The following is a 115,891-nucleotide window of genomic DNA, read 5'->3' as shown; positions in this document are numbered from 1 at the left end:
TATTTTAAAATTTATTTTTGGCTGCATTGGGTCTTCATTGCTGTGCGCGGGTTTTCTCTACTTGAGGCGAGGGGGGGCTACTCTTTGTTGCGGTGCGCGGGCTTCTCATTGCGGTGGCTTCTCTTGTTGTGGAGCACGGACTTTAGGTGCGCAGGCTTCAGTAGTTGTGGCACGCGGGCTCAGTAGTTGTGGCTTGTGGGCTCTAGAGCGCAGGCTCAGTAGTTGTGGCGCACGGGCTTAGTTGCTCTGCGGCATGTGGGATCTTCCTGGACCAGGGCTGGGACCCATGTCCCCTGCATTGGCAGGTGGATTCTTAACCATTGCGCCACCAGGGAAGTCCCTGATCTGACTTCTTAGGTCCCACAGTTCTCTAGTATTTCTACTCTCTTCTGGGACTGCCACTACCTGCAAGGAGGAATGGGGGCTTGGGAGTCAACATGGCCACCAGGGCCCACCAGGAAGGTGGATGTGCTGTGGTTACCAAGGCAACCACCCTTCTGTTAGGCCTTCCCAGAGCTATTCATCCCCAGTGGAGGAGGGTGCGGACTTGACTGTGTTAGCTCCTTCTCCCAATAAATCAAATCTGACTGAGGCCAAAAAGGGTGGGCAGGGAGCACAGGACATCAAGAAGGGTCATTAGACAAAGGGAGAACAATTTATCCTTTCTTCACCTCCAGACCACCATTTGTGTATCAGGGCGCACTGTCCTGAAGGCAGACGTCCAAGCTCTCCATAGCCCACACAGACCTCCAGTCCCACTGGGCGCTGGGCGTGGACTCCAGTAAGAGGCTTGGGGAGGTCGGAGGAGGGGCCTGTCTGCACTTGATGGATGGTACTGAAGAAATGTCTGGCACTTTCTTTCCCCATGGGGGAGGTGAAGCTGCAGCCACCTCTCCCCCGCATTCACATTCCTGCCTGCCTGATCAGGAAGGGGGTGGGGTGGGTGGCTAGAGCAGGGAAAGGAGGGCCCTTAGCCCAGCTGAGAGTCATGTTGTAAACTATCACTCACATTTGTCTACACTGGTATGGGGATGGATGGGCAGGTGGACAATTCCCACATTTCAACTGAGGTAAAAAGGGATCCATATGTTCCCACCTCACCCCTCCTTCTTGGCTCCCAGGCCTCCTGGGGCAGATGCCAGGACTCTCCATTCAGTCCACACTCCTTATATTCCTACTGTATGCTGGGCATTGGGTAATAGAGCAGTTCTCAAAGCGTAGTCCACAGATTCTGTGGGTCTCCAAGATCCTTTCAGGGGATGGATGAGGTCAAAATGATGTTCATGGGAATTCCCAGTGGTTAGGACTTGGTGCTTTCACTGCCAGCGGCCCCGGGTTCAATCCCTGGTCGGGGAACTAAGATCCCTCAAGCCACACACACACACGCACACACACACACACACGCACACACACACACACAAGATTTTCACACTCCTACTAATTATATTATTTGCCTTATTGACTGTGTTGATATTTGCACTGATGGTGCAAAAACAGTGGGGTTAAAACTGCTGGTGTCTTAGCATAAATCAAGGCAGTAGCACCAAACTACTCACTGTAGTCTTCAAAAAAAGCCAGTTTCTCTTAAGACTGTCTTTGATAAAGCTGCAAAAAATGAACATGTGATGGGTTTATTATAGTTATTTTAAATGAGTTAACAAAGACTTCTTTTAATTGCTAATACAGAATATACTGATAGATATGACCCACATAAACAAAAGCTCTTTGGGGCCCTCAGTAGCTTTTAAGGGAGTAAATGGGTCCTGAGACCAACAGCATCAGCACTGTTGGGGTAATTCGTAGGCTGTAACACTGGCTCCTCAAAACGGAAGGGGCACTGCAGCCTTTTTCAGATACTGCATTCCGACTTGAGAAACACCTTATTTGAAGCACAGGATGGAGAATATGGCTGTGTTTTCTGGCAACCCGCTCTCCCTCAAGAAAAGACACTGTCACTGGAATAAAGATTTTAATGGTCTCCACTCACAGGAGAAGCAAGGCATACAAGCCCACAGCCCTCTGTCCTTCCCTTTCTCCCCTGTGCATTGCATCCTAGGTTGGGTGGTGGGGGACAGGGGGGATGTTTGTGGCCCATCTGGGCTAGGCCCAGATGTGGACTCCCCCCAGTCCCTAGATTCACCTATAATCCCTTTTCCTTTTCCTCCTCCCCATAAAAGTCACAGTGTAGCAATGTTGAGGGAAGAGGGCACAGGGACGGGCAGGAGGATCCAGGAATCCATATCCCAGCCTGGCCTGGCCTGAGTCAGGGTGGAGAGCAGGTGCGTGTGCCTACGTGTGTGTGTGTGTGTGTGTGTGTGTGTGTGTGTGTGTGTGTGTGTTTGTGTCCCTGGGCATGGCTGTGAGTTCTGCTCTGGTCCTGTGAGCTCCAAGTTCTCCCTCAATACCAGTCCACTTTCAGAGGTAATGTCTGGTGTCTCCACTGGGGTCTGCACATCTGAGCTGTTCAAACTACTTCTTTGGCAATGGTGGGGATACTGCAGGCGAGGCTGAGGCCTGGCACCTCTCTCTCACCTCTGGCACAGGGAAGGGAGGTGTGGAAGGCCAGGAGGAGAGCCAGGTCAGCCTCGGGTGCTACTCCCCCGCTCCCCCAGTAGCCAGTAGGTCCGAACTTTGCCTTTGCCCTGGAGGGAAAAAGAGGAGTTTGGGGTAGGGAGTGACTCATCCACTTTCCCAAATGTTGGGAGTGGGGTTGGCTGCTTGAGAAGGGGCCTGAGGGAGGGTAAGCCCTTCGGGGACCCTAAGGGGTGGTAAGGGTAGGGACTTCCTTTTCTACCTTCATTTCTACATCCCCTCGAAGCTCCAGCTCGAAACCACCAAACTCCTCCAGGACAGCCTTGGTCTCAGAAGACAAGTGGATCTTCAGGGCTGGGTAGGAGAAGGGAGATGAGAGATGCAAGAGATGGGAGCAGGAGATCAGGGACTGTGGAGCTAGAAAGATGCTCTCCCTCCTTCCTTTGGCCCAGAAAGCCTCCTAATTCAAAGTCCCACCCCCTCCATGTAGTGTCTGACCACACGGGCCTCTCCCTAAGAACTCTAGAACTGTGTTGTCCACCATGAAAGCCACTAGTCACACGTGGCTATTTAAACTGTAATTGAAATATAGTGAAAAATGCAATGCCTCAGAGGCTACCATATTGGACAGCACAGCTTATAGAACATTTCCATTACTGCAGAAAGTTCTATCGGACAGCACGCCAGAGCATCACCAGGCTCTAGACAGACAGTAGAGTGTAGTGGTCAGGAGCTCAGACATTGGAGCCTGCCCTGCCTAGTATGAATCCCAGCTTGGACACTTGCTTGGGGAAGTAGTATAAACTATCTGTGCCTCAGTTTCCTAGTCTACAAAATGCTGATAGCAACAGGACCCATCTCAAAGCCTTCTAGTGAGGATTAAATTTAACATTATTCATTACATATTTTAAAAGAGTCTGGCACTTAGGAGGCACTATACAAGTGTTTGCTATCATCGTTTCTTAACTCAACACCCTTATTTCAGGGCTGAGGGAGCCCAGGCCTCGGGGAGGAGACCTGCCCAAATCTGCTGAGGTCTGCCCAGACTCCTGACTCCTGACTGCTGTTCCCCACAGCCCTTCTTTGACCTCCCTCTGAACTCGCCCCTACCACTCCTGGGGTCTGCATCGCAGAGGCCCTTTTCTGCTGTTAAACGATTTCTGAGAATGTGCTCCTTGAGGACTGAACCTCAGTGAGAAGCTTTCTCCCACTTCGACGGCCTCAACACAGTGTCCAGGGAATATCTGCTGAACCAGAACCCCTCTGGGCTCCCACGTAGCCCTTTGCCCACCACGAGGCTTAGCTGGGGTCCGCGTGGACTCCCTAGCAAACTTTGGTCTGGGTCGTCCTAGTATTCCAGGGCCTGGTACTCAGTAGTTGCTCAATAAATATTTACTGAATTGAATTGTGTTGACTACAGCAGGAGGCAGAAGATCAACAGGAAGCAAGCCCAAGGGAAGAGGTGGGAGCAAGCATTTATCAGGTACCTACTGTGTTCCAGGGGTTGGGCTATGTTTTTTAGAACACTGAGACAGGCATCATTTTAAAGATAAACAGGGACTTCCCTGGTGGCTCAGTGATTAAGAATCTGCCCTCCAGTGCAGGGGACACGGGTTCGAGCCCTGGTCTGGGAAGATCCCACATGCCGCGGAGCAACGAAGCCTGTGTGCCACAACTACTGAGCCTGCCCTCTAGAGGCCGCGAACCACAACTACTGAGCCCGTGTGCCACAACTACTGAAGCCCACACACCTAGAGTCCCTGCTCTGCAACAAGAGAAGCCACCAGAATGAAAAGCCCGCGCAACGCAACAAAGACTAGCCTCCACTCGCCACAACTAGACAAAGCCCGTGCACAGCAACGAAGACCCAACGCAGCCATAAATTAATTAAAAAAAAAAAGATAAACAGCTAAGGCTCAGAAAAGTTGAATGACAATTATCTGCTAGTCGTGTTATATGACTTTCTCACGTAACTCTTCTGAGGTGTGCTTAGATATTTAATTCTCATTTTCCAGGTGAGGAAAACAGAGGCTCAGGGAGGTGTAGCAAACTGACACAGCTGAGTCAGTTGTAGAGCTGAGATTCACACCCAAGAGGGCTGCTCTGGAGCCCTCTTTACCACACCCAAGAGGGCCCTAAAGGTAGTTCCCAGCTGGGAACTGCTGGACATTGGCCTGGAAAGACTTTTCAATCATTTGCCAAGAGGGCGCAGCTGGGACCTGAGTCTCTGATTAGATTCAAGGTGATCTGGCCAGGTTGAACCCTTATGAAAAGGGAGCCTGGGAGGAGAGAGAACATGGTTGGATAGGCACCCGCTGCCAGGAGAGCCTTCCTCAGCCACAGCCACCCTGCCCTCCCTGTCCCGCCTCGGGGACCCAGCATACCTTCCCCGTTAGACTCCATTCTTGAGGCCGTGTTGACTGTGTCCCCAAAAAGACAGTAACGGGGCATCTTCAGCCCTACCACACCTGCACACACGGGTCCTGGAGGGAGCGGAAGCCCATCAGTGAGGGAAGCCCATCAGTTTAGGGAAGTAGGTGGGAGGAACGGAGGGTGGCCATAGGACGGGGCTAGGGCGCTCCAGGAGAGGCAGCAGGTGGGACCTGCGGTCGGTGGGAGCCCAGAGGTGTGGGTGTACGCGCGCACGGGGAGCGGTGGCGACATGACCGGCTCGTCTCTCACCTGCAGCTCCAGCTTTTGGGAGCCCCCTCCCCGCCCCTCTGGCGGCCTCACCTGTGTGGATGCCGATGCGCAAGCGCAGCTGCTCCTGGGGCCGGTGGCGGATGCGGAAGGAGCGCACCGCGTCCAGCAGCGCCAGGGCCATGCGGGCCACCTCGCGGGCGTGCAGCCTCCCGTTCCGCACTGGGAGCCCGGACACCACCATGTAGGCGTCCCCAATGGTCTCCACCTGTGAGGGCCGCGAGAGGGTGCCGGACCTGAGGACTGGAACTTTCTCCTCCCGGTGCGGCCCCCACACTGTGGGCACCGCCTTCCTGTCCCCACCCCCCATCTACCAGCCACTGTTCGCTCATCCCCCGTCCCCCGCGCGGTTTTTCTGCCTGTTCCTGGGTCTCCCTGTGACACTGTCTTTGTCCATGTCTCTTGGTCTTCTCGCTTAAGACTATGTCATTCTGCCCTCCACATCCGTCTGTCTGTCCCCTCCCATCTTTTCTCACCTTGTAGACATCAAAGTTGTCTATGACAGCATCAAAGCAAGTGTACAGGTCGTTGAGCAGGGTCACCACCTGGAAGAAAAGAGAAGCCAAAAGGGGTGGGGAGTAAGGGACCCCACCTGGGCTCGGGTGGGAAAAGCGGAACCAGAAGGCAGGCCTATGGGATGGAGGTGCCAAGCCAAGCACACCCGGCTGCTCTGCCACCTGGGGCTGTGCCTGACTTACCTGCATGGGCGTGCTCTCCGCCGACAGGGCCGTGAAACCCACAATGTCGCTGAAGTAGATAGTGACACTGTCAAAGGCTTCGGCCTGGACCGTCTCCCCGCGCTTCAGCTGCTCAGCCACTGAGCTGGGGGGTCAGGGACAGGTGCAGGATCAGAAGGGGAGGTGGGGCTGGGACAGGGGTGGTGGGAGCACCAAGCACGGGCACTCACTGAGGCAGAATCTGGTAGAGCAGAGCCTCCGCCTTGCGCTTCTCCTCCAGGTAGGCCTGGGTCCGCTCCTCCACCAGCTCTTCCAGGTTGTTGGCGTACTGTTCCATGCGCGACAGCAGGTTATCCAGGATGTTGCTGCTGTTCTCTCTGGGGACAGGGGTGGCGGTGAGAGAGGAGCAGCACGCCCTACCCTGAAGCGCCTCCCCCAGGCTCTCACCCTACCCAGGCTTAATGTCAGCCCACTGCAGTGGGGTCCCTGGCGAGAGTCAGGGTTGGGGGGCACAGCAGGATGGGGGTGGCAGGGGAAAAGGGTCGGAGGAAAGTACAATTCATCCCTGAGACCCCAGGGTCAAGTATCAAGCTTCAGACGTATTGGCTATTTTGAACATCTTTGTTGAACACAAGGGGCTTAGAAGGAGGTAGAAGAGGCAGAAAGGGACAGGGACCAGTTGAGAACAGAGTGAGGGCACACAGGCTGGCAGAGGGGTGTGCCTGGAGGAACCGGCCCCCAGGGGCACACTGGGAAAGGGGATCAAAGGGCCGGGTGGGAGCTCCTACGGAGGGCAGAGAGGTGTAGGGAGGAGGTGGGAGGCCATTTACTCTGCGGCCACTGAAGGCTGATGGAGTAGGGGCCAGTGGAGGAGCAGGGTATGAGAGGTCGGGGACTGTGGGACCAGCTGGGTCCTACAGTATTCACAGAGGGGGCTGCGAGGCTGTGGCGGGCTGGAGCAGCCTGTGTATGGGGGGCTGTGCGTGGCCTCTGCCACCACAGTGATAAGACTTAAGTGTGAGGCACGCGGTCGCTGTGGGGGGTAGAGGAGGCTGGGAGGATCCAGGACTAATGCCAGCGACCTGTTAAATTTGCGCAGCATCAGGCGGATCTGTTGGAAGGGTGGCCGCTCCTGCGGGTCCTCGGCCCAGCAGCGCTGCATCAGCTGCCCCAGTTCCTCCAGGTGACTCTGCAGGGCCAGGGAGGGCCGGAACGGGGGCTGCTCGCCCCGAGTCACACGTTCGATGATCTCTGTGTGGTGGGGGAAGAGAGGCCGAGGGGTAGGTTCAGCCCAGGGCCTGTTGAGAAACGGGGTGGGGAGGTCCAGGACCAGGGCACGGGGCAGGGGAGCCCTGCAGGGAACTGGGCTAGTCATGCTCAGGGTCACTGGCAGCAGTGGAGCAAAGGGCGGTGGCATTTCCAGGGTTCCCTCTCTCTGGAGCTGGGGTTAGTTGAGTGTGGCAGCATTAGGGGAAAGCATGGTCCTCTCACCTTTGGGACTGAGGTCCAAACCTTCCACATGGAAGACACCACTCCTCAGGGCAATCTCCTGAAGGATGATCCCAAAGCTGTACACGTCACCAGCCTGGGAGCCCCGGGCAGGGGGTGAGGCCATTCGCAGGAGCTCAGGGGCTGTCCACAACTTTTCTGCAGGTCAGAGGTCAGGAGTCACAGGGTGAAGGGCCCCAAAGCTAAGGGATGAGGGGAAACAAGGTCCCAGAGGATGTGACTGGGACTGATCTGGAGACATCACAGGAGGTGCTAGGGCTAGAAGGGGCCTTGAGACCATTTTGTCTGACTCTGCTTTCTTTCTTTTTTTTTTTTTTTAAATTAATTAATTAATTTATTTATTTTTGGCTATGCTGGGTCTTTGTTTCTGTGCGAGGGCTTTCTCTAGTTGCGGCAAGCGGGAGCCACTCTTCATCGTGGTGCGCGGGCCTCTCACTGTCGTGGTCTCTCCTGTTGTGGAGCACAGGCTCCAGACGCACAGGCTCAGTCTCAGTCGTTGTGGCTCACGGGCTTAGTTGCTCCGCGGCATGTGGGATCTTCCCAGACCAGGGCTCGAACCCGTGTCCCCTGCATTGGCAGGCAGATTCTTAACCCCTGCGCCACCAGGGAAGCCCTGACTCCGCTTTCTACTGATGATGAATTGAGCAGGGAGTCAGGAAAGGTGGGCCCGAGCCCATCACAGGCAAGGCATCAGCCTCCCCACTGGGCTGTGCTGGGGGTGGTGTTAGGGGTCAGAGTCAGGTCGGGGCTCACTGGCATAGAGGGTGTATCCTTGCTCGGGCTCCGGGTCCCTGAAGCTCTCCAGCCCGTAGTCAGTGATCTTGAGCACGAAGCGCCCGTCTACCACGCAGTTGGATGACTTGAGGTTCCCATGGGAGCAAATGGCCCCATTGTGCAGGAACAGCATACCCTGGGACATTTGGGGAGGCAGGGGTCTTGGGCATGAGTGAGACCTCCAACCAACCACAGCCAGGGGAGAAGACTGCCTGGCCCCTCCCCCCACACCCAGTGGGCCCTTTTGGTCCTACCTTGACGATGTCATGGGTGAGCGAGTACCGGAACATCCAGTCCAGGGTGATGCTCTCATTCTCCAGGATGTCCTGCTGGGCAGTGAGAGTCAGCCCTGTACCCTGCACATGCCCCCAGGAGGAGGAGTGCAGGGATTCCACTGACATAAACTGGCAGAACGGGACAAAGCTTTGGATCTACTCTAGTGCCACCACCCTCCCCCCACTCCCATTTTACAGATGGGGAAAATAAAGGTCAGAAAGAAGGAGAGGCTTGCCCAGGGCCTTATGTTGAGTCAGGGGCAGACCCAGGGCTAGACCTAGTTGTCCTGACACTCCCTTGTCGCCTCACCTGCAAGCTCCCACGGGGACAGTACTCTGTGAGGATACAGATGTTGGGGGGGTCAGTGCAGGCCCCCACAAACCTGGTCAGGTGTTCGTTCTGCACATCCCGCATCTGCAGGTGAGAGCCAGCATCAGAGCCTGACAGAGACCTCACTCCTTGCCAAGTTGCCCTCACCCTTGGGGACCCCTCACTCTCCTTAAGTCCCTATGCATTCTCTGCATTCTAGGACCTTCCCCAGTGATTCCCACTCCTGTTCTAAAGAACCCTTCCCCAGAACCTGCTCCCTACTCCCTCTGCTTCTTAAGCCCATCCAATGGAGCCCCTACAAAATCTCCAGCCCTTCTCCCATCTATGATTCCCCTACTCCTACCCACAATACGCAGGGGCCCATCCCAGGGCTACAGTCCCCATCCCTTCCTAGGATACCCTGCAGTCCCTCCATACCCATTCTGTTGGCCAACCTCCACTGTGTCCCTAGATTCTTCCCCAGGCCATTGCCTCCCTCCCCACATTACATGCTTCAGCTCAAACAGGACTTCCCGCGTCAGCTCAATGCGTTTACGGTTCACACGTTTCACAGCCACGAGGTTACCCTGAGTGAGGAATGGAGATTGTCACTGTAAGGAGATGGCCCAGCCCTGACAGCCCACCCCTGTGCTAAGACCGTCTCCAGTCCTCCATCACAGGAAAGCTCTGCCCCAGTCCTGAGGACCAGTGGTCTTTCCCCAGACCCACCTTATAATACGCTGTCTTGGCAAAGATTTGGAACTGGCCCTCTGTGGTCAGCAGGGAGCCGTAATTGGAGCCTCTCTGAAGGGACGGAATGCAGGAGGGGTGGTCAGCCCATGGACCTGGCTCTCCATCCTGGTTGTTTGAGCTCTGATCTTCACTACCCTGCTTTATCTTTGTGTCGCCCTGCCTCTCATTCCACATCATAAAATCCTTTCCTCATTTATTTACTTTTTAAAAATGTATTTTCAGGGGGGTGGGGCATGGGGGGTGAGATGAACTGGGAGATTGGGATTGACATATATACACTAATATGTATAAAATAGGTAACTAATAAGAACCTGCTGTATAGCACAGGGAACTCTACTACTTCACTGTACAGTAGAAATTAACACAACGTTGTAAAACAACTATACCCCAATTAAAAAAAAATATGCAGAAACTTTCAGATGATTATACAAAAAAATAAACAAATAAAAAAATAAAGTAAAATGTATTTTCACATATGCTATCTCTAACTTTTGAAAGAGCCCTGTGAGGGAGCTCTGTAGATGTAATCATTACCTGCAGTAGTCTCAGAGAGGGAATGTGACTTGCCCAAGGTCATACAGCAAGTGAAGGCAGGGCTGGGACTAGAAGCCTGCTCTCTACCCCACCGATCAGGCACTACCCACACGCCCATTCCCAACTCTGCCCCCTTCCCCCAGTACCGGAGTTCTTACCCCACTCAGGGTCAGCCGGCTGCCTGCACTCCGGAGGTGCCTCTCTAGGCTACTGGGCTGCAGGTCCTCCCAACGCACCCGCCACAGCTCTGAGGCCAGTTCCTTCTCCAGCTGCATCTTCCTGAGGCATGAAATGTGCACCTAAGTCCATGTCTGAGCCCCTGACCCAGGGTTGGGGGGTGCTTCAGCAGCCTCTCCTCAGAGCCCTGGGACCACTGCAGTTGCTAAGAGATGGGTGGGGCAATTACATCCTCTTGGCTGAGAGTCAGGAGGCTTGGGTGAAATTCTGCCTCACTGGGGACCTTGGGGTAGTCACTCCACTTCTCTGAGTCTCAGGTTCATGTCTAAATGTCCTCATTTGGAATTGGGGACCTCGACATTTGTTTCAAAGCATTGTTATAAGAATGAAAAGAAAAACTGTGTGTGGAAGTGCCTGGCACACAGTATATGCTTGACCAGCATTGATTTCCTTCTCTCCCTCCTTGCTTCCCTCTGTCTTTAACTTTTCCTGCATTTTCCTGTCAGCCTCCCACTGGAAGGCAGGAGTGGGGCTTCCTTCTCTCTCTCCTCCACTCTGGGTTCAGCACTTGGTACACAGCAGAGCCTTCATCCCTGCTCAACTAATATAGGCCCAACCCCACAGGTGTTGGACCACTGCTTCCCATCTGGTCTGTACAAGCAGGAAGGGAGGATAAACGAGCCTCAGGCCGGAATCCACACCCTATGATGCCCCCAACAGATCTGCTCCTTCTTGGATCTCCCAGATCCTCGCTGGCCACTCCACCTCTGTCCCCTCCTCCTTCTCTCTTCCAGGTGTCCTGAGGCTTTTTAGTCTCTTTTCTCCCCCATCTCCCTGGGCCTTGCTGTGCTGTCCCTTTACCCCTCCCTCTTCCCTCTGGGTCCCTGCCACCTCCTCTGCTATTGGTTCTTTAGGTCTCCCAGCCTCAATCACCACCCTCATTCCAAGGCTTACCTGTATATGAAGAAGGAGACGATCAGAATGCTGAGGAGGGAGAGGCTGCCCACCAAAGCCAGCACCTCCAGGGTGGAAAAGTGGTCTGTGGGGGAGAGTCCAAGTTGCAGCAAGAGAGATTTGGGTTAGACATTGGACACCAGGAGGAAGAACCTTTATTTTTTTTATTTTTAATTTTTTTTGGCTGTACCGCACAGGCATGTGGGATCTTAGTTCCCCGACCAGGGATTGAACCCAGGCCCCCTGAAGTGGAAGCGTGGAGTCCGAACCACTGGACCACCAGGGAATTCCCTGAAGAACCTTTTAATATTCAATCAGGGACTTCCCTGGTGGCGCAGTGGTTAAGAATCCGCCTGCCAATGCGGGGGACACGGGTTTGATCCCTGGTCCAGGAAGATCCCGCATGCAGTGGAGCAATTAAGCCCGTGGGCCACAACTACTGAAGCCTGCGCTCTAGAGCCTGTGCTCCGCAACAAGAGAAGCCACCGCATATGAGAAGTCCGTGCACCGCAACAAAGAGTAGCCCCCGCTCGCCACAACTAGACAAAGCCCGTGCACAGCAACGAAGACCCAACACAGCCAATAAATAAATAAATAAAATTAATATAGTAATGAAATAAAGTAAAAAGTTTAAAAAAATATTCAATCAGTGAACTGGGATGATGGATGAAGGGAAGAAAAAGGCAGGAGGAGTCTCTCCAGGAACCCCTCAGTGTGGGAGAGGAGCACGTATTTGACTCCCTGAGCAGGAAGGGTGCAGCATCTCCATAATGGAGGCTTGGAAGGCAAGGGACAGTCACCTTGGTTGCAGGCTGGGTCCTCATTGTCAAAACCACATTTGGGGACATCAGGAGGTGGATACCCCAGAGGCCAGTTCAGTTTGCACCCTGACACGGTCACCAGCTCTTGGGAGGTTCCATTGAAGTTCAGAACAACCTATAGGAGGGCAGGAGTGGTGGGTGGGCAAGGGCCCTTGGTGAGGCCTCCTGTCCAAGGGAGAAATCCTGCCCCCCACCTACCCCATCTCTGCTGCCAGGGACTGTGTCTACACTGTCAACTATTCAACGAGTCCCTGCCGTGACTGGATACAGAGAGCCTCATACCTATGCCCCATGTTATCAGAGTGGACAAATTTGAAAATGACTTAAGGGCTTTATAAAGAAAACTGTATGGAATCACAGCCCTACACTCAGGGAGTTTATAATCTTGGATTGAAGCACACAGGAAATAGGAAAATGCAGTGTTCTCAGTCCACATTCCCAGGCCTAATCCAGGTACCCCCTCCTCCAGGAAGCCTTCCCTGGATGATCTGCTCCTTGGTGCCTGTGGTCTCAATCCCTTCCTGTTCCTGTTGCACTTATAGAGCAGTATGACATGCATTCATCTTGGCCCTGAGTCAGTCTGTCTCTGCTGGGAGGGGATCCTGCCTACCTTTGGAGACATGGAGTTTCCTGAGGGCAGGACTGTGCTCCCTCCTCAGACATGGGGTTCCCCAAGGATAACACCTGTGAGTCCCTATCATTCTGGTTGCTCCTCCAGATTGGCTGGATCTCTTTTATCCAGGGCGGTGGGAGGGTGAAATGTCATTCCCAGTTGGCACTGTCTTCTGGGGGCACAGCCTTACCCTGAAGGCGCCAGTGTCAGGATCCATATCCCAGAGGGAGAAGTCGGTCTCCCGATCTCCATTGCTGTCCATTTTCAGGTATCCTGTCACACCTGGGGGTATGGAGGAAGATGGCTGTGTTTTGACAGGGTGGAAATTCATTGGTTCCCACACCTCATCTCTGTCTGTTGATCTTTTGATCTTCTGTCTTGCCTTCCAAATATGTGTATATTTATATATATATATGGAATAAAAGAGACAGACAGACATTTCAGCAGCAGGAATGGTTGGGGTTGGGCACTTAGGAAGACTTCTTGATGGCACTAGGGACACGGGGAAAAGAGCCTAAAGAAGAAGAGAGGCAGAAGAGAGGAAGAGACTGGTGCGGGCAAGTGAGTACCTGCACTGCAGGGCTAGGGGCTTCTCACTGCTTCCTGCCTGGGGCACCCCAAGGTAGCCCATTCCTGCCACCTCCAGTGCCTGACCTTGGAAGCTTCGGTTCCACATCCGCTGAGTGATGCCCTCCCCATCGGTGACAGTTCCCCCATGTGCTAGAGTCTCCGACACTGCCTGGACATAGAGCAGGAGCCCGTCGTGGAAGGACGCTGGGATGGTGTTCACCTGCAGGGGCAGGCAGAGCTGGGCTGGGGTGGGACGTGTGAAGGGTACAGAGTCGGGCACTGTGGGGTGGGGAATGGGAGGCACTGGGAGCTTGGAAGAGGATGGGAGAAAACTCGCTCACAGCACAGAGAGATTTTACTACTTGTAAGACGCCTCCGCGTATATCACTGCTTCTGAATCCTGCTAGGCAGATAGGGCAGGACGTAGCATCCTCATTTTACTGATAAGGATTTGAGTTTCAGAGGTTGAACAACTTGTCAATGCCCCCCTCCATCATCAGGAAAGATACGGGAACAGTGGGAAGGGAAAGAAGGGGAGACCTGGGAATACGGGGATGGCTGAGAGAGCAGGGCGGCGACTGGCAGAGGGCCGTGAACTGGGGGCTGGAGGTCCACGCTGCAGGGTCCCAGGAACCCCTCCTACCAGGCCATCCTCCATGGTGAAGTTGAACTGCTCATGGGCCAAGTGTTTTAGCTTCTGTAGGAATTCCAAGTACTCAGGATTATCCGGCTCTTTATATGTAATGATTTTGGCAGCCTGAGGAAGGGGTCAGTGGAGAGGGGAGAGCTGGGTGCTGACTCCAGTCCTCCCAGTACCCTGGGTGCCCACCTCCCAGAGCTGCATCTCTGCTTGCTCAAGGTCAAATTGGACCCTATGTCCTGCGTGAGGTGCTGCCTGCTTCAAAGCAGGGGATGAACTGGGATGGCTTTTCCAAGTCCAGATGGTCTGTGAGATGTGAACATTATCCCACCTCAAGGGCATTCTCTCATCTTTTTAGCCTCGTGGTTCTGAAGTCCCCTGGCCCTCTATATACCCCTTGCCCCAGCCCCCTGCCCTTTGTCACCTAACTCCCTCTGAGCATCAAGAACCCCTTTTCTGGAATCCTTTCAGACCCTGAGGGACCCAGGACCCAGAAACAATGTGCCACCAGCCCAGAGCCCCACAGCCTGGGCTTCCAAGCTGAACACGCACCTGAAAGGCCTGGTGGGCGCTGACATCCTGCCCATCCCCTCTCTCCCAGGGCCTGTGGGGAGCAAGGCCGTGTGCTCCCTGCAGGCTTTGCCCAAAGAGGTCCAGATGGAAGAAAACATAGTTCTCCCCGCTCAGGCCAGCTTCCAGGGCCAGAAGCATCAGGGTTCTGAAGGTATCTGGGGAGCTGCAGATGTAGACAACTGGGGAGGAAGGGGGGTCAGAGAGAGAGAGAAAAGCCTAAGTGTCAGGGAGTGGAGGGGGAACTGAAGCTGGGGCACCCAGGGGAGGAAATTCAGAGACCCCGAGGTAGTTAAGTGGAACTCCTGGCTCAGTCTGGGCTGTGGCCTGAGGAAGATGAAGGGAGGGAGGAGGCAGTGGGAGGGGGAGGAGGAAGGAGCCCAGATAGGGAGAGAGGGAATAGTGGAGCCAAAGGTGGGCAAGGTGAGGTCAGGAGGGGGTGAGAGCAGAGAAGGGCCAGCTGGAGAGGAGACTGGAAGAGGAGAGGGCGTGTGGGAGCACGGGGAGGAGAAGCTGGAGGAGGGGAGAAGCCTGTTGGGAAGAGAAGGAAAATGGGGGAGAGATGAGGGATAGGAACTAAGCTGGGGCCCTACTAAGTGTCATGGTGGCCGGAGGCATTTTCTCCCTCCGGTTAACTCCGGAGGAACCTGTGGGAAGGAGGTGAGGGAGGGGGGAGGTGAGAAGAGAGGAGAGCCTAGGAACTGGAAGGGGGGCGGGTAATGGAGAAAAGGAGGGAAATAGAAACTCAGAGGTGGAAAGGGCGGAGGAGGCTGAGACAGGAATGAGGAGCCGCGAGGAGGAGAAGTCTGGCGGGGAGGAGAAGTCTGGCCCAGAGAAGAGAGAGGATGTCCCGGAGGCAAAGCGGCCGGACGGGTGTGCCCGTCTCACCTCGGCCTTTGCGTCGCACGGTGCGCAGCAGCATGGTGTAGTGGTCGCGGTCGCCCTCGGCGAACTCCAGGTGGTCCACCGTGATGTTGAGGCGGTCGCGGACCTGCATGTACAGCCCCTCCACCACGAAGAAGCAGGGCTGGTCGTCGCGGGGCTGGTAGGCGTAGAGCACTAGCGCCTGGCGCTCCCAGCCCAGCCGTCGGTGCAGAGCCGCCACGAAGTCGCCCAGCTTGGCATGGCTGGGCCCGGCGCGGGTGGTCAGCGCGTACTCGTCCTTGGCCCCGAACCCCACCGCCGGGGCGCCGGCGGTCAGCAGCGGCACCCGCCAGTGCGCAGTGAAGCGGCCCACGGGGGCGGCTGCGTACACGCAGCCGGGGCCCAGGAACACCGCGGGGTTGTGCTCCCACTTGAGGTCCACGGCGGCCAGGGGCGCGGCGGTGTCGGAGCAGACGCCCAGCGCGCTCTCGCTGCTGCCCAGCACCGTGCGGACTGTCCAGCCCGGCAGCAGGTCCGGCCGCGCCTTCACCCGGGCCAGGGCCAGCTCCACCGCCGGTCCCACGCGCGCCCACGACCACGGGTACGAGGTGTTGGCCAGAGGCAGCACCACGGCCACCGTCAGGTCGCCCGCGTAGCCGCCCGGGAGCAGCAGCAGCGGCGGCAGGAGCAGAAGCAGGCGCAGGCGGGCGCCGGAGGGGCAGCCGGGGCGCGGCATGGCCTCAGCGGGCACCGAGGCGGACAAGCGCTCCCACCATGGCCTCCTGCGTCCCCTCCGGCTCAGCGGCCCGTCCTGGGCACCAGGAGCGCCCCTGTGGGAGGGAGGACGAGCGGGACGGGGGCGCTCACCCCGGGGCACGGTGCCCCCTCTAGCTGTGACAGTCTGCGCCAGGAGCGCCAGGGGCGCGCGACCGAGGGGTGCGCCCAGGGCGCTGCAGAGCAGGTGGGTGCGAGGAGAGCGCGGGGGCCGAGAGGACGCGAGTGTGAGCGAGAGCGTGTGTGTGTGTGTGTGTGTGTGTGTGTGTGTGTGTGTTAGGAGACAGAAAACGAGAGCGCGAGCGAGCGCTCCGTGGAGAAGGATGGGAGAGGGCGCCAGGGAGGGAAAGGGGAGTGTGAGTGTTTGTATGTGTGCGTGAAAGCCTGGCCCAGGGAGTGTGCCAGAAGGGGCGTCCGGCCGGCCCAAGTCTCCGGCAGTCCGGGGGGGACTGGGGAGGACCCAAGCCAAGCTCCGAACCCTCCCTCCCGGCCGCTTCCCCTCCCAGACTCCGTGACCTTAGAACCAATCCTGGATCTTTAACTCCTTCCTCCCCGCCCCGAAGTCGCGGGCTCTTCCGAGCCCCTCAGCCCGCGCACTTTCGCGCTTCTTGGCGGCCAAACTTCTTCCTCCTCCGAGAAGCGGCACCGGTAGAAGGGGCTCCGTTGCGGGGTCGGGAAGGAGAACTGAATAGAGAAGTGTGTGGGAGCAACAGGGGGCCTCTTGCGCCCCACCTTTCCCTCCCCTCCTACCTGGTTCCGTCTGGGGAAGAGAGAAAGAGGTGCTGGTTTGGGATCTTGGCAGGAAAAAGTGTGAGTGTTTGGATGTGTGTTGGGGTGGTGCGGGAGGGTGACGGTTTCTGGAAAAGGCGTTAAAGTAGGTGAATCCAGGGTCCCCGTAACTAGTCCATCTAGGATCTTCCCCCCGCCCCCCCCACGCCCGTTTTCCAGATTGAGCGGATTAGCGGACAAAAAGGACCAGGTAGAAGGGCGGAGTTAACTCTTTAGTTCCCCAAAGGCTGTAGGAACGGGGAGGGAGAGCTTGCGGGTGGCTGGAGGAGCGAAGAGGTGTGTTCTTAGGGTCCCTGCCGGCGTGTGAGTGTGTGTCTTGAGGAGGATGATTAAAATGGGATTTGTCGGGGCGGTGGGAGACAGTGTTGGAAATGACAAGCGGAGGGGTAAATTGGGGAGAGTATTTTGGGGCCCTTGACGGCTGGGCTGGGGGCCGGAGAGCTGTGGAATCAGTCTGCCCTCTAATGGCCAGCAGAAGTCGTTGACCGTATTGCGCTGCCAACCTCTGCAAGCCTGTACCTAGGCAAGACTAAAGATCGGGAAACTTCTTCCGTACTGCAGATTTCCAGAGGACCTAGTACGTGTTAAGCACCGGCTGAAGGCATAAAGATGAAGACTATATATATGTGTGTGTGTGTGTGTGTGTATATATGTATCTCATATATATCATATATATATAGTCCATACCTTTGAGGAGCTCTATTTGGGACAAATACCCATAATGTAATATAGTTAAATACTACAACAGAGAGATAGGTAAATTGCTAAGAGGCCCAGATAAGGGCTATTTTGCTTGCATTAGGGCCAGGAAAATCTCCAACGAGAAATAATTCAACAAGGGTAGGAGGATGAGAAAGGTATTCTGTGCAGAGACGGCAGAATACTGAAGTCTGTTTCCTACATATTTAGGAGAATTTTGAATATTCTTATGGTCTGGGGCAAAAGTAGCCCATGGACCAACTTCAGACGGCAGGCATGTTTTGTCTGGCATGTATTCTCTCTCTCAAATATATATATGTTATATATTATATATGTATATTATATATATATATAAAATTTAATTGCCCATATTTTAAAATCAGCAGATGGCACATGAATATTTGGAATTCTGACTTGTCTTGAAATATTGGAGAGCTGGTAATCTAGGTCCTGCATCTCTCCATGAACAATAATCTGGAACCAAGTATCCATTACTTCTTTGAGATGAGTCTAGCTCATCACGGTCCCTATTCACCCTGTTCACTCATTTGCATTACTGGCTGCATTAGCAGTGCATGTTTTCAACCCTGATCTAGGATGTAAGGTTTATGGGTGTAAGAATGACTGAGGAGGAGAGGCAAGAAAAGGTAGCAGAGGGCAGATCATGCAAGCTTTTGTGGGACAGGCATAATGTCTTTGTTCTATAACGAGGGCTCCAGAGGCTATAGAGGTAGATAGGAGACTGGAAAAAAATTTTTTAAAGTTTTTTTGAGGTATGATTGATATACCATAAGCTGTACATATTTAATGTATACAATTTGATGAGTTTGGACATATGCATATGCCCGTGAAACACATCCCCACAACACCAAGGTAATAAACATTTCCATCACCTCCAAACATTTCCTTGTGTCCTTTTGTGTGTGTGTGTGTGTGTGTGTGTGTGTGTGTGTGTTAAGAACACCTAACATGAGCTCTACCCTCTTAAAAAAATTTTAAATGTATAATACGGTCTTGTTCACTATAGGGAGATGCTTTTTAAGTAGAATCAACTGGAATTCAGGAAAAGCATACAAATAACTGAAGTCTAGGTGACATTGACTCATTAGTTGAGAAGCTAAGAGAAGCTGAAAGGTTTCGGGGGGAAGATAATTTTAGTTTATTGCTTTTGAAGTGCCTGTAGATACCCAAGTGGAGGTGTCCAATAGGCCATTGGATTAGTGGAACTGGAGCTCAGGAGAACTAGACTAGAAATCCAACTTAGTAATTGAGCTTCTCTTTCAACAATGGTGGCTTAAATAATTTGTCCAATCCTCAAGCTGAGCTGCAGACAACTAAAAATGTTAGATGAAATGCTTTTTAAAATAAACGAACTAAGAAGACAGTGAGAGCATGGAAGGACAGGAAAGCAGGAGACCAGCAGTAGGAGAGCTTTTACCCTAGAGTCATTTGCTGATCCAAAATTGGTGGCAGAAAATAAGCTGTGTGGGGCAAGTGAGACAAAATTTGGAGTCCAAATGTCCCCAAAGGTGATTACTTAGGTAAACCACCTTCCTATTTAGGGTTAGGATCCTGAAAGGCTGCACTCCTAGGGGAAACCTAGGAGTAGGATAAACCAGAAGTAAACAGAAAATCCAGACCTGAAATAGTCAAAAGCCAAAATTAAGAACCAATTCATGGGTTTAAGAGCAAGTTAGACTCATCTGAGGAGTAAGTAATGAATTGGAAGAAAGGACAGAAGAAACCACTCAGAATGAAGCATGGATACAAAGGAATGAAAAATATAAAAGAGGGGGTTGGAGATATAAAGGATAACATGAGAAAGTCTGACACACCTTTATTTGGAGGCCGGGGGGGGGGGGAAATAATAGGGTAGAAGCAATATTTAAAGAGATAATGGCTGAGAAACTTATAAAATAAATGAAATACATCAAGCCACAGATTCAAGAAGTTCAACAAATCTCAAGATTAAAAAAAAAAAAAAATCCATACCTGGAGCCATCAGAGTGAAGCTGCAGGAAATTAAACCAAATATAAAATCTTAAAAATAGGCAGAAAAAAGAGGATTGGTTACCTTCAGAGGAGCAACCATTTGATTAACAACTTTTTTTTCACAGCAAAAATGGAAGCCATAAAATAGTAAAATAATATCGTAAATGTGCTGAAAGAAAATGACTTCCAATTTAGAATTACATATCTAGAGAAAATGTCCTTCAAAAACAAAGGTGAAATAAAGATGTATTCAGAAAAACCAAAACCAAGAAAGTTAGCCACCAGCAGAAGGGCACTAATTCTCAAGCGGAAGGAATATTATTCCAGATGAGTGTTGGGGATACAGGAAGGAATAAAGAGCATTAAAAATGGCAAATCTCAATGACCACTGCTTTAATTAATAAGCATTAATGTCTTGTGGGATTGAACATATATACGGAATTTAAATTCTGTAAACGTATACACCTACACTTACCCAAGAGGAACAATTGCATCTCACCCCAAGAACCTTGTACAAAAATGGTCATAGCTGCTTTATACATAATGGCTCCAAACTGGAAACAGCCCAGATGTGCTCACCTGTGTCTCAGCCAGTTGGAGGTCCTGAATTCATCAACAGGAGAGTGGGTAAACAAACTGTGGAATATTTATGCAATGGCATGCTACTCATAAATAAAAAGGAACAAATTGCTGATAAATGCAAAAACATGGAAGAATCTTGAAATGTGTCAAGCAAAAGAAGTTAGGCAAAAAAGAGTACATAGGATGTGAGTCCATTTATGGGAAGAACAGACGAAACTAATCTATGATAATAGAAATTGGAATAGTGATTGTCTCTAAGGGAAGGGCAAAGGGGTATGAGTGAATTTTTTGAGGTGATAAAAATGTTCTTTATGTTAATCTGTGTGATGGGCAGAATACATTACTCAAAATTAATCGATCTGTAGACTTAAGATCTGTGCATTTTGCTGTAGTAAATAATACTACAATTAGTATATTAGTATCAATATAGTACTTTAAAAAGTTACACAACAATATATATAGTTCTGGAGGGAGTGACGGTGGTAAATGGAATTAAATTATTCTTTCATTTTTCACGAGGAGGGTAAAAGTATTACATAAAATTAGAGCTTGCCAGTTCAAGGAGGCACGTCGTAATTTTTAGGGTAACCACTAAAAGAGTAGAAAAAGAGTGTGTAACTTCCAATTGACAGAGGCAGGGAAGGAATAATAAATAGTAATCAATGCAAAACAAGGCAAGAAGGGGGAGAAACAGGATTATAGAAGGACGAAAAGCACATAGTAATATGCTTGATGTAAATGCAACCATAGTATATCCATATTTGTGGCTGTGAAACTTCGTATAAGGGTGAAATCCGCCAGGGAGGTTGTAGAGTGAGGAAAAGAGAAATGAGGGGAAACTGGGCAAATGGCAGGGGGTCTGGTCCTTCTCTCCTGTCACTTCCCTTGCGCTCTTTTTCTGAGCTCTCTTTCCAAAGGCTGTCTCAGTTTCCCTGCTAGTCCCTCACCATAAGTATTTTCCCCCTCTGATTCAATCAATATACATACTCAAATCCGCTTCTCCTGTCTCAAGTTTCTAGCCTCTGTGAACCACACCCAGACGTGTAGTGTTCACAGTCACCTAAAGTCCCTTCCTGTTCCATTTCGCTTGCTGATGGCAAAAACAGCTTCTAAAGCCTGTATTTTTGAGAGAGGAAAAAGTAGGAGTATGGCGGTTACACTTATTGAAGAAATTTAAACTCCTAGGGAGAAAAACATAGCAGAGGATGGTTTCGATCCATCGACCTCTGGGTTATGGGCCCAGCACGCTTCCGCTGCGCCACTCTGCTGCTTCAAAAAACAGTCTTCCATGAAGTGTACAGAAAGTTCTCTGAATGCTACCCATCCTGATTTCTTTACACAGCGCCCCCCTAGCGTCTGCAAAAGTCATTACTGTCAAGTCCGTTCTTATTGGCTAGTTCCTGACACAGTAGGCGCTTTTCATTGGTTCATAAACCGGTTTACCAAAGTAAACCAATAGGCACAAGCGGCGGAGTACGGCGGGAGCCAATCGCACCGGAGTTTGTTGGGACACGCCGGCGGGCTGCCTCTCCAGTTGTCTGCCCCTCGGAGGAAAGGGGCGGTTGGTGTGGCTTCCATTGTTCCGGCTCTAGGACGCCATGAGGTAAGGGCTGTGGGGTGCTCTAGAGAGGTTTCGGGTATTCGACCGAAAACTGTGGGAAGTTGGGCTGAAAGGAGTCGGAGGACTTGAAAGGGCCGTGTTTCTAGGGGCTGCACGGAAACCTGAGAGCTCCTGGGCTGGGAGAGTGGCGGAGGTCGGGGGCCGAGGAGGCGGGGAAACTCGGGCCGGGGATGGGGGTGGGGCCCAGGAGTGGGTAGGCAGGCTCGACACTTCGGTCTCTGGGGTGTTCAGATGAGGGGGTGTCCTCAGGTCCCAGGAGGAGCACTCCCCCCCACCCCGCCATCTAGACTGAGAAGGCTGGAACGTGCCTCATGCATCCTCAGTGCCAAGTGCTTGACATATCGGATATGCCTGATGCTTTTACCACATGAACGAATAAATGAGCAGTCACGTTAGTCTCTGAAGTCTTAGGGTTGAAGTGTCTCAGCAATTATGGGGCATTTCTTGTAGGGTTCACTGAGCCCCATCAGTATTTAATGTGAGGTTTGATGTGATTAATTTATCCAGAAGGCGGAGGTCATGGGGGGTGAGGCTGGGCACTTGGAATTGGGGGGGGAGAAGTGTAAGTGGGAATGGGATCGCTTGGCTTCCAAAGGGAAGTGCAGAGCGATGGAGGTAGGCTAACTCGAAATCTTGTGGCCGGTGTGGTGGAGATTGCTTCAACGAGGTCAAAACAAAGTTAAAATCTATTCTAGGGGTGACAGAGGCCGCGGTCGTGGCGGGCGCTTTGGTTCCAGAGGAGGCCCAGGAGGAGGGTGAGTGCCAGTTTTTAGCATCTCTGCAGCCGTTAGTTTCCATTTCAGTCATCTAAATAGGAGTTTGGAGTGGACTAATCTTACCTGCCTTTGTGAGATCCAGCTGTGGGTTAGAAGCATTCTTTGCATGCTCTCCTGGTAAATGAGTTTGGCCCCATTATGCGAAGTCAGTTTGATTTCTGTGGTGAGTAATTTGAATTGTTTTCCGTATTTTAGGTTCAGGCCCTTTGTGCCACATATCCCATTTGATTTCTATTTGGTGAGTACCTTGGCCACTGTTCACTTGTAGTTGAGCCCAGCATCTCCCTATTAATGAAGTCAGGTGGTAGTTGGAGCAGAAAAAGGGATCAGTGAGTGGAGTTGGGGGTGGGTTTGAGTCAGCCGTGTGTTGCTTTACATACATAAACAGTGTAAGCGGGATGGGGAAGACAGTTCCTCGGCCACAGTGGGCAGTAACATGGTTATAATCTTTGTTCTGAACAGTCAGTGGTATCTCTGGCTTACCTGTTAGTGTAATGGCAGTAAGAGCTTAAATTATGGATATTCCCTCCAGCTTCTATCCTTGTTTGAACATCTTAAGGAGTAAAAATAAGTGCTGTAGAATTTTCTGTTTTCAATTTTTTTGTGTTGTGGCAACAGAAAGAAAATCTATATTGTATATTGTTTTTGGTAAGTAGTATGTAGTTGTTTATTTCTGGTTTAGTGTGAAATGGCCTTTCCCCGGGTCAAGCCAGCGCCTGATGAAACTTCCTTCAGTGAGGCCTTGCTGAAGAGGAATCAGGACCTTGCTCCTAACTCTGCTGAACAGGTATGTTTTGGCTTCCCTCCTGAGATTCCTCAAAGGAAGCTAAAGAAGTAAATAACTACTGATGAGGTTACAGTTATCAGAGCCTAAACTCCACAGAAAGTTTAATCGTTCTCCTTATTTCTCTTTGTGGGTAGAGGGAGAGCGCCAGGTGAATATATAAACAAATTACATGTGCATTCATATTTTTACTGGGGAATCTATCTTTGGGATCAAAAAGTATTCAAGGCTGGAAGGGTCAGGATGTTCTCAGAGCCCGTGCAGGTATTGCTTCATCTCCTATTGAAGGGATTAGGGGGAAATAGTCAAGCTTGATGAGAAGTCGCTTACAGTGTTTCACCTGAGGGTATTTTTGTTTCCTGCTGTCTTTCAGGCCTCTATCCTTTCTCTGGTGACAAAAATTAACAATGTGATTGACAATTTGATTGTGGCTCCAGGGACATTTGAAGTGGTGAGTTTTTGATGACTTAGTCCTAGGAAAGGGGAGCCTTGTGGAACTTTCCTTGGCTTCTGTCTCTTAATTCTTCAGGTGCCTATTCAAAGCCACTCTTAAAATAGGAAAGTACAGTGGAATTCCTTTGTAGTGCTGATCTTGGGGACCAGACTTACATCGTTACTGTCAGCTAACCATGATGAACCAGGCTTTTCACGTGCTTATTTTGGGATATGATTTGAACTGTGCTACTTCCAAATCCGGGTAATAAGCTGTGTTGTAACTGAGTTCTGAGGGGAACTAGACAGTGTTCTCACTTCTGAGTTTTCTTTTTGACATCCCTTTTCCAACAGCAAATTGAAGAAGTCCGACAAGTCGGATCGTATAAAAAGGGAACGATGACTACAGGACACAATGTGGCTGACCTGGTGGTGATCCTAAAGATTTTGCCAACATGTGAGTGTGCCTCTCTCTGGCCTTAGGAGCAGAACATAGCAGTTGGATTTGAGGCATAGGGATCTTTAAAGCCCAAATTTCTTGAGAGAAAGGCTGTTTGGAAGACAAATGGGAAATTTAGTATTTTAATGTGTGTTGTATCTGAAAGAATATGGCCAGTTACTATAGGGCAGTGTTTCTCAACTGGGGGTGATTTTGCTCCCTAGGGGATATTTGGCAGTGTCTGGAGATGTCCTGGGGCTAACGTTTTTGGGTAGAAGCCAGGGTTGCTGCTAAGCATTCTACAGTACACAAGACAGACCCTACCTCCCAACCCCAAACAAAGAATTATCTAGGCCAATATGGCATTAGTCCCACTGACAAGAAACCCTGCGGTGGAAAAAGGTGTGTGTATATAGGAGGAGGTGTCCTGTTCCCTGAGCCTTCCGATTTCTCTGTCCAGGTGTTAGCTTCCCCTTGTAAAAGTGTTCATTCAGCTGCTTGTCCTTGCTCCAGCAGAAATCAAGAGTACAGAGATGTATAGAAAATCTACATAAATAATTGTAATCTTCATTATCTCCTGTTGTCTCAATCTAGTGGAAGCCGTTGCTGCACTAGGGAACAAGGTCGTGGAGAGCCTAAGGGCACAGGATCCTTCTGAAGGTTTGAGTTTGTTGCTGAACATGTAATTTAGTGGTCACAGGAGCCAGGTCTATGATTATAAGTTCATTTCAACAAAGTCAGGTCAGGCTAGAAGGAAGAGCGAATGCAGAGTTTTAGGTTGGGGAAGTTTTGGGCAGAGTTCGCCAGCGTTCAAAATCCAGTTGATGTCCCTTACTTTTAAACTCTGTATTCTCAGTTCTGATTCTGGACTGTTGCTGTTTTTAAAAATCTATCTAGGGGACTTCCCTGGTGGTCTAGTGGTTAAGACACCGAGCTCCCAATGCAAGGGGAATGGGTTCCATCCTTGGTTGGGGAACTAAGATCCCACATGCCGCACGGTGTGGCCAAAAAGATAAATAAGTAAATAAATTTAAAAAACCCTATCTGTTCCCCCACCCTCATCCTGGATTTACCTTTGGTCATCTAATGGAGATATGAGTTACAGCTTTTGATTTTTCTGTTTGCAGTTTTGACCATGCTGACCAATGAAACTGGCTTTGAAATCAGTTCTTCTGATGCTACAGTGAAGATTCTCATTACAACAGTGCCACCCAATCTCCGAAAACTGGACCCAGAACTCCACTGTTAGTTCTTTTATTCCGTTGCTGTTAAATTTGGAGAAATTCAAAATATGGTATAAAGTGCTATTGAGTTTACTTAGGTCCCAAAAGGTCACATGTGGAATAGCAACAAACTAAGTTTACCCCCAAACTTTGCTGTCTTTCTCTGTAATTTGGAAACAGTTTTACCAGCTTCCTAGTGAAATTGTCAGAGCCAGCATGGCCAAGAAAGCAGTTTGAGGATTTAAGAAAAAGGACTGAGGAAATATTTATGGAGGCGGGTAGGCTTTCAGAGAAAATTGGGGCTCTTGCATGCTTCCAGATTTGGTTTGGGGGAGGAATAGTGATTTTTGGACAGATGACTTGCTGATCTGGGGAACACGGGGGTGCTTTAAGGAATTACTATGTTATCCTGTCCTCCTTCCACGTTCTTGGACTATGGCAGTGGGATTGAATTGCTTGCTCAATAATGGGAATGTTTCATCTTGGTGGATGTCATGCTTGTCTTCTAGTGGATATCAAGGTGTTGCAGAGTGCCTTAGCAGCCATCCGACATGCCCGCTGGTTTGAGGAAAATGCTTCTCAGTCCACGTGAGTCCCTCCCTGTTTGAGTGAAGATATATCCTAATCCTTCTAACTACATTGAACAGCAGGATACCACCCCCACCCCCACCCCACCCGCACCAATACTTCCTCTCACAGAACATTTTTGGCTGTGATCTTCTGTCTGGATTTTGATTTTTACCTTAAGTAAGCAAACTTAGGTTGAGGGAAAGAAGGGAATGTATAGTTCTGGAAATAGCTTCATCTCTGTACCTCAGATGTGGAAGTAAGTAATCTTATTACTTTATTTTTTTTTTTAGCTATAGTTGATGTACAGTATTATGTTACAGGTATACGACATAGTAATTCACAATTTTTAAAGGTTATACTTCATCTATAGTTATTATAAAATATTGGCTATATCCCCCATGTTGTACAATATATCCTTGTAGCTTATTTTATGCATAATAGTTTGTACCTCTTAATCCCTTATTCCTATTTTGCCCCTCCCCCCTTCCCTCTCCCCACTGGTAACCACTAGTTTGTTCTCTGTATCTGTGAGTCTCTTTCCTTTTTGTTATATTCACTAGTTTGTTTCATGACCTGTTATTACTTTCAATCCTTGGTCCCTCTTACCTTCAGAGTTAAAGTTCTCATCAGACTGCTGAAGGACCTGAGGATTCGTTTTCCTGGCTTTGAGCCCCTCACTCCCTGGATACTTGACCTACTTGTAAGTAATGAAGGGCAATTGGAATTCCTGATCCTCCCTATGTTACAGTAGTTACTCTGAAACCTACCAGAATATGAAATTTGGTACAGATTAAAAAGAAATGGGGGGGAGGGGCAGAGAAGGGAAAGGAAAAAAAAAGAAATCTCATTAGTGGACAAGTAATCCAATAAAGATTCAATGTTTATTATTTATTTGGGCTTTTGGAGTATTCAGTTAAATGAGTAGTTATTACTGCACCTTTGTTTTTCTCATTACTGCTGTCATTTCATTAATGTGGTAATGGAGAGAAATTACTGAATGAGCAGTCATTTCAGAACTGCTTCTCAACGTTAAAATTTTAGCTAGACATTAACCAGTTTTCTTCATGATGGTTTAAAGTTTTAATTTGTTTGAAGATAAAATTGCCACTTTATGGCGTACCTACCACATTCATTTTCTTCTAGGGGCACTATGCTGTGATGAACAACCCCACCAGACAGCCTTTGGCCCTAAATGTGGCATACAGGTATAGCATGCTGCTTTGGGTTTGGGGCTGGATGTAAGCTGTCTTGTGTGTGCTTCTAATACCTCTCCATGTTTCAGACGATGCTTGCAGATTCTGGCTGCAGGACTCTTCCTGCCAGGGTCGGTGGGTATCACTGACCCCTGTGAGAGTGGCAACTTCAGAGTACACACAGTCATGACTCTGGAACAGCAGGTATTTGGACAGCTCTGAAATGGTCTGCTGTGCCCCACTCTTGAATATCTGGTCAGAAGGCAAAGGGAATGTGGTTTTTAGTGGTCAGGGATTTGGGGGTTCTCACAGACTTTGGTCTTGAAATTAAAAATTGTTTTTTTATCTCACTTTTCATGAGAATGTTAGTCAAATAAGGTATTTTGATTTTCATTGCTAATTTACCCTTTGCTCTCCCTCAGGATATGGTCTGCTACACAGCTCAGACTCTGGTCCGAATCCTCTCACATGGTGGCTTTAGGAAGATCCTTGGCCAGGAGGGTGATGCCAGCTGTGAGTGACCACTGTGGGACAGGGGTTCTTTACGGTACTCTGTGATCTACAAAGAAACTCTACACTACTCATGTCTTACTGTTTCCACTGTGTGGGTCATGACTTGTATGTTGGGCTACTTGTCTGAAGTCACCTTTTTTCTCTTCTAGATCTTGCTTCTGAAATATCTACCTGGGATGGAGTGATAGTGACACCTTCAGAAAAGGCTTATGAGAAGCCACCAGAGAAGAAGGAAGGAGAGGAAGAGGAGGAGAATACAGAAGAGCCACCTCAAGGAGAGGAAGAGGAAAGCATGGAGACTCAGGAATGACCTCCCTGTCTCTTCACCCCCTTTCTTACCCAAGGAGAAGACTGGAGCCTAAGCTAACTGCTGCTGGGCTTTATGTGGTGGCATTTCTGAGGGATAGGGGAGACAGGAAGGAAAATTAAAAAGACACTATAGAAGGAATTGTCATTCCACTGCGTTCTGAAACTGGCTTAGTAGCCAGAAGTCTCCCATTTATGACCTATGCCATCCATCTATAGTGAAGCAGGATACCAACTTTTATTCCTAATACTCTAGAATCCCGAGCTCCTGGAAACCTCTCTCAACCAGTACTTCGTTGCTGAAATGTTGTGAACTGTTAGTGTTTGCAATGTTTTTTTTACTAAGAAAAAAGATTAAAGTACTTCCTAGTAGGGCTCTTGGTCTTGTTTTTCCTTGGCATCTGGCAAGCTGTTTTGCTTCCTTTTGCTTTCTGTACTCTTCATTGAAAATGATACTTGAGTCTTTTCATTGTGAACACTAGATCTCAATTTGAAGCTATATTTGAATTAATGCAGAAGACTCTTGGAACCTTTCCATATACCAGAGTAAACTGGAATACCATTTAAGCATTTATTGAATTAAATGGTTCTAGTAACACTGCTACAGTAGTCAAGCCAGTGCAGTCAACAAAAGAGGGTAGGTGGGTCATTCACCTTGACTTTGCCTGCCCTTTCTAGTGTAAACAAAGGAATATTGGAAGTCACAGGTAGAGGACATTCTGCCCAGGTCCAACAACCTCGCATGTAAAAGAGGAAGCCCCTCCCTTGTTAATGCGGCTCGGAGATGGTAGAGGAGGTGGGCCTTGAGTATGGAGCTTAAAAAAAAAAAAGTAGAGGCCTCAGCTCATTCTTGGAAGCAAGAGCCATAATAAATCCTTTGGGATCCTGAGTCCTGCTCTACATAGGTTTCTTTGGGCCCCACATAAATGGGTAAGACTGAAGTGCTTCAAACAAACCACAGGGCTGCCCTTTTGATGTCCCAACACCTACAGGGAGTCCTGGAGGAAACAGGCAGCCGGGGAATGGTATTTGTGCTATTCTGTGGCCATGGGCCCATCTTCTGGCCTGTTACTTGCTTGGGGAACCAGGGGGGTAAACTCCTGAATCCAGCATTGCCCTCCTTCGGGCTGTTTCCTTGGCAACACTGTGGTTTAGCCGCCTCAGCCGTTCCTACAACAGAAGATTTGGAATCAAATTAACTGCCCTGTGAAAGGATTTAGAGCTTGCTGTCAACTAGGCTGGAAAATGTCTTAGGCTTGCTTCATCTCAACGTTAAGTCTTCTAAGGTATGTAAGAACATAAATGAGAGCAACTGGGGGTTAAGAATAAGAACAGTAAGTTCTATTCTGGCTGGCATTAGTTGACAACTCCCTTTCCCCAAAAAGACTAAAAATTACGGTGACTTTCGTTGTATTGGGGACTTCATGACACCCCTTGAAAATCGGAGAATACCTTAAGGACTTAGAAGAACAAAGAGTTACTGTTGGTAGGAAATTCCTTTACCTGGGCATTCTGTAGGATGTTATTAACCAAGACGACTCGTCGCCGGGCATTAAGGAGCTTCTTCACATAGGGGTCGAGATCCAGGGCCACTTTCTGATCCTCATTGATACGGCACAGTTCTGGGAAATGGAAGGAAGATGCAACTAAACACCTAATGGCCTTCTCATTCTTGGAACAAGTAAGTTAGTAAATGCTATGGAAAGCACTCTTGTTCCACATGGGTACAGTCACTAGAAACTTAAGAAGAGTCCATCGGCAGCCCCGGAAGCAAATGACAGAAGCCCAGCCCCAGAGGTTGGCAAAACATAAGGTCCTGTAGTGACTTGTAGGATCCCGGGTATACGGGGATGCTTACTCACCGGTAGCTAGGTTGTCAATTTGTTCCCGGAGCTCTACTTGGCTCTCTCTGCAAAGAGGTACAAGGCCTACACGGTCAGACAGTTAATGGAACTCAAAAACCTACTCCCCTATGTGTTTCCTAAGTGCTCAGAAACGCCAGCCTCTGCCCCCACCGGCAGGCCCTCCGCTGGTCTGCCCCGCCTCCAATCAGTTTCCCCAAATTCTTAGTCCCATCCGAAAGCCGAACTCGTCTTGTCTCCGCCCTTTCTTGGCCCCGCCCCTACAAAAACCAAATCGAGGAGAGGCCCCGCCCCAACCTTCCCTCTAGGGCACCTGACGGCGTGGACGTGAGAGTCAAGCTGCTGCACAGCCGGTCGCAGGAACTCGAGGAGCCCCTCGGCGAAGAGGTCGCGGCCTGCGGGCCCCGCCACGGGGGTTCCTGCCCCGGACACAGCGGCGGAACCAGCTCCCGCCATCACGAACTGCCCTTACAGCCGGAACCTGCCGCGAGGGCCGCCGGGAACTGAAACCCCGCCGAAGTGCGCCGCCAGGGGGCGCCCGGGGAGTGCCAGCTCTGACCCCGGCCTGGGATTTCTGGGAAACGCAGTCTCTGGAGCCAGCAGGGCGGGGCGAAGGGCCGGGCCCTGGAGCTACCGGGAGTTGTAGTTCTTTGTAGGCCATGAAGTGGCGGGTTTTGAAAGTCTCCAGACTTTAAGAGCTAGAAGGAACCATTTTGGGGATGCGTACGTTTTGTTTTCTCCAAAGGTGAAAAATAAATGCCTATGTCCCCAGTTGTCCATAGCTTTCCCATGTTAATTTTGTGGGAAAGCCAGATGATAGTCATAGTATAGTATATTTCTAAATTTAAGTGTATTTTTTAATGGCGCTAAAATATGTGCAAAACTGCATCTGAATACTGTTCAGCCTTAAGAAGGAATGAAATTCTGGTACATGCTATGCGTTAAACATGACGACGTTATGCTAAGTGAAATAAGCCAGACACAGAAGGACAAATATTTAATGATTCTGCTTGTATGAGGTGCGTAGAGCAGTCAAATTCATGGACATAAAATGTAGTTTTATCTCCTGATCAGAGCAGTGTTGCCAGCGGCTGGGGAGAAGGGGGAATGGGGACTTGTTGCTTAATGGATACAGAGTTTCAGTATGGGATGATTTAAAAGTTCTAGAGACTAGTAATGGTGATAGTTACATAATGTGAGTTTACTTAATGCCACTGAACCGTACACTTAAAAATGGTTAAAGTGGTAAATTTTATGTTATATAGATTTTGCCACAGTAAAAAAAATTGTTTTATTGTTTCCATATTTTAATTTTAATTTTATCTACCCTCAAAAAGTTTCCCTACTTTTGTTTTTCATGGCTTTCCAGAGAGTTTACCTCTCTTGTTGAATTCTCAACAAGAGGCACAGCCCTCTGTCCTTTAAGCCCTAATGTGTTCCAGTGATTCACAATAAATGGGCACCAGAATGTTCAGCCTTGAGCTTTGATGAAATGAAGTTCTTATTTTAAGGCAAACAAGAAAAATTTAAACATGAAAATGTTCTCTGCTTGGGAATTCCCTGCTGGTTTAGTTAAAAAAAAAAAAAAAAAGTTCTTTTCTTTTCTTCCCTCTAGTGTGCAGTGTGCGTCTGCATTATGCATTAACCAGATCTCTCCAATGTCAGAAATACCAGCTCAACCATAAAGATAAATTTTTCTTCTTCTGACGCCAACCATGTAACTCCTTAGAGGATAACATTCCTTTCTTAATCCTGTAAGGCATCAGGCTGACCCACCACTCACCTTGTACTTGCAGATATCTTTGGTAAACTTTATGTACAATACCAATATATCATTGCCCTTAATGACAGCGATTGCTTGCAGAACAGACTAGCTCAGATGACCTGGGGAGATACCTAATGGAATTTCTTAGCTTAAATGTTTACTTATTACCTCATTAATGTTACTAACTATGTTACTTGTATTCTGCCTATTTTACAAGATTATTGTTTCTTGCATTACCAAATGTGTGACTGAGCCTCCAATAAAAATAATGATGACTAGGCAACTTGAAACTATTAACCAAATATATAGTTCTATAAGATCAATGATTGTAATAGCGTAACTCTAGATATAGGAAGAAACAACAAGAGCGAATCATTATCCAGACCGTAACAGACAAGTAAGACAGACAGTCCAGAGGCTTTTGGTTACTGTTAACAGGGCCTAGTCCAGTAATAACACATTGGCCTATCAATGAAATCCTTGCCTTACCTGGGAATGCGCATTCCTAGCACCATGAAACAAGCTGGCCATGAAATGCCTCCCAAACCTTGGTTGAAATAAAGACTGAAAGGTAGAGGATTGTAAAATAAAGAATGTTGCCCACTAGCCAGTTCTATAAGAATCAAGTCATTAGCCACTGCGGTCAATGACCTACAGTACACCCTGAAAGGAATTTAGGATCAGGATGAGGCACTTCATGCTCTGGGAAAACTGGCAGAACTGGCCCTCAGTTATGTGTTTTCAGGAGAAAATTTTATGATCTCTGTTTCTTGCATCTTCCTATTCTTAGAAAAGCACTAAACCATTAACTAAGCTCTCTATTTCTGGAGAATAGCAGTCACCGTCTACCAAGATGTGAGCTTGATTGCACATACCCCTTCGTCAAAATCACGTTAAGTCCTAGCCTCCCACCTTAGCTCTTTGGAACAGTCCTCAGAGTTACTGAAAGACTGTCTTCAGCTTATAATGCTCAGGTTGGAGACTTCCCTGGTGGTCCAGTGGTTAAGACTCCACGGTCCCAATGCAGGGGGCCTGGGTTCAATCCCTGGTCAGGTAACTAGACGCCACATACCGCAACTAAAAGCCTGCGTGCTGCAGCGAAGACCCAGTGCAGCCAAATAAATAAATAAATGTTAAAAAAATATATATATATACATAACCTCAGGTTGGTTTGAATAAAATTTTCCATTTTATTTCTTTTTCCATTTCCATTTCTTAGATTGACTATTGATTAATTTTTTTCATTGACAGTTTTGTCCTCAGGAATAAAGGTGTTTAAATCACTGTGGGAGAGTGGTGGTCAGCAGCTGCAAACCTGAGACCCCAACTGTGGCAACTTTTAAAGCCTTGTACAGTTTTTGTTGTTTACTGTGTTTGTTTCCCTCTATCTTTCCCTCTAGTGATTAGAGGTAAAACTCTCAGGAGAGGCTGGGGGCTTATTTGGGGAGTAAGTGGCAAGGAAGCGGGGTAGCTAGGGCAACGGCGGCCTGCTTCATAATCAGGCTTTCAGAAGAGGAAGCCCGGGACAAAGCGGTGTGAATGTTGAAGAGGAAAGGAAAAAGGGCCAAGTCCTTGAGGCCTGTGCCAGGGACAGAGAACAGGGGCTGGCCTTGGCTGGAAAAGAGGTTTATGATCTGTGTCTAGACAGGAAGCCCCCAAGTTAGGCCACAGCCCTTTCAGGTAACTGTTCGAAGTAGGGTTGCCAGATTTAGAAAACAGAGCAAACAAAAAACTCTGGGACACTAGGTAAATTTGAATTTCAGATAAACAACAAATAATTTTTTAGTATAAGTATATTATCTGGTAATCCTACTTCAAAGGCTGATTCTCTGAAGAAAATCACTCTGTGTTTTGTTTTTATGCTTTCCTTTTCACTCCTTATCACATTGACTTAGCTTTTTTTTTGAGTTAGCTCTTATATCTCAAGAGGGCATTGTATCAGCCTCCTGACTGATCTTCTTGCCTCTAGTCTCTGTACCCTCCAGGTCAGCTTGCACGCTAACGTATCAGTCAGATTACATAATAACCCTGCTCAGAGAAAATAAGTGCTGAAAGGGACTCTAGAATCCATCTTTTCTTGATCCCTTGGACACCTCGGTGAGGGAGACTGGGCAAGGCTCTTCCAGAAACCCTGAAGTTGGATAACAGGTTGAAAGCCAGTGCTGGTTCAATTATTCATTCTCTAAACACTTATCAAATTCCAGGCATCATGGCACAAGGTAGTCAGTGCAAACTCCCCCTCCTCCCTGCTTGTGCCAGTATCACATAGCAGTAGTCCTCTGGTCCTTAGCTTTTCCACAGAGGCTGAAGGAGATGTAAGTCATAAAAACTCCCCCTCTCTTCTGTCTCTGAGCTCCCCAACCCCTGTTTTTTTTTGGCTGCCCTGGGTCTTCATTGCGATGTGCGGGCTTCTCTCTAGTTTCAGCGCAAGGGTTTCTCTAGTTGTGGCACACGGGCTCAGTAGTTGTGGCGTACAGGCTTCTCTCTAGTTGCAGTGCGCGGGCTTAGTTGCCCCGCTGCATGTGGGATCTTTTAGTTCCCTGACCAGGAATCGAACCCGTGTCCCCTGCATCGGAAGGCGGATTCTTAACCACTGGACCACCAGGGAAGTCTACCCCCCCCCTTTTTTTTTGACTGGCAGATATTTTATTCCAGTAGTTTGAATACAGACTGTAGCTACAGAGATATATTCACATACTTGCAATGAAAAGAAACCTTGACTCTGAGAGTCTTAAAAACTTTGAACCATCTGTGTAACACTGGCAAAAGTGCCTTCAAATCTGCACAAGTTTTTATCTTGGGAGAAAAACCAAACAAGAAGATTTTCTTGCTCCACTGCAATTACTGTCCAAACTTTTAAGGAATCGCTTTTACAGTAGGCCCTCCGTATCCACGGGTTCCACATCTGCTGATTCAACCGACTCTAAGTGCTTAGGTTGACTTGCCCCCTCCTTGCTGGCTACCTGAAGGTGGGTCTGGGAGTATGTCCACGAGAAACCTCTGCATTGTGCTGTGCTGAGCGCTGCACTGGCTCAGGCAACACAGCTGTTGTCAAACCCAAGTTTGTGTGCCTGATGCACAGTGAGGCCAAGCAAACTGAAACATCATTGTTTGGAGCGGCGAGAGGTTTATTGCAAGGGCCATGCAAGGAGAACAGGGTGGCTCATGCTCAAAAGACCCGAACTCCCCGAAGGGTCTCAGGGAAAAGTTTTTAAGGGAAAGGTGAGGGAGGGGAGTCACAGGATATGTGATCAGAATGTGCACAGCTCTCTGATTGGTTGATGGTGAGGTAATAGGGTGGTGTCACAGGGGTTAACATTATCAATCCTCAGGCTCCAGCTGGTCTGGGGACTGCATGCTCATGGTCATCAAGTACTTAACTTCTTCTATTTGGTGGGGGTTTTAGCATCTGTAAAACAGCTCAGGAAATGTGCATCAGATACTTTTATCTAGGTACTTCAGGGGGGAACTAAAGATTCTGTGACCAACATATGGCTGATTTACTGTATAAATTCTTACCAGTTCTCCTGGCCCAACTGCTATCTTTGTCCCTACATGTTCACATCCTTTCACTCATTAATTCTTCTTTTTTTTTTTAATGTTTAAAGTTGTACTGTTTATTTATTTATTTATCTTGGCCTTGCCATGTGGCTTGTGGGATCTTAATTCCCCCACCAGGGATTGAACCCATGCCTTCGGCAGTGAAAGCAGAGTCCTAACCACTGGACCTCCAGGGAATTCCCTCACTCATTAATTCTTGAGCTAGGATTTTGTGACCCAGGGGAGGCCTGGGAGACTACAACTTTCATAAAGAAGAGGCAGGGGCTTCCCTGGTGGCGCAGTGGTTAAGAATCTGCCTGCGAAGGCAGGGGACACGGGTTCGAGCCCTGGTCCGGGAAGATCCCACATGAGCCCGTGCACCACAACTACTGAGCCTGTGCTCTAGAGCCCACAAGCCACAACCACTGAGCCTGCGTGCCACAACCACTGAAGTCCACGTGGCTAGTGCCCGCATTCTGCAACAAGAGAAGCCACCGCAACGAGAAGCCCGCGCACCGCAACAAAGAGTAGCCCCCGCTCGCCGCAACTAGAGGAAGCCGGCATGCAGCATGAAGACCCAACCCAGCCAAAAATAAAATAAATAAAAAAAAAAAAACTTAAAAAAAAAAAAAAAGGAGAAGAGGCAGGCAGAGGACGTGGGGGAGGGGTCTGTTGCGGGAAGGCGCACATCCGTTGCACAGCCACACTGTGCCCTCTCCCTGGCAGGCTAGCAGCACCCCGACATCCCCCGTGGAGCCCGAGTGTGGCAGGAGGGTGCTCAGGGTTGTCAGAGGGTCCTTCCTGTTTGGAGTGGGGCACAGAATGGTGTCTGGTGACAGCTTTAACTATGGGGGGGACCTGAGAGTCAGACTTCTTCGGGCCTCTGTCAGGTCCAGGTAAGGGATGGGTATTGCCTGGTCTACCCTGATTTCTGGGAGGTGAGAACTTTGTCTGGGGAGCCCTACAATGCTTCAATGGCAGAGCTGAAGGGGCGGCAGTAGGGGTGGGAGTGGGGAAGGGGTAGGCAGCCAGGAGGCCCAAGATTCCCGCTGTATTTTTTGGTTAATATTTATTTAATTTATTTGGTTGCACTGGGTCTTAGTTTCGGCAGGTGTGCTTCTTCGTTGTTGCTCACGGGCTCCTTAGTTGTGGCATGCAAACTCTTAGTTGCGGCATGCATGTGGGATCTAGTTCCCTAACCAGGGATTGAACCCGTGTCCCCTGCATTGGGAGCGCAGAGTCTTAACCACTGTGCCACCAGAGAAGCCCCCTGCTGTTTTGCTGTTTTATTAACTGGTGCTTGGGATCCACCACCTCCACATCCTCCATCCTCAGACCAGGATCAGGTCAGACCCCAGGACTCCTGCTTATCCCAAAGGGGTCGGAGGGTGGAGGCTGAGGAGGACTGTTCCCCTCTTTTATCTTTCTTGTCTAGCTTTCCGTCGTCTCCTCTCTCTTCTCCATTTGCTGACCTGGTGTCCCCTCTGAAATGAAATTCCCTTAGAGGATGTGCTTTCACACACAAAATCCAAAGGGTAAATCTTCAGAACATTTTGGGGGAACTCATTTCACCCAACACTTCCAGATAAGCTTTTTCACTGTGTGTATCTCTTATCCCCACGTCTTTCGGTTTCTTTGACCCAATGCCAACGTGTGTGTGGGTTTCCCCACACTTTCAACAAGCAATTCTCAGACACCAGCAGGGCGTCCGAGACTTTAACTCAATTCTGACACTAACCGAGATTGCGTCAGATTCCAGTGTCGACTGAAAAAAAAAAAAGCACAACCTAAAAGTTGAGAATTATGTTTTATTTGGGGCATTACTGAGGACTTAAGCCCGAGGTACAGCTTCCTCAGATAGCTCTGAGGGACTGTTCTGAAGACGTAAGGGAGGAACCAGGTTATATAGGAGTTTCTGCAAAAACAAACAAACAAACAAACAAAAAACCCCTACTTAGTGGAACATCAAAAGATTATGGCTAATTAAAGAAACAGACATCTCAGGTTAATGAGTTTAGCGCTTTTCTATCTATGAGAAGATGAAGGAGTCTGGGCTTATTGAAATTATTCCTTTGATATACCCCTTAACTATCAAAGGATAGGGCCAGTATCCTGTTTTTCTCCATCCTGAATCCCCTCAGGGTGCACCCTCGCACAGCTGCAGTGGCTGAGGGCTTGATGGCCTCAACATCCTTTGTTTACTGAAAAGGCAGGACATTCTTTGTCCACAGCAGGTTAAAGATCGTCCTATGACTGCCACCAGTGCTCCTCCACCCCCACCCCCACCCCACTCTTTCCACTTCAGACACCAGTCTCTATCACTAGCCCAGGTTGTTATACGTACTTTTGACAGACTGGATATAAGTCAGAGGTTCCCACGACCCCCTCCTAGTGTTACTGAACTCAGGTTCGGCCGCTTGCCGCTCCAAAGCCAATACCAGAGAGACAAGTGCTGGTAGGAATGGAAAGCTTGCTTTATTTATTTATTTATTCATTTTTGGCTGTGTTGGGTCTTTGTTTCTGTGCGAGGGTTTTCTCTAGTTGTGGCGAGCGGGGGCCACTCTTCATCGCGGTGCGCGGGCCTCTCACTATCTCGGCCTCTCTTGTTGCGGAGCACAGGCTCCAGACGCGCAGGCTCAGTAGTTGTGGCTCACGGGCCTAGTTGCTCCGTGGCATGTGGGGTCTTCCCAGACCAGGGCTCGAACCCGTGACCCCTGCATTAGCAGGCAGATTCTCAACCACTGCGCCACCAGGGAAGCCCGGAAAGCTTGCTTTATTCAGGAGGCCGGCAACCTGGGGAGATGGTGGACTCATGTCCAAAGATTAACTCCGAGGATTCTGCTTTGACCATGAAGTTTTTAAAGGGAGAATCATCTGGGGAGGGGTCCAGAGTCTTTGTTGTCTTCTGCTGTGTGCAGACTCTCTTCTGATTGGTTGGTGGTGAGGTGATAGCGTGGTGCTCCAGGAGTCTTATGCTCAGCCTCAAGTCACCATCCTCCACCTGGGTGGGAGCCTTGTTCCAGCAGAAGAACTCAAAGGTATTTTGTTATGTATATCCCTTGAGGAGGAACCAGAACCCTGCCCTATGGCTGCACTATTGTTTTTTGACTGCTTCTTCTTCATTTCTGCATTCCTGCCCTTCCTTGATAAGCAACTGTTTGAATCTACATTTTGGAACTCAGGGAAGGTCAAGGAGGCTCTGTAAGCTCTCAGTCCTTTTGTTAGGGGAACGACTGACTGAAACCACCCGCCCTGGCCAGGCACTGTAGTAACCACTTGCATGAATTATCTTAAACAGGAGGTCCTGCTAAGGAATGCGGAACTAACAAGCTACCCACCAACCGGAAGAATTCAGGAAAGGTCAAAAGGAGAGAGGAGACTCCAGTTCATATGTCCTACCAACTTCTCAGAATCCTCCTCGCTGGAATCCGTCTTGGCTGGGAGATACGCGCCTCACCAGGAAGGACCCTGAGTCAGAATGATTGGCCGGAGACAATGCGGAAACTAACCCCATTACCATAAAACCTGAGACTGCGAGCCACGTGGCAGAGCAGTTCTCCTGGTTTCCCTTACCCTGCTGCTCTCTGCCCAGGCGCCCTTTCCCAATAAAGTCTCTTGCTTTGTCAGCACCTGTGTCTCCTTGGACAATTCATTTCTCAGTGTAAGACAAGAGCCCACTCTCGGGCCCTGAAAGGGGTCCCCCTTCCTGCAACACTTTTGGGGTTTTGTGAGGTCTTCATTACATAGGCATGCATCATTGGCCATCGATTGAACTCAACCTCCAGCCCCTCTCCCCTCCATGGAGATTGGGGGGTGGGATTGAAAATTCCATCCCTCTAATCACAAGGTTGGTTCTGGCAATCAGCCCCCATCCTTTGGTGAGGTCCAAACCACCTCATTAACATAACTCAGATAGAGTTATGTTAATGAGGAGCCCCTCTGCCCTCCCCAGAGGTCTGGGGGTGGGACTGGAATTTCCAACCCTCTAATCACTTGATTGATTCCCCTGGCAACTATCCCCCTCCCCCCTTAGGTTACCTGGAGCTTTTCAAAAGTCACCTTATTAACATAACAAAAGACACCTTTATTGCTCTTATCACAGGAAATTCTAAGGGTTTTAGGAATTCTGTGCCAGGAACTGGGGCTGACGACCAAATATATATTTCTTTTTTTTTTTTTTTAATTTTTATTTATTTATTTTTGGCTATGCTGGGTCTTTGTTGCTGCGCGTGGGCTTTCTCTAGTTGCAGCGAGCAGGGGCTACTCTTTGTTGTGGTGTGCGGGTGGTGGCTTCTCTTGTTGTGGAGCACGGGCTCTAGACACGTGGGCTTCAGTAGTTGTGGCGCACAGGCTTAGTTGCTCTGCGGCATGTGGGGTCTTCCCGGACCAGGGATCGAACCTGTGTCCCCTTCAATGGCAGGCTGATTCTTATCCACTGCGCCACCAGGGAAGCCCCAAATATATATTTCTTATACCTCATAATATCACACCAAAGATGTGTTTAAATCTTAAATTGATAATCACGTTACACTAAAGGGTAAAGAAATTAAATAAGTCAAGCCTAAATGGAGAATTAAGAGAATCCTTTAAAGAGGGCTCATGAAGCCATAGCTGCCCCAGGTCTACTGGCCTGCCTGCCCTACACAGTAAGAGGCCCTTGTCTGGGGATTAGTGGTGGTAGACTGCTGCCACCATCACCTCAGTCTCCACCCTCGGGGGTCATCCTGCCTGGCCAAGTCACTAGAACTGGTGTGGTAAGGTCAGAGAGCCCACCCAGGCAGGAGAATAGGGCAGCCAGAGGTCACCTGCAACACCTCTCCCACTTGCACTACTGAAACAGATAGGTGGTGTTTCCGGGGGCTCTGAAGAGCTCTGGTCCTTGATGTCTCAATGCAGAAAGAATTCAGTGAGGGGCAAAGTGATAAGAAGTGATTTATTAGAATAGGATGCTTGTGAGGCTAACAAGCAGGCAGGCGAGCGTTGTGCTGCCCCAAGTACTTAGTGGGTTACATTTTTCTAATCAAAGGAAGAGAGGGGAGGGGGAGAAGACCTTCTTTGTCTTTCTTGAGTAGGTGTCACGCTTCCATCATCAGCTCCTCCTCCAGTTTGGGCAGGGGAGTTTTGTCCCTACATGGTCAGGCCAGGACTGTCATGGCACTTTGGAAAAATTATTTCAGGTCTCAGTACAATGAGGGTCTTTCACCTTTCCATAATGATTGTTTTTTTGTGTGCAAAGAGCATGTCCTAGGGGCCAAAGAACATGTCTTGTGGGTCATTAACTTACTGAGCTCACTGGGAAGGATGTGGTCTCATGTCACCATTGTTTAATTGTTTTGGGGCATGTCTCATTCTTCTGTTGTATGCTTTTGTTGCTAATCAAGTTAGCTTGGTTTTGTTGTTAAGCGAGCCAATCTGGCTTTGATGCTAAACGACTTGCTCTGCTTTATGAGTCAAGCAAGCCCACATTGTTGCAGGATTTTCCCATTAATTTCTTGAGTGATCATTAATCTTACTGTGGTCTCCCAAAGCCCCCCTGAAGTTTTCTCTCTATCTACAATCCCCTAATGGGGTTTCTGAGCTAACTGTTTGATTATCCTACTCTAACCCTAACACTACCAGCTAAAAGTTGGAGACAGAACATAAGCAGTCTGGAGATGTGATTTCCTGATAAGAGGCTGGAGGTGGTGCCTGGGGAAGGTTCAGGGTCAGAAACGAGATGATATGCCTGTGGACTTAAAAAATTATTCACAACCTAAAAGTTGAGAGTTATGTTTTATTCAGCGGGAATTTTTAGGACTTCAAGCCCAGGAGGCAGCATCTCAAGTAACCCTGAGAGAACTGCTCAGAGGAGGCGAAGGGGGGAGCCAGGTTCTACAGATATTTTGCAACAAAGGGCAGGTAGCCGGGAACATCAAAAGATTATGGTTAAAGAAAACCAGATAGGGCTTCCCTGGTGGCGCAGTGGTTGAGAATCTGCCTGCCAATGCAGGGGACACGGGTTCGAGCCCTGATCTGGGAAGATCCCACATGCCGCGGAGCAACTGGGCCCGTGAGCCACAACTACTGAGCCTGCGCATCTGGAGCCTGTGCTCCGCAACAAGAGAGGCCGCAACAGTGAGAGGCCTGCGCACCGCGATGAAGAGTGGCCCCTGCTCGCCGCAACTAGAGGAAGCCCTCGCACAGAAATGAAGACCCAACACAGCCAAAAAAAAAAAAAAAAAAATAAATAAATAAATAAATAAATAAATAAATAAAATTAAAAAAAAAAGAAAACCAGATATCCCAAGTTAAGGAGTTTAGTGCTTTTCTATGTATGGGAAGATGCAAGAGTTCTGGGCTCACTGAAATCATTCCTTTGATATGCACCTCAGCTATCTGGGGCCAGTACCCTGTATTTTCACATCCTGAGTTTCCTCTGTGCTCACCGTGGGGAGTGGCTGCAGGCTGATGGCTGCTAGATGGCAGGTATTCTTTCCTTCCCGAGTTCCCTCAAGGCTCACCAGCTCACACTGGAGGGCTGCAAGCTGATGACTGTGACATCCTTTGTTTACTGATATGGCAGGAAATATTCCATTTCTCATGCCTCCACTGTGACAGCTGTGTCTATATGTGTGTTTGTGGGGAGGGAGAGAGCAGGAGGTTAGTCCTTAAAGGTGCCTGGAACCCAGGGAACTGGAGGCTTGGGCACCCTTGCCCTTCTCACATTGAAACCGAGTGGGGCCCTGTGGGGCTCCCAGCCATGGAGGCCCTTTCGTCCCCCATTTCTTGTAGGCAAGACTTCAGCCTCCATGACCTTCCCTGAGCTCCAGATTCGAACAGTTGCTAATCAAGGGAGGGGCCGCCAAGAAACCACCTGAGGCAAGATTAAAGGGACCAGAGAAGCTCATCAAGATTAGGCGACTGACCACCTGAGAGGAGATTAAGGGAGTGCCAGTCCTGCTCACACCCTAATCTTGGCAGAGACCCCCCTCTGAACCATATAAAACCCTCATCAAATCCTCCCGGGTTGGGACACATAGTTTTGTGAGGCAGAAGTCCAGTGTGTCCCCTTTGCCTGGCAAAGTAGTAAAGCTGTCTTTTTTATTTCACCCAAAACTCTGTCTCCGAGATTGGATTTGGCACCGGTGTACAGAGAGGCTGAGCTTTTGGTAACAACATTGCCTGGAGAATCAGCGTGAGAGGTAGTGGGAGGGCTGGGGTTGCAGTGGGATGGACAGGACAGCCCACGGGAAGAGGAGAGGGGACACAGAGGCCAGGCCAGGCCAGGTCTCCTCCCAGGTCCCAGCCTCTCTGGGCCCCTTGCCTCCCTTCTAGGAGCCACCCCCTAGGCCTGTCCCATTTACAGTGCTGGTCTGGGTGCTGTTCACTGCTGGTGGGTGGGTATTAGCTGAAACTACCTGACAAGGCCGCAGGGGGCCTGGAGGAGGGGAGGAAAGTGCTGCCATTTGGACTTATGGGGGCTGGAGGCCTGTCCTCTGCCAGCCCCTCTTGCCTGGAAGCTTAGCTCTTTCCAGGGTATGAGGCCATAGTGAGTGGGTAGCCGTGGTGGAGGCTGGGTTGGGTGGCAGATCAGGCATCATGGGGTCACCACATGGGGACACTAAGGAGACAAACAAGAGCAGGCCAGGGAGAGGCATATGCCATGTGCTTTCTCCACTGTGGTTGCTCAGGCCACCCCTGACTCCTGTCTCTTGTGCTGACAGGCATCCCAGACGTCAGATAGCTAGGAAACTGCTGAGGGTGTGGCCTGCCCAGGTTCAGGCCAGCTCTGTTTTGTTCTAGCCTAACCTAATAGTTTCCCAGTCTCCATGGTCCTCCCTCTAGCCCATTTTCACTTCCTACCACCATTCTGTATAAATTATTCCATGGCACTCTCCTTCTTAAAAGTCCTCAATGACTCCCCACTACCCAGAGCATAAAGGCCAAGGTCTTTAGCAGACAATTAGGCTCCAGGCTACCCAATCTGATCAGTTGTGTCTCCCACCCTACTTTGAAGGACCACTGAACACACTTTCCCTGCACCTTTGTATTTGTTCCCTCTCCTTCGAATATTCTTCCCCCCTTCTCCGTTAAACTTTCCCTTGACTTTCATATTCTGGCTCATCAATCTCTTCTCTGTACTCCCAATGCCTTTCTAACAAACAATGCCTTGTTTGTGTCCGTTTGGCAAGCCCTTGGCAGATGGTGGCTGAATGAGTGAAAGGCTGACCCAGGAGCCAGGCTGACTCTCTTTGTCCCACTCTGCTCTACCCGGGACACTCACGAAGGATCGAGGATGGCAGAAGTGGGCGCAGGCCTCAAGGAGACTCTGGGAACTGCAGTGAGCAGTGAGTGGAGCTGGAGGGTCCATGACTGGTAGGGAAGTTCCTTTGCCCACTGTTGGGGAGGAATTCTTCAAGTGGTAGGAGGGATATAGAGGAGGCAGAAAGGGAAGGGGCCTTAAGCTCTAGTGGTTGCCTCACTGCCCATCTTCACTGGGACCCACAAAGTAACCCCCCCACCCCCGCTCCTCCCCAGGATGCCTCAGGCAGGGTCCCCTGACCACTAGATCTGTTTGACATTTTTGTAGTTAGTAAAGATCACACAGGTGCTAGAAACAGCAGCCCCAACCTGGTCTTAGTTCACTACCCTGCAAGTTGGGCCAGTGCAAGAGATGGGCGTAGAGGACACGGGGCAGGTCTTTTTGGACAGACACCTGTGGGCACTAGGAGCACTGAGTCAGCAGGACGAGGTGGGACTGGAAGCAACCTGGGCAGGGCAATCCTGAGCTGGAAGAGGTTGACCCAGGAGAGTGAGCAGCTAAGGCACACCTGGCACCTCGGGAAGTTCCCGTTTCCTGAAGGACCCAGTATCCTGGCCCCAGCTTCTCTTCCTTAGCCTAGGGGCCGAGGCATCCAGGAGCTCTTTTCTGAAATGGACCTCTCCCTCACAAGGGAATTACATCAGCGGATGGACTGGCGGTGGTGGGAGGCCTCAGACACTTGCTGCCACCCAGTACACCCCTCACCTCTCATTTCCTGACTCCCTCAACACTTTGCTTTTAGCCTGGAACCTTGCCAAAAGTATACGGGGTGATCTCTGGTGTGGGCTCCATGGAACTGGAATTGGGCACTGTGAGACCCAGACTCATACTGCTGGCCCCTCCCCATCTCTCCCTCAGCTAGTTACCCCATCCCTTGAATAAGCTTCAAAACTGGTGCCTCGGGCTTCCCTGGTGGCGCAGTGGTTGAGAATCTGCCTGCCAATGCAGGGGACACGGGTTCGAGCCCTGGTCTGGGAAGATCCCACATGCCGCAGAACAACTAGGCCCGTGAGCCACAATTACTGAGCCTGCGCGTCTGGAGCCTGTGCTCCGCAACGGGAGAGGCCGCGACAGTGAGAGGCCCGCGCATCGCGATGAAGAGTGGCCCCCGCTTGCCGCAACTAGAGAAAGCCCTCGCACAGAAACGAAAACCCAACACAGCCAAAAATAAATAATAAATAAATAATAAACTTAAAACAACAAAAAACCCAGTGCCTCTTTCACTCCTTATTCTTACACAGAGGATCTCAGTGGATTATGGAGGGTGGTGCCAAAAGCCACCAGATTAAAAATATCCTGAGGGCACATATCTGTTAGCTACCTTGAAGGAGGGTCAAAGTATTTGGGAAGGACAGGGTTGGGGAAAAAATCCCAGGGATGGGTCATCCCAAGTTGTGTGGTTGTGGGGTAGAAGGACTCACTCACCCTGCAGCTCCCTCCCTTTCTCCCAAAGGTATTCTGGAGGCCCTGCAAGATGACTGACAAAAGGCTACCAGTGGATGCGAAGTTCGCATGGGGTAGCCTGCCCACGGCCAATCAGTACCTCTCCCACAGAAGAACGTTGGTGGCTGACTGGAGTTTGGGATCTAAGGAACTATCCTTTAAATTGGCCTTGCCCACACAAAAACACCTTTTTCACTCTTTCCGATTAAAGGTTATAAATACTTGTCTGGGCTAAAGACCTCCAGTCTCACAGTCCACTTCTATTAAGAATAAGTAGAGTTCAGACACTTCAAAACTAGGTCTGATTGGTTATGTGAGCGTGGCTCTGTCCTAACCCCACATGGTCTTTTCAAGCTCTCCCTTCTACAACTAAACTTGCTTCACAATCCAGAGGTTAAGTAGCCCAGGTCATACAAATGGGATTCAAGTTCAGGTTGTCCTGGCCAAAATTTCCTTCCCAGTCTACAATAACACACAACCTCCCAACAGTTTAGGGTACCAGGTAGCTCAATGGCAACTGGTTTGATTAGAGGTGGTTAGCTTCTTCTTTTCCCTTAAACAGCACAGGGGAAAAGGGAAACCAGGGCCAGGGTCCTCGACTGCCCCCGAGACCATTATGTTTGAGCTTCCTATGGACCAAATGTGTTGGTACATTACTCTGTGTGGTTAATCTTACCTCGGGGATTATTCAAAAGAGGGCAAATTGTTCACTTTCTGCCCCAAAGTCACATCCCCCTCCCACCCCAAATTTTAATACAACTTTGAAGGACTCTCAACTCTACAAGGGGTATATCAAAATATTGTTATAGTGGCCATATTTCAAAGAACCCAACAAATAAAGAGAAAGTCCTGACTGGATTTCAGAGAACAATTTCTTGTTACAATGAACCAGAAACAATAGACTCTACTGAAACTGGAACAGTTGACAGAATATGGCTGAACTTAATTAAAACTTCAAGGGGAATAAGGGTCAAACAAAGTCAATGAATGAAGCCCAAGATGGGCCTGGTATAAACATAAGGATAATAGTATTTCAGCATGGATATCTTCTGACCCCTCCCACCAGATATCTGCCATCAATTTCCAGCCCTTTCCCTTCTGAAGCATCTGCCAAACCAAACGGCTTTCCCCACTCTTTTGTAGGTGTAAGCCAATCCAAAAGTACCCTCTTTGGGCATGATGCAAAGCCAAGAGGAAAAGTTTATAATTCTCATTCCAGGGTAGAAAGTGCACATACCTGACCTAGTACACTGGTTATGTGGTGTAAATGTACATGGTAATAACTTTAATCAAATCAGAGCTGCTACCGTGTGTAACTTGTTAGGTGGCCCTGTAGCTATGTCAAAGTTCCTAATTTACTTTACTAAAACATCAGCGTGGCAGAATGCATTTTTGAGCTCCAGATTTTCTAAACACTTTTAAGAGGCTCTTTAAAGATGATGCAGAACAGAACTGTAACTCAGAAACCTAGACATTAAGGAGGGACATTGATGGGCTCTTTCTGGTACTTTTTCATGGGAGATGAACAGAGGAAATGTCAGAATGTCAAAGCATATGACAAGTGAGGGAAGGCAGAGCGGGGAAGAGGGTGTACTAGCCACAAGGCCAACAAAGTCATGTTCAAAGAGAAGTCTGGGCAAAGGAAAAAAACCCCAAACAACAACAAAACAAAACCCAAGTCAGAGGAAAAAAGAGTTTCATACAACACAGTATCAAAAAGTAAAAGGAACACACTAAATGCACAAACTGGTGGCAAGTCAGTCCATAGCCTATTATGATAGGTCCTTCCAGCATCAATCAAGTTTCTTCTCATCTGTTATCTCAAGGTTATTTACAGATGTGTGACTTTAACAAGAATCTCACAGGAGGGTGGGCAGGCTTCAATCATTGGTTTCGGGATCTGTCTGAGCCATGTAGGCATCCAACTCCGCATCCAGGTGTCCTTTCGTTTTTGACATGTACGCATCCAGTTGGTTGTCCAGCTGCTCCTTGGTCAGTACAGGGCGAGCAAGGGCACCTCTCCCTCGTCCACGGCCTCGTCCTCTGCCTCCAAAGCCCCCTCTTCCCCGACCTATCATACCCCGACCTGGCCCAAGGGAAAAAAAAGAAAAACAGTTACAAGTAAGTTTAATTGGTGCTATGGTAAATGCCCCTTAGAGCAGTGGGGCCTAGCTGAGAAAGGCTGAAGGGCAGGGCAAAAGAGGAGAAATCTGGAAAAACAGGAAACATACTGGATAGAAAGCAACACATGCAAAGCACACATAATGAATCCCTTATTACATGCTCATCTCTAAATGCTATTTAAAATTTTTTTATTCTATCAACAAAGTAAGGGAATATAGTTAACTGATAATTAAAAATTTCTTTATCTCTCCTAAGACAGAGAAACTAAAATTTGAGACTCGCTACATAAGTTTACAATTAAAATACAAGTACATTAAAGATAATCCCATTTAGTAAGATAGGGAGGAAGTAACAAGGGCACAGAGAAACAGGGGTGTGAAGCTAGACAGTTTTCAAATTAAACTTTACTGGAGATCCTTCTGAAAAATTAGCTCGTCTCCTCAAATTTATCAAACCTAATGAACTGATCCTATGTCAGGAGACTGAGGAGTTATTCTGACATAGGAACAATGAAGGGAATTGGGGAAAAACATTTTGAGTAGTCCCAGCCATTTCTATCTCCCGATTCTATTCACATTTTAACAATTATGGTTATCTGAGAGGTGGTTTCAATTCACTTAACAAAACATACCCAGCTTTCTGAAAAGCTACTTCAGACTCCTCCCCGCCCAATCCCTGTGATGTCTCTCTCAGAAACCAAGTCAAGATAATTTGGAAACATGCTATTTCATCCTGAAATCCAAACTAGCTTGTACTTCACTCAATAAGCCAAGCAACATATAATGCGAGAGAAGAAAACAAGCCCTCGGTTATCAAATTTCTTTTCCCAATAGTTATTATCCCCTGGCAACTTCAAGGTCATAAATTATGGAAGACCCACCACACACTTTAAAAAGACCAAAGCAAATATACCCAGGGGCTACAAGAATATATATTTATTTTTCCTGGACAGGTGTTGCTGGGAGTTTTCCACTAACCTCTAAGCCAGAAAACTCCCATGAGATTTGGCATTAACAGCAACACCATTAAAAACTCTCTTCCAGTCTGGGCCATGAGGTCACAGGACAAATATCACTAAGTCTCAAGGTAAGATTATCAACAAGAGTCAGTTAGTTAACTGACACAATACCATCTTGCTTTTTCTACTTTGATCAAAAAAAAGTCATCTCTGGTTTCGCATGGACACAAACTTTATCTTGAATTTACTTGGTTTCAGAGTCAATACCTAGCTCCAAGCCTCACCATCCTCTTTAACTCTGCTTCATTTCTGTACATCTCCCTCCTTTCTCTTCTTAGACTCAAAGTGGGTTTTGAGCTATGGGGTGGGGTGTGTGGTGGTGGGTCAGGGACAGAAAAAGATAAAACGCCAAACTGACCATTCTGTCATTTTTAACAATACAATTTAAATTTGCAAGAGCCTGAAAGAAGTCTGAATATAATCTGGCTCTGTAACACATACCTGACTGTTCTTGGAAAACCCAGGACATACCTCCACATTACCAGCATGTGAATTTAGAAAATAAGCCAGTTTCATAAAACAAACAAGACAAACAAATAAGCCTGCCTATGACTTAAAGCTGTGCAGAAAGGTGGCTCTGAGTTTTGAAGGGAGAGAAATAAGGGGAAGCTAGTCTCTGAAGTTGGTAGCTGACTAACCTCTACCACCGATTCCGCCACGACCCATAGCTCCACGCCCTAGGCCCCCTCTCCCAGGACCTCCACGACCTCGAACACCACCTCTTCTTAAGCCCATTCGGGGAGCTACGGCTCGTCCACCTCGGAGCAGGTTTTGACCTTGGAGAGGAGGCATACAATGTATATGCAGGTAAATCCAAGAGAGACAAAGTAGATTCTAACCAAAGGAAGGCGGTGAGGGTTAAATGAGAGTTAATTCAGTTAATTTTCAGGTTGGGTGGGGCAAGCTGCACACTGAGTGTGAAAAGATTAAGCTGCTCTTTATTCAATCAATTCAACAAGTCTGACCACAAATCCACTTTTGGAAGAAGCTGGGAGTTAAGTCAATTAGTTAAGTACATACATCTAATGAGTATCTATTGAATAATCACAGGTAGGTGCCTAGCATTATGGCAGATTTAAAAACAAATGATATGGTTCCTGCTCTCAGTACAGTTTTGTAGGGGACAAGAACTATATAGAGAACAGTGTAACGGTGCCTAAAATGTAACATATAGCTAAGTGCTATTGGTCAACTTGTCCTCTTTTTTCCAGATGTAATAGAGTATTTCACTAAAACCAGGAACAGAGATGATTAGTTAAGATATAGGCCAACAGGCCAAGAAGTTTCTTAGATTTGACTTATTTCTAGAACTTGAATGTGCTTCGATTCAAGCAGCAGCAGGGTGTTTTAAAATGGAATGGAGATGACATGAATTACCTGTTGTAACGCAGGTCCTAGCCTCTCACCATTGCACATTATCAGAAAAGGAATGGTATCGATAAAAAACATGCAGCACTATTAAAAATATGTGATTTCAGAAGTTATTAATTATATCAATACAAATTCAGGCTTAAAGATGTTAAACAAATGTGTCCATAAGCAGCCCAAGAGAAAAGGGAAGGGGGTGTGGGCCGACAATTATCAGGTACAGAGCACTGACCTCGGAGCGACATCCCGCCCCTAAGTAGGGTCCTTGTGGCGCGTCCCCCACGAAGTCCTCCTCTGGGCAAGCCTCTCTGGATAATGGGCAGGCCTCGTCCTCCGATTGCTCCCCTGGCCAGGGCCCCTATTGGTCGGCCTAACCGTGCCTGGATGTTACTCTTACCCAGGCGCTGCTTTAAGCTCTTCTGGAAGAAAAGGTGTTAGGGAATTGAGATCAAAAAAGCAATCCAATGGGATTTAGCAACTCAAAGTGCAGAGAAAAAGAAGCAAGTGAGATGTCTGTGTGGCGGGAGATAAACCTGCACGGGGTGTCATAAGGATCCCAAACCAGAAGCAAGCCTTTGCCTCAGAACATGGTAGAAAACAAGCAGAATTCTGATCCAGAGCTTCTAAGAAGCTTGAGTATGGTCCCATGAAATTGGCATCACCACAAATTACCTCACTAGTTTGGCTACAGAAGTCATATACCACTACTTGGAACATAAGTTTTAATAAGAACACTGTATTTCAAATCCTGGATTCTGCTGTTTTTGAACCACCAGTTGACAATGACAGGACTGGATTCATACCTGCCCAAGGACTACCACTGTCTTCAAAGGCTTACTCAAACACCATAGGAAGTTCATCACACTCTGGGCAAAGTTTAAATTACAATTTCATTTGAATTCTTGTGACTTAAGAACAAGTTTGATTTCTCAGTCAAAGAGGCCAGTGTGTTCCATTTTTCCTCTGAGTATCTATCTCCAGACGGTCCACTTTTTACCTTAAGATGTAAATAAACACAAAAAAGTCAAATCTCCTTTCCTTACATATCTTAAATAGCCGTAATTCCATGTCTACCTTTGCAAACAGCTCCATTAATTCAGTATAATGACTTTTAATTCAAAATAAACACATAACTCAAATGTATCTCCATAGAAAGCTAGCCAAACGTGCATTAGAATTAAGACAGTTTAGCTATAATCATAAAACTCAGGGCCACATTTGAGAACAAGGACATACCATAGATAGAAATTTTTCAATAATCTGTCCCTCAAAGAGAAACTACAAAGACCACATCTCAGACAATTAAAATTCCTTCAGAGGAAAGGGTGACCGTGTAGCCTTGAACACCACCAAAGCCCTAGCAAACCTGTTCTCCTATAACGCCATAAGTCAGTATGAACGAAAATAAATTATGCGTCCTCAGGCTTCACCCACAAATGACTACAAATGATTTTCTCTGCAACCATATGCTGCGAGTTATTATTATTAGCTTTCTAGCATGAGATCATAAACTGCTTCTAATCAGAGGGGCAGGCTCTGAACAACATGAGTTCAGGACTTCTTTCTACAAGTCTCTTGTGTTTAGTCATCCTTGGTACATTCTCCCAAGACCTGTGCTTTAAGGGGAGAATGCATAGTACTTAGAAGTTCTTCTCCCTTCCCATCTCTTACTTGCCACCAATACTAGTCTCTAACATTGAAAAGAAGCTGAAGGATGTCAACTGTATCATTCAGTTTCCACTCTAGAGCTGTGCTCTATGCTAAGGTAACCACTAGCCACATGTAGCTAATTTAAATTACAAGTAAAAAAATAAATAAATAAAAATAAAAATTTAAGATCCTCAATGGCACTAGCCACATTTTGAGCGCTCAACAGTCAATGTGGCTAATGGCTACTGTATTGGAGAGCACAGATACAGAACATTTCCAACACCGTGGAAAGTTCTATTGGTGCTCTAGAGGCTACTTTCTTCTGCACAGCCTCTGTTCCAAGCTTCTTGTTAAAAGGTCCTTTGGAATAATATGTCAGAGACCTGTCTTCAACAATTTTTAATATTTACTCTTAGAAAACAGTGGCGCCTTTTACTGCTTTCCTGGGTCTGGGATGAATGCAGCCACTCCAAGGCTTAAGGCAGCTGAAGCAGAAGGCCTTGTTTATTTTTGGTCAGTGAGCCCAGTGGCTCAGGGTGGGGTGGAAGGGTGTTATATTTAACTGCTGACTTTATGCACAGCCATGCAGTGCTACCAGTTAAAGTCCTTACAGTTGCATGGCACCGCCCTCCAGACGCCCAGCCACAGCTTGGACATATCCTTCCACAGCCACTGTCCGGACTTGCACATAAAGTCTATGAATAATAAAGAGCAGGTTTTATTTCAGATCTGAATAGGATTATCTCTTACTGGAAATTTGAAAGAGAACCCGCTAACTCTTAAATTAATTACTCAGTGTTCTCGCTCTACTTTACTGACAAAACTTTAGGTGCCGTGGAGATGAGGGTCACCCCACTCTTTCTACTGTTTAGCATTGAAAACCTTTGACTAAGAGGCCTTTCAGACTCCGTGTATTAGGGAAGAAAGAATAAAATCATTTCCCTAATTTGTAAAGCATTTAATGAGAAATAAAGGATTTTTTGAAGATCATCTAAAAGAGAAACCAAAATTTCTTTGTGGAAAAAGCCAGTGCATCTATTTTAAGGGCAAAGGATCAGAGAACAAAAGAGATTAATACTCATTGATAACACAGAAACAGGCCACCTTGATGGCAAACTCCCTAAAAGAGAAAGACAACAAAAAGTTACTTATTGGTACCTGCCAAAATGAGAATTCTCTGAACTTCTCTTTCCTCCAGAGAAGTTCAGCTTTTGCCCTGAGCCACCTCGTAATTATCCATGGCGTCCTGACAGCCTCAGTGGACTACCTGACAGGGATCACCAGCTGCTTCTGGAGCATTAAGACCCATTCTCTCACCTGCTTAAGTTTTAATGCTGCCTGGACAGAGGGTCTATTCTCCATCTGCTGGGCCAGTCTTCTGTTTCTGGCACTGGCTAGCTGCTGTTGTTGCTGCATCGAAGCCCGAATATTCACTGGCATCGGCTGTTTGTTCTTCAGCATATTAGTAAAGCTTCAAGGTCGAACAAAATGGATGTTTAAATAAACGCTTTATTACAAAACATTTATTGGCATTTTCATGGCTTGCTAGACCAGGAGCTCCAGATCCCACGAACTTTAAGTAAAGTGGTACACTTAGATCAAGGCTGATGTGGGTTAAAGACTCCTCTGCTTCCACAAACTTGCAAGAATCAGAAACTTAGAAATGCAGCTAAGTGTAGCACATTCAATCAAAAGTGATAACAAGGGCTCAGGTAACGGCTTTTAGAGAGGTAGAAAGTATGAAAAGCACGCAATAAGCAGATATGATGACAAGAGACAGAAGATGTAGTTTCAAAGACACACAAAGCAAGCCAAAACCTTTGGGGACCTGAGGGTGCATTTTAAGGGCAAATATAAGGAAGGACTAGAGCACCTTCAAAGCCCATGGAAATGATACACCCACATAAATTATAGGAGCATTATCACATTCTCTCATATATTTGTTCACGCAGTAACATGAATATGGAGAATTAGTGTATCACTAAGGGATAAAGGTAAGTACATATGCTTCAGAAAAGGCAAACAAACATAAGTAAATCTTTTAGTGGTCTAACATCAGCTTAATAAAGTCACTGGTCGAAGGCACTCAATGAACAAAGCTCTCAGAGACAGAAAGTGCCTTTAAATGCCTTAACTTTTCTTAGTGTCAAATGATTACTTTTTCTGACTCTAAGTGATTATTTCTGAAAAAGTTAAGATTAGTTTAATCATTTAAGAGCTTGTGAAGACACTCTTCTATTATTCCTGTCAAGGTAAGTTTAATGGAATGAAAGAGAAGAACATTCAATTGTAAAAGAATTGAAAGCAAAAACAAACTAAAAGCAGAATGGAAAGAAAGTGAAATGGAGCAAAGCAAGTGCCTCTTACAAGGCCCAAGAATGATATTCAAGGGCCTTTGGACATATTCATAGCTTGCTACCCGCCTCTTACAGGCCAGACACAACACTGCTGGCCTTGGACTGGGCAGCAAGCCTACTGCAGCTAGGGTACCATGCTACCGAGCTGCACCACCCCTGTATCAATGTTAAAAAAAAAAAAAAAAAAAAGTGAAGAAAAGGGAGGGTGTGAGGAGTCTTTTTAAAATACATCCCACCAGATAAATATTTCAGACAGCATAACACAAAAATCTACTGATAAGGGGTTTTGAAACAACCGCCCAATTTGTTTTGTGTACCACATACGATGCAACTAAGAACAGAGGTCTGTAGCCTTCTGTTGGTATTTAGTTTAAAACCGGTTTTTGTGCATTGGACCCCAGGGCCAATTTAAGTAATGTTTTCTTATGAACGAGCTGAAGTTGCTGTTGGCTGCCTCACCGCTCATTTAGAGACATCTTGGTGGTGCTTTTTAGCACAACTTTCGGCGCTGACTGTGCAGCCATCTTCAAATCCCGAGAATCTACAAAGGACAATGGACAGAATGAGCAAATGAGAATGACGACCACCTCATTTCAACAAGTGCCAAAGGCCCCAACCAAAAATGAATGAAAAGGCCTGTATCATTGACTACTGACGATCACACCAAAACTCATTTCAGGTGCTTAAACTTCAGAAGCTAGCTACCTCAAACTAATAAACTCCAAGGCCACAGGACAGAAAATATCTGTCCAAGCCTCCAAAATAGCAGACTTAGACCTAGCCAAAGAAAGTGTTAAGAGTCTGGCTTTTCATCTAGAGCGGTCCTTCTCAACCTTGGCTGCAAGAAGTTTTTTCTTAAAAAAACAACAAAACACAGAAGCCTGGGCCCAAACTATTTAAAGCACAATCTCTGACGGTGAGGTCTGGGGATCAGCAATTAGAAGGGGAAAAAACCCCAAAAAGTCTACCTCGAAGAGGGGAAAAAAAAAAAAAAAAAAAGTCTACCTCGGTGCTTCTCTTGTGCAGCCACAACTGAGAACCACTGATCTAGAGAGATGACACAAGCATACCAGTTTCAGAATCAAGTAGGAGCCTTAGCAAGGGCCTGCGGAGCTGGGGGAGGGAGGGAGTAGGCAAGGTTTCCCTAAATGGGCATTCACCTGGGAGTTCGCTCCCGCAGAGCGCTCCACAAAATTTAACCCTGAAGCCGCCATTACTTTCCAACGTTCCCTAAAGTCGTGTGGTCCTCCTTTGATCTCCCTTCCCTCTCAAAGCCCTGTGAGAACCGCCAACGTTGCTCAACCCACCAAACAACATTCTTTTTTAACCCTATCAAATCCCCACCTTTTCCATCAATCCCGCGGCGAGTTTCCAGTTCGGGGTCTCCCCCGCCTCCCTCTCAGGGGCTCCGCCCCCTCCGGGGCCTCCATCTCGGACACCCTGTCTGCCTCCACATCCCGCCAGCTCCCGTTCCGCGTCCGCCGGACCCCCTCCGTTCCCCAGGACTCTTGCGCTCCTCACCACAGACACGTACCGAAGGAAACGGACGCCAGTGCTCCTCCCGGGGCTGCCACCACGGCTGCGGCAGGCGGGCCGGGGGCCGGCCGAATCTAAGTTGACGGTGGAGGGGCTCGGGTTAACTTGGTGGGCGGTTAGTTAGATGTGTTAAGCGGTAGATTGCTAGGTTAGTTCGTTGCTGTTGGCTGGCTGTCCGGTTGGCCCGTTCGCCTGCTAACCGGCCTGCCCTTTCCTGCCTTTCACCACAGCGGCTGCCGTCAACTCCCGCTCGGTGTCGAAAACAAAATGGCCGCCACACCCAGTACGGAGAGGGACCGGCTAAAATGGCGTCGACGCAGTTACGTTATGCGTCAGATCCGCCGCACCACTAAGGGGCCGCAAATTTTGTGCCACGCCTGCGCGGGATTAGGGCGGAGCCCTAGGGAGAAGGCGGGGCTTTAGCAAAGGCCTGGTCTGTATTAAACGCAGCCTCCTCCCCCCGCCCCGCCTAGGAAGGGGCGTGGCCAAGTGGCATAGCTCTGTTTATTTTTGGAAAATGGATTATTTTTTAAAGCTTTTAAAAAATATGTATTTATTTGGCAGCATTGGGTCTTAGTTGCAGCATGTGGGATCTAGTTCCCTGACCAGGGATTGAACCTGGGCCCCCTGCATTGAGAGTGCAGAGTCTTAGCCACTGGACCACCAGGGAAGTCCCTGCTCCCGGGTTTTAAGGGGGCTGCGGGTTAGTAATTTGGGTCGCTGGGGCTGATTCGGTCCCCCCGAAAAAGATGTTCGTATTTCCTGGCGCATCCCTCCACCCCTCAAGCTAAGGCAGACGGACTACAATTCTTTATGCGGATGTTCCTCCGTCTCTCTCTCTCTCTCTTTTTTTTAAAATTAATTACTTTTATTATTTATTTTTGGCTGCGTTGGGTCTTTGTTGCTGCGCGTGGGCTTTCTCTAGCTGTGTCGAACAGAGGCTACTCTTCCTTGCGGTGCGCGGGCTTCTCACTGCAGTGGCTTCTTTTGTTGCAGAGCACGGGCTCTAGGCATATGGGCTTCAGTAGTTGTGGCACGCAGGCTCAGTAGTTGTGGCACGCAGGCTCAGTAGTTGTGGCACACAGGCTTAGTTGCTCCGCAGCATGTGGGATCTTCCTGGACCAGGGATGGAACCCGCGTCCCCTGCATTGGCAGGCGGATTCTTAACTACTGCACCACCAGGGAAGTCCCTCCTCGGTCTCTCTTGTGGACCACTGGGCCCAGGTAATTTGCACTGGCTCTCCCCTCATCATTTGCCTTGGCCCCGGTCGGAGGGTTGCAGATTGCTACAAACGCCCCAGCCAAGGCCTGGGGGCCAGTGCTGGGTGCACACCTCTACTAGATCCTGCACCACTCACCACCACCCGTCCATATTTTCCTCTTCACTTCCCTCCCCAACTTGGCCTGAACATTGTTAAATAGTTATTTGGGGGGGACCTTTGCGTCCCTGCTCCCCCTTCCGTGTCCTCTCTCGCCATCTGCCATCCATGTGGATTTTGATGTAGACCTATGCGGGATTTTCATTATGGCTGGACACACAATAAAAGGCTCGCATGTTTGAAGAATGAGTGTATGAACACGTCTTCAACACCCCCCACCCCAATCACGTGCATCAGATCCTTTCATTTTCCTTCCTAGCATGTATGTGTGTATGTTTTGGCATCCTTACTGGACTTTACCTATGTGATGTTGAGGGTCGTGTTTGTTTTGCTCACTGCTGTGTCCCCAGTTCCCATAGGTTGTCTAGCACACGGTAGGTCTTCAGTACATATTCTTTGAAGGTTGAAGGGAAATTCTTCTGGCTTTATATCTGAGAAGCTGATGTCTCCTCCACTTCCAGCTGGGACATTGAACCCCAACCTTCCTGGGCCTTGAGCATTCCTTAAGTAGGAAGATGTAATGGCCCCTTGACCTCTCTCAAAATAAGATCCCTCCCCAAATAAGGCAAGTTGGGAGTGAGCAGCCTTCACTTCCCCACCCACTTCCATACCCCAAAGGAGACAGACAGCAGCTGGCGGCTGGTGAGAGAGGAGCCTTTAATGAAAGATGAGTTGCAGGCCTGGCCCACTACTCTTGCGCCCTTGTTGGTGGGTAGGGAAAAGTGGGGTGAGGGGGAAGCAGGGTGAAGGGGCAGGTATGGTAGGGTGGAGGCGAAGGGCGCTGCCCACTGGGGCCGTCTGCTCAACTGTTCTCCCAGAAGAAGTTGTTACAGGCCACTGTGAGGGCAGCTACCAGCACCACATACTCCTGGAAGTCCACCTCTCCATCTCCATTCTCATCTAACTCCTTCATCACCTTGTCCACAGCATCCGCATCCTTTTGGGCCTGTGGAGGGAGGAGACGGAGAGGTAGGTGTACAGGGAAATGAACAGCACTGAGTCGGGGGCATGGGGGCTGGTTGATTGGGGAGAAGGAGGCAGAGATGAGCAAGAGGGAGAACTACTTCTAATTATGGGACTCTTGCTGCCCTCCTCAAAACTAACAAAATACTTGTGGCTTCCTGTTGCCTACAGAATCAGCTCCTTAACAAGGCAGAATAATAAAAACAATTACCATATGTCGAGTGCCTACAATGTGAGAAGCACTACACTAGGAGCTTTACAAGCACTGTCTCATTTAATTCTAGCGCAAATAGTGTGAAGTAGCTTTCATTAGTCCCATTCTAGAGAAGAAACAAATTGACAGTCGGTGGTTAAGGAACATGCCCAAAGTCACACAGCTATTAAGTGGCAGTGCCAGAATTTGAACCCAGGTCTCATAAAATCTCAAAGCTGGTACACTTTCTACTGGCTTCTCTTCTGCATCCTTCAGTCCAGTCAAAACTACCGAGCACACTCCATCTTCTTTCTCACATGCTCTTGTTCAGATACTGTACCTCCTCCTAAAATGTCTTCATTTACCCTAATAATCTTCCAGGGGCCTGAGTGCCACCTCTTTGGAGAAGCCGTCCACTTCAGTCAGGTTAATATTCTCCCATAATCCTTTCTGGCACCTCTGTTAAGGCCCCGGGTGCTTCCTGGTGTTCAAGGTTTACTTTCAAGTGTCAGTCCTTCCCTGCTAGACTGTGTGTTTTGTTATTGATGCATCTACACAGGGCCTAGCCCTTAACAGGTGATCAGTAAATCAGGGCATTTTGACTTGAACCCGGAGGAGTAGGGGAGCCTGGGAGAGGAAGGAGATGGTTGGGCTGAGCTGGGGTGGGGTGGGGAGATGGCAGGGAGGTGCCCACTCTGTTCCCCCACCCCTCGCCCACTCCACCCTGTACCCCCACCCTGTGCTCACGTCCAGGAAGCCGGAGAGCTCCGTCTGCAGCAGCTCTTTTAGCTCCTTCTTGCTCAGCTTGTACTTGTCCCCCTCCTTGCCCGAGTGGGCGTGGAACACATTGATGAGAGTCTCCATTGCCGTCTCCAGCTCAGAGCCCATCTCGCAGCTCACCTACCCACGTCCCACCATGGAAGTGAGCTGGGGACCATGCCTGGGGTAGCTGGAGTTGGGGTAGGGGCCCACAGCTCAAAGAGCCATGAGATCGGAGCCCCACCACAACTGTCCAGACCTAAGTCTAGCCTCATTCTCTGCGCCCTTCAATCCACACCCCAGCCAGAGGGAGTCACGGCTTTGGGCATGGAGGTAGAACAGCTGGAGCTGGGCTGGCTCTAGAGGCCTGCAGTGGACTTTGCAGTGCTCCTGGCTGCCTGGATACTGAGGAGGGTGGGGCAGGTAGGTAGGGGTGGTCACAGGACCCGGCCTGGCTTCCTCTGGCTCTATTTTTACCCTGGACTTGCCTGCCCAGCACAGCCAAGATCTGCTGTTGGGGATGGTGGGCTGGGCTCCCCTCTATAGCCTTGACTCTGCTGCCCACCCCGAGCAAGGAGTCAGTCTGGTGCCCTTGGTCGGCCTGGTGGGTAGGGTGGCAGTCCGAGTGGGTGGCCCAAGGTTCATGGGGATGGGGCGTCTCACTGCCTCTGAGTTTCTTGTCAGCAGACTGGGGGCCTCTCTTGGTCCTTCTACACTGTTCTCTCCTGAACATGTCACTTTGGCTTCCCTCCGTTACCTCTAGTTTGGTTCGTCTTGCTTCTCTGCAGATTCAGCCCTTCTACTGTGTGGTGGTGGAAAGGGAAAGAGGAATGTCTGAGCCTTTTCCTTGGAGCCAGGGCTCCCAGGGAGGGGGAGAGGACACTTGTGGGATCTTGTCCCTGCCACTCCCACCCCCAGGCCCAACTTGGGTGATGTGGGGACAGTGGCAGCAGGGAGAATGGGGCTGGTATGTGTTAGGGGAGATAAAGGCTGAGTGCATGAGGTCCTCTGAATCCAAGGGGCTGGGAGAGAGGAGGGGAAAAATGGAGGGGTCTGTTGAGGAGAGGGGACTGCCAAGCCAGGGGGTCTCTTTCCCTTGGCCTTGGGACGTCGGCCCCTCCACAGCCTCAGGGGGCAGCTCAGGTGTCTCAGATCAGGTGTCCCCATCCTTCCCCAGACCTGAGGGGCTGGACAATGGGCCCTGATCGGATGACATCCTAGCTCTTCAATGGGGCCCTTGTGAATGTCACCTGAACTCCGGACGTGAGAAGTGGTTGTCACAGAGACACGGGGGAGATGGAACCCAAGCTGGGGCTGATGGAGGGGATAAGCTGGGGGGCGGCTGGGGGGGCGGAGGGACGGGTGCTGGTGGCTCAGTTATCAGCGCCATCCAGGAGAGGCACATAGAGGTTGCCTGGAGACCTCAAGCAGCCTGTGATTTTGCGTAGGGCCCATTCTGAGAGGACCTTGGCAGGGAGGGGGCAGACAGAAAAACAAAGGGAAAGAATGAGAGGAAAGAGGAGTGGAGAAACTGGGCCAAGAAAGAGGAGGAGGAGAAAGGGGAGGTCACATGAAGGGAGAGTGGGAGTGGGTATAGTACCCTGTACCCTCGTGCCCCCTTCCTGGTATCACATGATTCATGCTCTGCCACCCCCGCCCCCCAACTTCCCTGGGACCTGAGCTCTTGGCAAGGCTGGGTGGGGTGGCAGAGAGACCAAGGCTGACGGGGGGGTGGGTGGGCAGAAGGAGCTGGTCCATCTGCTTTCTTATTCTTACACCGCTGGAAGCAAGGCGAGAGCTGGGTCTCCTCCCCAGCACCTGGGAGATGGAGGGAGCCTTGCGGGGGCACATGAGAGCTCTGCGGTAGGAGGGCCTGGTCTCCTGGAAACTCAGTGGCTGCGTTCCCCACTGGCTTCCTTATTCACTGAGCTCCCGGATCTCCCTCCGTCCTTCACTTGCCTCCCCTCACCACCTTCCAACCACTGTCTCCCCCAAATCCCGAGCTCCTCCCAGACCCTCAGGGCACCACAGTGCCATCCTCCCCAGACTTTTGGAGCCCTGCTGAAGTCCCCTTTCTGCAAGGCTGGCCAGGGCAGGGACCCAGGGCAGATGGGGCAGGATACTCACTGTCAGCCTGGGAGCAGGTTCTGGACAGACAGACGAGGCTGCAAATGTGGCTACCGGAGCTGTGTGGGGAGACCTGTCTTCAGCCGTCCTTCCCCCCCCCCCCCCCCGCCGACACCCCCCACTGGCTCCACCCCTTCACAGACAGACACCCAGTGGGGCAAGGGGCCAGGAGTGGACAGAGGCGCCCTCTGTCTCCCGGGCTGGAACAGGCTGTCCTGTGTCCTCTTCTCCAGCCTCCCCTGCCTCCCCCCACGCTGGGTCCCAAAAGGCAGGGCCCAGGAGAAAGGGAGGTGGGAAAGGTCCTGGGAAGAAGGAACACTCAGAGGCCTTCTCGGCTCCCCCTGCCTCCCACGGTACTGGGTATGCTGCTAGGCCAGGAAGAGGTACACGCACCTGGCTGAGGGGCTCAGCGAGGGAACTTCTCAGTGAATAATTGAGTCTTGGGAGTCTCCCCGAGGGGTTTCAGCCTGAGACCCCACCGCGGGATTTCAATCCAGGGTCTCCTCTATGGGGGGCTTGGCCTGGGTCCCCCTCTGTTTGTGGGGTCTCAGTCTGGATCCTCTGTAGGGGTCTAGAGCTGCAGGGTCCTTGGTGGGATCCCATTCTGAGGGGCCCTCTTGTGGTGTTTCTTAGATGGGACCTCTCAGTGCCGAGCTCCCTCAGTTGATTCTTTGAATTTGCAGTGGCCTCCCCACCCCGCAACATACATACTCCAGATCAGAGGGGGCGGGTGTAGTGGGGCAGCAGCCTCCCCGTGTGGGGAGGGATGGGACCCCAGGATGCCTGCTGAATGGGATCTGGCCAGGCAGCTCCAGGCGGGCCCTCCCCCTCACCAAGTGGAGGCTGCGGTGGGCTGCGTTGGGGGGGGGCAGCGTTCCAGGCCTGATTGCTTGGGGTGGGGAGGGCCGGGCGGGAGGCGTGACCCGGCGCTCCGCTCTCTTCAGAATGCACGACGGAAACTTGACACCTCCGGGCTTGGGAGGGGCTCTTTCCTCCCTCCAGGGACGCTTATAAACCTCAGCCCTAGGGCTCCTGCTCGCTGCATCCCATCTCCTTGCCCCGGTGAGTTGCAACCCTTACCTCTGGAGCGTGCCTGGGGAGCCTTTTTCCGCCCTGGGCTCCCAGGTCCCTACCCTGGAGCCGACTCAGACTGGGATTCAGGAAATGGCTTTGGGAAATCCAGCAGCAGTCCTTGCAGAGGGCAGGGGGTGGGTGGGAAAAGGGAGGATGACTGGGCATGCCCCCTTGCCCCAGCCGTACCTCCCCCCACCCCGGCGCCCCTCCACTCCGGGCGCTGTGAGTGCCAGTACCAAGCCCCTCGTGGGCGTGGGCAGTCAGCGGAGCCCCATCCGGGACCCTGTCGCTGGGAGACGGGGTTGGGGAGGGCTATGGGGTCCTGGGCTCCGCAGTGTGCCCAGCTGCCCCCGAGGGGAGGGGTGAGCGGGACGACAGAGAGGCGGGGTCTGCCCAGACCGAGCCAACCCTGAGCACAGCTGGGCATTTGCCAGACCCCGGCCTCTCTGCTGGGAAGAGCGGCCAGTGTGTGTGTGTGTGTGGGCGGGTGCAATGCAGGCGGGTGGAGACCCAGGTCCTTGCACAAACAAGCTTTGGAGACAAACAACCCCATGACCCTTTGAGGCCAGTTAAGCTCCAAGAAAGGACCCTTGGGACTGAACCCCACAGAGGGGCCACCAGACTGAGAGGACTCCAAAGAACGACCCCCAGACTGAAAGCCTGCTCCCAGACAGAGGGGTCTCCAGACTGAGGGACCACCACACAGGGGTCCCTGAGACACGGCCACTTCAAAAGGACCCCCAGACTGTGAGACCTAGAGAGGAAGGGGTTTCTGGAACTGAACATTTCTTCCCCCACCTACACTGAGGTACCATTGCCTGGTCCCCTGCCCCAATCTCCATCCCTGCATCCCTGTCCCTTCCCTACTTCCCCTTGAGGCCTCCTCCAGGCAGAGGCTTGAGGTGGCAGCGCCAGGGCAGGGGCACTCTGGCCTGTCCTGACTCTCTCTTTCTCTTCCCCCTCCTGCAGGTCAGCCCCGTGAGGACATCAGCTCCAGCCCCAGGGTCCTAATGGCAGCCGAACCACTGACTGAGCTGGAGGCGGCCATTGAGACTGTGGTCACCACCTTCTTCACCTTTGCAGGGCAGGAGGGCCGGAAGGGTAGCCTCAGCATCAATGAGTTTAAGGAACTGGTCACTCAGCAGTTGCCTCACCTGCTCAAGGTAGGTGGGGGTCTCTGGGTGTGAGGTTTTGGGAGCCAGTGGCTGTGGGACACTGTGTATACGAGGAGCTATTACTGAGCATGATAAGGTGACCACAGGTGTACTGTGGAGGAGGGTGTGGTGACTGCACGTGTAAATGGTTCTGGGTGTTCTTGCCTGGTGTGTTTGTGTGTATAGTTAGGTAATATTATGTCTGTGTGAGTGCCGAGTGTTGTACTGGGCTTTGTGCTCCCATCAGATCATGCTGTCGTGTTCTCGTGGTGTCTCTCTGTGCCTCTCTGGTCTCATTTCCCCCAACGCAGGACTGGACCCAGAGCTGGCTTCCAGGAGATTCATAGACCATCAGAGCTAGAAGGAGGCCAAGAGAAAACACGGTCCAAATTCCTCACTTCACGTATACAGAAACCGAGGCCCAGCTATGGGAAAGGGTTTGTCAAAAATAAAAACACAGCCAAATTAATGGAGTCATAGAATCTCAGTATAGGAGGTCCCTGTAAGTGGTCTGTGATTATTCCCCACCCCCTCCGGGAATCCCCTCAATAATGCAACTGACAGGATCATTCTTTCTCTCTTATTCACAGGGTGGAGTAGGGATTTACATTTCATCCGCTCTGGGTTGGCACATCATCCCAGGCTGTAAACAGTTTCTTTTACATCCTTTCTGAAAATTCAAAGGCACATGTGAACAGGGATTAGAAAAAAAAAACACAAACTAGTCTCTGAAATTCATAGTCTATCATTTGCAATATCTCCTACATCCTTAGACTTTTCCCGTCCTCTTCTCACAGGAAACTTCAGGCTCTGCCCTGAAAGTACAGCATTCCCTGTAGCCTTGTCAAATAATGACTGGTTTTTCTTCCAAATCCAACTCCCTCTGGGCCTTGACATGCAGATAGTGACCTGTTTGCTTTTCATTGCAACTTCCAGATCTTAGTTTCTTCTTCTTCTTCTTTTTTTTTTGGCTGCACCCGCGCAGCTTGTGAGATTTTAGTTCCCCGACCAGGGGTTAAAACCCGGGCCCTCAGCAGTGAGAGCACACAGTCCTAACCACTGGACGGCCAGGGAATTCCCTCTTCTCCTTCCTAAGACACCCAGCTCCTTGGAAGCTCATATGTACCACGTGCCACCCTTCTAATTGCACACCTTATAGCTCTTCAGCTTCTGGCTTACTGTTTTTCTTCTCATCACTGCCACTGTCATTATCTTCAATATCCACACAGACAACTTATTCAACACCTGGGCCTTTCAGTTTCTTTTTTTTTGGCCGCGCTGCACGGCATGTGGGATCTTAGTTCCCAGACAAGGGATCGAACCCACGCCCACTGCATTGGGAGCCCGGCATCGTAACCACTGGACCACCATGGAAGTCCCTGGGCCTTTCAATTTCTTCAACTCCTTACTTGCAAAGGTTCTGTCTTCCTGCATCTCAGCATCCCTGCCCCTCCACTCTGCTGCCCTGTCCATTCTTTAGATCTTGTCATTGCCAATGCACCATCTCCATAATCTCAATTTCAGGCCTCTCTTTCTCTGTCTACCACCTCCTGTCATTCCAGTTCTGTTCCTCTATCTAGTTCCTCCACTCCACGACTTCCTGACTCTGCTGGGAACTTCAGTCTCTTGACCCTATCACTTTTTCATCTTCCATCACCATCCCTCGAGCCCTCATTTCCCTTCTTACTCAGCTGGGTTCTAAGGCTCACCACTGTAATCACTCGCTCAACTCCCTTGATTCTCTTTCTCTCTGTCCTAGTTATTTGGCAAAATCCCAGCCCAGGTTAAATCCAACATTTCAGCTTCATTAGCTTGTTGGTGAAACCCACCGTTCTGTGTCTGCGCTTGTACAGCTGAATCTGGCTAGAGAAAAATGCACTGCCATGTTGTTGACTTGTCTCACTTTAAATCTATAACCACAGCCCCCAGTAGGACCCTTAGCAATGCCTGGCAATTCTTCGACATTTCCCTAGTTAATTCATTTACCAGCTCTTTCAGATGATTATTTCACAACTTTTCCTTTCTCCTTAAACTCCAGTACCTCTTTTCATAGTCTCCCTCTCACTGAGAAGTTTTCTCACTGAGAAAAATAAAAGCCATCAGGAAACTTCTATATGCTTCCTCCCCCAAAACTACCAACCGATCAGCACATTTCCTGCCTTCCTTCCTGTTAATATGAATGATCTGTCTCTGCTGCTAAGGCCAGCCGCTCCATTGGTGCACTAAATCCCATCCCTTCTCACCTACTTAAAGACGTTACTCTTTCAATTCTTCCTCCTTTTTTTAATTTTTATTTTTTAATCTTTTTTAAAAAAATTTATTTATTTATTTTTGGCTGTGTTGGGTCTTTGTTTCTGTGCGAGGGCTTTCTCTAGTTGCGGGAAGTGGGGGCCACTCTTCATCGTGGTGCGTGGGCCTCTCACTGTCGTGGCCTCTCTTTTTGCGGAGCACAGGCTCCAGACGCACAGGCTCAGTAGTTGTGGCGCACGGGCTTAGTTGCTCCACGGCATGTGGGATCTTCCCAGACCAGGGCTCGAACCCGTGTCCCCTGCATTGGCAGGCAGATTCTCAACCACTGCGCCACCAGGGAAGCCCCTCCTTTTTTAAAAATTAATTAATTAATTAATTAAATTTATTTTGGCTGCATTGGGTCCTCGTTGCTGCGCACGGGCTTTCTCTAGTTGCGCAGAGCGGGGGCTACTCCTCGTTGCGGTGTGCAGGCATCTCATTGCGGTGACTTCTCTTGTTGTGGAGCACGGGCTCTAGGTGCGTGGGCTTCAGTAGTTGTGGCACGTGGGCTTCGGTAGCTGTGGCATGCAGGCTCAGTAGTTGTGGCTCGCGGCTCTAGAGCGCAGGCTCAGTAGTTGTGGCACACGGGCTTAGTTGCTCCACGGCATGTGGGATCTTCCCAGCCCAGGGCTCAAACCCGTGTCCCCTGCATTGTCAGGCGGATTCTTAACCACTGAGCCAGCAGGAAAGCCCTCAATTCTTCCTCTAATCTCTTGCATCATCAAAATTTCCCTCTCTACTAGATTGTTCTGATCAGTTTACAAATATGCTGTACTGTCTCCCGTCTTAAAATAAAAGAAAACCTCCCTTGACCCTATAATTCCCTCCAGCTGTGCCTTACATCTCTGTTCCCCTTTGTAGTAAAACTCCTCAAAAGCTGTGAGAGTTACTTATACTCTCCACTTTATGCTGTCTCTACTTTTCCTCTCCTGGTTCAGAATGCTCATCCCCCAGGTATCTGCTAGGCTTATTCCTCGTTTGACAGATTTCTGCTCAGATGGCAAATCCTCAGCATGACCTTCCTTCACCAGTGAGTACATAGATTACCTCCTTGTGCTCTGTTCCTTTACCCTGGGCTATTTTCTTTCAGAACACTTCCTTCACAACTTAGCCTCCATTATACAATTTTATGTTACCAAGAAGTAACATATAATTTCCTTCCTTTCCATGTAGGAAACATTCTTATTCCATGAAGGAAAGGAATCTGCTCACTGTTTTATCTCCAGCACTTAGTGTCTGACTCCTAGTTAGGTGCTCAATAAAATACTGAGGGAATAAGTGAGATAGTAAAAAAGTTTAAAAGAAGTAAATGGGCTTCCCTGGTGGCACAGTGGTTGAGAATCTGCCTGCCAATGCAGGGGACACGGGTTCGAGCCCTGGTCTGGGAAGATCCCGCATGCCGCGGAGCGACTAGACCCGTTGAGCCACAACTACTGAGCCTGCGTGTCTGGAGCCTGTGCTCCGCAACAAGAGAGGCCGCGATAGTGAGAGGCCCGCGCATCGCGATGAAGAGTGGCCCCCGCTTGCCACAACTAGAGAAAGCCCTCGCACAGAAACGAAGACCCAACACAGCCAAAAAAAAAAAAAAAAAAAAAAAAAAGAAGTAAAAATTGTTGAGTGAGTGAATGAATAAATGCATCTTACTTACGGTTCTACAAATAGATTTTTAAAAATGTAACAATGCATATAGGCTGTTTTCCCAGTTAAAAAATGGTGTACTGTATTCTAATATGTAGCTTAACACAAATTTATGCAGCCAGTCCTCTATTGATGAACATTTCTCTTGTGTTCACTTTTCCCTTTTGCAAATGTTGTTTATATCGATATATCTTTACATATTCAAGGGAAAATATTTACAGAGTTAATGTCTGGCAGTATAAATATTAGGTCAAAAGGTTTGTTCTTGGGCTTCCCTGGTGGCGCAGTGGTTGGGAGTCTGCCTGCCAGTGCAGGGGACGCGGGTTCGAGCCCTGGCCTGGGAGGATCCCACATGCCGCGGAGCAACTAGGCCCGTGAGCCACAATTACTGAGCCTGCGCGTCTGGAGCCTGTGCTCTGCAACAAGAGAGGCCGCGATAGTGAGAGGCCCGCGCACCGTGATGAAGAGTGGCCCCCGCTTGCCACAAGTAGAGGAAGCCCTCACACAGAAAACGAAGACCCAACATAGCAATCAATCAATAGATCAATAAATAAATCTAAAAATATTAAAAAAAAAAAAGGTTTGTTCTTAATTTTTATGGATATTATTAATTTGCCTCTCGACAAGTTTGTACTTGTTTTCATGGCCACCAGCAGTGCATGTGATTGCCTGTTTCCCACATCCTTGCCCAAAATGGCTCTTACTGAGCTTTTTTTAAATTTTATTTTTATAAATTTATTTATTTATTTTATTTATTTTATTTTTGGCTGCATTGGGTCTTCTTGCTGGGTGCAGGCTTTCTCTAGTTGTGGCGAGCAGGGGCTACTCTTCATTGTGGTGCGCGGGCTTCTCATTGTGGTGGCTTCTCTTGTTGGAGCACGGGCTCTAGGCACGCGGGCTTCAGTAGTTGTGGCACATGGGGTCAGTAGTTGTGGCTCGTGGGCTGTAGAGCGCAGGCTCAGTAGTTGTGGCGCACGTGGCATGTGGAATCTTCCCTGACCAGGGCTCGAACCCACGCCCCCTGCATTGGCAGGAGGATTCTTAACCACTGCACCACCAGGGAAGCCCTTACTGAGCTTTTAAATTTTGCCAATCTAATATGTGGAAATGGTGTCTTGTTCTGATTTACACTTCTTTAATTCTGAGTGAAATAGAACTTCAAAAAATATTTTTGATAGGCATATATATTGCCTTTTCTGTGAACTGCTTGTTTCTTTTATCAAAGAGTTTTTCTTTCCATATTGATTTATTATAGCTCTTTATAAATAAAGAAAATAGCCTTTGTCTATTATGTGCATTGCAAACATTTCCCCCTAATTTGCCCTTTGTCCTTCGAGTTTGTTTTTGGTCGTTTTTGCCATACAGAATATAAAAAATTTTTATGTAGTCAAATCTGTCAAACTTTTCCTGAATGGCTTCTGTGTTTTATGCCATGTTTAGAAAGGTCTTCCCCAGTTTAACTTATTAAAAAACTCCCAGACTTTATTTTATTATTAAAATTTTCTTACTGATGTTAAGTACCCCACTTATTATTTTTTCAATTCACATGTATATTTTGGGGCTCTTTATTCCGTTTCATTGATCTGTTTATTACTTATTTAGAAACATTCTCATTTAATTACTGTGGTTTTAAAATATGCTTTGATAGCCTGTAGGGTTGGTTCTCCCTCATTATTGTTTTTTTTTCAGAATTTTACCAGTAGATCCCACATGTTGATTTTTCAAGAAGAATTTTAGTAACATTTAATCATATTAAAAATAATCCTGTAAATATTTTAATTGGGATTATATAAAAATGTTATTTTAGGGAAAATTGACATCTTTGCACTATTGAATCCTTCTCTGTAAAAAAAGTATGTTTTTCTATTTATTCTTGTTTTCTTTCATATCCTTCAGTTCAGTTTTCTTCACAAAAGCTTAATAGAGTCCTACATTTTTTCCTGAGTGCTTTATTTTATTTTTTACTATTTTAAGTGGGATCTTTCATATTATATTTTCGAACTGGTATTAGTTTTTGTGTATTAATATTGTTACCTGATACTTTATCATTTCTAATAGTTTTTTGGGGGAAGAAATACAGATTAGTGGGTAAGAGCATAAGCTCAGAGTCCGACAGTCTAGGTTCAAATGCAGGGTCTAGCTTGTCATCCCTGGTTAGTTGTTTAATCTTTCTGAGCCTTCATTTCTCATCTGTGAAATGGACTCATAATAATACTGTCCTTGTTGGATTGTTCTTGCATTTATTCAGTCAGTATTTATTGAGTGCCTACTACGTTCTGTTCTGACACTGTCCTAGGCTTTGGGTTATAGTAGTGAACAAGCCTCTGCTATGTGCCAGACATTCTCCCAGGCACTGGCATTATGGTGGTGAACAAGACGGACAAGGTCCCTGTGCTCAGGAGCCTTTCATTCTAGCAGATTATGAAGATGAAATGATGTAAATCATGTAGGGTGTTCAGCATATGCTCAGAACAGTCAGCACTATTAAGTGCTTACACTTGTTGAAATGTTAACCTTTATCACTCTTTTGTTTTTTTCTAGGTATACAATTATATAATTGCTAATATAAGAGGTGAATTTGCGTCTTCTTTCCCAACAATTTTACCTTTTACTTCTTTCTCTTGACTAATTGTATGTTTTCCCCCTCCGTGTGTTACACTGGGTATCTTTGCCTTCCACTGGCAATACTTATAGTATTTTATAAATAAGCATGATTGTAGCTTTAAAAAAAGTCTTGTTTAGCTCTTCTATAAATTAGCTTTGTGCCATCTATAGATTTGGCAAGCCTTCTCTGCCTTCATCCAAATGTTGATTCAAATGTTTAGCATGAGCTCTGCCTGAGGCACCCTTGTCTGGTTTGACATGGATCCATTGTTCAACAGTCAACTTTCTGGTTGTGGTTACTTATCTGGCAACAAATCCTTTGATCATGATGGTCCAACTTAGAATATCCTTAGATTTCACAGTTCTGCTGGGAGAGACTTTGCCAAGGGCCCCCTAGGAAACCACATACCTTGTGTCCTTGCCATTCCTCTGATCTACCAGGCTAGTGACCCAACTGGAAGAATGAGAAGGCATTAGGATTATGCAAATGGGCAGCCAAGTGCTGTGAACTTCTCCAGCTTTCTGTAATGGAGGAGTGTGGCCTGAGAAGGCTCTGTGGGTGGTCAGAGTGAGTCAGTGCCTACAAGGGCTCCCTGAGTGTCTTTGGGCTTATCCCAGGGCTGGCACAGCTGTGTGCTGGAGCCCACCCATACCCGCAGTTGAAGGCCCATTGTGTGCATCTCTTCCTCTCTCTGCGTTCAGTGACATCATGTTTATGGTTCCTAATCCGCCATGGTGGGTATATTTAGACCACAGCAAACACTATAAACAGGCTCCCCACTTCCCTCCTCTGCTTCCCCTTGGAGTTGGGCACCCGGGCAGTCCTGTGTTGGGGCTGCAGCTTCGTCCTGAAGGTTTGGGGCAGATCCTAGTGCTCTCTGAGGGAAGGGAGTGGCGATAGGCAATTCTTCCCTCCCTGTGTCAAAATCCTCGTTTCTAACCCCACTGTTCCCTGTGGTGTCTCCTCAGGATGTGGGCTCCTTAGATGAGAAGATGAAGAGCTTGGATGTGAATCAGGACTCAGAGCTCAAGTTCAACGAGTACTGGAGACTGATTGGGGAGCTGGCCAAGGAGATCAGGAAGGAGAAGGCCCTGGAGATCCGAAAGAAGTAAAGCCGGCTGGCCGGGATGGGGGTGGGCATGGCAGGGCTGGGCAGTATCCCACTCCCCACAAATAAAACTTTCTCCTTGAAACACAGATGTTTCTTACTCACACCCACCCTGATGATTTCTTTTCTTGGGACTAGGGGGTGGGAAAGCTCTGTCCCCACCTGAGGTTGGGTCCAAAAATTATGAGCTCCTTGAGGACCAGGAATGTTATTCATCTTCAGATACTCTGCAGCATCAGATCTTGTACAGGATAGGTGCTCAATAAATACATGGTTGATGAATCTTGGTTCCCACTTTCTTTTTTTTTAAATAAATTTATTTATTTATTTGTTTGTTTTTACTTTTGGCTGCGTTGGGTCTTCGTTGCTGCACGGGCTTTCTCCAGTTGCGGTGAGCGGGGGCTACTCTTTGTTGCAGTGCGTGGGCTTCTCATTGCGGTGGCTTCTCTTGTTGCGGAGCATGGGCTCTAGGCACGCAGGCTTCAGTAATTGTGGCATGTGGGCTCAGTAGTTGTGGCTTGCGGGCTCTTGAGCATAGGCTCAGTAGTTGTGGCGCACGGGCTTAGTTGCTCCGCGGCATGTGGGATCTTCCCGGAGCAGGGCTCGAACCCGTGTCCCTTGCATTGGCAGGCAGATTCTTACCCAGTGCGCCACCAGGGAAGCCCGGTTCCCACTTTCTTATTCCTGGGGTTTGTGTCATTGGATGGTAATGACAGCAGTGAACATGTGTTGAGGGCTTGCTCTGTGCCAGGAACAGGGCTGAACATTTTCTTGTATTATTTTAGTTAATGCTCACAGCCCGTTGAGGTAGGTACTATTTTTAAGTCTTGTATTAAAGATAAGGAAACAGATTTTAGAGAGGTTAAGTCACAAAGACAAGAATAGGTAGAACTGGGTTGAAATTCCAGAGCCTCTGTAATGAACCGGGATCCTCTCTGGACGGGTGCTTGGGAACCCTGGACCCTCCTCTCCTCCCTCCTACCATAGCAGGGGTGAAGCAGAGGGATGAACACAGGGTTCTGGTTCGAGGACTGGGGTGAGGGTGGCGGTCGCGCTGCAGGAAGCAGAACTTTAGGGCACCCAAGCGCTGCTCTCCCCATCCTTCTTGGTTGGAGGGGCATGTGGTTTGAACTGTCTGCCACCAGAGGGAGCAGGGGTGGGGCAGCCCAGCAGGCACTGCCTTCCAAGGACTGTCACTGCCTTCCTGTCAGGTGTCCATCATTTGAGGCAGCTATGAGTCCAGAGGAACATTTAGGCTGAGACAAGCTCCCCATCACACACCATGAAAAGGTCCTAGATTGAGACCTTCCATCTAAGTGCCCCTGGACTGAGAGACCTCAGAGGGACCGCCAGGCTGGGACTCTGAGGGTCCATTTGAGACATTCCAGAGGGGCTCACTCACAGTGAGAGACTCTAAGAGGGACCCCCAGATTGAGACATTAGAGACCTCAGGCTGAGACAGTCTTGGAGAAACCCTGAAATCGAGATAGCCTCAGAAGGGTCCCCAGATTGAGACCCCTCAGAAGAACTCTCAGAATAAGCTACTTTGGAAGGGCCCCCTCATTGAGACACTTACAGACACCCCAGTGGAGGCCAAAAGTACATAGGAGCCCTAGAAGGAGACCCGCAGAGGGGCACTGGGAGGTATGCTTTGATCTCAGAGTTTAGGAAAGGAGTCCAGGAACTCTGGCTCTCAGTACTGCCCCATCCTTTCCTGACCCACACAGACTCCCCTGCCTTCTCCCTTCCTTCTCCTCATCAGGTGGAGAAGGCCGCTGGGGTTGGGCTGAGTTCCCCCCAGACCTACAGTCCAGGATCCCTGGGATGTTATCCCGGGTGCTGGATTGGGGGTGGGGGTGGGGAGGGCGGTTTGCTGTGGAGTCTCTGGGTTAGGGAAGGCATGGGATTCTGAGGGAGGGAGAAGCAGGTAGCCCAACCAGTTTGGAGAGGTTGTTCGCTGACAGATAACCCATCTGGGCCTCCCACACATGCATGCTGGCTTCGGGGAGCTGAAAGGACATCAGGACAACACTCAGTCTGCCCCCTTCACCGGGCTGCCCTTCTCTGGCTCCTTCCTCCTGGCCCAAATTTCTGCCATTAGGACTCGGCAAGGCTGGGCAGGCTTGAGTGTCACTATCTAAATCGGCCTTGCGGGGAGGAATGTGTGTGTGTGACACATTAAAGTACTTCAACCCACGTGTCCCTCATTCCTTCAAGGCCACAAAACCCGCCTTGACCAGCCTCTGCTTCTCCTTTCCTGGTGACTGACTCAGAGCCCCCTCAGAACCCTTTCCTGTCCTACATTTCCTCCAGGCCTTTCCTCCCAGGCTCCATGCCACTGTTTCCAAGTCCTCCCTCTCTCCCCCCACCAGCCTCCCCTCCCTATCTTCCCTGGACTCTGCCTGCTGGTCTGGGGCCAGGGGCATCCCAGACCCAGCTCTCCATGGTTCCCTCCTCGTGGCCGGGGTGCGGGCGGGCTCTCGGAGCTGCGGCCAATGGAGGTGGGGCCCCCGCGGGGCTGGCTCACAGCCCAGGCGGCTGCAGGAGCAGGGCTGGCTTTGGGAGGAGGCCCAGCCCCCTGCCTCCCCTCCCTTCCCCCAGGTATAAGAGCTGAGCTCAGGTGCACTGGCTCTTCCAGTCCTGTCTCAGCGGCTGCCAGCAGGTAAGGAGTCCCAGGGCTTTTCACCCAAAATGGGCTGTTCCCGGTCCAGAGGACATGCTTAACCTATCCTACCCTAGTCTGCCAGGGGAGGGTCTGGGGGACCAGGCCCTGGAGCCTGGTGTGTATGTGTGTGTGTGTGTGTGTGTGTGTGTGTGTGTGGAACAGGGGTGGGGAGTTGGAAGCGGTGGGAGGAAGGAGGCTAAGGTGAGGCTCAAGGGATTCCCTCTAAATAGGTTGGCCTGGGGGCTGTGACCTTAGCTTCGGGAGCCTGGGCAGGGATGGGGCTTGTGTGGAGTTGGCTCTGACCCCCTGGGTGAGGCACAGAATATCTGGGGTGAGCCAAAGGGGATAGTTGAGAAAGAAATGCTGAGTTCTCTCCTTAGCTCAGCCTCCCCCCTCCTCTGAGCAGATCATGAGACATCAGATCCTCTGGGGCCGGCTGTAGGACGACAAAACTCTCAACAAAGGACCAAGTGCATTGAGCACCATGGGACAGTGTGGGTCAGCCAACGTGGAGGTGGGCCCATTCATTCCTGGCCTTTCTGTTCCCACTCTCCTCTCCTTCACCCTGAGGGTCTATGTCCCTCACTGACTTCTGCCCCCTCACCTTGGCCTTGCTCTGCACTCCAGACCCTGCCTGTGAGACCTGAACCCTCTCTGGTGCCCACACAGGGTGATGCAGATGGGCCCTCCCTGGAAGAGGATGCCTGGGTCTCATGCTGGGACCTGCCCTGCCTGGAGGCTGGGGGGAGGTGGGGAGGAAGCTTTGCCCAACACATGGCTCGGGGCAGAGGACAGTGGGGGCAAAGGGGCTGGATGCTGGACTTTGGAGTGGGCAAGGGCCCACGTGCCTGCCAGCTGTCTTGTGCCTGCCAGCTGTCTTCTGCCCTGTTGGCTCTGCCCAGCTCCTGGGGAAGCAGGGTGTCATAGGATGGGTGGGGCCTCTGCAACATGGGTGATGTCTCTTGCCCCCAGGAAGCCCAGGAACTCAGTGACGTGGAGAGGGCCATCGAGACCCTGATCAAGAACTTCCACCAGTATTCGGTGGAGGGTGGGAAGGAGACGCTGACCCCCTCCGAGCTTCGGCACCTGGTCACCCAGCAGCTGCCCCACCTCATGCCGGTACTGAGGGAGTGGACCCCGCCCCAGGCAGTGCCCTGACTTCCCAAGCAAGTACTCCAAGACCCCACCCACACTGCCAAGGCCCCTGGTACTGGCAAACCCCAGCCCTTCCCCTTGTCAGTGCCAGGTAGGCTCAGGACCTGCTTTCTGCCCCTGGGCAGGGTGGAGTGGGAAGATTGGAAGGTGCTGCCTGGCTGAGCTGTGGTGTCTTCCCTCCTTTCAGAACAACTGTGGGCTGGAAGAGAAAATTGCCAACTTGGGCAGCTGTAACGACTCTAAACTGGAGTTCGGGACTTTCTGGGAGCTGATTGGAGAAGCAGCCAAGAGTGTGAAGCTGGAGAGCCCTGTCCCGGGGAGTTGAAAACCTTCCCCTGGAATTCTGCGGTGGGGGGATATTGGGGAAAGGGGGCCTCCAGAGCCTGGGGGGCCTGGAAATAAAACTCCTCTCTCCACCACCCCCGCACTATTCCCCAGCCCCCCCATCTCACCTCTGCAAGGTTCAGGTTCATAATGGCCCTTCCTGGGGCCTCTGTGTACTTCATTCCTGGGAGCTCCATGGAGCTAATGGGTCCAGGGGTCCCCACCTGGGGGAGGCTCAGGGGGTGGTTGGGGCCAGGGATGTATTGGAGGGCTGCTGGAGGGTTGAGGATGCTGTAAGGGCCAAGTCATTTAGTAGTGGGGGAAGGGCAGAGAGGAGCTGAGCTATGGGAACTGATTTGAAGGGGGTGGAAGTAGGAATGGATATTCGGTACTAAAAAGGGTCTCTACGAACCTACCCCTCCTAATCTCTTCCCCAACCCAAACTGTCTGTCCAGTGCTGTCCCTCCCTGCCCCCAGCTCTGCCCCAGCCTCCTCTCAGGACTCTGTCCCCCTGGCTTAGGGCAGGGGAAGAGAGAGAGCAGGGTGGGGGAGAGGCTGAGGAGGGTGACTTTTGGGAGTAAGAGGACCAGCTGGGTGCTTGGGCATTTACAGAATGATGGTTGTTTTGTATCATTTGATTAATAAAGAAGATGGAAAAAATGAAAGACGTTGTCTTGACTGAACCCCACCCCCACCCCAAGGGTCCGTGGGTGAGGAGGAGTTGGGGTGAATGGCAGAGTCATTAGGTGGCACGGTACCTGTGGGGCTGCAGTGGTCGGCAGTGGAGGTGAATAGGGGCCTCACGTTCCCCCGTGGATTTGGGTTGAGGATGGCACAAGGCCTAAAATGTGGGAGACCTGGTTCTCTCTGAGAGACAGGCTGTACTTTGCCAGGGACCCGGCCCTCTGACAGGACAGGAGGGCGTGTGTGCACATGTGGGGAGAAGAATATGAACCCAGGTGTGCCTGGCTGACTGGTAGCAGGGGAAATGTGAGGCCGAGAAACAGGCTGACCAACCTGGGTTTGAATCCCAGCTCTGCCACGTACTGTCTTTGGAACTTGGGGCATATTCTCAGAGTATCAGTTTCCTCATCTGTAAAATGGGGATCGGACACATGATGTAAAGTACTTAGCAGAGAGCCTGACACAGAGTGAGAGCCAGTGAGCGGAAGTCACTGGAGTGGGGGGATGGGTCACTTCTGGCATCAGCTGTTGCCTCTGGGACATCAAACTGGCCTATTTCCTTGGGTATCTTGGAGAAGGGGTAGAGGGGTGTTTCCAGAGGAATCCTCTGCTGCACACAAGAGGTTCTAGGGATGGGTGCACTGGAGGTGGAAGACAAGGAGCCAAGCTCTGGGCCCTTTTGACTGTAGCCCATGGAAATCCGGCATTACTCCTGAAATCCCAACAGCAAGGAAATTTAAGTGGCCAGCCACGCTGGCCTGGAATACTAACTGAATTTGTCTGTTAGGGGGTCCCTGAAATGGGGCTCCCAGTGACCCAGGTGAGAAGGGCAGGTGACAGTCTTTCCCTTCCTTTCTCAAAGTTGTAAATTCTGTTCAGGCCCTGCGGGGTTAGGAGGGTGGGGCTGGGGGAGCGCCAGCTTGCACCACTCCCTCTGGGGTGGGGGGCGGAAGGGTGTTTAAAAAAGGTGTGTATCCCTTTAACATGGGCCCAACCCCAGGGCCAAGTAAGCCAAGAGGGAGCTCAGACCCTACCTCCCCACTGAGCCAGCTCCTCCAGGCAGGGCCGGGAGGGAGTGGGACAGATTCTGGGAGTGCAGCGGGGAGGAGTCCTGGCTGGCTGAGGGCGTAGCTACTTGGCAGTGCCAGAGCCCAGGTTCCAGAGCCCCGCAGGAGAGGAGGTGGACCAAGAAGGTAGGTGAGCACCCCAGGCCCGTCCTGGGAGGTCTGGGGCTGCCGGAGGGGCCCTGCAGGCTTGGGAGGCCCGGACAAGGGGCAGTGAAGGGGGCCTGGGGAGGGGGGCCTGCAGAGACTGAGCAGGAAGGTTTTGTCAATTGTTAACTTTCCCAAAAGGCCAGTTTGGGAATGGAGCGTTCTGGTGGGCTTGGGGGTTGGAGAGGCCTTCAGAGGAGTGGATGGGGTGGCAAGACCCCCTCCCCAGCCCAGCAGCTGACCGGGTTCCTCTCCCAGCGCTGGGCCACCGGGCAGAGTGTTCAGAAGCTTTGCCCTCAGCTGCTCTGATTTTCCCCAACAGAAAAACGGCAGATGTGTTTGGTGGAGGTTGGGGAGTAGCCAGACCCTGGACACAGGCCTCGCTGGGCGCTGGGGGCTGTGTCCGGGAGAGGTAATGGGGTCCAGGAGAAGCCAGGGAGGGCCCAGAGAGCCTGAGAGCAGCCCGAGGAGGGGAGGCAGGGGCCTGGGTTGCTTCTCTCCACCTCTCAACTCAGGCAGGTGCCGGACGCCGGCCCCAAGTGCTCTGGGAGCTGTTCCTTGGGAGGGGCGATGGGGCCCGGGAGGAACCTGGGTGAACTCCAGGAGAGGGGCCCGGAAACTGGGCAGCTTCTCCTCTACCTCAAGACCCAGGCAGGTTCTGGCTTGACTTGCTTTGCTTAGTGGAGCCCCCTGCCCTGTAGAGCATTTCCCCTGCCTGGCCCTGCTCCCTGTCCGGGTCGGAGGGGGTGAGGGCTGGTGTGCTTGGAGACCCATGACGGAGTCCTGGAGTGCTGGTGAGCACGAGCTCAGACTTTCCCCATCGACTAGAAAAGAGCTCTCTGGGTGTTGGTGAGGCCAGGGGCAGCAGTCTGTGTGTGTGTGTGTGTGTGTGTGTGTGTGTGTGTGTGTGTGTGTGTGTGTGTCTGTGTCCGTGTCCACACCAAACTCCTCCAACTTCACTTGTCTGGAAAAAAATTTCTGAGGAACAGTCTTCTTCCTCCAGCTACGTATTCCGAAAGCAGAAGAGTTTGGAAGGTAGGTGGGTCACCCAAGCAGAGGGGATCAGAAATTGCAGAATTCCTTGCTCATTGTGATTGTGTACATTTGTGTGGATTAGATGCAGTGAGTCCTGTGAGGGTGGGGCTGGGGGGTAGGCAGGGACACTTGTGTGAGATACTAGCCTCTGGAACTGGGAAAAGAGCAGGAGAAGAGGGAACACAGAACGGGGCTGGAGAGGCTGGAGAGGTTAATTTGAAACAACCTTGCAAATTGAGTAAAGCATTACTAGCCCAGTGTAGATTGTGCCTTCCCTGTGTATTGCAGGCAGCTGGGGCAAATGAGTGAATTAAGTAGGAAATGAATGAGAGAGTAAGCAAGTGAATGGTGGATAAATGAGTGAACAAATTCAAGGTAGATGAAAGGAATGCAGAGAATGCCAAATTGAGACTTGAGAGTGGCCTAGGCTCTAGAGGAGAGGTGACTAGGAGGGATAGGAGTCCAGGGACATATCCCAACACTTGGGAACAATTTAAGACTCAAGAAGTGTGTGTGGAGGTGGGAAGAGGAGGTGAGTTTTAGAGGGTGTGGTGGATGTTCAGGACTCCACACGGAAAGGGACTGGGGAGTTGAAGAGATGGAGGGTGAAGAGGAGGCACTTGGAGGGGTGGGGCCCAGCACCTGGGGGTGGGAGGGTGGGGCTGGAGTGGCTGAGACCCAGGAGCATGGTGTCAGGGCAATTTGGGCTTTTGGAGAAGTCAGCAAGCTGGGCTGAGGTGGGCGGGGTGGGGGCCTCTTGGTTGCTCAGTGATGAATCAGCCAAGGTGAAGACAATGAGAACATTGCAGGAGGGATGGGGGCCCCAGGTGAGAGGGTCCTTTGGAGGACGAGTCCCTCCATTCTCATTTTTTTGGAAGGCTCCAGTGTACTGTCCACCCCCCCCCCCCCACCCTCAGGCCAGGATCAACCTGTGGCAAAGTCAATGCAGGAGTTACCTCTTGCCCCACCCTTCCCAGGGAGGGGCTGATGGGATGGCCCACCACCTCCCCTCCCCCCAACCACATGCCTGGGGACCCTCTGGCCTGGTTTGGTGGGAGGACTGGGCAGGCAGGAGGGGCAGGTGACCTTGGCATGGGTGTGGTGGCAGAGCCTGTCTCCTGACCCCCAGGGAAGGGAAGGAGAAAGAAGGTAATGACACCTGACTCTTCCCCTCGAACACCTTTCCTTCGGAAAAAGCTTCAGAAAAGCATTTGTCCAAATTGTTAACTCCAGCATTGTCCATTTGGCTAGAAGAAGGTGGGGTGGGGACTACTGGGAGGCCTGGGAGCTGAAGCGCAGCTCTCTGGGGCGACTGTGTACCTGACAGCAGGTGCTGAGATGTCTCCTGGGAGCTCACCTGTGTCTTGCCAGGTAGAGGCTGAGGCATGGTATCAAGGAAGGGCAGGACTGGGCTCCAAGATGGCAGGTGGTGGGAGGGGAGTGCTCGGCCATGGGGAGAGGGACAGAGACACACTGCCCCCCAAACCCATTTCTTATCCTTTCCTCTCCCTGACTATTTCCCACAGGATTCCTCACTTGGGGAACAAGGTCTGGAATGGTGAAAGTGGGGGATTCTCTGAACTTTCTCCCCACTCCCAAGGCTGGTTGGGAGTAGGGCATGACACAATCCTTGCTGACATGGGTGCAGCTTTCGGAATCCCCAGGAATGCTGGTCGTAGGCCTGGGCAACTGCCCACCCAAGGGCAGCAGGGCAGACAGTTCATGGATTGAAACATTTTTGTCATCACTTGTGAATGTTAGAGCATTTGTATGAAAGTCTTACAAAGGTATAAACATTGAACCACACAATTACACACAATAAATAAAGAGTACTGGAAAAAAAAAAAAAAAGGTTTCCTACAGTCCTGGTTCCATACTTCATTCTTTCGGCCACAGACCAGAGCGGTCAGGTGGACGAGGCAGGGGAGAGAAGGGTAGGATTCCTGGTCAGAGTTGCCCTAGCCTGACCCCTCTCCCTCTCAAGTCTCCTTCCTTCCTGCATCCTGCTTAGTCCTTCTGGGTCGCACCCTTCCTCCAGAAGAAGTTTAGTAAAAGAAAAGTCTTCGAAGGTTGGTCAGGGGCCTTGGATACCTGGTATCAGGGCTGGCAGGAGGTGGAATATTTATAGAGCATCTACCTTGAGCAAAGCATTGGGCCAGGCCACGTTGGCGAGAGGAGACGCAGAGATTAAAAGCAGGGAGGTTGTATATCCAGGATTTTAAAAAGTGGTCCCAAAGTCTCCCAGTCCTAACACAATGGCTGTGTATAAGAAACACTATCCTTGTTTCCAGGAAGGTCTGGTGTCTGGGGAGAGATGATCCAGGAAGAGACTGCAGTCACAGCAGCTAGTGGGCCCAGCCAAGGCTGGCTGAGAGTCTGTGGGAGCCAGGGGAGGAGGACCAAAGGGCAAGGGTCAGGGCAGTCTTCCCTGGAGGTGCGGTTTGGGCAGGCTTCAGCTAGGTGGAGAGGGCAGGGCAATGGGCACAGGAGGAGGGATGGATAGCCAAGAGGGGGATTAGAAAGCAGGTGGCAGGGGCAGGGGCTGCGGTGGGGCTCGGAGAAGCAGACTTCCCTTCCATATCGAAACGTGGGATGCCCTGGTGGCGGTGTCCACCTTCCCTTGCCAGGACCCAATGGGCAAGGCAGCTGCAACTCATTCCTGGGCTTGGGGGCGGGAAGGGAGGCTCATTTGCCAGGGTTCACTTGGGGGGGCTCTGGGCATGGGCGGCGACTCACAGAGTAGATCCGCCTGTTCCCCTCATATCCTGTTATTCAGTAGGCTGTATCCGCTTGCAATGTGAGTGCCTTTTGTCCTGGGGCGAGGGGCTGATGTGTGTAGCCTCTGGCTGGCCGTGGAGGCTCCATCTTCAGCTGTCTCCAGCTGGGGCTGAACTGTCGGGCTCCTCCTTAGGTAATGGGGTGGGGAGGGGCCCTTGTATCCTGCTGTATATTTCGGGGTGGGTATGAGGGAGGTTAGCCTAGCCGGGGCTGGCTGGGGGCCTGCACAAAGCCTCACTTGATGGATCAGGACATTGTCCTTTATCAGAGAAGGGCAGCCATGGCCTGAGACCCTGGACGCACTGTCCTGGAGCCTGGCGGGAAGGACTGGGGAGAGCCTAGGTCCCCGCCTCCTGCTTTGTTGCCTGGGGCAGGGGTCTCGGCCAACCCTGGGGGTGGGGGACGTGGCCCATCCTAGCAGTTTCTATCTGTGCTTGTCCCCGGGCCAGGGACTCTGGGTGGGCCAGGTATGGAGAAGGCGGAAGGATGGGCACTGGCTCTCATCCTCTTCCCACGGAGCCTCTTGTTCTCTCTGGGGCTCTGACAAGCTCAGTGCCTGGGGCTGGGGAAGTGCCTGGAAAACCTGTTGAGGCGGTTGAGCTGGGGAGCACCTGGAGGAGAGGAGACACATAGTTGTCATTCCAGGCCCACCCTGGGTTCCCCTTTCCCTGCTTACTTCCTCCTGAGGACCAGCCAGCCTGGGGGGCCAGAGGCCCAGGGGGTGGGGCCAGCGGGAGGACAGGGGCAGAGAGACGAAGGAGCAGGTGTGGCCTGTGGGGTCTCCTCACCTCCCCTCATCCTGGCAGCCAGGCCCTGCGAGGTGTGAGGCGGTGAGATGGCGGACTCCTACACGGAGCTGGAGAAGGCGGTGGTCGTCCTGGTGGAAAACTTCTACAAATACGTGTCCAAGAACAGCCTGGCCAAGAACAAGATCAGCAAGAGCAGCTTCCGGAAGATGCTTCAGAAGGAGCTCAACCATATGCTGACGGTGAGGTCCCCCCACCCAAGGGCCTGGCCTCTCCACGCCCCTACCCCACCCAGCTCCTGAAGCTCTTGTCCTCTCTGGGTTTCCTTCCCCACTGCCGCTTCTGTCCTTTCAGAGTTATCCCCCCAAAACCAGGGGTCTCCACCCCGCCCAGCCCTCTGTCCTCAGGGTGCCCAGGCCTGAGCCAGTGACGGCTCTGTTCCCATCTTCCAAGGGCAGCAGCAGCCCAGGCCAGACCCTGAACTCTGCCTAGGGTCCTTCCTGGGGCCTCTGTAGAGCTGCCACCTCAGTATTGCTGACCCTCAATTCCTCGCCAGGACACGGGGAACCGAAGGGCTGCTGACAAGCTCATCCAGAACCTGGACGCCAACCATGACGGGTGCATCAGCTTCGACGAGTACTGGATCTTGATAGGTGGCATCACTAGCCCCATCGCCAACCTTATCCGCCAGCAGGAGCAGCAGAGCAGCAGCTAGAGGACCCTCCCACCGTCCCCTCCCCCGATGCTCTTCCTAGGCTCCCTCCTCAGCCTCCTCTGCCCACCCAGACCCCTGTCCTCTCTTCTCCCTCTAGACCTTCTCCTGACCGTTGCTGAACAGGGCAAGGGGGGACGTCAGGGCCCCTTTGTGAGTGTCTCAGTCTGGGGGTGTCTCCCTGAGGGTCTCAGTCCCTGGAGCCAGCAGACCCTGGGGCCCCTCTGTGACAGTGCTGTATGGGGACCCAAGAGTTTCCCCACCTGTTCAGTCCATCTACCCTTCTGACCTCTGATGTTCCTGCCTGATTCCGGGTCTCTCCTGACCTTAGAGGTCAGCTTGCTGCTTCAGGTCTCCCCGCTCCTGGCAACACTAGCAGAGACTCCTCTCTCCCCTCTCCCTCAGCCCCTCTGCTGGGTAGAGGAGACTTCCAGGGATTGCCCTCCAGCTGCCTCTGGGTCTGGGAACAGGGTTGAGCCCCCTCCCTCCTGAGCCACTGAAATGGGCAACAAAGGCTGGATTTGGAGTTTGTGTCCCCCTCACCCAGTCCCTTTGTAATGTTCATTAAAACCTTTCCACTCCTTGGAACTTCCTCATGCCTTGGTGATCTTTGCCATGGGCCCCGATGCAAGGGGGTGGCAAGGGGAAATCTCACGGAGAGGGCAGAGCAAGAAAGAAGTAGAACTCTGGGATCCCAGCTGGTGCTGTCAGCCCTGGGTCAGCAGCTACTTCCCTCCTCCATGAAGGGCCAAAGGCCACACGTGTCATCACCTCTGGTCCCTCATAGACCAAACTCAACTCACATTCAACTTCTGGGCACACAGTGTATCCCATCTTGTCCTCACTGAAATTCCATGAGCGAGGCGCCGCAACCCTCAGTCTTGAGTCGTGAATAGCACAGAGATACTGAATTCTCATGTACAGATTATTCTAATACACAGAGAAGTTTATGGGATGAGAAAGTGGGGTGCAAAGGAAGGGGTGTGGAAGGCCAGAGTTGGGACTTGTGCCTGATGTAGGGGACAATGACAGCTTCTATGTTTCTCCCCTGCCATGGAAAGACAGCACATGCCCCCAAAAGAAACAGGGCAGGAAATCAAGCCTTTGCGCTCTTGATCAATGGTTTTCAACCCAGGGCAGCTTACCCCTAAGGTTTAAGGTTTTTCTAAAGATGCACAGGCATAGACACTTTTATTGGAATCCATTACAGATCCTCAACCTTCTAAAAGTGACCTGCCTCAGAATGGGCTTGCAGTCAAGGTAGCACACTGGTCTTCTTTCCCACCTCTCCTTCACAGCAACCCTTCTCCAGTTAAAAATGTAAAGAACAGGGACTTCCCTGGTGGCGCAGTGGTTAAGAATCCGCCTGCCAATGCAGGGGACACGGGTTCGAGCCCTGGTCTGGGAAGATCCCGCATGCCGCGGAGCGACTAGACCCGTTGAGCCACAACTACTGAGCCTGCACTCTAGAGCCTGTGAGCTACAACTACTGAGCCCGCATGCCACAACTACTGAAGCCTGCGTGCCTAGAGCCCGTGCTCTGCAGCGGGAGAAGCCACTGCAATGAGAAGCCTGTACACCACAAAGAAGACCCAATATAGCCCCCCCCAAAAAGTAAAGAACACCCTTTGCCTGTCCTGGGGGTCACAATGCTACCTTGACTGAATGGTGAAGAACTCACTCACATTATATATATATAATTGTGATAAAATACACACATCAGTTTACCCTCTTCACAAATTTTAAGTGCACATTACAGTATTGTTAGCTATATGCACATTGTTGTACAGCAGATCTCTAGAGCTTTTTCATCTTACAGGACTGAACCTCTATACTCACTGAACAGCAACTCCCCATTCGCCAGCTCTCAGGCCCTGGCAACCACTGTTCTACTTTCTGTTTCTATGAGTTTGATTACTTTAGATACCTCATATAAGTGGAATCATGCAGTACTTGCCCTTTCGTGACTGGCTTATTTCACTTAACATAATATCCTCAAGGTTCATCCATGTTGTAGCATATGACAGAATTTCCTTCTTTTGGAAGGCTGAATAATATTCCATTTTATGTATATACCACATTTTCTTTGTCCTTTCATCTGCCAGTGGGCATTTAGGTTGCTTCTAGATCTTGGCTAATGTGAATAAAGCTGTAATGAACATGGGAGTGATAATATCTCTTCAAGATCCTGTTTTAAATTTTTTTCTTGTTTTTAAAAAAAAATTTTTTTGGCCACACAGCATGGCATGTGGGATCTTAATTCCCCAACCAGGGATCAAACTCATGTCCCCTGCAGTGGAAGCACGGAGTCTTAACCACTGGACAGCCAGGGAAGTCCCCTCAATTATTTTCAATGTATACCCAGAAGTGGGATTGTTGGGTTATATGGCAGTTCTATTTAAAAAATTTTGAAGAACCTCCATACTATTCCATAGTGGATGCACCATTTTACATTCCCACCAACAGTGCACAAGGGTTCCAATTTCTCCACATTCTCCTCAATACTTGCTATTTTCTGGTTTTTTTTTTTTTTTGATAGTGACCATCCTAATGAAAGTGAGATGGTATCTTGTGTCTTTTTCTTTTTAATTTGCATTTCACTGATAATTAGTGATGTTGAGCATCTTTTAATATGCTTCTTGACCATTTGTGTAATCTACTTTGGAGAAATGTCTATTCAAATCCTTTGCTCATTTTTAAGTGGGTTATTTTTTATTTTATTTTGTTGAGTTGTAGTTCTTTATATATCCTGGATATTTTTTTTAAATTTTATTTTATTTATTTATTTATGGCTGTGCTGGGTCTTCATTTCTTTTTTTTTTTTTTTTTTTTTTTTTTTTTCCACACACACACACTGTATTTTATTTTTACAAGAGATAGATAGACTGACACCAAGCATTGTACATGGATGACCACAACAAAAGCAACAATGATTGCAATTACCAAACATGAAACACACTTATACTATGTCATAATATTGACATTCAGTCCAGTAATCCTCCACTGTAACAGCTCCTTTACTTTGCAGTGAAAATTGATTTGTATATTCTTTTCCTCTGAGTCCTTGTGGGATTTTTTTTTTTTAATTCAGACAGAAAGTCACAAAAATTATACTCATCCTCATCAGTTCACTCAGTCCCATGTAATTAATTTCTTTTTTTTCATCTTGATCTTTTGTTAGCAGTTTTATGAGTTCATCAGTTTTTCATTAGAGTTCTGAAAATGCTTATTCATTCAGTTCAGCAGTACAGTCAGTTACCAGAAACCTGTACTTGTCAGAGTCTTTTCCATGAATTTCTTGAAGATGAAACTCTTTTATAGGAACATATTTGCAAAATCATCAGAGTACACCCAGAACTGTCTGTAAATGACAAAAGACTTAAAAATGACCATGGTTAAAGATTTGATGAAAGTTCATAATAATGCAGTTGACAAGAAAATTAGTTATTTCTGAGATATACATTTTAAAGTAATAACTAGGATTATTACTTATAACATTATACCAGAACATATAAGATTTTTAGACGTTTCCTGTAATGTCTGAAACATTTATATTAACATATTTCCATACATATTTCCATACAAATACAAATATAAGATTTTTAGAAATTTCATGTAATGTCTGAAACATTTATATTAACATATTTCCATACATATTTCCATACAAATACAAGATTTTTAGAAATTTCATGTAATGTCTGAAACATTTATATTAACATATTTCCATACATATTTCCATACAAATACAAGATTTTTAGAAATTTCATGTAATGTCTGAAACATTTATATTAACATATTTCCATACATATTTCCATACAAATACAAGATTTTTAGAAATTTCATGTAATGTCTGAAACATTTATATTAACATATTTCCATACATATTTCCATACAAATACAAATATAAGATTTTTAGAAATTTCATGTAATGTCTGAAACATTTATATTAACATATTTCCATACATATTTCCATACAAATATAAGATTTTTAGAAATTTCATGTAATGTCTGAAACATTTATATTAACATATTTCCATACATATTTCCATACAAATACAAGATTTTTAGAAATTTCATGTAATGTCTGAAACATTTATATTAACATATTTCCATACATATTTCCATACAAATACAAATATAAGATTTTTAGAAATTTCATGTAATGTCTGAAACATTTATATTAACATATTTCCATACAAATAACCCAATGAAAGTTTAGTATTAGTTGTTTTGTTTGTTTTTTTATACTGCAGGTTCTTATTAGGCATCAGTTTTATACACATCAGTGTATACATGTCAATCCCAATCGCCCAATTCAGCACATCACCATCCCCACCTCATCGCAGTTTTCCCCCCTTGGTGTCCATATGTCCATTCTCTACATCTGTGTCTCAACTTCTGCCCTGCAAACTGGCTCATCTGTACCATTTTTCTACGTTCCACATACATGCATTAACATACGATATTTGTTTTTCTCTTTCTGACTTACTTCACTCTGTATGACAGTCTCTAGATCCATCCACTTCTCAACAAATGACTCAATTTCGTTCCTTTTTATGGCTGAATAATATTCCATCGTATATATGTACCACAACTTCTTTATCCATTCGTCTGTTGATGGGCATTTAGGTTGCTTCCATGACCTGGCTATTGTAAATAGTGCTGCAATGAACATTCGGGTGCACGTGTCTTTTTGAATTACGGTTTTCTCTGGGTATATGCCCAGTAGTGGGATTGCTGGGTCATATGGTAATTCTATTTTTAGTTTTTTAAGGAACCTCCATATTGTTCTCCATAGTGGCTGTATCAATTTACATTCCCACCAACAGTGCAAGAGGGTTCCCTTTTCTCCACACCCTCTCCAGCATTTGTTGTTTGTAGATTTTCTGATGATGCCCATTCTAACAGGAGTGAGGTGATACCTCATTGTAGTTTTGATTTGCATTTCTCTAATAATTAGTGATGTTGAGCATCTTTTCATGTGCTTCGTGGCCGTCTGTATGTCTTCTTTGGAGAAATGTCTATTTAGGTCTTCTGCCCATTTTTGGATTGGGGTGTTTGTTTCTTTGATATTGAGCTGAATGAGCTGTTTATATATTTTGGAGATTAATCCTTTGTCCGTTGATTCATTTGCAAATATTTTCTCCCATTCTGAGGGTTGTCTTTTCGTCTTGTTTATGGTTTCCTTTGCTGTGCAAAAGCTTTGAAGTTTCATTAGGTCCCACTTGTTTATTTTTGTTTTTATTTCCATTACTCTAGGAGGTGGATCGAAAAAGATCTTGCTGTGATTTATGTCAAAGAGTGTTCTTCCTATGTTTTCCTCTAAGAGTTTTATAGTGTCCAGTCTTATATTTAGGTCTCTAATCCATTTTGAGTTTATTTTTGTGTATGGTGTTAGGGAGTATTCTAATTTCATTCTTTTACATGTGGCTGTCCAGTTTTCCCAGCACCACTTATTGAAGAGACTGTCTTTTCTCCATTGTATATCTTTGCCTCCTTTGTCATAGATTAGTTGACCATAGGTGCGTGGGTTAATCTCTGGGCTTTCTATCTTGTTCCATTGATCTATGTTTCTGTTTTTGTGCCAGTACCATATTGTCTTGATTACTGTAGCTTTGTAGTATAGTCTGAAGTCAGGGAGTCTGATTCCTCCAGCTCCATTTTTTTGCCTCAAGACTGCTTTGGCTATTCGGGGTCTTTTGTGTCTCCATACAAATTTTAAGATGATTTGTTCTAGCTCCGTAAAAAATGCCCTTGGTAATTTGATAGGGATTGCATTGAATCTGTAGATTGCTTTGGGTAGTATACTCATTTTCACAATGTTGATTCTTCCAATCCAAGAACATGGTATATCTCTCCATCTGTTGGTATCATCTTTAATTTCTTTCATCAGTGTCTTATAGTTTTCTGCATACAGGTCTTTTGTCTCCCTAGGTAGGTTTATTCCTAGGTATTTTATTCTTTTTGTTGCAATGGTAAATGGGAGTGTTTCCATAATTTCTCTTTCAGATTTTTCATCATTAGTGTATAGGAATGCAAGAGATTTCTGTGCATTAATTTTGTAACCTGCAACTTTACCATATTCATTAATTAGCTCTAGCAGTTTTCTGGTGGCAGTTTTAGGATTCTCTATGTATAGTATCATGTCATCCGCAAACAGTGACAGTTTTACTTCTTCTTTTCCAATTTGTATTCCTTTTATTTCTTTTTCTTCTCTGATTGCCGTGGCTAGGACTTCCAGAACTATGTTGAATAATAGTGGTGAGAGTGGACATCCTTGTCTCGTTCCTGATCTTAGAGGAAATGCTTTCAGTTTTTCACCATTGAGAATGATGTTTGCTGTGGGTTTGTCATATATGGCCTTTATTATGTTGAGGTAGGTTCCCTCTATGCCCACTTTCTGGAGAGTTTTTATCATAAATGGGTGTTGAATTTTGTCAAAAGCTTTTTCTGCATCTATTGAGATGATCATATGGTTTTTATTCTTCAATTTGTTAATATGGTGTATCACATTGATTGATTTGCGTATATTGAAGAATCCTTGCATCCCTGGGATAAATCCCACTTGATCGTGGTGTATGATCCTTTTAATGTGTTGTTGGATTCTGTTTGCTAGTATTTTGTTGAGGATTTTTGCATCTATATTCATCAGTGATATTGGTCTGTAATTTTCTTTTTTTGTAGTGTCTTTGTCTGGTTTTGGTATCAGGGTGATTGTGGCCTCATAGAATGAGTTTGGGAGAGTTCCTTCCTCTGCAATTTTTTGGAAGAGTTTGAGAAGGATGGGTGTTAGCTCTTCTCTAAATGTTTGATAGAATTCACCTGTGAAGCCATCTGGTCCTGGACTTTTGTTTGTTGGAAGATTTTTAATCACAGTTTCAATTTCATTACTTGTGATTGGTCTGTTGATATTTTCTGTTTCTTCCTGATTCAGTCTTGGAAGGTTATACCTTTCTAAGAATTTGTCCATTTCTTCCAGGTTGTCCATTTTATTGGCATAAAGTTGCTTGTAGTAGTCTCTTAGGATGTTTTGTATTTCTGCGGTGTCTGTTGTAACTTCTCCTTTTTCATTTCTGATTTTATTGATTTGAGTCCTCTCCCTCTTTTTCTTGATGAGTCTGGCTAATGGCTTATCAATTTTGTTTATCTTCTCAAAGAACCAACTTTTAGTTTTATTAATCTTTGCTATTGTTTTCTTTGTTTCTATTTCATTTATTTCTGCTCTGATCTTTATGATTTCTTTCCTTCTGCTAACTTTGGGTTTTGTTTGTTCTTCTTTCTCTAGTTTCTTTAGGTGTAAAGTTAGATTGTTTACTTGAGATTTTTCTTGTTTCTTTAGGTAGGCTTGTATAGCTATAAACTTCCCTCTTAGAACCGCTTTTGCTGCATCCCATAGGTTTTGGGTCGTCGTGTTTTCATTGTCATTTGTCTCTAGGTATTTTTTTATTTCCTGTTTGATTTCTTCAGTGATCTCTTGGTTATTTAGTAACGTATTGTTTAGCCTCCATGTGTTTGTCTTTTTTACGTTTTTTTCCCTGTAATTCATTTCTAATCTCATAGCGTTGTGGTCAGAAAAGATGCTTGATATGATTTCAATTTTCTTAAATTTACTGAGGCTTGATTTGTGACCCAAGATGTGATCTATCCTGGAGAATGTTCCGTGTGCACTTGAGAAGAACGTGTAATCTGCCGTTCTTGGATGGAATGTCCTATATATATCAATTAAATCTATCTGGTCTATTGTGTCATTTAAAGCTTCTGTTTCCTTATTTATTTTCATTTTGGATGATCTGTCCATTGGTGTAAGTGAGGTGTTAAAGTCCCCCACTATTATTGTGTTACTGTCGATTTCCTCTTTTATAGCTGTTAGCAGTTGCCTTATGTATTGAGGTGCTCCTATGTTGGGTGCATATATATTTATAATTGTTATATCTTCTTCTTGGATTGATCCCTGGATCATTATGTAGTGTCCTTCCTTGTCTCTTGTAACATTCTTTATTTTAAAGTCTATTTTATCTGATATGAGTATAGCTACTCCAGCTTTCTTTTGATTTCCATTTGCATGGAATATCTTTTTCCATCCCCTCACTTTCAGTCTGTATGTGTCCCTAGGTCTGAAGTGGGTCTCTTGTAGACAGCATATATATGGGTCTTGTTTTTGTATCCATTCAGCCAGTCTATGTCTTTTGGTTGGGGCATTTAATCCATTCACGTTTAAGGTAATTATCGATATGTATGTTCCTATGACCATTTTCTTAATTGTTTTGGGTTTGTTTTTGTAGGTCCTTTTCTTCTCTTGTGTTTCCCACTTAGAGAAGTTCCTTTAGCATTTGTTGTAGAGCTGGTTTGGTGGTGCTGAATTCTCTTAGCTTTTGCTTGTCTGTAAAGCTTTTGATTTCTCCATCAAATCTAAATGAGATCCTTGCTGGGTAGAGTAATCTTGGTTGTAGGTTCTTCCCTTTCATCACTTTAAGTATTTCATGCCACTCCCTTCTGGCTTGCAGAGTTTCTGCTGAGAAATCAGCTGTTAACCTTATGGGGGTTCCCTTGTATGTTATTTGTCGTTTTTCCCTTGCTGCTTTCAATAATTTTTCTTTGTCTTTAATTTTTGCCACTTTGATTACTATGTGTCTCGGCGTGTTTCTCCTTGGGTTTATTCTGTATGGGACTCTCTGCGCTTCCTGGACTTGGGTGGCTATTTCCTTTCCCATGTTAGGGAAGTTTTCGATTATAATCTCTTCAAATATTTTCTCTGGTCCTTTCTCTCTCTCTTCTCCTTCTGGGACCCCTATAATGCGAATGTTGTTGCGTTTAATGTTGTCCCAGAGGTCTCTTAGGCTGTCTTCATTTCTTTTTAGTCTTTTTTCTTTAGTCTGTTCCGCAGCAGTGAATTCCACCATTCTGTCTTCCAGGTCACTTATCCGTTCTTCTGCCTCAGTTATTCTGCTATTGATTCCTTCTAGTGTAGTTTTCATTTCAGTTATTGTATTGGTCATCTCTGTTTGTTTGTTCTTTAATTCTTCTAGGTCTTTGTTAATCATTTCTTGCATCTTCTCAATCTTTGCCTCCATTCTTATTCCGAGGTCCTGGATCATCTTCACTATCATTATTCTGAATTCTTTTTCTGGAAGGTTGCCTATCTCCACTTCATTTAGTTGTTTTTCTGGGGTTTTTTCTTGTTCCTTCATCTGGTACATAGCCCTCTGCCTTTTCATCTTCTCTGTCTTTCTGTAACTGTGGTTTTTGGTCCACAGGCTGCAGGATTGTAGTTTTTCTTGCTTCTGTTGTCTGCCCTCTGGTGGTTGAGGCTATCTAAGAGGCTTGATGGGAGGCTCTGGTGGTGGGTAGAGCTGACTGTTGCTGTGGCGGTCAGAGCTCAGTAAAACCTTAATCCACTTGACTGTTGATGGGTGGGGCTGGGTTCCCTCCCTGTTGCTGTGGCGATCAGAGCCCAGTAAAACCTTAATCCACTTGACTGTTGATGGGTGGGGCTGGGTTCCCTCCCTGTTGGTTGTTTTGCCTGAGGCAACCCAACACTGGAGCCTACCCGTGCTTTTTGGTGGGGTTAATGGCAGACTCTGGGAGGGCTCACGCCAAGGAGAACTTCCCAGGACCTCTGCTGCCAGTGTCCTTATCCCCACGGTGAAACAGAGCCACCACTCGCCTCTGCAGGAGACCCCCCAACACCAGCAGGTACGTCTGGTTCAGTCTCCCCCAGGGTCACTGCTCCTTCCCCTGGGTCCCGATGCACACATTACTTTGTGTGTGCCCTCCAAGGGTGGGGTCTCTGTTTCCCCCAGTCCTGTCACAGTCCTGCAATCAATTCCCACTAGACTTCAAAGTCTGATTCTCTAGGAATTCCTCCTCCCTTTGCCGGACCCCCAGGTTGGGAAGCCTGAGGTGGGGCTCAGAACCTTCACTCCAGTGGGTGGACTTCTGTGGTATAAGTGTTCACCAGTCTGTGAGTCACCCACCCAGCAGTTATGGGATTTGATTTTACTCTGATTGCGCCCCTCCTACCGTCTCACTGTGGCTTCTCCTCTGTCCTTGGACGTGGGGTGTCCTCCTTGGTGAAGTCCAGGGTCTTCCTGTCAATGATTGTCCAGCAGCCAGTTGTGATTCTGGTGCTCTCGCAAGAGGGAGTGAGAGCACGTCCTTCTACTCCGCCATCTTGGTTAATCTCCTGGGGTCTTCATTTCTGTGCGAGGGTCCTCTCCAGTTGCGGCAAGCGGGGGCCACTCTTCATCGTGGTGCGCGGGCCTCTCACCACCGCGGCCTCTCCTGTTGCGGAGCACAGGCTCCAGACGCGCAGGCTCAGCAATTGTGGCTCACGGGCCCAGTTGCTCCGTGGCATGTGGGATCCTCCCAGACCAGGGCTCGAACCCGTGTCCCCTGCATCGGCAGGCAGATTCTCAACCACTGCGCCACCAGGGAAGCCCTATATCCTGGATATTAATTAACCTGTTATCTGACATATGGCTTGCAAATATTTTCCCCCATTCTGTAAGTTATCTTTTTACTTTGTTGATTATTTCCTTTGTTCCCCAGAAGTTTTTAAGTTTCATGTAGTTCTATTTGTCTATTTTTGCTTTTGTTATCTTTTTTTGGTGTCATATCCAAGGAATCTTTGCTTGTTACAATGTCATGAGGATTTTCCCTGATGTTTTCTTCTATGAGTTTTATAGTTTCAGGTCTTACTTTTAGGTTTCCATTTTGAGTTAATTTTTGTATATGATGTAAGGTAAGGGTCCAAATTCATTCTTTTGTATATGAATACCCAGTTTTCCTAACACCATTTGTTGAAGAGACTATCCTTTCCCCATGTGTGGTCTTGATACCCTTGTTGAAAATCATTCAATCAAATATGTGAGGGTGTATTTTTGGGCTCTCCATTCTGGTCCATTGGTCTGTATGTCTATCTTTTAAATTAGTTAATTAATTAATTAATTTTGGTTGCACTGGGTCTTAGTTGTGGCACGCAGGATTTTCATTGAGGCATGCAGGATCTTTAGCTGTGGCATGAGGGATCTTTTAGTTGTGGCATGCAGGCTTCTTAGTTGCAGCATGTGAACTCTTAGTTGTGGCATGAATGTGGGATCTAGTTCCCTGACCAGGGATCTAACCTGGTCCCCCTGCATTGAGAGCACAGTGTCTTACCCACTCGACCACCAGTGAAGTCCCTGTCTGTCTGTCTGTCTTTTTTGCCAGTTCCATACTGTTTTGATTACTGTAGCTTTATAATATGTTTTGAAATCAGGAAGTGTGAGGCCTCCAGCTTTACTCTTCTTTCTCAAGATTGTTTTGGCTATTTGGGGTCCTTTGAGATTCCATATGACTTTTAGGATAGTTTTTTCTATTTCTAAAAAAATGCCACTGGGATTTTGATAGGGATTGTATTTAAACTGTAGGTCACTTTGGATAGTATGGACATTTAATGATATTAAGTCTTCCAATCCAAGAACATGGGATGTCTTTCCCTCTATTTGTGCCTTCTTCAATTTCTTTCAGCAATGGTTTGTCGTTTTCAGTGTACAAGTCTTTTGCCAAAGACTTGATGTGAAACCTAAGGTGTGGGGATGACATGAGAGATCCCGGAGGCAGCTCAGAATAGAGCTCCCTTCACTGCCCCTGGTTTGTGTCTGGAAACAAACACTTCACCGGTCAAGACTTTAGAACAGCTGGCAGGAAATGAGCTGGTGTGTGACCCTGGTTAGAGGTCTGTTTCTAGAGGGGTCTAAGTGTAAGCCTAGAGCACTGGGGACGATGCTGAGCTTCAGTGGAGGTCAGAGAAACTTAACAACAATCAAGGATTGGGCTCCAGGGCCTGGAGCCAGAGAGGCCCCAGAGGAGCAAAAGCAGCCACTTTGAGGTCAGGCAGCTCAGCTGGAGGCCTCTCTGGGGAGTGTTGGGCCCAGAGAAGGGTGGGCCTTCCTCCCTCACCCAGGAGACCAGATGGCCGGAGCAGGGCCCGAGCAGAGCAGGGGATAGGGGGCCAGAACAGGCTCCTGTGGGGGTCCCACAGTGGAGCTGAGAAGGGTCCCTCTGTCTGGCATCTCACACTGGCCTGGCCTAGTGTCTAAACTATTGGGACTGAGGTGGTGGGTGCCCAATAAATTGCACCCACAAACCCATCTGTAGCTAGGCTTGTCATTCTATGGGGTGAGAACCTGGCTTATCTTGCCACATTAGGGTAAGGAAATTAAAGCCACCTGGGTCAGCTTTTGTACTTCCTGTATATTTGGCTTTTCTTTCCATTTCAATTCCTAGTAAAGTTCCCTTTTGGAAAATAAAACAATCCTTTCTGTTTGTTCAATGTTAAAAGTTTTAAAAAACACTTTCTCATCCAAAGCTCATTTGGTCCTCCTTAACCCTGTGAGATAAGAATCATGATCCACATTTTACAGATGAAGATATGGAGGCTCAGAGAGGTGACGTGACTTAGTCAAAGACACACTACTGATGGCCAGCAGACCTGCCACTCAGACCCCCTCTTTTACTAACTCTGTGAACTGCCCAAAGGGCAGAGGCTGTTGTCTGTGTCTTGGTCCCAATAAGTATGAAGGGTTAAGCCCCTTACAGGCCCTGTATGGTGGTTGTGGCTGCTTCTGCTGAGGACCCATTCATTCACTTATTCATTCACTCATTCAGACAGTAGTACTTTGTATGTGCCAGGTATAGTAGATACTGCAATAAAAAGAGGAGGAAATATATGTTTCCTGATTTTATGGGGCTTTCAGTTTAGAGAAGACAACAAATAACCACGTGATAACACAAACAAGTGGATAATTACAAACTGAGGTCAACTGCTAAGGGATCAAATTTACAGTAATTTTTTTTCTTTTTGGCCACACCACATGGCTTGTGGAATCTTAGTTCCTTGACCACGGATTGAACCCAGGCCACGGCACTGAAAGTGCTGAGTCCTAACCACTGGACCATCAGGGAATTCCCTATGGTAATTAAAAAAAAAGAAACCTGAATTTTAGTCTGGGAGTGGGGAATGTCATTATGGAAGTGACTCTTGAGTTGAGATCTGAAAGATGAGCAGAAGTTATCCAGGCAAAGGGAGGAGGGAGGGTGAGAGTGAAGTTGAGGGGAGGAAGTGCTACCTAGATAGAAGGACCATTATATGCAAAGGCTCCGTGGCAGAAAGGGGGCATGATGAGTTACCGAGGGAAAGTTAAGTGTGGCTAAAGCCCAAGAACAAGGTGGAGAGAGATACAAGGTGAGGCTGGAGGGGTGGGCAGGACCCTGGGGGACATGTTAAGGATTGGTAGCCACTGAATGCTTTTTTCAGCAATGTGAGTGTGTGTGTGTTTGTGTGCGCTTGAGTGTGCGACATGATCAGATTTGCACTTTGAAAAATTTCACTTAAAATTCCATTTTGCAATATGGAAAAGATTAAGAGAGGGGGTAGAGTCGGGGCAGGGAGACCAGTGAAGAGGTAATTTAATAAATAATAGCAAATAATTGCCAATTGTTACTGAGTACTTACTCTATACCAGGTATTGTTCTATTTCACATATATTAACTCCCTAATCCCCACAAGCCAATGAAGTAAGTACTTTTGTTATCTCTATTTTACAGGAGAGGAAACTGAGGCACAGAGAAGTTACATAACTTGCTAGAGATCATAGAACTGACAAGTGGTGGAACCCAGGCAGTCTGATTTGGGAGCTGCTGTTCTTAATGAATACTTTTTTAAAAAAAAATTAATTAATTAATTAATTTATTTTTGGCTGTGTTGGGTTTTTGTTTCTGTGTGAGGGCTTTCTCTAGTTGCGGCAAGTGGGGGCCACTCTTCATCGCGGTGCGCGGGCCTCTCACTATCGTGGCCTCTCTTGTTGCGGAGCACAGGCTCCAGACGCGCAGGCTCAGTAGTTGTGGCTCATGGACCTAGTTGCTCCGCGGCATGTGGGATCTTTCCAGACCAGGGCTCGAACCCGCGTCCCCTGCATTAGCAGGCAGACTCTCAACCACTGCGCCACCAGGGAAGCCCGGGAGCTGCTGTTCTTAACTACAATTATCTCCTGAACTCCGGTGGAGAGAGTGCAGGCTCATTCATCCAGTCAACACGTGCTTATTTAGTGCTCACTACATGCCAGGCACTATTGTCTCTCTATGGAGCTTGGAGTCTAGTCAGGTGGAGATATGTGAGCAGCAAACAAACAAAGAAATCATATGATGTGTAAAGAAAAATAAAGCAGAGATGAAGAACAGTGAGTTCTGGGGAGTGGTGTGGTGGGGAAATGTGAGAAGTGGATGCATTCGTGAGAGATTTAGGGGGTAAAATAGTCAGGCCTTGATGGGCTGGACATGATGGACCAGGGAGAGGCAGGTGTGCATGTGACTCCCATATTTCTGGCTTGTGAAACCAGATAAATGGTGGTGCCATTTATTGCCCCAGGGAAAACTGGAGGAGGCCCAGATTTGGGGCAGTAGGTGTGTGGATATTGCAATTTTAGTTTTAGACATCTTCTTGTGATAGTCACATGGTAATGTCAAAGAAGTAGTTGGATATACACATCCAAAGTTCAGAGAGGAGGGCTGGATTGGCAGTTGGGAGGAAGAAACATAGATGGAAACCTAAGCGTTGGGCATGGATGAGCATGCCAAGGGACAGAGCATGGAGTGAGAAGAGAAGAGGTTGTGTCTAAAAAGCATCTGCAATTCTGACACCAATTCCAATTCAATGTGTGAGATTTTTCCCCATGCCACCGAGCAATTCTCTGACACCAGCTGGGTCTCTTATAATTCAGCTCAATTCTGAAACTATCTACCTGGAGATAGCATCAGATCTACAGGTTAAGGGCTCAGTCCTACAAAACGTCCCCCCAAATTCCCTCCCCCCCACTTCAGATACCAATTGAACTTCTGCCTATAAATCAGAGGTTCTCACTATCCCCTCTTTGGGTGCTAGAGAAGAACTCTCTTCCCCAGATAGTCACATGGCCTCTCCCTCATCTACTTCAAGTCTTTGATCAAATGTCTCTCTCTCAGTGGAAACTTCCTTGACCACTTTATTTAAAATTGAACCTCTTGGGACTTCCCTGGTGGTCCAGTGGTTAAGACCACACGCTCCCAATGCAGGGGACCCGGGTTCGATCCCTGGTCAGGGAACTAGATGCCGCATGCTGCAACTAAGAGCTTGCATGCCAAAGCTAAGACCTGGCACAGCCAAATAAATAAATAAATAAAATAAATATTAAAAAAAAAATTGAACCTCTCCACAGGCTGGTATACCCTATTCCTACTTCCTGCTTTATTTTTCCTCATGGCACTTGTGACCTCTAAAATACTGTGTTTTACTTATTGTTTATTTTTTTTAATTTTTATTAAAAAAATTTTTATTATTAAAAAAATGTATTTTATTTTATTTATTTTTGGTTGCGCTTGGTCTTCGTTGCTGCGCGTGGGATTTCTTTAGTTGCGGCGAGCGGGGGCTACTCTTCGTTGCGGTGCGCGGGCTTCTCATTTTGGTGGTTTCTTTTGTTGCGGAGCACAGGCTCTAGGCGTGTGAGCTTCAGTAGTTGTGGCATGCAGGCTCAGTAGTTGTGGCTTGTGGGCTCTAGCGGGCAGGCTCAGTAGTTGTGGCACACAGGCGTAGTCGTTCTGCAGCATGTGGGATCTTCCCAGACCAGGGCTCGAACCTGTGTCCCCTGCATTGGCAGGTGGATTCTTAACCACTGCGTCACCAGGTAAGTCCCTACTTATTGTTTATTGCAAGCACCACGAGGGAAGATTTCATTGTCTCTCTTGTTCACTGAGCATCCCCCAGTGCCTAGCACATAGTAAGTGTAAACCCATCTAACAATGTTCAAAATAGAGTAACCCCTGCAAGGGCCACTATCAAGTCTCTTTCAGACACCCAAGGACTGGAAAATTTCTGAAGACAAAAAGTTACAGATTCTCGGAAAAAACACATCCTGTAGAAGCACAACCAGCTTTGATACAACTCTGGACCAAAATAGATATGAACCCACCCCCTCTTTCCTGCACCTTGCCCTTTGAAGCCCAGTGAAAGACTCAAACCCCCAGCCTTTGGGGCTAATGCCACTCTATGCGTCTGGCCTCTTTCCTCCCTCAGAAAGTGAATAAAAACTTTCTTTTTTTCCCTTGTTCACACTTCTGTGAATTCTTTCACAGCCCGTGTTGGCTCACCTAACAGTAAGTACTCAATATTTGTTGAATAAATGAACTTCCACATGGATGTCTCACAGTATATGAAACTGACCAAGTCCAAAAACAAACTCCTGGTTTTCCCTCTAAATCCACATCCCCAATCCCACCTTCCCATATTAACGGTGCTACCATCTCCTCAGCCGTACAAGTCAAATCCAGAAGTTTTCTTGGGGTCTTCCTTACCTCTCACTCCCCATACCTAATTGATCAGCAAGTTCTATTGGTTCTACCTCAAAAATAAATCTCAAATCACTTCTTTCCCTCTCTAATGCCCTTCCCATCATTTCAAAACCATCACCATCTCCCCCCACTGCAAGGGCCAATCTTCTCTGCTTCCCACAAGTCCTGCCTCGATCCATTCTTGAAATTACTGCCAAGGTCATCTTTTCTGTTTCTTCTAGAAGAATGCCCATGACCCATATCCATTAGCAGCAGCAACAACAACAACAAATTAAGCAGCAAAATACAGAGAAGAAAGAAATAAATTAATCACTATCCCACCACCCAGAAATAAGCATTAACATTTGTTGAATACCATTTGGCTCTCTCTCTATCAGTATAGACAGCTAGAGAGACTGATAGATAGACTTACAGAAAAAAAAGTTACAAAAATGGGACCACAATACATGTTATTTATAATAAAAAGTACTATTTAAGTTTTACTTGTAGATAACAAAAGGGAAAAATGGCAAATGGAAAATGAACAAATTACTAAATTTTATGAAATAAAATAAATCTCGTGGGAAAAATAAATTATTTTTCATCATGAGAAATATTAGCTTGTAAAAGAGTCAGAGATAAAAAACAACTCCTCACCACCTACCAGAAGGATGAGGAAAACAGTATATTTACACTTATTCCCATTTCCCCTGCCCCAATCTACCAATTTCTGATAGTTATATTAGTTAATTTAAAAATGTTGACATACACAGTATTCACATTCTGTTTTGTAACCATGATTTCCAATGCAAGTTTAGTCTTAGTTCTATGAATTCAGCTCTCACAAACAGACCTTTTAGCCTGGCTTCTTCATTCCGGCATCCTTTATTTGAGTCATTATTTGGTTGGTTGGATTTCAAAGGGCTCTTGGCTTCTGTATTCCCTGAGTTCTTTCAGCTTGAGACTGTTGCTGCTTGGCAGGGCATAAAATTCTCGGGTCATACATTCTTTCTCTCTGTGCGCTGTAGACATGGCTCCTCTGTTTGCTGCCATTGTGAGTTCCATGGGAAAATCTCAGGCTAACTGGATTTTCCTACCTTGTCTGTGGCTGGCTTTCCTTCCATGGATGCTCTCTCTTCTTTTCTTTCTTTTTCTTTTCCTACTGTTTTAATGATGAAATATTTCAAGCATACAGAAGAGTATAGAAAATAGCACATTATCCAGTCATAAGCTTTGTTGAATTTGAACATTTAAAAAATATTTGCTTTAGATCCCTTAAAACAAACAAAACTTACAGATCTAGGTGAAGGCCTCCATGTGCAATCCTATATTGCACTGGCCCTCTCCACAGCTGTAGCCACTATTGGGAGGAGGAAATTTTCCTCTGCCCTTCTAGGTTCTTCTGGCTGGTCTAAGAATTAAATTGACATGAGACAGATTAACAGGAGAAAATCAAACAAAAGGTTAATAAGATGTATACATGGGCAAGACCTAGGAAAACGAAGTAACTCACCAAAATGGTCAAAACCCTCACCTTAAATACCATCTTCAGCTAAAGACAAAAGAGGAATTTGGGGGTAGTTGTTTGGAACTTCAAAGGAGAGGAAGGCAATTCAGTTGGAGATAGAGAAGCAAATATTTTGTAAATATATGTTTGCTGGGCCATGCAGAGACAATCGGACACTAGTGGGCTCTGATCTCTCCCTACCACACCTAGCCTATATTCTTTGCAGATAGCTCTGGTGATAGCTTTGTTCTGGCTTTTATCCAAATTCTTTAGGCAGCTAAGGGGGAGGTAAAAAGAAAGACTTCCTGAGTCTTATGTTTCTTAAAATTAAATTAATCTTCAAGCCAAAGAGACACATTTTGGGGTGGCAAATTTTGCTCTTGAATTATGAGTTTATAGTTTTTTACCACCATCCTGAATTATGAGTTTATGATTCCCTTGATTAAAAAAAATAATTTTGATCACATGTGTACATATTCCTAAGCAATATGTTATTTAGTATTGCATGTTTTTGCACTTTATATAAATAGTACCATAATGCATGGATTCTTCTGCAACTTCCTCTCTTGTTTTATCCATATTGATGAAGTTCATTCATTTACCTTACTGTGTCATATTTCATTGTTTAAATATGCTCTAATTTATTTCTCTATACTGTTGATGAACATTAGGGCTGTTTTCATTTTTTTTCTGTTTCTTTTAAAACTATTTTATTATCTATTAATTAAAATTCTTATTGTATTATAGTAAGAAAACATAATCTGTGTAATAATGATTCTTTGAAATTTATTGAGACTTCTTTTGTGTCCTAGAGCTTATTCAATATTACATGATCCACATGTGCTAGAAAAAAATGATTATGTTCTCTTTGTTGGGTATAGGATTCTATATATATATACCAAATAGTTTGAATTTACCAATAACATTATTCAGCTATTTTATGTTTCTGCTTTTGTTTTGTCTCCTTGATCAGTTTCTGAGAAGAGTACATTACAATTTCTAACCATAATTTATTTATTTCTTCCAGAAGTTTTGTTAGCTGTTGCTTTATATATTTTGAGGCTATATTATTGGTGTTTTAATATTCATGATGTTTGTATTTTCTTGTATTATGTTCCTCTTGTCTCATATTTTTTCATCTTGAGTTCTCTTTTATCAAATATCAAAATTAATTCCCTGATATTTCTTATGCTTTATATTTGCCTGGTGTATTTTCTCCTGTTCTTTTATTTAAAATATTTAAAGTTTAAACATTTAATACATTTTTCTTTTAAATGTTTCTCTTGTATGCAACATACTGCTGAAAAAATTTTTAAACCCAACTTGGGAATCTTTGTCTTTTAACAAGTATGTTTATTTTGTTCATCTTTATTACAGATTCCTTTATAGTATTAGGACTTATTCTGACATTTTAATTTTCCATATACTGTGCCTTTTTTGTTGTTTTTTTCTTTCTTGCTTTCCAACGGATGGAGCCAACTTTCTTCTTGTATTTTAAAAGTTATACATTCTATATTTTTACAGTGTTGTGATTGCTTTAATTTAACTCCATGTTCCTCCTTAGAATAATTTCTAAATGTATCATTCATTTTATATTTCCCTTAATAGCAAAAGTACTTTTTCACACCCTCATATCCTTTTAGTCTTGCCCTTTCCTCTCTCTCCTCTCATCATCTTGACAGTGCTTAAAATTCAGGTTGATTCTTCTTTTGTGTAATTCCCCAACCAAATGCTAGCTGTCTTGTCCCTCAAGCCGATAATAAAATTTTGTGCCAAGTATTTTTTTTGCAAATATAACCTGCAGCAACTGGAGACTCTGCTCTCCAACCAGCCATTTCATTCTCTCTCTCTCTGCCTTGCCCTTTGGCTTTTTAAAATAATCAGTTTTATTATATTATTTAACCAATTTTACTCTCCATATCTCAGGCATCATCCTCATTTGTCTCTCTTCTTATTTGAGTACCTTCTCTAAGAGTGTTGTTTTTTTAAAAAAATAAATTTATTTATTATTTTTGGCTGTGCTGGGTCTTTGTTGCTGCTCATGGGCTTTCTCTAGTTGTGGTGAGTGGGGGCTACTCTTCGTTGCGGTGCACTGGCTTATTGTCGTGGCTTCTCTTGTTGCAGAGCATGGGCTCTAGGCGCAGGCTTCAGTAGTTGTGGCACTTGGGCTCAGTAGCAGGCTCTAGAGCACAGGCTCAGTAGTTGTGGCGCACGGGTTTAGTTGCTCCGCGGCATGTGGGATCTTCCTGGACCGGGGCTCAAATCCGTGTTTCCTGCATTGGCAGGCAGATTCTTAACCACTGTGCCATCAGGGAAGTCCCGAAGAGTGTTTTTAATGTTGGTCTTTTTCCTGAGGCCTACGATGCCTGAGGATTTTTTTTTTTCTTTTGGCTGTTCCAGGCTGCTTGTGGGATCCTATTTCCCCCACCAGGGACTGAACCCAGCCCCAGGCAGCTGAAGGGCAGTCCCAACCCCCGGACCACCAGGGCTTAATACCCTCACATTTGAATGACTATTTGGCTATATGTAAGATTTCTTTCAACGTTTAAAAACATTGCTACTTTGTCTTGCATCTAGTGTTTCTGTTGAGAAGTCTGATGCAGTTTGATTTTTGTTCCTTTGTATTTCTTTTGGAAATGTTTAGAATTTTATCTGATTTGATATACTTAAATTTCAGTATGAGTCTAAATGTGTTTTTTCCCCTCCTTAGTTACCCCAGTTAGCACTCTGTGCACCGTTTCAAGCTGAGACCTTTCACCTTTCTCTAACTCTCAGAAATGTATTACCATATTTCTTCAGCTATTTGCCCCCCCCCACCTTTTTTTCTTCCTCTCTTTGGGGAATCCTATTATCCTGATCTCACACTTTTATTCTCTATGTCATTTAGCTCCTTTTGAAATATTCTCTCTTTAATCTTTTCTTCTGCCCTCTGGGAGATTTTCTCAGTCTGATCTCCCAGTTCACTCATTTGTTCTCCAGCTGTATCCATCCTGTATTTTTTCCACTTGTGTTCTTAATGTCAACAAATATATTTTTTATATTCGATATGTCTACTTGGTTCTTTTTTTTATGACCTCTTGTTCTTATTTCTATCAGTTGTTCTTTATCTTTTTGAGGATATTTATTATCTTATTTTAATTTCTTGGTTCATCAATTTCAATAATTCTACTTCAAATGGTTTAGCTTGCTCTTTTTTGTATGTCATTATAATAGCTGTACACCTCAGGTTCTGATTATTTTGGCTTGTAAGTACATGTTTCCTGGGCTGGGGTGGGGTTTGTTCTCAGTTACTGTGTCTGGCGATGGGTATTCGGGCCCTCAGTGTGGACAGCCAAAGACACCAGAGAACTAGGGTCACTATTCTCTTTGCTGTCACTCTACTAGGCAACATTCTGGGAAGGGCTATGCCTTCAAACTTTAATTTAAAACACAGCTCTGGGAAGAGGCAGTCTCTTTAGGTCATAATCCTCCAGCTCTGGGGATTTGCAGGAGGGAGCTTGGCTGCCCCAAGTCAGCCCACACCTATGTTCATCCGCTTCTTATCCCAACAGGGCTTTTATGCTGCCCTGTTTGTAGTCAGCTGTCAGAGTTCTTGTCTTTCCATGGAGACAATCATATCATCTTGTTATAGTTTCCTAATCCTTAGACCTTAAGAAAAATGGCCATACTCTTCAGTTTAACGTTGAGTGAAGTGATAATAGTGGGAATCCTTTCCTTGTTCTTGACTTTAATAAGAATGATTTAGGGACTTCCCTGGTGGTGCAGTGGTTAAGAATCTGCCTGCTAATGTAAGGGACATGGGTTCGAGCCCTGGTCTGGGAAGATCCCACATGCCACGGAGCGACTAAGCCCGTGCCCCACAACTACTAAGCCTGCTCTCTAGAGCCCGTGTGCCACAACTACTGAGCCCACGTGCCACAACTACTGAAGCCTGCGTGCCTAGAGCCCATGCTCCGCAAAAAGAGAAGCCACTGCAATGAGAAGCCCGTGCACCACAACGAAGAGTTGCCCCCGCTCGCCACAGCTAGAGAAAGACTGTGTGCAGCAACGAAGACCCAATGCAGCCAAAAATAAATAAATAAATGAATTTATATTAAAAAAAAGAATAATTTAAATCATTTACTATTGAGAATGAAATTGAACTAGGTTTTTGATAGATGCCCTTTGGTGGTCAAGATATTTCTTTCCATTCCTAGATTACTAAGAGTTTCATTATGCATGGGTATTGAATTTATTCTGGCATCTATTGAGATAATCGTTTAATTTTAATTTTTAATCTGTTAATGGGGTGACTTACATTAATACATTTTCTAATGTTAAAACCATCTCTGCATTCATGACGTTGACCCAACTTAGTCATGATGCATTTTTCTTAAGTATAATGATGGATTCCATTTGCTAATAGTTTACTGAGGATTTTGTATCTGTAAGCATAATTGAGATTGGTTTCTAATTTTCCTTTCTCATATGGTACATTTCTGGTGTTAACATGTAGGGTGACTTACTTAGTACACAGATTTGGCTGTGTGTAACAAATACCAAAAATAGCAGAGGCAAGGAGGAAGAAGTTGACTGCTTTGTCATGTACTATCTGGAGGTTTGTGGTCTAGGGCTAGTTTGGTGGTTCTGCTCAGCTCTCCCTGGTTTGTATGGTCCAAATGGCTCATCTGTATTCTAAACAGCAGTGAAAGAAGAGCCTGTTCTCTGCCATTAAGGGCATGAATCAGAAGTTGCATCTATCGCTGTTACTGGCCAGAGTTGGAATCAAACTCAGATTTGGCTCAAAAGTCAATGTTTGAGAGACAAGGGTTGGTGGAAAAAGACAGATGCTTTATACAGGAAGCTGGCAACCTGGGAAGAGGGTGGACTAGTGCCCCCAAAACCATCTCCAAGTTGCCAGTTAGAGGGAAAAGGATCTTATAGGAAAAAACTGGGAAGTTTCAGGGGTGTGCAGGCAGGGGCTATGTGCCGAACAGTAACAGTCGACTCTGACAATCATCTCAAAACTGGTCATGCAGTGATCAGGTCAGCATCATCTTGATTGTTTTAAGAGCAGTCAATCTACAACTCCAGGGTTGATTTGTTCCCATTTCCTTGAGGCCTGTTTCTGGAATTAGGCAAGCCATAGATTTAGTACTGCTCAAGATGGAGCAGCTTATATCGTGGCTATAGTCTGGTTACCATGTAGTTAGCTTTTTCCCTCTGGTGGTGGTTTTAGTATCTGCAAAACAACTCAGGAATGTGCATCAGACTCTGTTCTCTATGTCCTTCAGGGAGGAGTGAGCGATTCTGTGACTGCCATATGGCTGACCTGTTTAAATTGTTACCAGGTCTCCTGGCCAAACTGCTATCTTTTGTTACTATATGTTCCCATTCTTTCAACACTTGACTCTTGAGCTGGCTTTTTGTGACTCATGGGAGGCCTCCGAGACCGAAGCTTTTCTACAAATAAGAGGCAGGAGGAGGACGTGGAGGGTGCGGGGGATGGTCTGTCCGGGGAAGGCTCCAAAATGACCTGCTCAGTAACATCACTTCTGTTTTCTTCTCTAGGCCAGAGCTTAGTCATGTGGCTACTCCTAGATGCAAGGAAGGCTGGGGAGTGTGGCCTTTATTTGAACTTAAAAGTACGGGTTCTTTTGCTATGAGAGACAAGAAAATAGGTAATGGGGCAACCAGCAGTCTTTACCGCAAAGTTTATTTCATAACTGCCACATAAAATAAGCTGGGCACTCTTTCCTCTTTTTCTGTTTTCTAGAAATATAAGTTTGTATAACATTTTTTTTCTTGGCTATTTGATAAACTTGCCTGCAAAAATCATTTGGATCTGTTTTTTTTTTTAATTTTTATCATTATTGTGTGGATTTATACTACAGATCAATTTCTTTAATAGTTATAGGTCTTCAGATTTTCTCTCTTAGTCAATTTTGGTGAATTATATATATATATATATAAATATATATATATATATTTTTTTTCCCCTGCAAAGCTGCCTATTTTATGTAATTTTTCAAATTTCACTCTCAGTTTTTTTTTTTAAGATTGATTGATTGATTAGCTGTGTTGGGTCTTCGTTGCTGCACGTGAGCTTTCTCTAGTTGTGGTGAGCAGGGGCTACTCTTCCTTGTGGTGTGTGGGCTTTTCACTGTGGTGGCTTCTCTTGTTGCGGAGCACGGGCTCTAGATGCATGGGCTTCAGTAGTTGCAGCACGCAGGCGCAGTAGTTGTGGCACATGGGCTTAGTTGCTCCGCGGCATGTGGGATCTTCCCGGACCAGGGATCGAACCCGTGTCCCCTACACTAGCAGGCGGATTCTTAACCACTGTGCCACCAGGGAAGTCCTCACTCTCAGTTTTATCTGGGGGAATCCTGGTTAATCTGTTTTAAGAGTTTGGGCCTTCAAAGTCATTTTGTTTTTATCAAGTACCTCAGGCCATTACCAGTTTAGCACCACTTTTTATGCTAATTTATTATTTTGAGCTTTTCTGAACCATGCCACTATACAAGCTCCCTTGTAATCTCATTTTGCTGGTGAGAGATTTTTCTTTCAGGCCATTCTTTCATTAAGGGAGCAGTCCTTTGAGTGTCTTTGCTTCATGTAGGGGGCTACCCATTTCCCAGCTACTTGCAGATTTAGACTCATTTCTTTTCCATTGGTCCCTAAAAACTGAAGCCCTTTGTTTCCTGAGACTAGAAACCACTCCTTCCCAAGGACAGCTGCAGCATTAACTCATGCTTACTACTTGGTTTTTAGTTCTTCCTTTGCTTTGGGTCTCCGGGGATTTCCTTTACTTTCTTTTGAGCTTAGCTGTGAATTAGAAAAAGTATGACTATTACATTTTAATCAGATGGAAATGGAAGTCTAATTCTTTTTTCTTTCTATTTTTTTTTAAATTGAAGTATAGTTAATTTACAACGTTGTGTTAGTTTCAAGTGTACAGCAAAGTGATTCAGTTATACATACACACACACATATATTCTTTTTCATTATAGGTTATTATAAGATATTGAGTATAGGTCCTTGTTTACCTAATTTATATATAGTAGTGTGTGTATGTTTATTTGAGATTATTGTTGTTTCCTGATGTAAGATTATATTGCTATAAACTTCCCTCTTAGAACTGGTTTTGCTGCGTCCCATAGGTTTTGGATCGTTGTGTTTTCATTTGCCTTTAGGCATTTTTTGATTTCCTCTTTGATTTCTTCAGTGATCCATTGGTTGTTTGGTAACATATTGTTTAGCCTCCATGTATTTGTGTTTTTTACAGGTTTTTTTTCCCTGTAATTGATTTCTAATCTCATAGCTTTGTGCTTGGAAAAGATGCTTGATATCATTTCAATTTTCATAAATTTACTGAGGCTTGATTTGTGGCCCAAGATGTGATCTATCTTAGAGAATGTTCCATGTGCACTTTAGAAGAAAGTGTTTTCTGCTGCTTTTGGATGGAATGTCCTATAAGCAGTGTGTGTATGTTAACCCCAAAGTCTTAGTTTATCCCCCCCCCTTCCCCTTTGGTAGCCATAAGTTTGTTTTCTATGTCTGTGAGTCTATTTCTGTTTTGTAAATAAGTTCATTTATATCATTTTTTTAGATTCCACATATAAGTGATATCATATATTTGTCTGACTTCACTTAGTTTGATAATCTCTAGGTCCATCCATGTTGCTGCAAATAACATTATTTCATTCTTTTTTATGGCCGAGTAATAGTCCATAATATATATATATATATATACCATAATTCTTTCTTTTTTAACACAATGACTTCATCAGAATATGTCTTGGTTTTGGTAGTTCTGGATCATTTTTTTCCTTGGAATATGCTGTGTGCATTAGATTTGAACAGTCAAGTATTTATTTTAGATTAATTTATTCTATTTGTTTTGTTCTCTTCTTCAGGAATACCAATTATATATTGGTTGGATTTTTCTGTTTTCCACATTTCTCCTTCTTACCATAATGCTCTTTTCATTGTTGTGCTTTTCCATTTCTTTTTTTATGATTTTCTTAAACCTATCATTATGTTCCTGATTTTGGTTTCCACTGTGTTTATCCTATTTAAAAACATGGTCTTCATCTACGTAACGATTTAATTTTTTCCTTTTATTTCTTTTCTGAAGTCTTCTACTTTTCCCTTTTCTTTCTTTTGCTGTATAATCTTTTCTTAGAATCTTTGTATCTTTTAAAAAAAGTTGTTTTTAAAAAAGAGGTCATGTTGCATGAAATTGTCTTAAACATTGTTTTCTCTGATTATTGTTTACTTTGAATGGAGCTAGCTATTGCCTGAAGGATGGTGTGCTGTAGAGTGGGGTGGGAGTGTAGTGGGCTGGGATAGTACCTGGCGGTGTGTGGAGGCACATATCTCCTTTCAATTTTTGGCATTTGTGAGGTAGGGTTGCATCACAGTCAAACTTGGTGGCGTACGGTCTGACATTCTCTGCCTCCTTTCCTGCTTTACCCCAGTTCATTCTGGTGGCATTCTAGACTAGGAGGCCATGTCACAAGGCAATAGGAATGTCATGCCAGCATGGTATCTTCTTAAGCTATCCCTTCCCTGTTGTCCTGAGGTGTCAAACTAGGTCTCCGCAGGAAGATCTCTCCTCAGCGAGACCTCTTTTCAGCTTGTTCTCAGCCTCAAATACCATTGCTTCAATCAAAGGGACATTGGTTATCCTTTTAAGGGGGTGTTCTCAAACCCAGGGGTGTGAGCAGCATGTTTCTGCTTTCATGTAAGGCCCTTGCTCAGATCCACACATAACTGTATTTGGCAGGTGCCCTTCATGATTTGTGGTTTGGAGTTATACCAGTTTCATTAAGCATGGTCTTTCCCTCCTCTACATTTTGTTTTGTTTGATTATACTTAGGGAACTTCCAAAGTGGAGAAACAAAAAAATATCTCTACTCTGCCATTTTTCTTTTTTTTTTATCATATATTTTATTTTATATTATTATTATTATTATTTGGCTGTGCTGCACTACATGCGGGATCTTACTTCCCCAACCAGGGATTGAACCTGTGCCCCCTGCAGTGGAAATGTGGAGTCTTAACCACCGGGCCACCAAGGAAGTCCCTACTCTGCCATTTTTCATTGAAAGTACCCCAGAGTCATGTTTAAAACCTAAATTAGGTTATGCCATTCTATTACTTAAAATCCTTCCATGGTTTCCTATTGTACTTAGAATAAAACCCAAACTCCTTACATTGGCCTACAAGGCTCTGCATGACTTGACCCCTCCTGACCTCTGCAATTCCATCTTATGCCATTCTCTCCCTCGCCATTCATGCCCCACCCACACTGGTCTTCTTTTGCTTCTTTCACACCCCAAACTCCCTCCCATCTCTGGTCCAGTGCCTGGAATGCTCATCCTCTATGCCCTGTGTGGGGAACTCCTCATCCCTCAGGTCTCAGATGAAAGGTCTCCTCCTTAGCAGGCCGTTTCCTGACCACCCTACCCAGGTGATGATCCTCTATCATTGCACACACTGGTTTTCATTCATAGCTCTTACTACAACTTATAATTTACATTTATTGCCTGTCTTCCTCACTTGATTACATGCCCCACCAGGGCAAGGGATGTGTCAGTTTTTTTCCACCAATGTATCCCCAGGGCCTAGTGCAGTGTCACTACGTAATTAACCTTTGTTGTGTGCATGAATAAATAATGAATCAGAGAGTTGTACCCTTGAGAGCCACACTGGAGTTTGTTTATTTATTTATTTTTAAAACTTTAAATTTTATATAGGAGTATAGCCAATTAACAAGGTTGTGATAGTTTCAGGTGCGCAGCAAAGTGACTCACCCATACATGTGCATGTATCCATCTTCCCCAAACTCCCCTCCCGTCCAGGCTGCCACATAACGTTAAGCAGAGTTCCCTGTGCTACACAGTAGGTCCTTGTTGGTTATCCATTTAAAATATAGCAGTGTGTACATGTCAGTCCCAAACTCCCCAACTGTCCCTTCTCTCCACCCTTCCCCCCGGTAACCATAAATTCCATTCTCTAAGTCTGTGAGTCTGTTTCTGTTTTGTAAATAAGTTCATTTGTATCATTTCTTTCTAGATTACGCATACACACTGAAGAGTTTAAATGATGTGATGGTCAATGGAGAGACCCAGAAGGTTTTTGAGCAAGTAGGGGATAGAATGGATAGCTAGATAGCTACGATCAGAATGGATGAAGGGAGAGAGTGGGGTCCCAGAAGAGATCGGTCAGGAAGTTGCTCTCCCAGGACAGCTGCGGTGAGCCTCTAGCTACAGGCACAGAGAGGAAGGGTCGGCCAGGTGAGGTTCCAAGGAAAACCCAGCAGCCCTTGGTGTGTGTTCAGTGAGGACCTGAGCTGGAGAGGCTGCTTGGCTGGATCTGGGGTTCTACAGACTAAGGCAGGATGATGCCCATGTTGGGGCTTGGATGACCAGGGGAGCAGTGAGAGCCTGGGACTGGGAGGGTGGAGCTGCCTGAATGCAGATTCACACCCTTTCATTTTAGGAGTTGTCTAAACTGGGAGGGTGATGATGTTGTGAGAAAGAGGGAGAGAGAGAAAAGAGACAGAGGGAAGCAAGCAAGAGAGAAAAGGGTATGAGACTAATGTCAACCCTACCAGCAGGGGTAGGGAGAAGAGGGACCAGGGAAGTGACCAGAAAAGGAACTTTGGACGGAGGAGAGGCAGGCAGTCTGGGTGATTGAGGAGTAGTGCTCTGCAGCCAGGCCAACCTGAGTTCCAGTCCTGGCTCTACACTTAATCCCCTTACCTTCTGTTTCCTGATGTCTTAATCACAGACATGCCCCACATTATAGGGTGGTTGGGAGGATTAAATTAGGTAATGTATGTGTAGTACTTGAAACAATGTCTACACAGAGTAAATACTCAGTACACTTGAGTTTCTTCCCCTCTACCTGACTGCTGCCCTCTTTCCATCTTAGAATCAGATGTTTATCTAGCCAGAAGCTGGGCAGGTTCAGAAAGTCTTTCTTTATTACTTCACTTAGGGATGATCTTGTTCTGAGAGACTAATTCTTGTGCATTCTTACGACTGTGTGGTTAAACACAAACATTCTAGAAATGAGCTCAATTTCTTCCCAGAAGGAAAGTTTCTGTGAGAATCCAAATACAAACCAGAGGCTGGTTGGTGAATAAAGAGCCAGGATAACTGGAGGTGGATGATCTTAACATCCTGAGTAAGCTGGGATGGATGATGTGTGTATCTACCCCCATGTAGGGAGTCAATTTCCTTATCCATGAGATGGGGTATGGGGAGGCATTGAACTAGGTCAGCTGAGGTTGTCACCAAACTCTGCTATATTTGAAGTGAGTCCTAGATGTTTTGCCAATTATACTGGGGAAAACAAGACCATTTCCAAGCTAGGAGAATGAATGAAGCAAATGAGCAGATATTCCTCAATTTTAAGATTTTCTTTATTAGTTTGTATTAAACTGTTAACATCTGATACTAGCAGATGACAAAATGAGGGCTCAAAAAACTTATAAATGTTGACAGGGAAACTGGGAGTAGAGTATCATCCTTGTGTTTCAGTGGATGTGAGAGAGTTTTGATCATGGTTTTATGTTGCTGACATGTCAGATGACCCCATCTCGGCAATGAAGTTGATTCTAACTGTATGTCGTGGTTTCTTCTTCTGTTGTATCTAATAACATTCACTGAGTGCTCACTAGGTACTTTACATGCGTTATCTCATTTGATCTGTGAGGTGGGTGATAGTATCCTCATGTTACAGGAGAGGAAACTGATTCCTAGAGGGAGGTTAAGTCATGTTTGTAAGGTCACATGGCTAGTGTAGTGACTGCGGTAGTTTGCTTCCTTCTTTTGGAGAGAGATCCTTGACTTTAGGCTGGGTACCTGACCACGCTGGCCATTTATAAAACCCTGACTCCCTGGAAACAGGGATCGGTCCACAGCTGAGTACATGAACCAGGCAGGGCCAATCAGGGCTCTTCCTGAGATATACGGACACCGGGTCTACAAAGCTGGAATAGTCTGTGGCCACGTTCCTTGTTATACAGAAAGACCCTGCTATAGTAAGAGTGAAGCCAACATGCAAAGAGAGACAAACAGTGATGAGAGAAGGCTGGACGGATGGATGGGTGGTGTTGAGTTCCCTGTTCTAGCCCCCAAGGCTGTGGTTCATTGATCCTGTGAATTATCACAGTGATTCTTACCAGTTATGTGACAGAATACATCCCCTTTTATCTTCAGTGAGCTTGCCTTGAACTCCTGTCTCTTACAGCTGAAAGATCTTGATCAATAGAGCTAGAATACGGTGGAGTCAAGATTCAAACTCAGAATCTAACGTCTTAACTTCTCTGCTACAACGATTTCCTAGTATTATACATTGATCTCTTAGAACGTCTCTCTTTATTTTTTAAAAAAATCAATCAATTAATTAATTAATTTTTGGCTGCATTGGGTCTTCATTGCTGCGCGGACTTTCTCTAGTTGTGGCGAGTGGGGGCTATTCTTTGTTGTGGTGTGCGGGCTTCTTATTGCGGTGGCTTCTCTTGTTGCGGCGGAGCACAGGCTCTAGGCACCTGGGCTTCAGAAGTTGTGGCTCGCGGGCTCTAGAGCGCAGGCTCAGTAGCTGTGGCACATAGGCTTAGTTGCTCCGCGGCATGTGGGATCTTCCTAGACCTGGGCTCGAACCCGTGTCCCCTGCATTGACAGGCGGATTCTTAACCACTGTGCCACCAGGGAAGCCCCTCTTGAGGATTCTTGATGATTGGATGTTATAGGGGAGGTTTACCATTGTGACCACCTGTGTTTAAGTCATGCCTCATTCATTGTGTGAGCTTGGGAAAACTTCCCTGAGCCTCAATTTTCTCCTTTGTAAAGTGGGGTAAGACTGTACCAATTTCCTGGGATTGTTGTGTAAATTAAATGGGATGATATACGGACAGTTACCCTGCACACAGTAGGTGCCCCATAATGTCAGTCCGCACTCCTCCAGCAAAGGGAATGACAAATGCATTACACACAGCAGATCCAGAATGACCCACACCCAGTGTGATAACTCAGGTTCTCTCATGCTGAGCAGGCTGTCAGGGGATAGTAGATAAATTATTTCATTCAGTTTGTTAAGAGAAAATATCTCAAAGCAGATTTGCGGGGGCATGGGGGGGAGAAGTAGAATAAAAGGGATCCTTGTAGTGAAAAAGTTTAAGCTCAGAGGTTGGTGCAACTCCCCCAAAGTCGCACGGTAAGTCAGGAGAAAGCCAGGGCTTAAACCTGGGGCCCCAACAGCAAGACTATTTCCCTTCCTGCCAAGCTGCCCCCGGGACAGTGGGCGGGTTGGCAGAGCTTGACAGTGTTCAGCACCTCACTTCTGCCACCTAGTTCCCTCCTGCCTGCTCCCTGTGGCTTTTAAACAGTTTACAGAAGTCCACCTGGGCTGGAAAAACTTCATACATCAGGCAGGTGTGAGAGGTGTGGGTGTGGGAAGGCTCGCTGGAGATGAATCAGCACTGCCTTCTCCTGCCTGAGTCAGGAGCAGGGCAGGGCAAGAACTGGCAGACCCCGACAGGAGGGAGGGAAAGGAGAGCCCAGAGACCAGCCTGCAATGACATGTCGCAACCACCAGGAGGCATAAACAAGACAGGCAAAGCCCAGGAGCCACTGGTGGGAAACCTCTGGCACCTGGAGCTGGGGCGAAGGGATGGACGGAAAGTAGGCACCCAGCTTCCCAGTCTGGGCATGGGCACAGTCACTGCCAGGATGTGCCCACTGCCTGCCTGTGTCCTGGCTTCTCTGCCTTCATGGAGAAGTGGAGAATGTAGAGCGCGATTGGACTCTAGGGGTCGGTCTATCCAACCCTCCTGTTCTGCCAGGAGGGGGAGGGAATTGCTCTAGATCACACAGCAAGTTAGTGGCAAATTATGTGATTTTCATCAGTCTCAGGAATATGGCCCCTTGATGGGCACTGTCCTGGCCTCAGTTCCTATTTAAGGACCGGTGTCCAGGTAGTGCCCCTAGCAATCAGTGGCACTCTTGCCCTCTCTCTCTCTCATCTTTCTGGTCTTCTTCTCTTTTCCCTCACAGTCCCTTTGTTTCTGTGACTTTATTTTTCTCAGACCCTTTCTCCCAGTTTCCGTCTGTCTGCCTCCCATCTCCATCCCTGCCCGCTGGGGAGTTTGCTCTGCTCCTTCCCTCACTGGGTCCCGGGAGCGTGATGTTTCCTGCAGTCACTTCTCAGGGACTCATAGCTCTCTGAAGCTCCGTTTTCCAACCCAGTGTCTCAGTTCCACTCCTGGGATCCAGAGGAGAAGTTATGATTTGGTAGCATAATCAGTGATGTGATTTGGGGAGGTGGCAAGGCCCCCTGGCTCCTAAATACTGCCCCCAGCATGCCACCCCCCATTCGGTAACCATAAACTCCCAGTTAGCACCTGGTGTGGGCAAGACCCTTTGCTCCTGCAGTCCCTGCCCTGTGAGCTCACCATGTGGGAGTGAGGGCGAGAGAAGACAAGTACACGAGTGATTCAATGGAGAGCAGAATGCTCTGAGCACACAGGACAAAAAGAGTGCTTGGTATGGGACAGAGCAGGTAGAGACAGAATCTGGTTGGCCCTGGGGCGGGCTCCTTGAGGTCGGGGGCATTAAACCGACCTTTGAAGGATAGGTGGGATTTCAGCAGGAAGGGATGTGGTGAGTGGGCACATTCTGAACAGAAGGATGAACTTGAACAGAGTCTTGGCCCCCCCCAGGTGCACGTAGCCCCATGTGCTCAGGCACAGAGAGCAGGCAGTTAGGGGATAGGCAGGGGAGGTTGGAATGCAGGTGGGGGGCCAAAGCCTGAAGCACTTCACTGCCAGCAAGAGCCATGGGGACACCACTGCAGTTTCTGAGCAGAAGTGGCGTCTGCTGAAGTCCTCAGTTAAAATGGAAGAAGTGCTGTAAAAAGCAATGCATTGCACCCCAGTGGTCTTTAACCTCAGGGTGAACGACTTTTATTCCAGACTCGGCCTGAAGTAGGTTTTGATGGGGAAGAGCAGTAGCACGAGGGGTCCAAGTGCCTTGGGGAGGAGAGACACTGGGTGGTTTGCAAAGGCGTAGGAGAGGATGCTGGGGGCCCTAAGGCCTGACTTCATCTACACCGCTCAGGTTGCCTCCACGTCCCACGGTGGCCCGCAGGAAGACAGCAGCCTGGCTTGATGTCTGATCCTCTGTGGGTACTCAGTCTGAGCTTCTCTGTGGTATCATGAGCCAAAGCTCCCCGGGTGGGCCTGATGAGGGGTGTCTGTGCCAGTGCTCTCTCCTCCCAAGCTGGGTTGGGATTTCCGCCTACTGCCCTGGGACTGCGGCTGCCCTGGCCCTGGGAGAGGAGGGCGGTGCCGCTGAGTCACTGCCTGGGCATCTGGGCCTGGAACCACGGGTGAGTCACCTAGGACTAGGGGTGTTGGGGGAGGGGAAAGAAGCTGGTGGACATCTGGTGGGGGGAGGGGAGCTGGGCCCACAGGAAGTGCGGTGCCGGGACGGAATTGGGGCAGTAGGGGAGGGGGGCCTGGGAAGGGGCAGCGTGAAGCCTGCTCTTCTCTGAAATCTCCTTCCCTGGGCTGGGTCCTGAAAGGCCTCAGTGTTTGCCTTTCTCTGGGGAGGGGCCTGGAGGAGTGGGGTGAGGGAGGCTGTGGCCTCACCCAGGCCTGGCCACCAGGCTTGGGGAGCTGTCTGGCCCCTCGTCACCTGCCCACCTCCCAACCTGCAGGAGGCCTGAGTTTTCTCCTCTCCCTTCAACCCTCCCGGGGCTTCCTTACACACCACAGACTGCTGCTCACCCCAGCTGACTATAACAGAGCCATCTCCACCTCTCACTGCCTTCCGTGCCTCCTGCCCAGACCCCCTCCTACCCAAAGGGGGGCCTTTCCGGGGTATGTTTAGAACATACCCACTTTCCTTGTTACATTATTGAAAGGTATTCTGGTTCGCGGGTATTAAAAGTAACTTTGGGGACTTCCCTGGTGGTCCAGTGGCTAAGACTCCGTGCTCCTAATGCAGGGGGCCCACGACCGATCCCTGGTCAGGGAACTAGATCCCACATGCCTGCAACTAAGACCCAGTTGCAGCCAAATAAATAAAATAAATAAATAAATAAATAAATAAATAAATAAATATTAAACCAAAAAAGTGACTTTGTCTCTCTCGTTCCCTGAGGTGACCCCCTGCCTGATGCCCCCCCAGTTGCCTTCTGGCTTCTCCAGCACACATACACAGGCCTGTGCAGTCCCAGCGGGCACCTGCAGCCACTGACACACCAGTGAGCTGTGGCTCGCAGGCGTGTGTCATGAGAACAAAGCCTGGCCTGAGTCACCGGGCCCTGCAAACAGGGGCTGTCTCCCCTGCCCTGGGCCCAGGCTACCCCTTCCCCATGACACCTCCCACTCCCCTCTGTGGCCTGGGTGGGCCTGGGGGAGGCGGCTGCCCTTGGCTGGCCTAGAGCTCTCCCCGAGCTGAGCTGGGCAGCTGGCAGTGCAGCTGGCAGTCTCTGGGACGGACGGGGCTGGGAGTGG

At 47.7% G+C, this 115,891-nt stretch overlaps 8 protein-coding genes and 2 non-coding genes across 28 annotated transcripts; 4 read left to right on the top strand and 6 right to left on the bottom strand.

The window, feature by feature from the left end:
• Window positions 1-1,477: 1,477 nt before the first annotated feature.
• Window positions 1,478-16,529, bottom strand: NPR1 (natriuretic peptide receptor 1). 6 transcript variants are annotated; one of them, XM_007178539.3, is made up of 23 exons: window positions 15,298-16,111; window positions 14,392-14,591; window positions 13,843-13,956; window positions 13,284-13,419; window positions 12,820-12,911; window positions 11,996-12,131; window positions 11,196-11,280; window positions 10,223-10,343; window positions 9,507-9,581; window positions 9,287-9,364; window positions 8,778-8,882; window positions 8,447-8,521; window positions 8,172-8,328; window positions 7,401-7,556; window positions 6,992-7,160; window positions 6,140-6,286; window positions 5,931-6,054; window positions 5,709-5,777; window positions 5,266-5,440; window positions 4,917-5,015; window positions 2,795-2,886; window positions 2,533-2,642; window positions 1,478-1,605 (listed from the first exon to the last, which is right to left on the bottom strand). In XM_007178539.3, the coding sequence occupies exons 1-22, from the start codon at window positions 16,007-16,009 to the stop codon at window positions 2,580-2,582; spliced, it is 3,180 nt and encodes a 1,059-aa protein (XP_007178601.1). In that variant the 5' UTR covers window positions 16,010-16,111; the 3' UTR covers window positions 1,478-1,605; window positions 2,533-2,579. The 6 variants fall into 6 exon arrangements, with proteins under 6 accessions (XP_007178601.1, XP_007178602.1, XP_007178604.1 ...); XM_007178540.3 differs by lacking the exon at window positions 1,478-1,605 and adding an exon at window positions 1,636-1,955; XM_007178542.2 differs by lacking the exon at window positions 1,478-1,605 and having other exon boundaries at window positions 1,957-2,642; window positions 15,298-16,529.
• Window positions 16,530-21,305: 4,776 nt separating this feature from the next.
• On the bottom strand, window positions 21,306-21,377 carry TRNAM-CAU (transfer RNA methionine (anticodon CAU)). The gene has a single exon. It is a non-coding gene; the product is annotated as a tRNA-Met (tRNA).
• Window positions 21,378-21,601: 224 nt separating this feature from the next.
• Window positions 21,602-28,342, top strand: ILF2 (interleukin enhancer binding factor 2). Its single transcript, XM_007178545.3, has 14 exons — window positions 21,602-21,712; window positions 22,426-22,485; window positions 22,702-22,744; window positions 23,189-23,293; window positions 23,664-23,741; window positions 24,077-24,179; window positions 24,756-24,821; window positions 25,289-25,405; window positions 25,894-25,972; window positions 26,567-26,654; window positions 27,098-27,159; window positions 27,237-27,351; window positions 27,570-27,660; window positions 27,810-28,342. The coding sequence occupies exons 1-14, from the start codon at window positions 21,708-21,710 to the stop codon at window positions 27,968-27,970; spliced, it is 1,173 nt and encodes a 390-aa protein (XP_007178607.1). The 5' UTR covers window positions 21,602-21,707; the 3' UTR covers window positions 27,971-28,342.
• A 181-nt stretch (window positions 28,343-28,523) lies between these two features.
• SNAPIN (SNAP associated protein) lies at window positions 28,524-30,336 on the bottom strand. Its single transcript, XM_007178546.3, has 4 exons — window positions 30,142-30,336; window positions 29,829-29,875; window positions 29,470-29,588; window positions 28,524-29,136 (listed from the first exon to the last, which is right to left on the bottom strand). The coding sequence occupies exons 1-4, from the start codon at window positions 30,282-30,284 to the stop codon at window positions 29,035-29,037; spliced, it is 411 nt and encodes a 136-aa protein (XP_007178608.1). The 5' UTR covers window positions 30,285-30,336; the 3' UTR covers window positions 28,524-29,034.
• A 16,221-nt stretch (window positions 30,337-46,557) lies between these two features.
• Window positions 46,558-55,229, bottom strand: CHTOP (chromatin target of PRMT1). Of its 8 annotated transcripts, XM_007178549.2 has the most exons (8): window positions 54,930-55,225; window positions 54,401-54,442; window positions 53,855-53,936; window positions 52,356-52,509; window positions 51,650-51,733; window positions 49,621-49,807; window positions 48,659-48,796; window positions 46,558-46,964 (listed from the first exon to the last, which is right to left on the bottom strand). In XM_007178549.2, exons 3-8 carry the CDS (start codon window positions 53,917-53,919, stop codon window positions 46,759-46,761), a joined length of 834 nt encoding a protein of 277 aa, XP_007178611.1. In that variant the 5' UTR covers window positions 53,920-53,936; window positions 54,401-54,442; window positions 54,930-55,225; the 3' UTR covers window positions 46,558-46,758. The 8 variants fall into 8 exon arrangements, with proteins under 8 accessions (XP_007178611.1, XP_007178609.1, XP_028021323.1 ...); XM_007178547.3 differs by lacking the exon at window positions 54,401-54,442 and having other exon boundaries at window positions 54,930-55,224; XM_028165522.2 differs by lacking the exon at window positions 54,401-54,442 and having other exon boundaries at window positions 49,621-49,804; window positions 54,930-55,224.
• A 299-nt stretch (window positions 55,230-55,528) lies between these two features.
• TRNAE-CUC (transfer RNA glutamic acid (anticodon CUC)) lies at window positions 55,529-55,601 on the bottom strand. Its single transcript has one exon. It is a non-coding gene; the product is annotated as a tRNA-Glu (tRNA).
• Window positions 55,602-56,950: 1,349 nt separating this feature from the next.
• On the bottom strand, window positions 56,951-61,565 carry S100A1 (S100 calcium binding protein A1). 2 transcript variants are annotated; one of them, XM_007178561.3, is made up of 4 exons: window positions 61,433-61,565; window positions 60,353-60,411; window positions 58,214-58,366; window positions 56,951-57,256 (listed from the first exon to the last, which is right to left on the bottom strand). In XM_007178561.3, exons 3-4 carry the CDS (start codon window positions 58,352-58,354, stop codon window positions 57,113-57,115), a joined length of 285 nt encoding a protein of 94 aa, XP_007178623.1. In that variant the 5' UTR covers window positions 58,355-58,366; window positions 60,353-60,411; window positions 61,433-61,565; the 3' UTR covers window positions 56,951-57,112. The 2 variants fall into 2 exon arrangements, with proteins under 2 accessions (XP_007178623.1, XP_057400937.1); XM_057544954.1 differs by lacking the exon at window positions 61,433-61,565 and having other exon boundaries at window positions 60,353-60,451.
• S100A13 (S100 calcium binding protein A13) lies at window positions 61,279-70,502 on the top strand. Of its 2 annotated transcripts, none has more exons than XM_007178559.3 (3): window positions 61,279-61,414; window positions 62,396-62,589; window positions 70,081-70,502. In XM_007178559.3, exons 2-3 carry the CDS (start codon window positions 62,437-62,439, stop codon window positions 70,222-70,224), a joined length of 297 nt encoding a protein of 98 aa, XP_007178621.2. In that variant the 5' UTR covers window positions 61,279-61,414; window positions 62,396-62,436; the 3' UTR covers window positions 70,225-70,502. The 2 variants fall into 2 exon arrangements, with proteins under 2 accessions (XP_007178621.2, XP_028021338.1); XM_028165537.2 differs by lacking the exon at window positions 61,279-61,414 and adding an exon at window positions 61,914-62,234.
• A 2,256-nt stretch (window positions 70,503-72,758) lies between these two features.
• S100A14 (S100 calcium binding protein A14) lies at window positions 72,759-75,023 on the top strand. The gene is made up of 4 exons (XM_007178562.3): window positions 72,759-72,882; window positions 73,292-73,399; window positions 73,858-74,004; window positions 74,228-75,023. The coding sequence occupies exons 2-4, from the start codon at window positions 73,370-73,372 to the stop codon at window positions 74,363-74,365; spliced, it is 315 nt and encodes a 104-aa protein (XP_007178624.1). The 5' UTR covers window positions 72,759-72,882; window positions 73,292-73,369; the 3' UTR covers window positions 74,366-75,023.
• Window positions 75,024-76,082: 1,059 nt separating this feature from the next.
• S100A16 (S100 calcium binding protein A16) lies at window positions 76,083-82,122 on the top strand. Of its 5 annotated transcripts, none has more exons than XM_007178563.3 (3): window positions 76,083-76,241; window positions 80,879-81,060; window positions 81,375-82,122. In XM_007178563.3, exons 2-3 carry the CDS (start codon window positions 80,908-80,910, stop codon window positions 81,531-81,533), a joined length of 312 nt encoding a protein of 103 aa, XP_007178625.1. In that variant the 5' UTR covers window positions 76,083-76,241; window positions 80,879-80,907; the 3' UTR covers window positions 81,534-82,122. The 5 variants fall into 5 exon arrangements, with proteins under 5 accessions (XP_007178625.1, XP_028021317.1, XP_007178627.1 ...); XM_028165516.2 differs by having other exon boundaries at window positions 76,091-76,241; window positions 80,883-81,060; XM_007178565.2 differs by lacking the exon at window positions 76,083-76,241 and adding an exon at window positions 77,209-77,294.
• The last annotated feature ends 33,769 nt before the right edge of the window (window positions 82,123-115,891 follow it).

Source organism: Balaenoptera acutorostrata, chromosome 1, assembly GCF_949987535.1.
Source record: "Balaenoptera acutorostrata chromosome 1, mBalAcu1.1, whole genome shotgun sequence".
NCBI classification, from domain to species: Eukaryota; Metazoa; Chordata; class Mammalia; order Artiodactyla; family Balaenopteridae; genus Balaenoptera; species Balaenoptera acutorostrata.
Note: the sequence above shows the minus strand (reverse complement) of the source record. Positions and strands in the feature narration are given on the sequence as shown.

Bases quoted from the DNA above. Each gene is read 5' to 3' on its own strand.
- CHTOP (XM_007178549.2), bottom strand. From the start codon at position 53,919: ATGGCTGCACAGTCAGCGCCGAAAGTTGTGCTAAAAAGCACCACCAAG. The intron at 49,808-51,649 runs GTAAGGACTTTA...CTTTTCTTCCAG, and splicing joins GAGGGCGGTGCCATGCAACT to AAGAGCTTAAAGCAGCGCCT. The intron at 48,797-49,620 runs GTCAGTGCTCTG...CTCCTCTCCAAG, and splicing joins GGGCGGGATGTCGCTCCGAG to GTCAAAACCTGCTCCGAGGT.
- SNAPIN (XM_007178546.3), bottom strand. From the start codon at position 30,284: ATGGCGGGAGCTGGTTCCGCCGCTGTGTCCGGGGCAGGAACCCCCGTG. The intron at 29,876-30,141 runs GTGCCCTAGAGG...ACCTCTTTGCAG, and splicing joins TCTCACGTCCACGCCGTCAG to AGAGAGCCAAGTAGAGCTCC. The intron at 29,137-29,469 runs GTAAAGGAATTT...CTTCTGTTGTAG, and splicing joins ACATCCTACAGAATGCCCAG to GAACGGCTGAGGCGGCTAAA.
- S100A13 (XM_007178559.3), top strand. From the start codon at position 62,437: ATGGCAGCCGAACCACTGACTGAGCTGGAGGCGGCCATTGAGACTGTG. The intron at 62,590-70,080 runs GTAGGTGGGGGT...GTGTCTCCTCAG, and splicing joins AGTTGCCTCACCTGCTCAAG to GATGTGGGCTCCTTAGATGA.
- ILF2 (XM_007178545.3), top strand. The intron at 23,742-24,076 runs GTGAGTTTTTGA...CTTTTCCAACAG, and splicing joins CTCCAGGGACATTTGAAGTG to CAAATTGAAGAAGTCCGACA. The intron at 24,822-25,288 runs GTTTGAGTTTGT...TTCTGTTTGCAG, and splicing joins GGCACAGGATCCTTCTGAAG to TTTTGACCATGCTGACCAAT.
- S100A16 (XM_007178563.3), top strand. From the start codon at position 80,908: ATGGCGGACTCCTACACGGAGCTGGAGAAGGCGGTGGTCGTCCTGGTG. The intron at 81,061-81,374 runs GTGAGGTCCCCC...ATTCCTCGCCAG, and splicing joins AGCTCAACCATATGCTGACG to GACACGGGGAACCGAAGGGC.
- NPR1 (XM_007178542.2), bottom strand. From the start codon at position 16,009: ATGCCGCGCCCCGGCTGCCCCTCCGGCGCCCGCCTGCGCCTGCTTCTG. The intron at 14,592-15,297 runs GTGAGACGGGCA...CTTCCTCCCCAG, and splicing joins CGTGCGACGCAAAGGCCGAG to TTGTCTACATCTGCAGCTCC. The intron at 13,420-13,842 runs GTAGGAGGGGTT...CTGCCCCTGCAG, and splicing joins TCACCATGGAGGATGGCCTG to GTGAACACCATCCCAGCGTC.
- S100A14 (XM_007178562.3), top strand. From the start codon at position 73,370: ATGGGACAGTGTGGGTCAGCCAACGTGGAG. The intron at 73,400-73,857 runs GTGGGCCCATTC...TCTTGCCCCCAG, and splicing joins GTGGGTCAGCCAACGTGGAG to GAAGCCCAGGAACTCAGTGA. The intron at 74,005-74,227 runs GTACTGAGGGAG...CCCTCCTTTCAG, and splicing joins AGCTGCCCCACCTCATGCCG to AACAACTGTGGGCTGGAAGA.
- S100A1 (XM_007178561.3), bottom strand. From the start codon at position 58,354: ATGGGCTCTGAGCTGGAGACGGCAATGGAGACTCTCATCAATGTGTTC. The intron at 57,257-58,213 runs GTGAGCACAGGG...CTCCCTCCACAG, and splicing joins AGCTCTCCGGCTTCCTGGAC to GCCCAAAAGGATGCGGATGC.